Source organism: Sturnira hondurensis, unplaced genomic scaffold (assembly GCF_014824575.4).
Source record: "Sturnira hondurensis isolate 20B ecotype Veracruz unplaced genomic scaffold, ASM1482457v3 Scaffold0024805, whole genome shotgun sequence".
Lineage (NCBI taxonomy): Eukaryota > Metazoa > Chordata > Mammalia > Chiroptera > Phyllostomidae > Sturnira > Sturnira hondurensis.
Window position 1 is genome coordinate 3,927,075 of NW_028097436.1, and position 144,179 is coordinate 4,071,253.

Below are 144,179 nucleotides of genomic sequence, written 5' to 3' on the forward strand. Positions count from 1 at the left end.
CAGAGTATTGCAGCCAAAGCAGCAGAATATACATACTTTTCACATGCAAATGAATGTTTTCTAGGTTGGATCACATTTTAGGACATAAAACAAGTCTCAATAAATTTGAGAAAACTGAAATCATATCCATCATCTTCTCTGACCACAATGCTGTGAAACTAGAAATCAATCACAAGAACACTGAAAAAACATACAACATGGAAGATAAATAACATGTTATAAATAAAACTATAGATATTTATGGGAAAATAAAGCATTTATATTAATCTTTATAAACTAGAGATAATCATAATCACTAGAAAGGTTTTTTTAAGTGTATTCTTTACATAAGTAGAAATAAAAAGGAAGCAGGGTAAAATATTGTCAAGATCAGGAAACAAAATTAATTTTTTAAATTAAGTCAATATTTACAAAAAATATTTTTTAAAATTCATTAATATATTTTCTACAAGACACATTAAATCATAAGAAAGGATAAAAAAGAAGAGATGGAAAAGAGATATGTCAGAAAAATATGGACTGAAAGAAAGCAAGGGTAGTAATTATAAGTCAAAATGTATTTTTAAAGCTAAAAGCATCACACAAAACAAAGGTTGCAGAGAAGTTAAAGGGAAAATACATCAAGAAGATGTAACAATTACAAACATAGACCCACCTATCAATATACCATATGTTGTCATGTATAAAGCATTCCCACATTCTTGTGCCTATTATACACAGATTATTACACCAGTTTTTATACCCATGGTATGTAGCCATTATATTCATGTATAAAAATAAATGTGCATCTTTGTCCTTCCCTCAAAAATGTCTGCAAAAATTGTGTATTATATATGGCAAAATATGGCAATCTGAAAATACACAGAGCAACGTATGGAAAATGAGAAGACATATATAAATCAAACATTGTAGTTATGAGGTAAAGTTTAAAAAGTAATGAGGTAAAACACACATAAAGTGTATGAATACATCCAGTTAATTCCACCTAGATGAAAATATAGACTATCTGTAGCACCCAAGAAATTTCCCTACTGCCCCTTTGACAAAATTAACTTCTATCGTCAAGATTCATTGGTCTACTCTTGAACTTTATATAAATGAAATCATTTAGTGTTGAATCTTTGGTATCTGCCATTTAAAAAATATTTTTATTTTTTATTACCATTTAGTCCCCTTACATTTTTAACTCATCATTATGTCTGTGATTTCTCATGTTGTGTGTAAACCAATAGTTCATTCTTTTAAATTGTCACATAAGACATTACTGTGTGATACCACAATTTATTTATCCATTCTCTTACTGAAAAGCATTTGGGTTGGTTCCTGTTTTTACCTGTGAACATTACTATATAAATCTATTTTAAAAATATGCACTCGTTATTCTTGAGTAAATACCTAAGATTACGATTGCTGTGTCAGTATGGGAGTATTTATTTATTTTCAGAAGATACTACCATGATTTGAAATTACTCCCCCTACCCCTCACAGTGTATGAGAGTTCCAATTGTCCCACTTTCTTTGCCAACATCTGTTATTATTTGCTTTTTAAATATAAGGCACTCTAGTGGGCATGTTGTGGTATCACATTGTGGTTTTGATTTGCATTTTTCTGATTACTAATGATCTTAAACATCTTATCAGTAGCTTATTGGCAATTTGATTATCTACTTATATAAAGAACCTATCCAAGTCTTTTGCTCATTTTTATTTATTTATTTGTGAATGTGGCAATTTATTTTTATTTTATTTTATTCTATTTTATTTTAATTGTTGTTCAAGTACAGTTTTCTGTCTTTGCTCATTTTTAAACTGGCCTGTCTTTCGTATTGATTTTGTAGTCCTTTATACTACTTTCTTTTGTTGTATGCATGTATTGCAAATATCTTGTCCCAGTCCAGGTCTTGCCTTTTTGCTCTATTAATAGGGTCTTATGATGTCTAGTTTCAATGACATCAAATGCTTTAGTTAATCTTTTATTTAATTACTTTTCTTGTCTTCCTCAGGGAAAAGAAGGTATTTTTCTATGCTTCTAAAAGTCTTATTATTTTACTTTCCACATTTAATTTTATTATCCGTTCCAAATACATCCTTCTGTGTTTCAAATATAGTTTGTGCACTGTATGCTGTCAAGGCCAAGGTTCATGTTTTCCATCTGTTAACTTTTATTAAGAAAACCAACCTTTCCTTACGAATTGTAGGGGAAACTTTGTAGTAAATCAGGTGACTGTATACGTGTTGGGTCTATTTCTGAACTTTTTTCCTCCATTTTACTCTGTGAGCAGAAACCAGGACTGGGTTTCTGAGACCAGAGATAATAATTTCCCAAGATGTAATTTACAGATTGTGACACAAATGCTTTTGCTTTGTTAGAATTCTTTTAATTCTTTCCCCTGACTCATTTTCCACCCCTTTATAAAAACAAAAGTGATAGTGAGCTCCAGATCATGCACTGGCTCTGGTGATGCTGGGAATTTTTTTAGTTTAAATTTTATGCCTACTTTTCCTAATAGAAAAAATTAACAGTATGAAACTTACTATATTCCTTAACCCAATATGCAGAAAATGAAACTACATAAATGCCCAGGGAGACTGTGTTTTGCATTATTCATAATTCATTTTCCATATTCCTGATTGTGTATCTTAACACCCACTAGAAACAATCTACAAATGTTTTGAGATCTCAGAGAAATAACTGATAGTGGGATTTTAACTTTCCTTTCCCTATTTTTTTATGCAGAAGAAATCACATCAGCCCTGGCTGGTGTGGTTCAGTGGATTGAGTGCCAGCCTGCAACCAAAGGGTCCCAGTCTAGAGCACAGGCCTAGGTTGCCAACCAGGCCCCAGTAGGTGGCACGTGACAGGCAACCACACATCAATGTTTCCCTCTCTTTCTTCCTTCCTCCCCTCTCTGAAAATAAATAATTATTTTTTTAAAAAAAGATATCACATCAGTTTATCTTTATCTTGGAATTTAATAATTATGGACATTCATGCAATCTCTCTATTTGCAATGTATAATACTTTATCTTTTAATTAGAAAAGTACATTTTTAGCTCTTGCTTGTGAATAAAAACAGCTAAAAGAAGACATATTTATATACATTTTGGCTGTGATATTTGTATGATTACATTTCATACACTCTTCATAAACTTACAACTAAAAATAAATCTTCTTATGTAAGTATTGAGCAGTTGCTTTGATGCACCCAGTGGAACTGGTATGTAAAGTTGAATTCTCTACAGGTATTTGGTCACTGAACACTTATGGCTCTGCGAACATTTGTTAAATCCATATGAGAATGCACCTGGCTGCTATAAAAATAGTTCTGCAATATGTGCAGCTTTATTTGTGAAATTATGGATTTCTCTTTCTCCCCAGATTCACTCATGCTTCCTCTAAATGTTTGAATAACACTTCTGAGGTCCTATCTAATACAGAATCTTGTTGATAAAGTACAGGTACTGGAATCATTCAGATGACAAAATTTCTATTAAGAGAGTAAACTTAGAATAAGTTGGCATCGTCCAACAGAAGCCAGTTTAGGCTAATTAGCACTGTCAAAGATCTATAGTTTGCTTGCATTCACAATACACACAAATTAAGGATCATAAAAGACCTGGATTTTTGCTTGAGATTTGTCTGAATATCTTAGTCTGTGAAGAGAAGCCAAACAGAGGGAAAGGATATTTATGTGACAGAGGTTATATAGCTGATCCCTCTCCCAGCTAAATTATTTTTGAATCATGTAAACTGATGTAAGAAGCACTTGAGGCACTTTTGTATTAGCCCAAGAAAGGCTCACTTAAACTGCAAGATGGCTAATAGACATTTCTTACTTGAAAAAAGTATTTTGCACCTATACTTTAATCCTTTTACCGATATAGTGTTCTGAAAACTTTAATTTCTTTCACAAAAAAACCCCACACAACTTCTCATATATGTCATGTTTTTCACAAGAATTATACTTCATTTAAAAGAAAAACAAAATTTAATTGTGAAAATAAAAAAGGTATCTAATGAGTAGTATAAACCAAAACAGGATAAAATATTGAATATATTTGCTACAATTATTTAAAATATGAATATGAAATAATCTTCAAGTGCTATTACACTGTTAATTTTGAAATAAAAATTAAATTATTTTATTTGTAAATTTTTGTCTTAAAATCTTTATCTCAAACAAAAACACAGGGAAGAGAGCAGAGACATTTTGTGCTTTGTATCCTTAAATAGAGGGATGTCATTTGCACGTATGACTGAGTGCTATGATTGGACTTCTGTGGGATTTCGGTGGTGGCTGAGGTTAGGGTGGGAAGCTTAAATACTAAGAAACAGAATAACAACAGCATTGATAAAGAAGCTTAGGAAGACTACCCTACGATATCCAATCAGTGTTTTAAAAACATGTAGAATCTTTCTGAAATCCTTCTAGGAATGTATAAATACTTGTACAGCACTTTTCATTCTTTTTTTTTTTTTACTGTTGCTCAAATACAATTGTTTCCATTTACCCCCCACCTCCCTCCTCTGATTCCACCCCCCTTGGTTTTACCCATGTGTCCTTTATAGTAGTTCCTGAAATCCCTTCCCCCTTTTACCCCCATTATCCCCTCCCACCTCCCCTCTAATTACTGTCAGTCTGTTCTTAATTTCAATGTCTCTGGTTATATTTTGCTTACTTGTTTGTTTTGTTGATTTGTTTCCATTTATAGGTGAGATTACATGGTATTATTAGATGAGACCTATCATATTAGGTGAGACCTACATGATAACATGCTCTTTCACTGCCTGGCTTATTTCACTTAGCATAATGCTCTCCAGTTCATCCAGGTGTACAGCACTTTTCAATATGCAAAACACTTTCACTTAATTTTCATCATCACAACACACTGTGAGGTTCTTACAGATACAGAAATTCAGGCTAAAAAATGTTACATAATTTAACCAGCAATTTAGAGTGCATATTTTAACCCAATTCTATGAATGGGTTCATTCTAAAAATGTCCCATCCCTTATCAGAATGTTATCTTTTATGATACACACAATTCTAAGCAGCAAGCTTTGCATGAATCATTGGAATTTCCAACGGAAAACACATTTTAAGGATGTTGGATATTGATGATGTGGTGCTATTGATAAATTTGGGAGAAGGGCAGTATGGGAGACCTAATATGCAAGCACTAGACAAATGCAGCTGTGTTGCCCTCAACATGCAAAGTCACTGATATCTTATCTTCACATTAGGCCTATCATTGTGGACTACTAGCTGAGTGTAATGGGGTCACCTGATGAAATCAGGTTCAAACTTTTTTCTTATAGCTAAAGGTTTACAGGCATACTTCAAGGGTATTATGGGTTGTGTTCCGATAAAGTGAATATTGTAACAAAGTGAGCCACATGACTTTTTTAGTTTCCTGATGCATATAAAAGTTATGTTTACACTATACTGAAGTCTATTAAATGTGCAATAGCATTATGTCTAAAAACAGTGTGCACATTTTAATGAAAACTGCTTTATTGGGAACCTTTATTTGAGCCTTCAGTGAGTCATAATGTTTTTGCTGGTGGAGGGTCTTGCCTTGATGTTGAGAAAATGGCATTATCTCAGGGGTGCAATAAATTAAAGCACAATAAAATGAGGAATGCCTGTATCTCTTTCAAGTACAAAGGCTAGATGCAGGTGGAGTAACAAGGACAACCTAGCAAACTTAGTTTCTTGGGCATTCTCTTGGAAAATGTGGAGTACCTCCTGCAGTAGAGTAGTTCACACTTCACAGGTGCATTGCTGCAAAAAAGCCAAAACGCTCCTTGTCTAACAAACCACAGCTCGTCAAGGTATGCTTGTGCTGTCTATTACAGGAATGTGTAGTACTTGCTCCAGGAAAGGGTCAGTGACCACTTATCAATTTCAGTAACATCCAAGTGTTATTATAGTAACCTTGAATATATGGGCCCCCCAAAAAACTTTAACAAGGAGGGTCCAGCCAAGATGGAGGCATAGGTAGAAACCCTTCGCTTCCTCACACAACCAAAAGAAAGTAACAACCAATATAAAATCAGTAAACAATCAGAAATGCCAGATAATCAAAGTGCATGGAACTCCAACCACCATGGAATTAAAGAAACAGTCAACCAGCCCAACCAGGCCAATAAGGCGGTAGACAGAGAGAACCTGAAGCAAGGTGATGGACCATGCGGGCTGGGCTGGCTGAACAGGAAACTGGGACTCAGAGCTGACTGAACTACTACAGGGGTTGCCACTATGGGAGAAACAGTCAAACAGAACAACCATACCCATAAGGCAGAGCGGACAGAGAGAAACTGTGGTGAGGCAGCTGACAGGGGCAAGGTGGCAGGCTGCACAGGAGGGACTGACTTCAGAGAAAACTGAGACTCAGAGGTGGCTGTGGACTATGGCAGTTGCCGTGGTGGGAGAAACTCCCAGTCTCACACCAGAGTTCATTAAAAAGCGTTCTAGAGGCGAGCTGCATTGTTCCCTCTCTTGCCCCTCCTCCACCATTGGCATCCCCGCTGAGCAGCAAAGAGGGTTGCCCTGCCCTGGTGAATACCTAAGGCCCCACCCCCTTACAACCTACCAGCTGTGCCAAGAAAAAGAAATATGGCCCAAATGAAAGGACAGAGTAGAGGCTCAGAAAGAGAGCTAAGAGAGGAGCAGATTACCAACCTATCTGATGGAGAATTTAAAGCCCTGGTCATCAAAATGCTCACAGATCTCATTGAGCTTGATTGAAAAATGAAGGAACAAATGAAGGATACCCAAAATGAAATAAAGCAAAATATGCAGGGAACAAAAAGTGACAGGAAGGAAACCAGGACTCAAATCAACGATTTGGAACAAAAGGAAAAATAAACATCCATCCAGATCAAAATGAAGAAACAAGAATTCAAAAAAGTGAAGAGAGTCTTACAAACCTCTGGGACAACCTGAAACATTCCAATATCTGAATTATAGGGGTGCCAGAAGGAGAACAACAGCAAGAAATTGAGAACTTATCTGAACAAAAAATGAAGGATAACTTCCCAAATCTGGCAAAGGAAACTGACTTCCAGGAAGCCCAGGAAGCCGCCCAAGAAGCCCAGAGAGTCCCAAAGGAGTTGGACCCAAAGAGGAACACACCAAGGCACATCATCATTAAGTTACCCAAGATTAAATGTAAAGAGAGAATCTTAAAAGCAGCACAAGGAAAGAGTTACCTACAAAGGAGTTTCCATAAGGCTGTCAGCTGATTTCTGAAAAGAAACCTTACAGGCAAGAAGGGGCTGGAAAGAAGTATTTGAAGTCATGAAAGGCAAGGACCTACATCTAAAATTGCTCTATCCAGCAAAGCTTTCATTTAGAATGGAAGGGCAGATAAAGTGCTTCCCAGATAAGGTCAAGTTAAAGAAGTTCATCATTACCAAGCCCTTATTATATGGAACATTAAAGGGACTTATCTAAGAAAAGGAAGATCAAAATATGAACAGTAAAATGACAAACTCACAACTAACCATCAACAAACAAACCTAAAAGAAAAACAATGAAAACAAAAACTAAGCAAACCACCAAAATAGAAACAGAATCAGAGAAATGGACATCACATGGAGGGATTTCAGTGGGTCGGGGGGAGGGAGGAATAGGGAGGGAAGGGTACAGGGAGGAAGAAGCATGGTTAGTAGGCATAAAGTAGACAAGGAAAGATAAAAAATGGTATGGGAAACAGAAGACTCAAAGAACTTATATGTACAACCCATGGACGTGGACTGGGNCCAAGCCCTTATTATATGGAACATTAAAGGGACTTATCTAAGAAAAGGAAGATCAAAATATGAACAGTAAAATGACAAACTCACAACTAACCATCAACAAACAAACCTAAAAGAAAAACAATGAAAACAAAAACTAAGCAAACCACCAAAATAGAAACAGAATCAGAGAAATGGACATCACATGGAGGGATTTCAGTGGGTCGGGGGGAGGGAGGAATAGGGAGGGAAGGGTACAGGGAGGAAGAAGCATGGTTAGTAGGCACAAAGGAGACAGGGAAAGATAACAATGGCATAGGAAACAGAGGACTCAAAGAACTTTTAGGTACAACCCATGGATGTAAACTAAGGGGGGATGCTGGAGGGTTGGGGGGCAGCTGGTAGATGGGGGAAATTGGGAAAACTGTAATAGCATAAGCAATAAAATATACTTTAAAATTTTTAACAATATTGCAAAAGTAACTTTAAAGAATATTCTACAAATTTTAACAAGAATATTGCAAAAGTAATTTTAAAGAATAGATATTCTAGTGTTAGGCATCTTCCATTTTGTAATTGCAGCCTTTTAAGTAAATGCTACATATGCATTAAGAGGCATTTTACCTTGGCCCTTCTAACCAAAATAAACTTTTGAATTTCACTGTTACATGGATACATAGATTCATTTTATGTCAGGCACTACTTAAAGAAGAATTTCTAAACTTCACTCTAATTATAAATTTTAGTGACAAGCTTTGTAATGAAAAGAATTAGAAATGTTGGTGCCCTGGCTGGTGTGGCTCAGTGAATTGAGTGCAGACCTGTGAACCAAAGGGTCACTGGTTCAATTCCCATTCAGGCCACATGCCTGGGTTGCAGGCCAGGTTCCCAGTTGCGGGTGCTCAAGGGGCAACCATACATTGATGTTTCTCCCTCTCCTTCCCCTTCCCTCCTCCTCACTCTAAAAATAATTAAATAAAATCTTTAACAAAAAGAGATAAGTTGGTAGTGAGCACTGAGCAGGTGTTTTAGTGTGTTAAGCATTGAAGTGTTCAAGATTTATACATTTCCAATTCTAGGTTGGCTTATTCTAATAAACACTATGGAGAACACATGGAGGGAGAGAATCATGCTTCTTCCAGAAAATGAGTAAAAATTGGAAAAGTTGAAGGTAGTAATTCAGTATTCATCTGAAGAAATCATCCTAGAGGCTGTGGATGTGTGGCTGGAGTTTTAAAACAATGAGAGTTTAACCTAAACAACATGGATTTGGCTATAGTCTAAAGGAGACATGATAGAATGTAATTTAACTTAAAAAAATCAAAACAATTAAAAATTAGAAAAGTTAAGAATCCCCCATCGAGGGGAAAAAAAGCTAAAACTTGTGGAGAAAAGGAAATCATCATGCACTGTTGATGGGAATGTAAAACATTATGGAGATTCCTCCAAAATTAATAATATAGCAACCATAAGACTAGTAATCTCCACTTCTGGGTATTTATCTGAAGGAATAGAAAGCATTAATTAAAAAAAAGTATGCATCCCTGTGTTCACTGCAGTGTTATTTACAATAGCAAAGATATGGAAGCCACATACGTGGTCACTGACAGATGAGTGAATAAAAAAGAGATGGTACACATATACAATGGAATATTAGCCATAAAGAAGAGTAAAATCCTGCCATTTCCTACAGTATGGATAGACCCAGAGGGTATTATACACTATAGAAATGTCAGAGAAAAACAAATACCATATGATTTTACTTATATGTGGAACCTAAAAAACAGAAGGAAACTCTGATGGCAATAAACTGACGGTTGCCAGAGGGGAGAAGGATAGGGGGGTGAGTGATAAAGATGAAGGGGCTAAGTAGTACACACTGCTCATTACGAGTCACAGGGATGCAAGGTACAGCATAGGGAATGTAGTCAATAATACACCATGTATAGTGACAGATACTCCCTGGGCTTACCATGGCAATCACTTCACAAAGGTGTATAAATGTCTAATCCCTATGTAGTACGCTGAAACTAATACTGTATGTCACGTATAATTAAAAAATTAAAAAGGCTAACATTTGAGCATTAAAAAGGCAGCATTAACTGAAGGGGGGTTGAGAGGAAAAAGCTAGGAAAGCGTGCAGGGGGAAGAACATGTCAGTGTGTGAGTAGCATTGAGAAGGAACGCCCCCAAAGGAGACCACACAGCTGGACAACTTAGGCCATTGAACAGCCTTGTTCCAGTTTCTACCAGACAGACTTATGATAATTCTTTTTGAGGACAAGAATTCATCAATTACTATACTACACACCCTTGGCAACTATGTTACTCATCACAAAGGAGAATGGTTCTGGTTTATGCCAGAACCGCATCCCCTGGGGACATGGCCTGCCTTCATGTCAACACAAAAAAACTTGTACTGATTCGTGATCTTTATCTTTTAGGAAATGGTTTGAGTCAGGATATTTTGAAGACAGCAGCACTCTCATGCTTGCAAAAAAGTAGTGATTTAAGTAACAACTTACAGTGTCTACGTTCTGAATAAGGAATTATCACTTATCTGATGTGAGATTACAACTATGTCAACTGAGAATATTCTGATTATGGATAACATAAATGGATGGTTTTCCAATAAAATAAAACTTCATTGTTTGAAAAGCCTCTCTAGTGTTATGAGTGCACAGTTATTCCTAGGCATCACTGGTTAATGTGGAGGTGCTTCAGGAAACATCAGGCACTACAGTTGGAACATGACCTCTGTCTGGCACTCCAGATTGCCATGGAAATATCGGTATCAGTGACGAAATCTCGTATACAACAGCAATTGCTCTTCTTACTCATTATATAATGATACTATTACTTGTAACACATCTTAAATTTTTATATTATGCACATTTCCAGTGCTAATTTTTAGTAAGAAGAGCCCTCATGCTTCCTTGTATTTTTTCAATACTGAAGAATAATTTGAGGAATATTCACAAAAATGTTATTTTTAAAAAGACATGATTAAGAATATGGTAGCATAAAAAACAGAAAAGTACACATTTTTGCTAGACCAAGTATTGCCTGTTTTAAAAATAATGCCTCCATATAGGGTGACATACCCAGAACTACTTCCCAAACAGGCTGGAAGAAGAGGTAAGCTTGTAATACATAAATACGACTGCAACTGCTGAGAACTCAGGCATTAGATAGGCTTGAGATTAGGCCTTACACTCTTGTAGGAGTAAAGTTGAAGAACTCATTCTTTAAGAAATCAAGCAATTCATCCCAGAAGCCTGAGCTAGTTCAACAGACAGCCACTAGTGGAACAGATTCACAAAGAGATTACAAGTAACACCTACATGAGCTATTCACCAAATACTACTACTACTCTGACTAATTAATTGATGACATTTCTAAATCAGTCTAAGGAGAGGGTATTATAACACCAATTTGGAATTACACTGTGAAAAGCATCTTTCCTATCAGATTCCATGAAACTGAAGAGATCTTTCTGAAGCAACACAGACCGCGTGCTTAAACGGCTCCTGAAAGCCACGAGTATTGGAAATTCCTAAATTGCCAACACTATTATGATACTTAAGTTAGGATGAAGCAATTCCTCCTGCCTTTACTAGGCCTAGCACCCTGAAAAAGAAAGGGTGACATTTGTTAAAATGGTTCAATGACACAGTATTTTAATGGGGCACAGACACTAAAGATGCACACACCTGTAGATATATTCTTATGTGACACATTCATCTTCTTATTGCTTTGATTAGATCAGTAATGGAGGACAATTTGAATTGTGTTATATTGAGGCTTGCCACTTGCTTCCACTAATATTAGTACTTACATGGCTACTAGGCCTTATTTATTATAAGGTGGGAAAGAAACTGGTAAAGCTCAGTCTAAATGGCCTCCAAGCCTGAGACACCAAAGGAGGTAAACCATACAGCTTATCTGACTGTGTAGTCTCATTACTGTTAAGAACTGTTTGCAAGAATTTCCATCTTACCCATAAAGATTACAAATTATACAAAGTATTTTTAAAAACTAGTCAAAGATGGCTTGTTTGTATTCTAATAGTGTAACTAAACAAATGCTATCAAATTGAGAACACTAATATTTTTAACTGCCTGCCAGTTTTCACTAGATAGCTTAAGTAAAATAGGTAAATTTGTGAAAATTAAGCATTAGTTTTCTGACTTTAGGTATCATTAAATTACTGCTGCTTTAAATCTTCAGATATCTGTATCTAAATATTAACGGGCAATAGCTATTCTAGACCTAACTTCAAAAAAAGTGTCATTTAGAAAAAAATGTTTTTGCAGGTATTCCTTCTACACTTCAAGTCTTGGTTGGCTTTGCAACTTAGTTTGACCAATGTAACATCCAAGCTTCTGCTTTTCACTGCCACTTTTAGCACTACTGCTGCCGCCATTGTTCAGAAACCCAGGGTATTTTGACAGAAGCCACAGAAGGTACCAAGGCACCCCTGATGACAGCCTGAACCAACCCCCAGACACCTGACTGAAGGCATTATGGAACACCCAGCCCAAATTGAGTCAACAGATGACTGCAGCCTTGCAAGCAGATGTTACTTTAAGCCACAGTCTGGAATGAGCAGTCACACATCACCTGATACAAAAATTGGTACCAGGAGTGAGGTACTGCCATAACAAAAACCTAGAACATTTGGCACTGTCTGACCAAGGCTAGAAGAGTGAACAAACTCTCTGTGAAGGTTAGAAAAGAACACTAACTATTATTGGAAGCTGGAAAGAGGGTGACATGAAGTAGCAAAACACCTGGCAAAACAACAAATGTGTGCTTCTGGCTCAGTTTCCAAGAAATGCTCAAACAGTCAATTGCTTTATTTCAGGTGCCCATAATGAGAAATCCAAAAAAAAAAAAAAGATGAAATATCTGTTCAGTACACAAGAATTTAGCAAAAATACAGGACACTCAAGACTAATAGGGTTGGCCCAGTACCTCCAACAAGCTGAAGATTCTCAATGAAATGGCTTCAGGGTCATGATCAAATCAAAGTTGACTTTGCCCTAATTTAAGGCTTCAGATTTAAGGTGGTGCCTGGTAAACTCTCTTAGCTAGACAAAGTATTTCTTAACAATCCGAAGTGTTTTCCCACAGCTCTATACCATTTCAGACAGGTCTGTAATTCTGACTTACCTTTTAGAGCATGCAGAGAACTCCAAAGAGTTTTGTATGAAACCCACATAATTTTTAAGGCGACTGTACTTTGTTAAACACATATGCAGAAAAACATTTTGGCCACCAATTCAGCAATCACAAAAGTCAACACCCAACAATCTAGAATTTGAAAGGAACTAGGCCATGTGAAAAACCCACTGTTACGTACCATATGAACAACTGAAAGGGTTTCTCCTCCAAGAGCAGAAACAACACAAGGATGCTCATTTTCACTTTTATTGAAGACTACAGAACATTTCTGAAGGAAATTAAAGAGGATATAAATAAATGGAAAGATATCATGCTTATAAACTGGAAGACTAAAGTGGAAAAGTCAATCCTGAAATTCATATGGACTATGAACATTCAGCATATATATCCATTCAAAGTACTGCGATCGTTCACTTAAAAAAAAAAAAAAAAAACAACCTAAAACAAAAACAAAAATGGAGTGGGCCAGATGGCTTCTAAGATTTCATAAAGTTTAAAAAATTTTTTTCTATTTTCCAGATAGAGTTGAATGGAAGGATTTTAAGACAAAGCTGCCCATCACCTTTTTAATGCTATACTCTTGAATCTGAGGGGATAAACAAAGAACACCAGGTATTCAGGAATACTTCCTATATGAAATAATAAAAACAAAATAGTGGGATGGCACTGGATGAAAAACGGTGAAGGGATTAGCCACAGAACATACATGCATGACACACAGACAACAGTGTGGTGATGGCCAAAGGGTGTGAGGACTGGGTGGGCGAGGGGGGCAGAAAATGGGGTTATCTGTACTAGTGTTAACAATTAACTTAAAAAAACACTATGATGCATTCATATGATGGAATATCTTACTGTTATGCAGATATTTAAAAGCATGTAACATAAAGAAATGTTTGTGATATCTTTAAATTAAAAAGTAGGTTAAAAATAAGCATACATATTTGATACAAAAATAATGTAAGAAAAATTTCTTGGAGACAATAGAGGAAATAAAACTACAGAAAAAGTATTTGTATTTTCAGAGAGATGGGATAAGATAATGGATCCTATCACGAAAAGTAACCAGCACTCTTGGAAGTTAAAACCATAACTGCCAACATAAAAATTCAATGACATGGTTTAAAGGAAACAGTAAGAAAACTCTCAGAAAAGATTAAAGTCTCACTCAGCTAGAAAATAGGAAAGCAAAATATACAGAAAAGAGAGATCTAAAAGGTTTAGCAAACATTTGAAGAGTAAACAAAAAATGTAAAACCTCCTCCTGGGTGGTGTAGGAGGACATGAACCCTTAAATTGAAAAGATTCACTGATTAACAGCAAGAAAGGAGATTGGAAACTGTAAGACATTATCATACCATTTTACAGTTCTGGGTCTAAAAAGCTCTTCAAACAGGGTAAAAATATATATAATCTATAACAGAACACAAATGGAATGGCATTAGTTTTCACAACAACTTGAAAAGCAAAAAACAATGGAGAAAATTTCCGAAAAATTCCATATCCAGTTAACCTGTCAAGTGTGAGCCCATTTGCAAATTCAGAAAAAAATTTTTCCTAATGTTTCTTTCCTAGAAAGTAACTTAATCATAAGCTCCAGCAAGAGAGCCCAAGAAACAATGGCTTTCTAACAAAAAATGTTAACGTTACTTCATATTCGTAGAATACAGTATATTAGGCTTAGAGAGCAACCAGATCACTTTGAAGCAGATCAGCTGTTTCCAAGATGAAGTCTCAGAAAAATTTGACTTCATATAATGAAATGTGAAGAAACATTTGAAAAGATTAAAACTAAGGTAATTATACAATAGGACACACCAGAAAAATCTTCAAATAAAGACTTTGAAGGGTACAAGAAAAGAAATGTATTCATAGTTCAGGACTTCGCTCAATAGACAAGACAGTAAATGCTAATGAACCAAACAAAAGCAGAGAAAATGCTGAAGAAATAATTAAATCTTCCTATCATCAGGAACATAAATTGACTCACCAAGAAACAGCAGTCTAGGCATATAATTTGGAACATAAGATAAAGATGGGTGGAAAAGTAAAAACCACGTCTAGGTGGCAAAACTAGGAAATACAACAGGGGCTCAAGGACATACTAATATTTTTTTGTTGATAATTTTTAAAATAAATAAAAATTTAAAATTTAAATGTTGTTTTGTTCATTCTCTTCTTAGTATATCCAGGTATCCTTGCCAAAATAAATATAACTATTCACACAATTCAGATATACCTAAAAGTTTACTTGAAGTGAAACATTTAAATATTCATTCTTATAATAAAGAAAGCTATATTAGAACTTGAATAGTGAATTCACAGGTTTTTAAAATGTTCACAAGAGCAAATGTTTACTGAGTATTTAATGTTTTTTTGAAATTGTTCAAATCACTTTAGCTTTATAATTTTTATCACTTAATCTCTAAAATAACCCTATGAGTTTGGCCCTATTATTATACCATTTTATACATGAGAAAACTGGGTTCAGAGTTTATGCAACTTGCCCAAAGTTATATCTAGACCTGGAATGCAAGCATTGTGATACCAAAGCTCACAGTACACTTTCCTTAACTCCCCAAAGGTCAGAATATAATGGGTGAGTTTTTATTTTCAGGTTTCATTTTTCTTTTTAATTTCTTTTTATTGATTGATTGTAGAGAGGGGGATTGGGGAAAGAGAAGCACTGATTTGTTTTTTCACTTATTTATGCATTAATTGGTTGATTTTTGTATGTGCCCTGATGGGGAATCAAACCCAAAACAAAACACCTTGGCGTATTGGGATGACACTCTTACTTAACAGAGCTACTCAGCCAAGGCCAGGTTTCATATTTCTTCTTCTTTTTAACAAAGAAGATTGCATTTCCTTTTTGCTTTATGAACACATATATGAACACTGACAAGACAGATATAAGAAAAACTATAAGCAACAGAATTAAAGAGCAACATTGAGACAATGAATTTGATGTCATGTGTCAGCCCACTACAAATCAACAATGACCACACACTAATTTTGAAGGGCACTGATTAAGTAAACATGGCCCACCTGGCAGATTCATTTAGAACCAATCAAATCTGCTTAAAACAACAAAAAAACCCCACTGTGTATATAAAGTAATTTATTGCTTTGGTATTCTTTGCATTAAGATGTCATGGAAGGATTAAATAGAAACATGTGAAGTCATTTGTTCATTTATTCATTAATATGCTGTCGAATTCAAGTTTTCTATACACTATGGTGTTTATTCCATTTTCTGTACTATTTAGACATACATATTTAAAAAAATATTTAACTTATTTTTATGAAGAAATTAAATATTTTCTGGAAAAAAATCATTTTATTGTTCTCTAGCAACAAACCTCATCCAATTCAACTAATTTAAATACTTTTGCTCCACAGCAATATGTCTGAAGATCTAGTTTACACAATTCTATTCTACATAACACTGTTTTACCCTGTTACATAGTATATAGTTAAAGAACATTTTTGTAATAAACATGTTTTTTTATATAATACAGAACAAGTTTTCCCCATATCCCAGCAATCACTCAAATATATTAAAAATGTATCCGTCTTAAAAGGCACACACATATACAGGTTCAAATCTTTATTGTTTTAAAATTCTACATGTCTTTTACAATATTTTGTTATTTAAATGACCTCTAAATGGTTAATATACAATGAATTTTTTTTCCTGAAACTAAATCATGAATTTTAATTCCATCAATAGAATTATTCCAAACAGAATAATAAAGATGTTGGGAAGGCTTCAGTGCTGCATTTGAAAATGTCAATAGCACACTCTCCCCTTTAGAACCCAGATGACCAATCTGTCAAAAGTGCTTTTAAAGACTGCTAATTATGGCTGATCTTAAAAATCAATCAATCAAATTAGTTTCTTTTTGTTTTGAAACATCAAAGGGCATTTAAAAAAATAAATGAAACAATTTGTTTTAGTAATCTACAGAGGCAAACTCAAAGTTATGATTATCTGCATGCAGTAACACTCCTCTTTCTTTAGTTTTGAAGCACTTATACAGTTTATAAAGAATGTGTTAAAGAGTGCAAGTTTTTTGATATTGATTTCACAAAAGGACAAATGCTGGTAATAACTAACATTTAACATCTAAGCTCAAGCTAATGTATATGTATCAGGCAATTAATATGGCTAATCATAAGCCACAATGCACAAGGTACGCCCTTTGAGAAAATGAACTAGTTTGGTCCGCACTTCTAGTTATGTGGGTAAAAACAAAAACAAAACCATTTTATTTCAGCCAAGGCTCTGGATGAATTTACTGTTCCTAAAGTGTCGCCAGTTAAAAAGTAAATGATGTACACCAATGAAGCATACTGTCATGTTGACTTTTGTATAAAAAGACGGCCTTTTTGCTGTTTTTGGAGTGATGAACGAACACTGTAGGACATATCAGGAAAATGTAACTTTCTTCCATAAGTTATACTTTCTTATTCCATGACACAGCTTTCACTCTGTAAAATTTTGTCCCCAAAGGAACTTTAAATCTGTTTTGTGCCTAGGAAGGAAAGAAATCAAATTACACAGGTACAATGTTATCATACTACTCAATTCTAGAGTGCTGAGGTTGGGACGGAGGTTCTTTGTGAAGCTATACAAGGTCTACTTCTAAGCAGATAAAAATATATTGAGCCACTTACACTGATAGAAGAATACAGGACAAAGAATACAGTACAAAGTGAGCCGTAAGTCATTATTTTAAAGTATCAAAGAAACCTCAATACCACACAGTTTAAGTTCCATTAGAGTTTTGGAACAGAGGGGCCCCAAATTACAATGAGTTAGAAAAAATGTTCACCGGATTTCACTGATTGTAATGTCAGCACTGGTATTGCTGACGTTACAGTCAGGTGTATTTTTAGCTATCAAGTATTTTACTTCAGTGGGGGTAGCATATGAAAATAAAATATCAATGCTATTCACTTTTAATCAACAGGTTGCATTCTTTTTTGGCAAAACACTAATACAAATAGTCATAGAACAGAAACTTGTAGTTGTTTTCCTATATAAACTGATGAATTATTGGTAATCTACCTCTACTATCTAAAGATAAAAAACATATATACTTATAAAATTACTGGTTCAAATTCACACTCATTAAATGCAAGGTCTAACTTAAGTAAGCAAAAAGATTAGGGACAGCACTATTAAAGATTTCTATATAAAGTAGTGTAAGAATTTTCCACATAATCCCTAGGTTTATCACATATGGTACATTTTTTACCTTTTTGGCTTGACAGTATTCCTTTTCCATTACTTTTCCAAGAACCCAAGGTCTTCTAGATGCACCTGAAGCTATTGAATGAAATTATTATTTTTTTGAAAAGTACAGTATAATCATCATAAATATATAACTGCAGGAATCAAAAGAGACTAATGCATTACCAGGAGTGAGAGAATGTGTAAGACTTTTAAAATTGCTGAAATCACAAAAAAATATGTAACAATTTAAAAAACAACACTGAAGTCATTCTATTTTTAAACCACTAATGTTGGATTCGTTTACTCATTAAATGTTGGCGGTAACTCAAATCAGAGAACAAACAAAATTAAATACAAATACTCTAAGTAAAAATCATACACAAATAAATGTAGAAATTCTAAATTAGCTCAACAGTGCCATCTACTGAGAGCACCAACAAAGATGACCTTTCCCGTTCTGCAAGCAAAATTACATAGACAAAATTTATTTTCTAGGTTCAAAGAAAGGCACTGCTTTTTGAGGCAGTGCTTTTAATACTGGTGCTGGAGGGCAGGAACTGCACCCTTCACATATCTGTACTTCCCAGTGTTTGGCAGGCAGGTCTGTGTGAACACAGTCAGTCATAAATTTTGCTTTATTTAAGCAAAATAAATAAGTGGTAAAGCAGCAAAGCAAGTCTAGAAGACTAGTACTTGAGTGAAGGGGAGATGTGGGAGGAGATGAGATGAAAAAAAGCTAGTCCTTATAAACCCAACTGTGACAAATTAAGAAGACAGAAATACTCATTCTCTTTAAATTCATCATAAACTGTCAGAAAAAGTTGACTTAAAAAGTACTTTGGCCAATAAATTACCTGTTCAGGCTAAAGCCTTTGAGATTCCTAAGAGTAGGCAAAATTGATAAATACAAATGAAATATACATACATAGAGACTATTGCATGATAGTTAGAAGCCCCTGGGGCATTCTAAAATGAAATGCTTATGTTTCATGTACAAGGAATAATGAGTTCCACTGTTTCAGGCATTAAAACACTCTAGTAATCCACCCATCCCCAGGGCAATAGTACAGGGGTAAGGTAGCATTACCCCAATTGGTATCCCCTGCACTGTATTCCTAAAAAAAAGTAGGGGGGGTGGTGGTTAGGGAGGATATAGAGTTCCATGATAAATTAAGATTGTTAAATAAGTTATTTTCTGCAAGACTTGTGAGAGCCTTTCAAAAGATGATGTGTACTGTGAATCTCTAAGAGTTTGTATATAGTGAGTGTTTCTGAAATTTCAACACACCCTATTCTTAGGATATGCACACTGAAAATTTTAAAGATAAAGGACCATAATATGTAACAGCCTAAATGTGCACACAATACATATATTTATGTATTTTTACATTTAGACATATACGTAAAGAGATAACAGAAATGGGGGAAAATGTTAACAGAAGGTGAACATGGGTAAATGTATATGAGGTTTATGGACTATACTTATTATGCTATACTTTTCTGGTAAATTTAAAAATCATTTTCAAGTAAAGAGTTTAAACAAATGCAAAAAACAACCCACAAAAAAAAAAAAACAGTCACAGAAAAAAGTAACCATCACCAACAGCTACAACAGAGCAATCATGAGACACTGGACTACTTAAGGAATTGGTATTTGACCAGGTTATCATTCCAAATAGGAACAGCAATCTAAACAAACATATATTCTTGCTTCTCTATTTAGATGAAGTATCCAGGGTATCAACTCTGTTCTTTTGGAATTCTTCAAAGTAATGAAAAAAACCTGAATAGTAACAGGAAATAGAGAGAGGATCCCTTCCCCACCACTGTTGTTCTAGTACTGTTTACACCTCTATGCGCCCACTCCAACCTAATTACATGGTCTATCTCTGGGACCAGGAGGGGATGAAGATGAAGAGAGACCCAGCCTACCTGAGGCTACTGTTCATCGAATGATTACTTAACCACTGTTCCATGAGCCCAACACTGAAAAACTTTCCTTCTAAATAGTTAACATTTTCCCACAGGCCTTTAAAATATAAAAATCATGGTCCACTAATGAGTGTATATTCAGAAACAATCAATTATAAACACAGGCAGAACTACTGCAGAATGTGAAAACTTTGTCCTAACACAGTTTCATCTTAAATTTTATATTCTTTCACTCTAGGGGACAGAAAAAATTCAAATATAAACAAATGAGAGAACAGGAATAGACAGGAAGAGAAATGAAGCCAAGCAGTAGGATGCCAGACAGAAAAAGAATGGTTTCTACAAGTAGAACAAAATCCTGTACTAGGACTGGGAATAGAAGGTGCTAGACCTGAAGACAAGTTATCATACATCATTAAAAAAAAAGCAACATGTGAGGGAGAAAAGCAGGACATATGTATATTTTTTTCCCTCTCCAAATGGGCTGGTAACTATATTGGGCTGGCAAAAAACCTTGTTTCTAAATACTGAGAGCAGGTCACTGGAAAAATGACCCTGGCCCCTTCATCTTCTTTCTCTTATTTTGAGGAAGCAAAAGAGGCACTGGGTAAAGGTGGGGGGTGGAACAGGTTGTGGCAGCAAAGAGCTGCTCAATTTGAGCCTGGTTTTAGGCTGGACTATACATTAGTCTAGAAATCATTTTGGAAGATTTATACCTGATTGCTGAAAACAGTTCAGTACTTTAGACCCACTTGTCCATAGATGCATCCATAATTAATAAAGCTTTTGGCACAACTGCAAATTATTTAAAATTGGCAGATATTTTTAAGTAACACATAATATATACTATAATTTAGAATATTTTAACAAAGCTTATGTGGCCTTTTTCAAATGTTTAAGTATTGACAAACTTAATAAAAAATAAAGTAGAAATACCTGATGATAAATAAGACAGAAAAACATTTTAATTTGCCATAAAAAGGTAATGTTATAAACAAATAAGCATGTAAGCTTAAATAGGCTGCATTTACAGAAGAACTGTGGCAATTCAATTCTGCTATTGCTAGGATATGAGATATTTTGCCCAACCCTATTAAATTACATTGATTTGAAATTGTCAATAGAATCCAGAAAGAAACTCTGGATACTGCAGATATTTAAAACAAACAGATTAAACAGAGTTCCCTCTTAGGTATTTAATTCTGATGGATTTAGGCAGGGAGAAAACAGTTAAAATATTCTTTTTACTTCAGCCTTATTATTTTAGTTATGGATGTGACACTTACCACCCTCACCTGGTTTGAGATCCAGCGCAGGCAGAGACTCTGAATGCAGAAAATATAAGGTTGGACTAACAGTAAATAATACATAATTGTCGTGGCGTTCATCTAGGATGATGAGTACCAAATCTCCCACCTGAAAACTGAATGAAGAAATATTATTTTACTGCCCTAAAAAGTTACTACCACTCTATCCTAAAGATTTTAAGTATATATTCTGCAATGTTCAACTATATATATTTAAATATCATCAATACAATATTCATTTTCACATTTATATGATATATAACTTTTTGACTCCACCCAGCTCCTAATGAGTATGCTGGTCATGCATAGAAGATATTCAGAGAATAATGTCAGTGAATGTAAGAGACCTAAAGCATTTTTAAAAATAAAATTTGTAATACTATCTACTGTTTAAAGAACACAAAAAAAGGAGAGGAGAAAAAAATAACTCCACTATAGCTCATGTAGTCATATAAAGAAGATACTTATCCTAACCTCTTATTTTACAATAAGAAACACAAATTCAGAGGGAGCAAACATCTATAGTTGTAGTGGCAAAGAAATTAATATATGCTATTTCTACAGTCTCCAAGTACAGTGCTCTTCAATTTGAAAGAAAAGCTAATGAGCTAGGTTCATGTTGTTAATTAGCTTTAAACAAGGGAATTACTAATTTAAAGTGAAGGCCTGAAAGAAGGGAGCAAGAAAAGAAATGGTACCACAGTCAACATACTTTAAAAGTGGTGTCTGTTAAGTCTTTCAAAAAAAAAAAGTTCAAAGTATCAATAGTCCTTGAAAGTTATTCTCTGATTCCTTGGTTATCAAAGTGTTTTAATTTATTAAGTCTTACACCTAATAAACCGTTGAAATCTCCGGAGAAGCTTTTAAATGATGAAAGTGTTTTATTCACTAATTGTTTACTCTGCAAATACCTGTTGCCTACCTAACAATATGTGAAGGAACTGCTTTGGCTAAACACCAAAAGGTAACTTAAAAAAAAAAAGTAGATACGGCCTCTCTGAGGAACTTTCTTCTTTCTTTTTTAAAAGTTCTTCTCTCTCTAATCTTTGAAAGACCATAAATTGATTTGATTTGACATAGAGCTGGTAGGTCAAGTCAAATAGCACCCTTTCAAGTCACTGAGAAAAAGATAAAATTCTAATATTTATTTAAAGGTCAGTAACCACTAATATTTGACAACCAAAAATTTGGTCAACAAATCTACTGTAGACAAAGTAAAGGGTCTTTTAAGAATATTTAGTTTACTGATTTTTTTAAAGCCTCACCTGAAGATATGTTTATTGATTTTATTTTTAAAGGAGAGAAGAGGGGGGAGATAGAGCTAGAGCTACAGCTAGAGCTAGAACTAGAGCTAGAGAAACATCAATCGGTTGCTTCCCATAAATGCCCTAACCAGGGACGGAACCTGCAACCCTTTGGTGCACCGAATGACACTCCAACCAACTGAGCCATCACCTGGTTAGGGCCTGTTTACCGATTTTTGTATCAGTCCTGACAGGTATAGAAAACTGACCAGTATTCATGAGCTGCTAAAAATGCCTTTGTTATTCCAGAGACCATCCTTTTTTAAACAGCCCACACCAAAATCCAATATACTAATATGGGATAATTTGGTCCAGAAATACTATTATTTGATACTTAACAGTGTATTATAAATTTTTAGCATCGCAATAAAACTAAGTCTGAAAAATGAAAATGATAACACACTGTAACTTAAAAAGCTAAGACTCTCCAATCTCAAATTCAGAAAAACTAAGGAGACAAGTGGGATTTGAAACAGGTGGCACCAACTGAAAAGTGAACCAGAAGAAAAAACCTTCAGAAATATTTATTCATATGATAATTAAAGCTGTTAACAGGAAATATTTCTAATGCAATCCTAATATTATCAGAAATAATAATCTAAAAAAACTTTGCTTTTAAATCAACTTTTTTACTACCAGTGAATACTAAATACTCACCTCAGTGAACCTGGATCTGAAGAATTAAAGGCACTGAAATATGTTTTCATTAGCAATTCATTATTATCCAGTTGAGCAAAAATTTTTGCACAAAATATAAATAAAATACTTACTCTCTAATAGCTATCTTTTCAGAATGCCTTGAGGATACTGAAGACATGCTCTGAGACATCTTAAAAAAAAACAGTTCATAAAGGTTATACAATTAAAGTATGACACTAATTAGGTTCTTACGGCAAAAATTCTGCTCAATATTCACACATTAACATCTCCATCCTTGTTTTTAAGAGTCTAAATTTATATGGTTGATTGATATAATTCTTTTCCTTCAACAATTCTTTCAGTGGACAAATTTACCTACATTTTTACTTTATGTTACTTTTGAATTAAATTTGCATGGATTAAAAATAATATCAAATTACATTTTATGTATCCAACATTAAAAATTTCATATCCAACATTAAAAATTTCACAGGGAAAAAGACTGACATGTATACTTCCTATGCACAGTGGGCCCAAGGCCTAATTGTACAAATTGATGAAAAAGAAATGGATTTATCTTTGTTTATTAAGTCTAATTTTGATGTTCAGAATTTCTTCCATTTACCTTTGAACTCTATCTGGAACAATGCAGGGTCTCAGAGTTTAAAATCAAAAGATAAAGAAAAAGAACTACAACAAATAATGAATAGAAAGGCCTAAACGTGTATAGCAACTGAGTATCAAAATCAGCCAACTGCTCTATATACTGCCAGTGAACACAAGTTTGAGCATCCATTTTTCAGACATATTCAACTTTGTTTAGATTTTTTGAAAGATGTTTTTCATAAATTTATTAAAATAAAGGCTTAGATATGAGGAAACACTGTGAAGAGAGCTGTAATTGATATGAAAGTACAATTTCCATTTAGAAATTCTGGGTGGGAGTGTGACACTCTCTGGACCTGAAGGGCAAGATTCTGTCATTCATAAACATTTCCCAAGCATGTACTGGAGACTGTTACTATTCTAGGTGTTAAGAATACAGCAGTGAATAAAACAAACTAAAACCCTTGCCAAAAGAGCTTATATTCTATGGGAATACTGCAAAAAAACCAATGCTGAGCGATGTCTGGAATAGGCAAGTCTTTTTGAAAAACAGTTGTCTCCATTTACAAAAATATCGAATAGTCTTAAAATTATTATAGCAATAAGTTAATGACTGACAATCTAATCACTATAGTATTAATATGTGCTTTTTGCTGTTCAAGTTAAGGACATACAAAAGAAAGCATGTGTTTCCCTGTAAGACAGGCCTTAAAACAGTGACTATTTCCATGTAAACAGTAATTATTAGAATTTAAAAAATAAAGTAATTGCTTCATTAAAACATATAATATTGACTAGAAATGACTATTCAAGTACTTGGTTAAATACACAGCTAGAATAAAACCAAGGTAATTTAGCAGACCATAAAGAGTACTTCATGCAAGGTGTCACGCTCAATCACTTTCAGTTAAAAAAAAAAAAGACTCGTGAATGGATGTAATACATTACTTATGCACACTTGAGTAAATGTGCCAATCTTCAAAAGAGTGGCTTTAACTTATTTACTGACTTGGGAATCCTAATTGATGTTACAAATACTTAATTATAAAGCATAAAGTTCTAGAGATTATAGCTTATTAAAAAACAAAACAAAAACAAAAACCCTGACCAGTGTGGCTCAGCAGGATAGGCGTCATCCAGCAAACTAAAAAGTCTCCAGTTCGATACCCAGTCAGGCACATGCCTGGGTTACAGGCCAGGTCACTGGTTGGGGGCCTGTGAGAGGCAATCAATCTATGTCTCTCTCGAACACTGGTATTTCTCTCCCTTCTTTCTCCCTCCCTTCCACTCTCTCTAAAAACAAATAGATAAAATCTTTAAAAAATGATAAAAACTGTCTTGACTTGTTCACTGCTTTTAAGATTATTGTATTGGTCAGGTATATGGTCACAGATGGCAAGAATCTCTGGTTGATGACCAACATGGCTCAATGAAAACTACTGGAAATGAATTAATCAAATCATACTTTTGACAGTAGATCTTCATGATGAAATACAATAATTTTTTTTTAAAATGTTAAGATCAACTGGGCAAGAAAAAACTTACCAGCCTTTGATTTAACCTCTTGTTTTCTTCTTCTTTTAATTGCAGTGTCTGCAGGGGAAGAAAAAAACCAGACCTGTGGTTTATTCTTGTACCTACTAAAGTCTAAACATAATGATTGTCAAAATTTTCTTCAGGTTCAAAAGGCTAGTGGGATATATGTTTTTGTAGAACCTTTCCCACTGTTTTAATTATTAACTGGCTTAAAGGATAATAGGAATAATTTTTAGCATATTTACCTAAGCCAAGGATTCTCAAAGCTTAGTACGCATTAAAATCATATCACTTGTAAAATATTTAAGTATGCAATAAATATCTGAGATCTATCCCCAAAACTCTGCTAGTAGGTCTGGCCTTAAAGGAGGGATATGCATATATCCCAGTTGACTCTAATGGAAGTGATCATACAATCTTTTAATAACAAAAAATGCATGCTAGAACACAAAGTGGTACAATTTTGACTAGACTCATAAGCTTGCTTGTACAGAGCAAAAGAGAAAAAAATATTTTTTTCTGAAAAATCTTAAAAACCTAAGGAGGAGAAGTGGTCTATAAACAAAACTATGTTGAATTTATATCAAAATGACATTATCTGCTAGTACAATTTGGGAGGAAACAACTTATTGACAATTTTTTCATGTCATTTCAATTAATCTCTATAAAAAACGTAACTTTTCTTCATCATTCACATATTCTATTTTTGCCCAATTTAATGCTTTGGTTTTGAAATATGTAAAATTCATACTTACAATGTTTTAATGAATTCTGAACTAATGAAAAATACTATTACTGCATATATTTATTTTATAAAGACCACTAACCTTTCCCTGTAATAAAGTGCATTTATTGGAACGATATGACAAATAAGAGGCTTAATATTACCAATTGTTAGCCACTTCTCAAAATATTAACCACAAAAATAAACAATAATAACTATAAACATAAATAGAGTAGGTTTTCAGCATAAAATTTATTTAACTGCACCCATCAGAGTGAACCTATTAAATACTGCAATTAAAGAAAACAATTCACTTACTCGTTCTAACAGCATTATCCTCTGTTTTTCTTCAGATAGCATAGGGATGTTTTCTCTAAGAGAAAATTAATTATTTTAGTTTAAGTCTTAAAATTCTGCACTTTTTAAATTCTTCAAAAGGATTTTAGAAATTTAACTATTACTACAACATACTTAAAAATTTAAGTGATTGTACCAAATTTTTAAAAGCCTTCCTTTTAAGTTAGGGTACGTTTCTTGATACCAGAGGTCTAGGGTATCTCCTGAACTTAGACCTATAAAACTTTTAAAATTATTTATAAACAAAATGTTTGCCTATACCTTTTTCTAGGGTAATGTCTTTTAAATGTCAAGTATTTTTTTTCTTCCCTCTTCATCCTATGTGTGGATGAATACATGTTAAGAATAAACAGGTAGTTCTTGGGTGGCTTTACCATTCTGATTAAAAACAAAACAAAATGCCCCATACCCAAGTGAGCTTACAGAACTCATAATTTCAGTATATAAAAATAAATCAAATCTCAATAAACACTTCAAAAGTATTACTAAGTGGCTACAATGTGGTATTCGATATGCCATATGTGAATTTCCCCATCACATTAACATATTTAAAAACTAATTAGAAAAGAAAAAAATCTGTAGGCTTTTAATTTTCATTGATGCAAAATTGACAAATAAAACTGTAAGATGTTTATTTTTTTTAAAGATTTTATTTATTTATCTTTAGAGGGAGAGGGAAGGAGAGAGGGAGAAAAATATCAATGTATGGTTGCCTCTTGTGGGTCTCCTGCCAGGAACTGGCCTGCAACCCAGGCATGTGCCCTGACTGGGAATCGAACCGCCATCGTGTGGCTTGCAGGCCCACGCTCAAACTGTAAGATGTTTAATGTGCACAACTTGATGATTTGGTATGTATACACACTGTGAAAGGAGTCTTTGCTTTGAGTTATTTAACATATGTATCACTTACCTTTTAGAGGGAAAGAGGAGATGACATTGAAATTCTACTCTTACCAATTTTCACCTGTACATGCAGTGTTATCTCCTATCACCTTATTGTATATTAGATTTTCAGACCTTATTAATTCTGTAACTGAAAATGTGTACCCTTTTAGCAATCTCTCCCTATCCCCCCACCTCCTAGCAACAACTTTTCTAGTGTTTCTTTGAGACTTGATTTTTTTTTTAATTCCATATACAAAAAGGGACACCATGCCGTATTTGTCTCTGACTTGTTTGGCATAAATGGTGCCCTCCAGGTTAAGCCACACTGTTGCAAAAAAACCCAATTTCCTTCTTCATATAGTAGTCCCATGTATATTTTTCCACCATTTTAAAATTTATTAATTTGAAAGAGACAAACATCAATTTGTTATTCCAACTATTTATGCATTGATTGGTTGATTTGTGTATGTGCCCTGACCGGGAATCAAACCTGCAACTTTGGTGTACTGGACAATGCTCTAACCAACTGAGGTACCCGGCCAGGGCTATTTTCACCATGTTCTTACTCTATTCATCAACACTTAGTATGTTTCCATATCTTGGATATTGTGAGTAATTCTGCACTGATGTGCATTTCGATCCCTTGAGGTAATGGCTTCATTTCCTTTGGACATACACCCAGAGATGAAATTGCTGGATCAAACAGTAATTTTAATTTCTCAAGGAAACTCCATACTGCTCTCCATAGTGCTTGTACCATTTACATTCCTCCCACTAGGGTTCCCTTTTTTCCCAGAAATTCACCAGCATTTGTTATCATTTGTCTTTTTGATAACAGCCATTCCAACAGAAGTGAGGTGATATTATGGTTTTGATTTGATTCATTACCTCTTGCTTTTTGATAATAGTTTTGAGGCGATTAATATTATGAGCTCTGTCCAGAAAAAGTCCAACCACTGTTAATATAACGAGAATAGTTTGTGCAACATCAACGTAACCTGGCAGCCAAGGAGAGTGGACTGGAATGTGCATATGTGAACAATGAAGACTTCACCATACTGGTCAGTGGGGACAGTAGACACTGTTGACTGAGCTTGTGTACTGTGTGGCCGTCATATTCAAAATGACTGAGTGAATAGAGCAGTGGATCTGCATCAAATTTCGCCATTAAGGTTAATCACTCCTCCACATAAACTATTTGGATGATTCAGAAGGCACCAGCTATGGAAAACCGGTGACTGGCAGCTTCATTACGACAACCTGCCAGCTCACGCATCATGTCTCGTGCAGTTTTGTGAAACATCAAATCACCCAGGTAACTCAGCACTCCCATGATCCAGATTTGGTGCCCTGTGTCCTCTGGCTTTCCTCAAAACTAACATAATCTTTGAAAAAGAAGAGATTTCAGACCATTGATGAAATTCAGGAAAATATGACAGGGCAACTGATGGTGATGGGGAGAACCGTGTGAGGTCCTAAAGTGCCTACTGTGAAGGAGACTGAGGCGTTGTTGTCCTATGTACAATCTTTCTTTTAAGTTGTATCTTCTTCAATAAATGCCTCCACTTTTCATATTACATGGCTAGATACCTTCTGGACAGACCTCGATGTATACATTAACAACTTATCAGATGCAAGACTTGTAAATATTTTCTCCCATTCCATAGGGTGACTTTTTCATTTTGTTGGTGTTTTTATTTTCTGTGCAGGAGCTTTTTGGTTTGATATGGTCTCACTTTAGTTTTGTTTTTGTTGCCTTTGCTTTTAGTGTAAACCTTGCACCCCTAAATCACTGCCAAGACCAATGTCAAAAAGATTGCCCATTTATTTTCTGCAAATTTTATGGTTTCAGGGATTATGTTCAAGTCATTAATCCATTTTGAGGTGATTTTTATGTGTGGTATAAGATATGGGTCCAGTTTCATTCTTGTGCATCTGGCTGTCCAATTTTCTCAACATCGTTTATTGAAGAAATTTTCTTCTCCTCATTGAGTACCCTTGGCTCCCCTGTCAAATATAGTCGAGCATATATGTGAGAGTTTACTTTTGGGATCTCTATTCTGTTCCACTGAGCTATGTGTCTGTTCTTATGACAATACTGCTTAATTACTACAATACTGTAATATAGTCTGAATTCAGGAAGTGTGATGCCTCCAGCTTTACTCTTACACAAGACTGTTTCAGCAATTCAGGGTTTTGGTATTGCTTTATTTCTCTATGAAAAATGCCATTGAAATTCTCATAGGGAATGTACTAAATCTATATATCACTTTGGGTAGTATGGACATTTCAACTATGTTAATTCTTCCAACTCATGAACACAGGATACCATTCCATTCACTTGTGTATTCTTCGATTTCTCTCATCAATGTCTTATGGCTTTCAGCGCATAGATCTTCTATCTCATTAAATTTATTCTCAAGTAATTTACTCTTTTTGATGCAATTCTAAATGGGATTGTTTTCTTCAATTCTCTTTCTGATTGTGTGCTGTTAGTGAATAGAAACACAATTAATTTGTGTATACTGATTTCGTATCCTACAAGCCAGTATTAGTATCCTACAAATTACTGAAAGTATTTACTAATTCTAACTACTTTTTCGTAGAGTCATAAGGGTTTATATATAATGTAATAACATCAGCAAAAGAATTGGTTCACTTCTTTCTTTCCAGTATGGATGTCTTTCATTTCCTTCTCTTGTCCAATTGCTGTGGTTAGAATTTCTAGTACACTATGGTGATGTCAAAATTTGCCATGTGCTTTCTTTCTGGATCTGCCGAGATGATTATATAATTTGTCTTTCATTTTGTTAATGTGATTTATCATATTAATTTGTGAATGTTAAATCATCTTGATTCCCTGAAGTAAATGCCAATTGATCATAGTGTATGATCCTTTTAATGTATTATTTAATTTGGTTTACTAATATTTTGTTGAGGATTTCTGCATATGTTCATCAAGGACAATGGCCTATAATTTTCTGTTCTTATAGTGTTCTCATCAGGCTTTGCTATCAGGGTAATGCTGGCCTCATAAAATGAGTTTGGTAGTGTTCCTTCCTCTTTTACATTTTGGAAGCGTTTCAGAAGTTTGGGATTAGTTCTTTAAAAATGTTTAGTAAAATTCACCTATAAAGTAATTTGGTTCTGGACTTGTCTTTGCTGGGAAGTTTTTGATTACTGATCCAATCTCCTTACTAGTAATTGGTTTGTTCAGATTTTGTTCATAATTCAGTCTTGGAAGGTTGTATATTTCTGGAATTTATGCATTTCTTCTCAGTTGTCCACTGTGTTAGAGTTTAACGTTCATAGCCATTTCCTATAATTCTTTGTATTTCTGTGGTATTAGCTATAATGTGGGTTTTTAAATTCTTCTGCAGGTTTAATTCTCCAATTAAGTTCCAGTTAATTCTTTTGTATGTTCAATGTCTCAGCATCATTTGTTGAAAAAGCTATATTATTTTCCCCACTGAATTTTCTTAGCCCCCCTTATAATAATGCAAGGATGCAAGGAGGGTACAACTGACAATAAATATAAGGGAATATTTCTTGATGGATATACATATATGTTTAGCACCACTGTCTTAGCATTGTATTAATTTTTGAAAAAAGAGCGTGTTGTTTTCAGCCCTGGCTGGTGTGACTCAGTGGGCCAAGAACTGGCCTATGAACAGAAAAGTCGCCAGTTCAACTCCTGGTCAGGGCATATGCCTGGGTTGTAGGCCAGGTCCCTGGTTGGGGGTCGCTGAGAGTCATTCAAACGATATTTCTCTCACTCTCCTTCTCTATTCCTTCCCCCTTCTCTGAAAATTAAAAAGAAGAACAAAAAAATTACAGCATGTTGTTTCCAATTTAACTCTTCACTTTCAAGATTGTTTTGGCTATTTTGGGTTCCTGCATTTCCATATGACTTTTATGATCAGCTTGTCCATTTATGCAAAAAAGGGGGGGCATCTCAACAGGAATTGTGGTGAATCTGAAGATCAATTTGGGGAGTACTGCCACTTTAAGATTATATCTGCCAATCGAATATGAAGTTGTCTTTATAGGTCTTAATTTCTTTTAACGGTGTTTTATAATCTGCAGTGATTAAAGAACTGACTTGATCTTTGATTTTTATCTTTCTGATGATGTCATAAAAATAATGTTTTTTTAATTTCATTTTTGGATAGGTTGCTAGACAATCGATTTTTATCTACTGGTCTTGTGCAACCTTACTAAATTACTTTATCAGTTCTAATAGATTTTTAGTGGAATCCTTAGAACTGTCCATATAAAACATTATGTTAAATAAGAGAGATACAGATGAAATAGAGAGTTTTACTTCTGCCTTTACAACCTGATGCCAATAGGTTCTTTCTCTTGCCTAAGCACCCTTCATAAACTTCCAGTGCAATGTTGAAGATCAGTAGCACGAGTGGACCATCTTCTCTTTCTTGATTTTAGAAAAAATGCATTCAATCTTTAACCTTTGGATATGGTCTTAGTTGTGAGTTTTAATCTATGCCTTTTATTGGGATAAGGAAGTTTTCCCAATTACTAGTTTGTTGAATGTTTATATAATGAAAGGCTGCTGTATTTTATCAAATGCCTTCTCTTCATCTATTGATACTGATATGGTATATTATACATATTGATTTTTAGGTGTTAAACCAAACTTGCGTTCCTAATATAAACACAGTAAGAATCCCTTCTGTATACTGATGGATTCAGTTTGTTTGTTTTTGTTGTTGTTGAGAATATCTGGATCCAAAGTCATAAGAGATATTTTCTTACCATAGTTGAAATAAATTCATTGATGTGGAGTTTCTAATTCAGGAGCACTACATGGGTCCCAAGATTTTAATTTCTAAAAAACTAAATGGTAATTTTGATGTTGCTTATTTAGAGAATCAATTTAAAGATGACTGTGCTAATCTGTTTTTAATTTTTCTAAAATGAATAGTTTTGTTTTAACATCTTTAGAAACACAAACAGAAAATTAAGTTGGATTTCTAAATTAGGCTGAAATGAGTAGGAACCCAGCACATGCAACAAAGATTCAGGAATGGGCCATGTTTGCATTACTAACCCAAGCATTTATTTTTTTTTAAGTTCTACTTAAGTATAATTGATATGCAAAGAATTACATACATTCAATATATACATCTTGATGACTATGGGCATATGCATACACTCATTAATACTATTACAACCAAGGAACTAACATACCCATTGAATTAAAAAAAAATTCCTTGTGTTCTAGAGGGAGAGAAACAGAGAGATTATTTTTTTCTTGAGATGTATCTGTTAGATTTTGGTATCATCATAACACTAGCCTCAAAAAATATGTTGGGAAGAGTTCTCTGTATTCAATTTTTTGAAATACTGTGAAAAATTGGCATTAATTGTTTAGTAATTTTATCTTTCATTTGTCAAACATTAACCACCTACCTTTTGAGCTCTATGGTATGTTTCATAGTGCTCATTTTAAATTTTAATATAATAACACTTATTAGTCTTTTTCATATACTTCGCTACCACACATGCAGAATATTCTCTTTTTAAGAAATTCTACAGGTTAAAGTAATTTTGAATCTTTAATATGTCTGTAATTTTGGAATGTAATGTCAAATATGGGTTAACAAATTATTCCAACGTCCCATTTCTTTTTCAAAACTGAAAATGAAAAATTTTCACATACCCATGGGTTTATTTTAAGACTACCAATTCTCATAATCTATTTGTAACTTTACCAACAATATGTTGAATTACTGTCTTTATAGTTTTAAGACTAGCAGGGTAGAATCCTATTTAAGTTTTTGAAAATATTATCAACTATTTTTGCATGTTTATTTTTCTATATAAATTTTAGCATGCAACAGCAAATTTTACCTAACTTATCCTGTTGCAATTTTAATTGGGTAAAGATTAAATAACTGAGTAAAACTGAAGAGAAATGGTATCTTTATAACACTGTATTTTCATCTATCTTTAACCGTCAGCCCTCTAATTTTTTGTAAAATTCTATCATTTTTCTCTACAAGGGTACTGTACAATTTTGTTAAATTTCCTGGTAACAAATCATTTCCCTAAATACTTATTGGAATCTTTACATATATTCAAATCAGCTTTTGCTAATAAATATACAAACTGCCTTTTTGCTATCAATCACTTATATTCCAAGGTAGTCTTATTAGTTCTAATAATTTGTTAGGTATTTGTGGTTTGCAAAGAATATTATATACAATGATGACAGTTCAGACTTCACTTGCCAGTTTTTATTGTTTATTTATTGTCTTGCTGAACAGTAATGGTGACAGCATTCATGCATTCTTCTTAAATTATGAAAAATGCTTATAAATATTTCAACATTAAATATGCTTGCTATATATAAGTGTCTCACTCTCACATGTTGTCTCTCAAATTAAGAAAGTTCTCCTCTATTCCTAATTTGTCAAGGTTTTCTTAAAAATGTTATTTTTAATTAATGGGCACTGATATTTATCAATTGCCATTTCTATGTTTACTAAGATGACCATATAAACCTTCTCAGTGAATATAGTTACACTGAGAGATTCTGATGTTGAACTATTATTATTGTATTCCTAAAATACTCTTGAGTCATGTTGAATATATCATTTTCATATTCTGTTATTAAATATGCTAAAATTGTCTAGAATCTTCCACATCTAATTCACAAGTAAGATTAAACTATATCTTACTCTCTATAGTTTTTAAAACAATACTTCTGGTTATAATCCTACTCATTTCACAAACTTATAGGTACTTTTTTTAAATTTAATTCTTGTTCAAGTAGTTTTCTGTCTTATATTCCCAGCCCTGCCCAACCCCACCCAGTGTTCCCCACCTCCCTCCCATTTCCACCCCCACCTTAGTTATTGTCCATGTGTCCTTTATACTTGTTCATGTGAATCCTTCCCCTTTTTCCCTGTGATTCTCTCCACTCTCCCCTCTGGTCCCTGTCAGCCTGTTCTGTATTTCAGCGTCTTTGGTAATATTTTGCTTTCTTGTTTGTTTTGTTGTTTAGATTCCTGTTAACGGTGAGATCATATAGTATTTGTCTTTCACCCCCTGGCTTATTTCACTCAGCATAATGCTTTCCAGTTTCATCCATGATGTTGCAAAGGGTAGGAGCTCCTTCTTCCTTTCTGCAGCATAGAATTCCATTGTGTAAATGTACCATAGTTTTTTGATTCATTCATTTACCTATGGGCATCTAGGTTGCTTCCAACTCTTGGCTATTGTCAGTTCTGCTGCTATGAACAAATTGTGTGCATAGGTTCTTTTGGATTGGTGCTTCAGGGTTCTTAGGATATACTCCTAACAGTAGAATTGCTGGGTCAAAAGGCATGTTCTTTTTTAGTTTTCTTAGAAAATCCCATATTGTTTTCCATAATGGTTGTACCAGTGAACTAGGGTCCCCTTTTACCCACAACCTCTCCAGCACTTATTGTTTGCTGCTTTATGATGGCCATACTGACTGGTGTAAAGTGGTATCTCATTGTGGTTTTAATTTGCTTCTCTCTGATAGTTAGTGATATTAAGCATCTTTTCATGTGTCTCTGGATCCTCTGTATGTCGTCCTCCTCATCAGTACTTTTTTATTTAATCACATTTTGTTTACCATAGCTCATTTACTTTTAATTCCATTTTTTAAAAATAAATACACTTGAGATTGTATAGGTCTCCCAGTATACCATCTTCATTACATCTGTCATTTTTTAAAAAGATCTTAAAGAATTTATTCTAGAGAGAGAAAAAGGAGAGAAACAATGATATGAGAAACATCAATTGGTGGCCTCTCACCCCCAACTGGGAGCCCCCTCAACTGGGGACCCTCACAATCCAGGCATGTTCCCTGACCAGGAATGGAATCGGCAACCTTTTGGTTCACAGGCTGCACTCAATCCACAGCCACAGCAGACAACAGACAACGCTATATCATCATTTTTGATACATTTGTTTAGTCTTGAGTAACTCAGTTTCAATTTTCTTATCAATGCCTATGTATGGGTATGAATATATAGCCATACAAACTTCCTGATGTATAAACTCCTGTTTTTGTTACTACTTTTGTTTTTTGTTTTCAATTATGGTTGGGATTATTTTCTATTAGTTTCAGGTGTGCAAGTTGGGGTTACACATTATTTAAATAATTTATAATGTGACCTTATGCCCCAATAAATGTAGTAACCACATTGTATCATACATATGTAGTTATTACAGTATCATTGACTATATTCTCTATGTTATATTTTATATCCAATGACTATTTCTTAACTACCAAATTGTACTTCTTAATCCCTCTACCCTTTTCACCCCACAAATCCCCTCCCATCTGGCAAACATGAGTTTGTTCTCCGTATCCATGAGTCTGTTTCTGTTTTTCTGTTCACTTATTTTGTTCTTTAGATTTCCACATGTAAGTAAAATCGTATGGTATTTGTCCTTCTATGCCTGACATATTTCACTTACCATAATACCCTCAAGGTCCATTCATTTTGAACCAAATGGTTAAGGTTTAATTCTTTTGAATGGCTGAGTTTATGTTCCACTGTATATATATACACCAGATTTTCTTTACCCAATCATCTAATGATGGGCATGGAGGCTGCTTCCATATCTTTGCTACTATAAATAATGCTGCAATGAACAAAGGAGTGGACATATCTTTTTGAAATAGTGTTTTGGATTTCTTAGAATACCCAGAAGTAAAATTGTGGGGCCCTATGGTAGTTCTATTTTTAATTTTTTGAGGAACCTCCATACAGTTTTTCACAGTGGCTGCACCAATCTGCAATCCCACCAACAATGCTTGTTGCAACAACTTGTTTTATTAACGACAGGTGTGAGGTGAGTAACACCAACAAAACAATCCAAATAAAAACTGAGCAGAAGACCTGAAAAGACATTTCTTCAAAAAGGACATAAACATGGTCAATAGACATCTGAAATATGCTCAACATCACTAATCACCAGAGAAATGCAAATTTTGTTCCTTCATTATTATTGCTTACATTTGGTGGCCTGATTATATCAATATTTAGAGCTTTGAGACTTTCTTTGTTGATTCGACATGTAGTTAATTTTCTTAACCGTTTTTTCTTTTTCTATTTATTTTTATATAGTTTTTATTATATTTTTACATTACCATTTAGTCCCCTTATACACCCTCCTCCCCCGGCAATCACCACCCTGCTGTCCATGCCCATGAATCCTTTTTCTTTTTTGCTCAATCCCTCCATCCCCTAACTTCCCCCATCACTAGCTGTCATATGTTCTCCATCTATGACTCTGTTTTTTCATGTCAGCAGTTCAGTGTATAATATTTGTCATATTTATACCTTAAATATTAAAGTGGTACGGTTTTTAGATATATGGGCTATAGACAACTATGGGACACTTACACAGTGGAATTCTATTCAACTGTAAAAAAGAAAATTTTACCCTTTGCAATAGTATGGATGGACTTGGAGAACATTATTGCTAAGTGAAATAAGACAGAGAAAGACAAATACCATATGATTTTACTTGTACATGGAATCTAACAAACAAACTCAATTAACTGCTTTTACATTTGTTTTCTATGTTTTTATATCATTTATGTTTTTGCTTAATTGTTTTCTGAGATGAAAAAGTGTCCTATCCTAACGGTGGCACTAAAAAATCCTCATTTTTGTTTTATTCCATTTTTGGTTGTCGCATTTTAAAGTACCTATAAATTAACAATTAATTGCTTGTAGTGAACTGTGTCCTCTTTATATAAAAGTTCCTATTTACCTTTTTAAAACCTTTAGTGTTAGGTGGCTTATATATTTTTCTGTTATTTGTCTTATATATCTTTGTCAATCACATTATGTTAAATATTCTGTACAATTTTTAGTTATGTTTTTCTTGTACATAGAATGCAATTAGATGCTTTGTTTTTCCTAAAAGGTTTTGTACATAGGTTAGTTTACTTTTTCATGTACATTTGAACTTATTCATGTCATTTGTTTTCTGACATCGTCTCTTCATATGTTTAATGCTTTGCATTTTAAAATACATTTATTTGTTGTATTTTTTTCATGTATATTCTTAAGCCTCATACCTCTCCAGGTCTCAAGTTAACCAGTGTCTACTTATTCCTTTTCAACTAAACAGAAACCTACATATATCTTTACTTTTCAAAAACCCACTCTACCTTCCTCCATACAACATACCCTTACCAAAATAAATATATTCATCACTATAATAATGCCTTTTTGCCTCCAGGTTATAGAACTCAAAGTTTAAGCCCTCCCTGTAATTAAGAATAGCTTCGTACTTCTACAGTGATACTTTACCTGGCAGCCTGTGAAAACATGCTGGGGTGATTTGTAAGACATACAATCAGAAACATTAAAATATCTATCATATTTATAGCTTAAAGAAATAAAGTGGCAAACTTTTAGATATATGGGCCATGGACAACCAGTAGTGCTAAATATATTTCCCATCTTCAGAAGCAGACTACTGATTTAAAAGCCTGTAACTTACAAAGTTGAATAAAAATGCACTTACTGTACAGACATCATGCTTGTGTCCATTGCCGAGTCCACTCTTCCTTCATCTTGTGTTTCAATGGCTGATCTCTCTGATTCACCCGGGAGTTCAGGTGCACAAGCTTCATCAAGAAGTTCTGGAGCTGTAGGTACGTATGGTGAAGGAACGAAACTGCTACCATGCAACTTACTGAGTTCTTCTTCAAGTTTTTTCTTTTCCTCAAGCAAGCGAGCTCGATCTTCAGATAGTGACTCTATCAAATCTGAAGGGTACCCCAAATTGAAATAATCATTATAAAACATTTCAAATGATTGTTAACTTAAAAAGGGAATTAAATATATCATATTACAAAACATTACTAACCTTTATCTCGCTCTTGCTGTTGCATTGTACTTTTCAACTTATCGCTCAGATCATTAATTATATTTTCTTTTCTCATTTTCTCTCTTGTTAGAACTGTGTTAAAATTGGTCTGGAACACAGAATGATAAACACGTAAGTTACCTACATGCACATAGCAACTAGGGCTAAAAAAATAAACCTGCAAATATTTACATGGTACATTTATATGTGAATAAAGTACAATTTGCTAATGGTCTTCATTTTTAAATAAAAATGCTATCCTGTGGTAAATACAATGTGATTGTATTTCCTTGGTTCCATATTAAGATATTATTGTCTACATATTTATTGTCAGAAGAAAAGCACAATGTGGGGGAAAGAAATAAAATCAACAAATAAACAAGTGCTATTATGTATCCTACCTATTTTTATTAATATTCCTGCCTCTGGAATTTTCCTGTTTTTGCTAAATCTTGATTGCCACAATAACATTTCGAAATGACTTTATCCTATCTCCATCTCTCATCTGGATATTTCAATGGCCACTGCCCCTCTGCTTTATAATGACTAGTGTTGTTATTCAACTTTTAGGAAAACTTTACTATAAAGCTTATGTATCCAACTGAATTGCCTACATAATTGCACAGTTTATTTTATAAAGATGAATAAATTGTCAAAAATTTCACGTGTAAGATTTCTATTAAGATCCTGAGCTTAAAAGAAACAGATGAATAATGAAATGATCTAAATCAACTCTAACCATCTACTAACCATTTCTATTTCCAAAATTAAGAGTCATGATCCTTTCACCAATGGATAATGCCAATAATGTTGGAAAAAGTGAGATTCAGTAAGAACATGGCATTTTAAAATCAAAATTAGTGAATTCATTAAGCACTGAGTTAACTACCACTTTTAGCCAGAAAGCATACAGGAAGATCCCTCAAAAGAATATTTATGATTATATATGTGTTTGTATTGAGCCAGTTCTACATATTATTATGTATAGAAAATTAGTAAACATTTATAACAGTATATTAGTCATTGCTCTTTCTATAATATGGGATAGATTTTTAGAAAAGTTAACATAATTTATAATAAGCATATGAAAAACAAGGGCCAATTAAGGTAGAAACTAAATAGGCTCAAGTCACTCATATAAACTAGTTACAAATCAAATTATTACCACTTAATACCCCAACTATTTGAAATTGGAAGATATTTTAGAAGTCATCGCTCCTAATTTCATTTCACAAATACTAAAAGAGACCTTAAAGTGAAAAGATCTAAATTTAAATTAGCTGCCAATTTTATATTTTTTGTTTCAGTCAGCTAATTCATCCCCAACTTAATTTTATAAATCTGAAATTGCACATGTGCTCACAAATGGGGCAGAGAGGAAAAAAGTCAAGAGAGTGAAAAAGATCTGTTTTATTTACAAAGTTAGATTTAAAAAAAAAACCAAGACATCAGTAATGACCTCTTGTCATCAATATTTCTTACTTAAAACTGCTGGTTACTCCCTGTCCCTGAATAGTTAATTTTATTGGCTTCATGAAGCCAGTCTCTTCTTGGTTCTGGTTACTTTCTCTCATTTCAATGTTTCAGGCTCTTCTTTCTTTCCCCAATCCTTAAAATGTAAAATTCCTAAGGGTTTTGAACTGCATTTTCTTTCTATTCCAGTAGACGTTTTTAAACTCTAAAAATACTATCTAAAATCACCATTTTAAGAAAAGGAAAATAACACACTATATTACATGTGTAAGTCAACAACAACACGTAAATCAGTTTCAGAAAAGTATTTCTTGAAATTAAAAAAAAAAAAGGTATGTCAATGTTATCAACCAACTGCTCCTACACATGCCTGTGTCTTGTAGTCCCCTACTCTTTTTTCACAGCCAAGGGCACAATTCTGATTGACTATAATCCACTTGTGTCATTCCTCTAAGTATCTTAAGTGAAATAAATACAAGCTCCCTAACAAGGCTCCCTGTAGTCCTCAATGGTCTGGCCCCTGCTTACTTCACAAGCTTTACCACTCACCATTGATCAATATTAATAACTGAATCAGCAACACTCAGTATTAGTCAACCCTGATCTACCACTAGCCTATCATGAATAAAAACTGTAATAAATATAAAATACCTGTATTGATCAGCATGTAACTTAGAATAAAATTTTAGAACGTACCATATTAGTATAAACACTTTCATTTTCCAAAACAACTGAATCACAAAGAAATTAAAAGATATATCTAAGACCACATAGGTAATCAAGAAACTATAAACATTAATTCACACTTCCTAATTTCTAATCTAGGACTATTTCAATTTTGAAGCATCTGACCATGTCTTTAAAAAGAAAATACTTTTATCATGAAGATATTTAATAAATATTAACAGGATCAATATAGGAAAATCATATCTAAGATATAACAAATCACCAGCTGCACAAAGAAATTACATTTCTTAATTTATATTTACCTTTAGCCTAAAATAATGAAAAGGGGCAGGAGAACATACCTGTTGTTCAGCAATCAAAGATGTTCGAACATTTTGCATTTCTTCATTTTTTCTTTTCTCTTGTTCTTCAAGTTGTTCTAAAAACTTAGCTTTTTCTTCCTGAAGCTTTTCTTGAAGTTCAGCAACTAGACTTGAAGAATCTTCTCTGGCAGATTCAATAGCAGAACTTGAAAGTTAGAGCATTAAGTTTATTTTTTCAAAATTGCAGATGTAATCCAATATAGAGCAAACATCATAACTACTTGACATCAGAAGGGCTACAGATCTTTCTTAAACCTAAGAGTAGAGTTAACTAGTGTTAAAGACATACGAACCCCCTTTTTATCTACCATGGTAAGGGAAACAAATACAAGATTAAAGTTTGAAAGATTATATATTCTCCAATACCAACATGGTTGCATTATATCTCCTTGTACTAAAAAGTAGTAATGTTTTTAATAAAAAATAATACACCTCTCCAGAGCTCAACTTCAAATTCCAACTTTATTATTCCTACAACTGCAATATACATGACAACTGAGAGGTGAAAAAAGAAAATGTTTTACTTCATTGTTAGCTAATAACATACACTAAAGCTGAACTTAAATGTTCACACACAGCAAATCTACATATCCCTGAATTCATATTCATTTCCCTCAAAACTTGCTAGCCCCAGGAAAGAGGACAAAACAAAGAGAAAACCACAAACACAAGTTAATTATTATTTTAAGTTCTAGTATAGAAGTTAATCGTATCTACTTTCAACCATGTAATCTTTTATGTCATAAAAAGTTTGTCCAGGTAGATAATTAATCCCATCAAAGAAAGAAGTTACCTGTCTAGTATATTCTCATGAAATATCCCCAAATTATTTGAGCAACTAAGTCAACTGATTGTTTTAAATATACATTAGCTCAAATTTAAATGATACTTCATTTTATCAGTAAAGGTTCCCTAGCACTCCCCTCCAAAACAGGAGAAAATTACATCTTCCTGCCTTTGCATGTACTAATACGCCTGAAAATGAGAACTCAAAAGAGCTGATACATTTGTTATTAGTTGCAAACTTCCATACTATTATACACAGAACTCAAAATAAAGCATCTCTGTTGATACTATTGCCACCATTCATAAATTATGTGTATAGCAAAAGGTTCCATTATATTTTATATTTCTAGGAACTAAAAAATCTGCATTGGATACAAACTAAATTGTCTTGATGCTTGAACTTTCTTCTATCATGGACTATATTAGATTGGGGCCTAGTACACAATTATTGTTTGTCATTGGTTTTTAAAACTCTTATTTTGAGAACCATATTTTAAAACATTTAAATTTTCATATATTCCCCCAGATCCACATCCACTACTCCTTGGAAGCATGACTATGAACAGTGAAGTAGGTAGATTTTCAGACATATGGAAACTGTATACATATATTCCACTTTTCTTTATACACAGGTATGTAAGAAAGCCCTTTCCTTTAAATTCTCAAAGATAATGTTATACTATTGATGTAATTTCCCCAGTTATATAGAAAAGTTATTTTAATTTTGCATTTTCTTAATCTCAAGTATACCGAACGGCTATTCACATATAGTCTATTTGTATTTCTTCTTTGATTTGTCTATTCATATCCTCTGCTCACTTTTCTAATGAATTTTTTGCCCTTTCAAAACCTGACTTGTGGAAGAACTGTTGTTTCCTCTGCATGGAAGAGAAACTGAGAACTACATTATCCAGAATCCTCTTTCCAGTAAATTCTGGGGGGGGCTCAAGTTTGTCAACAAAAGATACCCACATAAAATCTGAAGTGCTAAAGAAAATGGATTTATCAGTCTCCAGAGATGGGTTATTCTCAGACATGTGGGCAACTTAAGAATCATAAGGGGTTTCTGAGTAAGCTACCTCTACTGGTATCTCAGGAGACAAACGGTAGAAGTTTCCTAAAAATTATAGCAGTTTCCTAATTAGCCACCAACTTTGGTGCTTCAGATTACTTTAGAACTCGATTTATAGGACTCTGACTCCCTTACTCTTCACTTCCACTACCCAGCTCTCCCAAATTTCATGAAGTCCTTATTCAATATTAAACCCTTTATCTTGAAATGTTTAAAAGAGGTTGTTTTCTAAGCTCAATCCAGACAGATACAAACATATTTCTTTTTTATTTTTTAATATAATTTTTATTTAATTCTTGTTCAAGTACAGGTTTCTGTCTTATATTCCCAACCCTGCCCGCACCCCACCCCATGCAACAAACAAACATGTTTCTAGGTGGAGAAAAAAAACCCAACGACAAGAAGCTTGAATTCTCTGCTCTGATTTGATCTCAAGGCAGTAATGACCTCACCACCAGTACAAAATGGAACTCTGGTAGACTAGGGCATTCCATGGCAGAACAGATGACAACTGTAGTTGTCTGGGATCAAATGACTAAAGGCCAGGTTTTGGAGATGTCCCACTTCTCACTCCAACTCCCACCAAGTCTGCCTTACCAGCCTCTTCTGCCTTATTTGAGATCAGTGTCACTATACCTGATGTTCCCTTCTCAACAAGTTGATCCTTCTCAATAACCTCTCCCACTATTTCATTACTCCTAGAGACCTTGCTACATTCAAATCACAGGTTCCAAGGAAAGTTAAAAAAAAAAAAAGGAGAAGTTGCAGCTCCAAGATTTTTCATTTATTTTGGAAGGAATATAGAAAATATATATGGAAATAGATCCAATGTGAATTAGAACAGAAGAACAAACAAAATGCTAAAGCAAGCTAAAATTATTTGCATGAATGTAATGACCACAGGTTCGGGTTTCAATGTCAGCTATTAATAGTTTGCTAGGTTAACTGCCTGAAACCTGATGGCCAACATTAAACAAAAACATGATGCCAAGGTAAGATACTCTAGACCACAGGTAGGCAATCAAAGGACTACAGACCAGATCTAGCCTGTTACCACCTATTTGTGTAATTAAAGTTTTGCTGAAAAACTTTACCCATTTCTGTTGTCTCACTCCTCTCTGGCTACAACAGTAAAGCTGAGTAGCTCAGACAAATACCATGTGGCTCACAGAGCCTAACCTATTTACAATGTGGCCTTTTACAGAAAGTTTGCCACCATTCTCTACACCAATGTGATTCGATTCACATAACCGGGGGGTGGGGGTGGGGGGTGGGTAACTAGAACACTTTCAGAAAATCAGTAAGATCAAAAATATTTTCACAATTATACTAAGATCTATATTTTACATCTCATTGATACTTGCATAGATGATATAACTTCTCTCATCTTCACATAAATTACAGAAACACTAAACTTTTAGTCATCATATCCTTACTTCAAGGTACTCAAAATGAAAAAGAAAGCAGGTTCATTTTTAAATGTCTTGATGTAGGTAAAACTGTATTATTGAATCCCAACTATTAAGTATACATTGTTTTAAAATATTTTGTGTGACAAAAATGACAACTATAAATAAAGCACTTCTGCCACTTACAAAGTATGTACGTCTCATGGCAAAGTACTTGCATAATTGTTTTGGCTGTGTGTAGAACTAGCAGCTGTTTTCACGGGGTACTTCCTATTTGAAAAATGACATTCTTTGGTTATTCAGACTTTGGTTTTTGACAGACATTTTCTCAAAAATGATCGTGAGCCTGTTGTTTCAACATACTGACAAATTCGTTATTACCAATGATAACTGTAACCTTTTAAAAAGAAAACTTCTATCTGCTAGTATGAGCTTGAGAGCTTCCCAGTACCTCTAATAAAATCCATAAATATATTTAAAAATGTGATTTTTCTATGTTAATAAAACATAACATCTGCATTATCTGCATTACTCAATAAACCAATGTTTTCCAAATGACCAACTTATTGTGCTACAAAATTATATACAAGTAAAATATCCAAAGTGAAGAGAGTTAAGGAATATTAGCAAAAAGAGTATCACAAAATCCAGTAATGATTCGTATTCTACAATGAAACTAATTATCAGTTGTTAGATTGATTTAAAAAAGCATCCACAATTATCTGAAAGGCTATTTAAATATTCCTTTCCAATTCCAAAAGTGAGAGGCTGAATTTTCCATATACTTCAATCAAAAGATATTACTATAAATTGGATGCAGAAGCAGATAAAATCCACTAAGCCAAACATAAATTTGCAAATATGTAAAACAATGTAATTCTTCTCATTAATTTTCATTTTAGAAAATAGTTTTCATTTAAAGTCTTATTTAGGCTAACATGTAGTAGGTTTATTATTTTAAAATGACTAAACATCCTTTATATTTGTTTTCACTTATAATATAGAAAATACTGATAAGCCATAAAACCAAAATCACTTTGGTGTCCTCAATAATTTTTGAGTGTGTAAAAGGGTACTGAGACCTTAGTTTGAACCCACTTACCCTTGGTTTTTACATATTTAAAGGGCGGTAACACATACACATACATATCTACTGTCCCTTTAAAGAACAGGCCCTTGCTCTACAGGAAGGCATCCAAAGAATGATGGTGATGGGCATACTGGTAACAATTATATTTCCCCTGGGAGGTGCCAAAAAATACTCCCTTCACCTAGTCTTGGAGAAATACAGCCTCAAAAGGCCCCGTAGTGGTGCTCTGCAGCACAGAGATAGCAGAGGGCTAAGACCACTGAAATTCAATGAATTTAATGAGAACAACAGGGTTCTGGAGTGCCAAGAGGCCAATTACTGACCATTAACCAGAGACATGATGTGGTGCCATTACAGGTAGCCTAGAGCAGTAATCAGGTTTGATCCAGAAAAATCTTTGCAGTGGCTATCAAGGCTATAATAGAATGGGTTAATGAAGGCTTATTAAGAGTGTTCTTTAAAAACTTGGTATCTAGCCCGATTGAGCGCGGGCCTGCGAACCAGAGGATCGAGGTTCAATTCCCAGTCAGGGCACATGCCTGGGTTGCAGGCAGGTTCCCTGCAGGTCAACTCCCAGCAGGGGATGCACAAAAGACAACTGTACATTGATGTTTCTCTCCCTCTCTCCTTCCCCTCTAAAGATAAATAAAAATAAAATCTTTAAAAAAAATAAAAACTTGGTATTTGTTGTTCAGAGAGCTGACTTATATCGAAGGACTTACCATCCCTCATTCAATTCCCAAACCTGAGCCAGTCACCAACTACAATGCCAAAATTTTATACTGTTAAGTCTTTTTTTAGGTGTTACCAAAAAACACTTATGGTAATTTTCCAGAAGAGTACATATTCAGGGAAGGTAATTAACCACTTTGGGAGGAACTCCTGAACACTGGCTGAGGGGAGTCTAAATGACACCAGATTATTTACAATTGAGTGATAAGTGGAGTATGGGCCCAGTATGTTCCTCACTGTAGGTAAGAGGTATCTCCGTATATCCAGAATCTGCAGTGAAACAGACATAAAAACAACTGATGTGGAATCCCTGTTTCTCCCCTTACTCATAGAATGAGGACTATTATGACAGACAGAACCAAGTAAAATCCCTAAAACTGTCTCTCATTTCAAATGACTAGGGGAGGAAATTTCTGTCACATTTTTATTTGATTAATGTATCCTGTAGAAAACATTTAAGAACATGTAATGGATTATCATAATTTTAATCATGTAGTGAGTAAATCTACCTCACATATGACAGCTTTACTGGAGCAAATCAACAAGGTCACTGCTACCTGACATATAGCTACTGATTTAATTATTTCTTCCCTGTCTATACCAATTAGTACACACCAGGGGCTGACAAACACTTTGGGGAGGGGAGTAAAGGGGGACAGGTAGTTAGCAAAAATGTTAGCCAGATGATCTCTGTCACAACTACTTAACTCTGCCAAAAGCAGTCACAGGCAACTGGTAAAGGAACAAGCATCTCTGTATTCCAATACAGCTATACTGGCAACAAGGAAAAAAAAAGTACCAGAGAATGAGCAATAAAGCCCATGAACAGTCAGGAGCTTGTCACTACAAAAAAAAGTTCAAGTATCCAGTGATCTGGCCATGTGAGATGTTCCCTGTAAGGTGAAGGGACAAACTGTTGCTATGTTTAACATCTCTAAATTTTGGACATGATATATAGTACATTTGGGTAGGCTGCTATGACTCATTTAATTACCAAATAACTTTTAGGGCTACCTATTCTGTGTGAAGCCCACAGCAAGAGACACTTGCAATAGGTCCACACTGACATGCAAGCTGCTTTGCCACTTGAGCCATGTTTTCCAGCAGCTGCTAGATGTGTCTACAGCAGAAACGGATACCAATGGAGCTTCTGGCAAGTCCTATAGGAAAATCAGTTGAGGCCCTCAGGATTTTTGAAGCTGGTAACTATTTTTCTCTCGTAAAATGGCTTGCTACTGGGTCTGTATAGATATTGAAAGACTGACCATGGTCTCCCAAGTTATCATGTTCCCTGAGTTGCCCATCATAAAGAAGATAATATCTAACCTATCAACCCATGAAGTTGAGTGTACATAGCAGCACTCCACCATCAAGTAGATGTGGCATACATAGGATGGAGCTCAAAGGAGTCTTGATGGCACAAGGTTCAAGAGGTTTAGGTTCCCAAGGCTCTTACTCCTGCTATGTTGTTTCTTTTCTCTCCATCACAAGTAGGGCATTCCATATGAGGGGAAAAAACCTGGAAGACCTCGTTTCCTGATAATTCTACGCAATAAGCTGACATTATTCAAAAGCACAGTTTAAGTACTAGAGGCCCACCGAGGAGTTATCCTGAAGAACAGTAGTGAAAGGAAATCTTCCTGGTACCAGTAAGTCAAGCAGTGTCCTTGACGTTACCTTGGAGAAATGGCCAGGGTTATCAAACCGCAGTGATTCATGGATACTGGCCAAAGACTTGACTGGATAATGAATGACTTGGAAGAAACTAGATTGAAATCTGGTGACAAGAAGGTTTGTAGAGGAGAAATATGGATGAACATTTTAAAGGAGGAACAAAGTATGAGAATACAGAATTCCTCTGAGTTCATTATCTCCCACTGTGAGGAACAACAGTGGGAGATAATAATCAGATGTGCAAGTTGAACATTCTCTGGGTATCAAATTCTTTAGCCATAGCAGTACTATTCAAAATGCTAATGACATGCAGAAAGTGAGAACCCAATTCTGCAGAGCTCTTTCAGGAGACCAATCACTTGGTGACACTTGATCACTTCCCTCATGAAGAGGACCGCAATCTGTTCTCACAAAAATAGTTCATCATTCTCTACATAGATTAACCTTCCGTGACCACAATGTGTCTGCAATAAACACCACTCCTGAACTTACAAAAGACTTAATTTACTGTTATGGTATTCCATTAGAATTGATTCTAAAGGGGGAACTTTATTTTACAGAACAGCATGTATAGCCATGGCCTCATACCTAAAGGGAGTCAGATCCCACCACATACACCAATCTCTAAAGCAACTGGCCTGATACAACTGTGGATCAATTTATTGAAAACTCAGTTATAATACCACATGGGTGACATTTTGATGGCTAAAGAATGCAGTACATTCTCTGAACCAGACACTACTCTGTGAGACTAACTCTCCCATAGTTAGAATACCTGGGTTGGAGAATCGAGGAGAGAAATTGGAAGACAAAAATTGGAATAGCCACTCTATTACTCCTAGAGCCATTAGCACAAATTTTGCTTCCTCTCCCTACAATTTTGGATCATGCTGATTTAGAGTAAATATGGCCCCCACATACCCCTACCCCACAAAAAATTTCTTTACCAGGAGATACAACCAGGGTCCCACTGAACTAGAAGCTTAAACTAACACTTGGCTAATTAGAGTTCCTCATGTCACTGAACCAACATGCAAAGAAGTCTGTACTGCTATAATAGAACTCAAATTATCAGTGGAAAACAGTTTATCCTACACAAGGGCAGGGAAAAATATTACTGGAAGTCAGGGACTTCCACAGCATGTCTCTTGACACTGCCGTGTCCAATGATAAAGGGTCAAATGAAAAACTACAGCAACTATATTATAGGAAGTGCCGTTAATGACAAGTCTCCTCAGATCAAGAAGTAAAATCAGCTGAGGTGATGTCTAAGATAAAAAGTGGAGTGGGAATAGAAGGAAGCTGTAAATACCTTCTAGAGAAGGGGTGCCAATCTAATTTTCACCAGGGACCACATCAGCCCCACAGTTGCCTTCAAAGAGCTGAATGTAATTTTAGGACTGCATAAATGTAATTACTCCTTAACAGTTAAGAGAAAGCTCCGTGTTGCCACTGGATAGAAACAAGGTGCTGGCCTGGCTAAAACAAGGTAGAGAGCCAGATTTGGCCCGCAGGCCTTGAGTTTGCCACCTGTGTTCCAGAGTTACAAGGCTAAATTCAGAAATAAAGAATGAAAACATATACATAGAGTGATTAAGCCTATATCAAGGCTTAATCAAGTTATCAAGTATTCATCTTTTTCCTTCTCTCTTCTAGTACATAACATGTATTGCGACAATGCTAGTTAACCCTATACTTTAACATTTAACTTAGAGAGTATTAAAGAGAGATTGTATCTATGTAGAAAAATTAATGACCATCAATATATTCACTCTAGGATGGCTAGAATGACATTAAGTTTAAGTCTCACCTTTGGAAGAAAGGGTTAGGATACCTGAGGAGATATGAGGGATATAAGTTGAATCACATTTGACAGAAACAAGACATTGTAAATGTCTTTATTTGATAGTTCAATATGAGTAAAAGAGATATGTAAGATTACTGAGTTTGAAACAAGGTATACAGTGCTAGGATGCTGTCAGCTTGCCATTGCTCTCATCCCTTTTCTAGAATCTGATCTGCAATGTAATAAAGGTTCTATATTTTCCAGAAACCCCTTTATAACTTCAAGGTCACCAATGAAAAGAATAGGTACAAGGTTTGGAAAGTAGAAGAGCAGCCCAGGATAACTCTCCCGGTAGACACAGGTGGTTGTATCCAGATGCAGTTTCACAGTAGCTTCCTACCACTGTGCTGCAGATGGAGCCACATCATTGGGGCTTGAAGAGATTCTTGTATGTTGCAGCAGCTTCCCAGTGAGCCACGGAAACTACGAGCTTTGGTGGATGTTTAGTGTCTGTTTTTCTCACACTTCACTTAGAATTTTCCTGGCCTTCTGCAGTAACCACTTTGACCTTACCCGCCCCAGTTCTATAAATGTTTGTGCAACTTTAATTCCCATATTAAACCCTTTAATCCCCCCAGAATTCATAAAGAATCTCTGTTTTCAAAACAGAAGAAGTTTAACTGTACACCAATATATGAATATTACACAGCAGAGTCAATTCAAGAGACTGTATAAAAGTGGTAAGGCAAGAAACAGAGGTTAAAATATATACAGCATATATAAATATAAATATATTCACTTAGAAGAATAGAACTAATTGCTAATGTTATAAAAAGTTTTTATTAGCCACAAAACACCTCAATAAATTTTAAAGAATAGAAAAACTAAAGACCATTTTCTCTAATAACAAATGGTAACATCAGTCAGTAACAATAATAAAACTGCAAAAATCCCACTTTACAAAACATGGAATTAAAAAAATAGTATCATCTGAAAAAACAAGGAAATCACTGAAATTTTAATATCAAGAAAGTCACAATAATGAAACTATACATAGCCCCAATATCAAATTTAACATTTACTAAACACTGCTCACGGGAAACTGTTATCTTTGTACACATACATACACAATTTAAAAAGAGGAAAAGTTAATTTCTGATTGAATAATTCAGGAAAAAAACCTTCAAATAAACCAAAGAAGGAAACTGATAATAAAGGAAGCTCTTGAAAACATTTGAATTTTTCAAAAAATCATTTCTCTAGAAATCCAAAACTCCAATCCATTTTTAAAATCCACTAATAGATGTGTGAAATCTGTTACTTTCAAAATGTTTGCAAAAAATATTAACTATTTAAAATGTACAAGTTTTTATTTTATATCTCAGCTGTTACATTTACCTAAGACATGAGAGTAAATCAAGGTGATGTGATTAAACACAAAACTGATTTGAGTCACCAATATTTTAAATTTATAATCACAGACTTAAAGGTTAATTCTTACCTTTTTGCTATGTGATTCTCAAGATGTTTAACTTTTTCTAGTAACTCTTTCTCAACAGCTTCTCTCTCCAATTTAAATTCTTTTAGGGCATTCTGAATAGCTTTTTCTTTTTCACAATTAAGCTTCTGAATTAACTCTTCTCTCTCCTGTTCCTGGTTCATGACTAATTTTTCTTTGTCTTTCTCAAGTTTCTGGATGATAGTTTCATACCTTTCTTCTTGTTGGGTGATTTTTTCATCTTTTTGTTTTTCAAGAGCACTCAATGCTGAGTCCAATTTACTCTGCAGTTCAACTATTTCTTCTTTCAGGTTTTTTTCTATTTCAAATGCTTGGCGATACAATGATGTTACTTGGTTTAATTCAGCTTTAAGCATATTAGATTCTTCTTCATGTTTACTAATTAACTCTGAAATACACTGATCTTTCTCAATTGTCATTAAAGTTCTTAGTTCTGCTAAGCCTATCTGGTAATTTTCATTATTATCCTGAATTTTTTGGTTTAGTTTACTTATCTCTGCTCTCAAGTTTTCTGTCTCTTGTTCAAGGAGAGATTTTAAGGTCTCATTCTGCTGGGCTCTGCTTTCTTCTAGCAAAATTTTTATTTCATCAGTTTCTGCTTCCTTCAATGCAAGTTCAACCTCTAACTTACATCTCATGTCTGACAAATCAGACACCTTAAGTTTTAACTCCTGTAGCTGTTGTTCTTTTTCCTGAATAATTGTGGCATGAGACTCTTGAATCTGATTGATTGTTTGTTGATTTTCATTTTGTAATTTCTCCAAAGAAACTTTCTGGTCTGTCATAACTTTCTCAAACTCCTGTTTGTGCCTGACATGCAGAGTGTCCTCTAATTCCTTTAAATGACTTTGCTCTAAGTTCTGAAGTTCTGTCCTCAACAACTGGATCTTCTCATCATTTTCAACATGGATCTTTCTTAAGTCTTCTAATGCTATCTCTCGTGACTCTTTGAGTTCTTTAATTTCACAATTTTGAGTATGAATTGTACTTTCCATCTCTAACAACTTCTGGTCCTTTTCATTCTGCAGGCAGATGACAGCTTCTTTTTCATTTTTAACCAAAGCAAATTCATTATCTTTATTTTGCAAAACCTCCTCGAGGCATACTAAGTCTCCTTTAAGCTTTTTAATTTTGTTTTTGTTTTCTTCACTCTCCTTTATTAGTGCGTCAAGTTTGCTTTCATATTCACTTTTTAAAGACTGTAGTTCTTTTTGATGTTTTTCATTTAGTGTTACTTCCACAGAATATTTTACCTTTTCAATAATGTTTCTTATTTCTGTTGCTGTAAACTTTAAAGAATTCGAGAAGTCGCACTGTTCTTTTTGTACATATGTTCTGAAGTGGCAGAGGTCTTTCTTGATGGTTTGTATAGTGAACTGGGAGTCTTGGGCAATAATCCTACATTTTTCCAATTGGACATTTAGAGAAACACGATCTCCTAAATCCTCTTTACCACATACATTTGTATCCTGCATACGTCTACTATCTATTGCATTGATAACTGATGAATAAAGTGATTCCACCATCATTTCTGGACTTTGTGGATCACTTATAGGATTAGGAGATGATAAATTTTCTTCGATTACAAACTCATTCACAGCAGACATAAAATCTGATTCAGGACTTTCTGCTAATGAATCCAAGTCTAATGAAACTTGGTGAATAGTCTGTTCTATGTTTGGATGGGGGATAGTTTCAAAATCAAATGTATGTGCATCAATGCTATCTGGAGACAATTCTTCTAAGGGACACACTGCAGGACATAAGGGATCCTGCACAGTGAGCGGAGGGGGCGTTTTTGGTGAGGTAGTAGTTGTAATTTCTGTTGCACTTTCTCTCCTTGGTGAGGAAGCTGACTGTGGGGATGTCTGACTCATGGATGCCTGGAAAAGAGAGAGAGAGGCTTATACAGCTGCAGCAACATAAACATTTCACACTAATAAACTATTTGAAAGAATTTAATTTGCCTTTTGTTCACTCAGTAGATCTGTAATGGTCTGTGACATTTCATCCAAACTTTGTGCTGCTTTTACCAAATTATGTAGAGCAAGTACATGCTGGTGTAGAGGTTCAAAGTCACAAAGTAAGGGAACCCTGAAATAAAATGTAATCAGATTAGATTTCTGATTTTTTAATAAAAAGATAAGTACAACCAAATATTTTAATCTGTCAAAAATAACTACATCATCATCCTCTTTCAATGAACACCAAAAATAGCTCAAGAAACCTAAGATATAATCACTAAAATGATAAATTAGAAATCTCTCACAGTAAGCAAAATCAGAGTCACTACTAGAAAATAATTACATATAAGACATGAATTTCTTTATTTTCTGGTCATTTTTACATTCTGCCAAAATTTCTTAAAACAGCCATAGGAGAGATAGTCTATTATGAAACAGTTCTATTCTGGTATCTCCTAAGAGTGCTTTGGTACTGCTTTCCACAGATCCAGAATAATAAAAACACTGTAAAGTGATATCTAAAGTTAAAAATACTAATGACATTTACCTGAGGAATGGCTGAACTTCCGAAGGACAAAATGATTGCAGAAACTGTAAATCTTTTAATGAAATATCTGGAAGCTCACAGTCAAACTTTCGAGGTTTCTGTGTCTATACAAATAATAATAATTTACCATAAAATATACAGAATAAACTTATAAATTCTCTTTTACTATAATCAAATTCAGTAAAACAAATAAATGAAAATGCTTCAACTGATCAATTCACACTTAACAAATAGAATAAAGTACATTACAAATGAAGGACTATTCAATGACATGGTGTATTATTTTTCTAAGTTTTGAATAACTGGGATACCCAAGCTCTTGATAGTCAACAGGAATGTACTCATTCCTGCCCATTTCTATTTTCTGCATGAAATTCCCATAGAAAGTATGGGAATTCTACATTTCTGTCAACATTAAAGAATTATCTGTTTCACTAGTACATAAACTATTCTCAAATTTCTCCTTGACCTATAGAATAATCATGAGGATCTCTCTAGCCTTAGCCCTGTATCTATTCCTATCCCCTATTAGTATGCCTTGTTTTAAAATGGTAAAAATCATTTTCCCTCATGTAACACTTTCTTGACATTCACTTGACCTTTACATTTGTAAAAATACAAATCATTAGTTAATTTCAGCTTCTTAAAAAAATTACATTATAAGCCCTACAATTTCTTTCTTCCTTTGGCCAAGAAATGAATCTTTAAAAATATATACCATTTATTTTAATTTTTACATAGATTTAGAAATGTTAAGATTTTCTTATTTAAACAGTTTCCTAGATAAATAAGTGTGTGAACCCTATTATATTACTCACTCTAAGATATATATTTGAAGCCCTAAGAAATCCTATAGCACAGAAACTTGTTTAACAGCTAAGCTGAATGTCTAAGAAAACACAAACAAGCAAAACAACCTATAGTACTTCCTAAACTTCTCTGACTATGAAATCTGGTTTAAAAATATATCAAATTTATTTTTCATGGTTCCAATGAAAGCTACCTGACAAGTCCACTGTACTCTGATTTGTCAACACATAAATAAAAGAAAAGGGGGGTCCATGGGTTAAAGAATAAAAAGAGGAAGAAAAACAGGAGAGGACAGGAAGGAAAGAAAAGCAGGGAGAGGAAGAAAAGAAGAAAATGGTAAAGAAAGGGACAAAAGGAGAAAAAGACAAAATACAAATAAAAGAATCTATTCCTATCAATCTTAACAGTGTAGTAAGACATCCCCCTGTGCTAAGGAGAGTCTAGATCAAACTATAGACTTCGAGTCCAGATGGCGGTATAGGCAGACATGGCTCATCTCTTTGCACAACCACATCAAAATTACAACTAAAATACAGAACCATCACTCAGGAACATCTGACATCGAGTTGAATGGAAGTCTGATAACTACAGAATTAAATAAACTACATCTATCCAGACTGGTAGAAAAGGTGTAGACACAGAACGGGCTGGTCCCAGAATCATATGGATAAAAATTCTGGAGGAATATCTCAGGAGTGAGGAGTCCCAGACCCATACCAGACCTCCTGTGCCAGGATTCCAGTGCCAGGAAGATAAGTACCCACACCTTCTGGCTTTGAAAACCAGCAGGGACTGAGTGGGTGAAAGAAACTTCTGGAGCCCCAGTCAATTCCTCTAAAGAACCCAGACATGGGCTCACCTACTCAGACTTGTTCCTTCTGAGTTCCAGCACTGGGGTGGCAGCTTGAAGGGCACCACTGGTATACAGGGAGAGAGATTGAAGTGTCTGGCATAGGGATGAGCAGAGGCCATTATCACTTTGTTACACTCTCCCCGAACAGAGCTGGTAAACTGGTGCCATATCTGAGACTCCACCAACCTGGCTGACACTGTCTGACCCACCTTGGGGATCCTCAGAGGCTCTGCCCCACCCAACTTGCAGGCCCACCCAAGATGTTTATCAAAAAAAATGACTGGACTTGGCTCCTAAATCCTATCAAACAAACAACAGCACGGCTTCAGTGAGCCCTAGGGGCAGCCAGATTAGATTCACAACCTGGTTTTGCCTGGGAATCTCCAAGCCAAGCACAAGTAGCAGACATCTCAGATTACTTTACAGCTCAGGCAGGGTGACCTGGGCAAAACATAGGTGGGGGCTGACCTTGGACTGTACCATCGTGGAAACCCCAGGGCCAGTGCATCCTGTGGACAGTTGTACTGTCCACTTGGAACACCACCACCCTACCCCTGCACAGCTGATCCTCCATAGATGGTGGAGGCTGGTGGTCAGAGTCACAGCCAGTCCCTGTAGCTGCCTGGCCTGGGTAAGTCCTTCACACTGATCTGCCAATAGTAACTACAAGAGGAGGGTGTTCTCAGTCTACACGAAGGGCGCCACTCCAAGTACCCAGCTTGGGTGAGAAGGGAGGCTGTGTCACTGGATCCTACAGGACATCTACTATGTTAGGTCACACTACTAAGACACAGAGTCAAAGCAGCTCTACTTAATACACAGACACAAACACAGAGAGAATGTCAAAATGAGGAGACAAAGAAACATGGCCCAAATAAAAGATCAGATCAAAACTCTAAAAAAAGGCTAAACAAAATGGTGATAAGCAATCTATCAGATGCAGAGTTCAAAACACTGATTATAATAAGGATGCTCAAGGAACTTTGTGAGGACCTCAGCAGCATCAAAAGACCTAGTCAGAACTAAACATACACTAATTGAAATAAAGAGCAAGTTACAGGGAAAGAACAACAGAGTGGATGAAGCTGAGAATCAAATTAACGATTTGGAATGTAAGGAAGGGTAAAACAACCACACAGAAAAACAAGAAGAAAAAAGAACCTCCCAAAATGAGGACAGTACAAACAGCCTCTGGGATAACTTCAAGATGTCCAACATTTGCCTCATAGGGGTGCCAGAAGGACAAGAGAAAGAGCAAGAAATCGGAAGTCTATCTGAAAAAATAGTGAAAGAAAACTTCCTTAATTTGGTGAAGGAAATAGACATGCAGGTTCAGGAACCACAGAGTCCCAATTATGATGGATGCAAAGAGGCTCACTACATGATACATCATTATTAAAAGGCCAAAGGTTAAAGATAAAAAGAAACTCTTAAGAGAGAAAAGAAGTTGGTTACTAAATGGTTGCCAGATGGGAGGGGGGTGTGGGAGAATGAGTGAAGAGGTGAGGGGAGTAAGAAGTACAAACAGGCAGTTACAGAATAGCCATGGGGATATAAAGTACAGTAAAGGAAATGGAGTAGCCAAAGAACTTATAGGCATAACTCATGGACATGAACAATGGTGGGGGGACTGCTGAGGGAATAGGGGGCCCTGGGAAGAAGGAGCAAAGGGAGAAAAATGAAGAAAACTTTAGTAGCATAATCAATAAAATATAATTAAAAAATTATAAATGTATTTTAAAGCTTTATAGCAACTTGCTGTTGTTAAAGCCAAAAACTTTATGCTGATAAAAAATTTCTGATAAATACTTCTACTTCTGAAATTAAACTCTGAACACATACAAAATTTAGTTATGGTTAGGAAATAAATACATACACAAAAGGACGGGGGCCAGGAGTCCAATCCTCTAAACAGACGATTTCTTAAAAAAGACTTCCCTATGTAAAGAAATTAACAATATGGTTATTTTATAACTTTATTTAGGATGAAAAACAAAAACCAAGGGGAAAAAAACCCCTGTCTTTTAAAGATTCTGATAATACTTCATATTTAAAAGTTAATAGTGGATTCAACTCTATAGACTTAAAAGGAATGTTTCCATAAATTTCAATGCTAATTAAAATCATATACATGCTACAATATATTCATATCCTTAAAATAAAAACCACTTTTTACTTAAAAAATAAATTTAAGTTATTTTTTTAAATTTATTTATTTATCTTTAGAGGGGAAGGGAATGAGAGAGGGAGAGTATGGTTGCCTCTGGTGTGTCCCCTGCCGGGAACTGGTCTACAACCCAGGCATGTACCCCGACTGGGAATCAAGCCGCGATAGTCTGGTTCACAGGCCTGCGCTCAATCCACTGAGCTACACCAGCCAGGGGAAAATTTAAGTTATTAATGAAGAGCACTTACTAAATAATTTTCCAAATGATTCCCTTTTTGATTTTTCAGCTTCATATAATTGCTTCCCATCTTTGACTAAAGCACCGGCCCACTAAAAGGAGGAAAGTTTATGTTATTATTGCACAACAATCCATTAAAACTGATACACAATTAAAACAATAAAACTTGCATACCTCCCTGTAGTGTTTTATGAACATCTTTCTCCTTACAACTTCAACAACAGCTAAGCAGTACATCTGAGGAACTGTACTAAGAGCTTCAACAATTTTGACTCTTTCTAAGAGCTCTACTACGAGGCGAAGCAAAGCTTGCAATTTCTCTCCATCTTGATCAGCATGAAGCATTACAAAGCAACACCACCTATAAAATGAAATTGAGACATACAAACTCTATAAAAATAATCTAATGCCAAGTTAGTCAATTAAGTATTTCAATATAGTGATAATAAAAATATGCCACCACTTGGGAGAAATTAAGTAACATCAACTCTAAACATCCTAAATTAGAAATAACAAAATAACACTTACTTCAGTCTTACATGTAGATTAGTTGCTAGTTCTTGTTTGGCAGTGGTACACTTCTGTTTAATATCCAACAGTTTTCTATGATTTTGCAACATAATCATCAACTGATTTGCATGACTGAGGCATAAATCAGGTAATACAGACGCATCCTTCAAGTTTTCAGCTCTCATCTGATTAGCTAAAAATCCCTTTGAGAAAAAATATTTCAAAAGAATTAAATTTGTTTCATGACAGACGTGAATATTCTTTTGGAAGGAAAATCTTTATGTTAACAAAGAACTGTGCTACTTTCAAACAAAATTTTAAGGGCTACTTTTTTTTATTGTGGTACATGTGGACACAGGAAAAGGTTCAGTGTTTTTTTAAAAAATCTATGCTTATCTAATTCACTTCCATATTCATGCTAGAAAAAAATTAAACCCAGGAAAAGACAGAAACTTGTCGAAGGACACATTTAATAGCCAAATTAGAACTAGAAATTATATGTCTAGACTCCTACTACACATGGGTCAGAGCATAAGTATTAAATAAAATACGGTCACTGATTTTAAGCCATGAAAAAGAGTAACTGATTTAATCTTGGCCAATGATATTCAAGAATATATTGTACACTTATCCAAATGAAAAACAACAATTAATTGACTTTGTACTTTTTATTTCTGGCCTATATTTTGTTCAACTGACAGATGAGATAGTTTGTGCCATCTTTAGAACAATAATTTAACACTGCGATTTTATAATACATTTTATTATTTGGTAGGAAAATATACTATTTTTCTTAGCTATGAAATATATTTTCACAAGTGAAATTTACATCATTTTCTTAAATAGGGAAAGGATTGTTTTTAGGCTATAAATTAATTTAGACAAATGTGTCATATTTGAAAGTCGTCTTTTGTACACACAACCAGACAAACTAAACCCAACAGCAGGCACTTAAAAAATGTCCAAAAGGGCCCTGGCTGGTGTAGCACAGTGGACTGAACCTGGGCTCAGAACCAAAGAGTCGCTGGTTCGATTACCAGTCAGGGCACATGACTGTGTTGCAGGCCAGGTCCCCAGTGGGGGCCATGTGAGAAGCAACCACACACTGACGTTTCTCTCCCTCTCTTCCCCCTTCTCTAAAAATAAATAAATAAAATCTTTTAAAAAATGTCCAAAGAGGATATACAGAAGATGGCGGCCAAGTAGGTGGAAGCTGAGTCTGATTGCTCTTGCCCCAAACTCTGATTCTTGGCTTATCTTCTGACAAAAATGTTGAATGATCAACAGAATCCCAGCTGATAAAAAGTTTGGAAGCCAAACAGTACAGAAGACATTTCACAAAGGGTAGTAAGATTTTACACGTGGAAGGGGAAACACCCCCTTTGTGGAGCCTGCAGCTGCAGAAAGACTAGTCAGAAATTGTAGCTTCATGGTTCCCTCCCAGGGCAGGGAACCCCCAGACCTGGGCCAGGAGTAAATTGAGAGGATATGTGAAGTTGCGAAGATCCAAGCTACACACACACACACACAGTGAGCAGCAGGTCCATAGTTGCAGCATCAAACACCAACTGGGAGAGTGACAGAAAGAGAGGCACTCTATCTTCCAAAAGGATCAGGGGCCACACCTGGGTTGGGAGGAGACAGGCCACGGCCACCCATGACTGTGAGATACTTTTGGTTTTTGGAGAGGCAGTGTGCATGAAAAATTGGACAATAACTTGGTATTGTAGTCAGTGTGCCACAGAGAGAATTTTTTAAATGGGAGCTAAAATGTGCCTGCAAGCAAAGGGACAAGGCTGAAAGTATAGTTTGCTCCCGCTGAATAGAGCTGGACAGGGAGATTAGAAAGTTTCACAGCAAAGGGATTTCTGGACCCCAGCCCAGTGGGGATAGTGAGACGGGCCTACAAAAAACAGAGTTGGGGACTGTCTATCGTGAGGCTAATGGGCTGGAAATTAGGCAAGAGTTGAGCACCAGAGATTATTTATAGCCAGGCAGAACCCCTTCCCTAGCAGAGTTCAAATCTCTGGGAAGGATGTACTCAGACCCCACCTCCTGCAGGACTGCCAGCACTGCATCCAACAGGGAAGCTTTGCAGAACAGGTAGGACAGGCTCAAGAACCCCCCGTGCATATCTGCAGGAGAAAGATAGGAAGAAAAATGCTAAAGGGCCCATTTGTACAAAATACACTGGCTCCTAGAGCCCTTATTCCACTGAGGCCAGCAAGGCAGGGAGATCAGAAATAGATGCAGCAAGGGGGAATCAGGGCACCACCCAGCCTGGGCCAGCACACACAGCTGCCATCAGCCAGAAGTGGGAAAGAGCTGATCTCTTACACAGAAGGGCCCCTCCCTTCAAACGGACAGCTAGTTCATTAGAAACTATACATTAGTAGAAACAAGCTGAGGCAGACTAAGATGGGTGACGCAGGGGCAGGGGAACACACCTACAGTTTTTCCAAGACTGAACAGTGCCTCCCAGGGAAAAGCCAAGGGTCCCACCCTTCAGATCTCAATAAAAGCCCCCTCTAGAGGCAGGTGAAGGTGATACATGTACTGCTGCCAGAGTTGGATGGCCCAGAAGACAGAAGGCAAAAACATGAAACTCTGCTTTGATGAGTTCTACCTCATTCTTCTTCAAAATTTGTTATTTTTTCTTTCATACGGTCTTTTAACTTCATTACTTTTTCTTCAATTGTATCCCAACAATTGTCTTTTACTATTTATTGTAAATAAATTGTATCCCAACAATTGTCTTTTACTATTTATTGTCTTTTACTAATTCACTATTGTCTTTTACTTTTATTCTTTTTATTTAGATTTTTATATTAATTTCAAATCTCACATGTACCCTTCCTTGCCTTCCTCCATCTTGCTTTCTTCCTACCCTTTTTTTCATTTTCTTATTTTTTGTTTTAAATTTTACTTTCCCCCTTTATAAGCATTGTCCCTATTCTTTACTCTACTATTTCTCCTCCCTCTATTCTCTCACAATGATTTTTACTTACTTTAGTTCACATTTTTTTTCCCTTTCTTATAATAATCTTACTTTCTTTCCAACTTTATTAATCATTATTTGTTTGGTGCGGATATTGCAGCTATTCCTATTTTTCTTTAACTTTATTCCTATTCACTATATTTTTATTTCAAATCTCAGAGGTTACTCACCCTTACTTCATTTTCCCTTCGTCCTAGAATTGCTTACTTGAGTTTGAAATTTTGTTTTTTCCCCTCTCTTAGCCTAGTTTCTACTCCTGAATTGTATTATTTCTCCTCCCTCTATCCTCTCAAAATCATTTTTCTTTATTACAATAGACATTTCATATTCTTTCTTCTCTTTCTTATAATACTTATTCTTATTTCACCTTTATTAATTTTTGCTCATCTATCAGTTATTGGCCCTGTTATGATTTTTCTTTCACTTTGTTCCCATTGGTTCACTGTTTTTTTTTTACTTTATTTCAAACCTCATATTATATTCTTCCTTTTCTTACTCTATTTTGCCATCAGCCTTCCCTTTTTTACTTACATATTTATATTTTACTTTCTCCCTTTCTATGCCTTGTTTCTGTTCCCTACTGTTATTATTTCTCCTCCCCCTTCCTTCTCAAAATCCCTTTTCTCTCCTTTAGTCATCTCACACTCTTTTTTCCTACCTAATAATAATCTTAGTCTTTTCCCACCTTTATTAATATTCAATCATTTCTATTGATATTCCTGATATGGTTGGAGGTGGATATTTCTACTGGCATGGATTTTGGTTTCCTGGGTAGTTTTGTGTTGTTTTGCCAGCAACTATACAATGCCATACAAGATGTGGTGGGGCTGTGACAGTCAGCCAGCCAGAGGTGAGAACCCACCAACAAATGAGCCATGAATAATTGAAGTCCAAGTTCAACAAGGGGGCCCACATAAACTGAATAAAGGATATCCCTAGATTATCCAGATCAGGAGATCAAAGAGACTGTACCATTGAGTCCCACAGAACTCCTATCACAGAAGGCCACCCCATGAAGACAGGCAGTCAAAGCAGAGCAATGTGAAATGCAGAAACAAAGTCACCTAAAATGGGGAGACAAAGAAACAACCCCCAATCAAAGGTTAAGGAAGAACCCCCAGAAAAAGAGATAACTGAAATTGAGGCCAGCAATCTATCAGACATAGAATTCAAAATAATGGTTATGAGGATGCTCAAGGAACTCAGTGAGAACTACAAGGAACTTTATGGGAGCTATAAGGAACTTAGTGGGAATTACATCAGCATGAAAAAGGGCATAGAAACTATAAAAAAGAGCCAGGAGGAAAAGATGAATATAATATCCAAAATAAAGAATACAATAAAAGAAATTAAAAGCAGGCTAAATGAAGAAAAGCAATCAAGCAAGCTGGAAGGTAGAAAAAAACACCCAGACAGAGCAACAAAACAAAAAATATTAAAAATTAATAAGGATGGTTTAAGGAAGTTTCAGAACAACATTTGCATCACAGGAATACCAGAAGAATAAAAGGAGCAAGGGATACAAAACCTGTCTAAAAATATAATGACAGAAAACTTCTCTAACTTGATGAGGAAAAAGTCATGCAAGTTTAGGAAACACAGAGGGTCTCAATCAAGATGAACCCTAACAACCCCACTCCAAGGAACATCATAATTAAAGTGGCCAAATTTAAAGACAACAAGAGAATCTTAAAGGCAGCAAGGAAACAGCTAGTAACATACAAGGGAGATCTGATAAGGCTATCAACTGATTTCTCAACAGAATCACTATAATCAAGAAGGGAATGGCAAGAAATATTCCAAGCAATGAAAAGCAAAGGCCTGCAACAAAGATTATTCTATCTAACAAGGCTCTGACTTAAAACGCAAGGTAAAATAAAGAGCTTCCAAGACAAAAGAAGGCTAAAAGGGTACATCTCGACCACGCCAGCACTGCAAGAGATGCTAAAGGGATTACTTTAAAATAGAGAGAAAAAAGAGGAACACAGGTACAAAGGAAAAAATGGCAATGAACAAGTCAATGGCAAAGATAACCTTAAATGTAAAAGGATTAAAAGTTCCAATAAAAAGACATAAGGTAGCTGAGTGGGTAAGAAAACACAATTTGAATATATATATTGTCTACAAGAGACTCACCTCAGAACTAAAGATCTACACAGGCTAAAAGTAAAGGGCTGGAAAAAATATTCGAAGCAAAAGACATGGAAAAAAACACAAAAACAAACAACTGGGGTACCAACACTCTATCAGACAAAAGAGACTTGAAAACAAAGACCATAACAAGAGACAAAGAAGGTCACTATAATACATAAGGGAGTACTCCACTAAGAGGATATAACCCCTGGAAATATACACGCAGCCAACACAGGAGCACCTAAATGCATAAGAAAAACTCAGATGACAGTAATAAGGAGATTGACAGAAATACAGTCATTGTAGGAGATTTTAACACCCCACTGTCAACAATGGATAGATCTTACAAGCAAAGAATCAAAAAGGATATTGTGGCATTGAACAATACTCTAGATCAAATGGACCTACTGATACTTAGAGAACATTTCACAACAAAAAAGCAAAGCACACATTCTTTTAAAAACACAAATGGATCATCTTCAAAGATAGAACACATGGTAGGACATAAAACAAGCCTTAACAACTCAAGAAAAATGAAATCATATCAACCAGCTTCTTTGATCACAATGACTTGAAACTAGTAAACAACCTAAGGCAAAAACTCGAAAACATTCAAATAGACAGGGAGACTGAATAACATGATATTAAATAATGAATGATTTTAATAATAAAATTGAGAGAAATTTAAAAATATCTGGAAACAAATGAAAATGAACACAGAACAAACCCAAACCTATGGTACATAGTGAAGGCAGTTATGAGAGGGAAGTTCATAGCAATACAGGCCTAGCTAAAGAAGATAAAAAAAATCTCAAATAAACACCTTAACCCTACATCTAAAAGTACTAGAGGAAAAACAACAAAGCCCAGAGCAAGTAGAAGGAAGGAAACAATCAAGATCAGGGCAGAATTAAATGACATAGAGACTAAAAAAAAAAAAAAATCAAAGAATCAATGTATTGTGGTTCTTTGAAATCACAAAGAACCAGGAGCTGGTTCTTTGAAAACATAAACAAAATTGAAAACCTTTTGCCAGACTCATGAAGAATAAAAGAAAGAGGACCCAAATAAATACAACCAGAAATGAAAAAGGAGATGTAACAACCAATACCACAGAAAAACAAAGGACTTTAAGAAATTACTAGAACTATATGCTAAGAAACTGGACAAACTAGGCAAAAAGGACAAATTTCTGGAAACATACAATCTCCCAAAACTGAAACAAGAAGAACCAGAAAGCCTGAACAGTCTGGTAACTAACAAAATTGAAGCAATAATAAAAAAAAACCTCCCAGCACACAAAATCGCTGGACCAGATGCCTTCACAGGTGAATTTTACTAAACATTCAAAAAAGAACTAACACCTATACTCAAGTTATTCCAAAAAAAAAAAAAAAAATGCAAGAAGCAGGAAGACACTCAAACTCGTTTCATGAGGCCAATATTGCTCTAATTCCAAAACCAGGTAAAGATACAAGAAAGTAAGAAAATTACATGTCAATATCTCTGATGAACATAATGCTAAAAAAATCCTCAACAAAATAATGGCAATCCAGATCCAGCAATACATTAAATGGATCATACACCATGACCACTGGGATTTATCCCAGGGATGCAAGGATGGTATAAAATATTCGGAAAGCAATAAATGTAATACATTGCATAAACAAAATGAAAGACAAAAATCAAATGATCTTATCAGTAGATCCTGAAAAATCATTTTACAAAATACAGCACCCATTTATGATAAAAACACTCAGCAAAGTTGGAATAGAGGGAGCATAACTCAACATAATAAAGGCCATATACAGGAAACCTACTGGCAACATCATACTCAATGGGCAAAAACTAAAAGCGTCTCCACTAAGATTAGGAACAAGGCAGGAGTGCCCACTTTCACCGCTCTTATTCAACACAGTATTAGCTGTTCTACCCACAGCTATTTGACAAGAAAAAGAAATAAAAGTCATCCAAATTGGAAAGGAAGAAATAAAACTGTTACTATTCACAGACAGTATGATAGTATACATAGAAAACAGTATGTTCTCCATCAAAAAACTCCTCGACCTAGTAAGTGAATTTGGCACAGTAACAGTATATAAAGTCAATATTCAGAAATCAATGGCATTCTTGTACACCAACAATGAATTATCAGAAAGAGAAGCTAAGAAAAAAATCCCATTTACTATAATAAAAAAATAAAGTACCTAGAAAAATAAATTTAACCAAGGATGTAAAAGATCTATACTCAAAAAATTATAGAACACTGAAGAAAGATACTGAAGAATATACAAATAAAAGGATTTGTATACTGTGTTCATGGATTAGAAGAATTAACATCAAAATGCATACTACTCAAAGCAATCTATAGATTCAACATAATCCATATTAAAATATCAATGGCATACTTCACAGACATAGAACAAATATTCTAAAAGTTTATATGGAACCATAAAAGACCCCAAATAGCCTCAGCAATTCTGAAAAAGAAGAACAAAGTTAGAAGGATCATAATACCTGATATTAAACTGTAATTCAAGGCCATTCTAATCAAGATAGTCTGGTACTGGCATAAGAACAGACATGTAGATCAATGGTACAGAACAGAGAGCCCAGAAATATACCCATGTCTCTAAGGTCAATTAATAGCTGACAAAGAAGACATCTGCATAAAATGGAGTAAATATAGTTTCTTCAATAAATGGTGTTGGGAAAACTAAACTGGTACATTAAAAACAAACAAACAAACAAAAAAACTAGACCACCAACCTATACCATACACCAGAATAAACTCAAAACAGATAAAGGACTTAAAATTTTAGTCATACCATAAAAGTCCTAGCAGAAAACATAGGCAATAAAACCTTATGTAGCAATATTTTTGCCAACGTATCTCCTAAGGCAAGGGAAATAAAGGAAAAAAATAAACATATGGAACTACATCGAATTAAGGAGCTTCTCTAGGCTAGAGCATCATCACCAAAATGAAAAGGTAATTAACTGTACGGGAGAACATATTTGCCAATGAAACATCAGACAAGTGTTTAATCTCCAACATATATAAAGAACTCATATGACCTAACATCCAGAAGACAAACAACCCAATTAAAAAATGAGCAAAAGACCTAAATAGACACTTCTCCAAGGAGGACATATAGATGGTCCATAGACAGTATTTTAAAATGCTCAACATCAGTAGCCATCAGAGACATGCGACTTAAAAACACCATGAGATCTCAGCTCACACCTGTAAGAATGGCTATCATTATTAAACCAACAACAAAAAGAAGTGCTGATGAGGACACTGAAAAAAGGGAGTGGAACCCTTGTACACTGTTGGTGAGAATGCAGACTGGTGCAGCCACTGTGGAAAATAGTATGGAATTTCCTCAAAAAATTAATAATGGAACTGCCTTACATCCCAGCAACTCCACTGCTGGGAATATACCCCAAGAATCCTGATACACCAATTCCAAAGAATTAATGCACCCCTATGTTCACAGCAGTGCTATTTGCAATAGCTCTAAGTGTTAGAAACAGCCCATCGGTAGATGAGTGGATTAAAAAAAAACTGCGGTACATTTATACAATGTAAATGTACTATGCAGCAGAAAGAAAGAAGGAAGCCTGACCTTTTGGAACAGCGTGGATGGAACTAGAGAGCATTATGCTAAGCAAAATAAGCCAGGCTGTGAAAGAGAAATACCATATGACCTCACTTATAACTGGAATGTAATGAACAAAATAATGAGAGAAAAAGAAACAGAGACATGGAAAAATGGAACAGACTGACAGCTGTAGTAGGGGAAAGAAGGGGGAATGGTGAAAGGTAGGGGAGGGATTAGTCAAAGGACACCTGTGAATGACACATGGACAATGAAAAGGGGATTGACTATGGGCTCCAGGGGTGGGGTGCAAGGAGGGGGGCACAAGGGGAAAAAAACTAGAACTGTAATGAATAAACAATTTTAAAAAATTTTAAAACATACAACCACTATGGAAAATAGTATGGAATTTTCTAAGAAAACTGAAAAGGGATCTACCTTTTGACACAGCAATTTCACTGCTAGGATTATATCCTAAGAACCTTAAAACACCAATCCAAAGAACCTATGCACCCCCAATGTTCATAGCAGCACAATTTACAATAGTCAACTGTTGGAAGCAACCTAGGTGCCCATCAGTAAATGAATGAATCAAAAAACTATGGTACCTTTAGACAATGGAATTCTACGCAGCAGAAAGAAAGAAAGAAGGAACTTCTACCCTTTGCAACAGCATGGATGGAACTGGAAAGCATTATGCTAAGCCAAATAAGCCAGGCAGTAAAAGGCAAATACCATATGATCTCACCTTTGACCAGAGGGGAGAGGGGAGGGAATTTCAAGGGAAAAGGGGAAGGGTTAAAGGAGCAAGTATAAAGGACACGTGCACAAAAAAATAGCAGGGTGTGGGGGGGTGGAAATAGGAGAAAGGTGGGGAGAGCTGGGGGGTGTTGGCTGGGATGGGAGTAAAAGATAGAAAATTGTATTTGAACAATTAAAATTTTAAAAATAATTAAAAATTAAAAATTAAAAAAACTGCCCAAAGAGGTTAACATTTCTTTAATAACTTCTTAATGATGTTATTACTAAATATTTTTATTGTGTTTATACATGCTCTTTTCTTACTTAATTTACTAATTAATATGTTATAAAAGATTTAGTATTTGCACATCCACCTGACATACTTGCAATCATAAACAATTATCCTTCTAGGGATTTAACCACACTCATCAGCAAAGACAGTAAGTGTTCCTTCCTACTTTCTAGTACTTCTTTCTCTCCTTTCATTTCATGCTTTTCTAAATATCATGAAAATATGTAAATTTAAACATGTACTTAAAATTAAGTCAAAATAGTTTATATATAAAAAATAAGACAATTTCAATAGTATTAATACCTTACTTTACTTTCAACATGTCATATACTCAAGTGTGGCTATACTTTTTCTGTGATTTAATCCATTTAGAAATAACGTACTGTTTTTATCTTCTTTATCAAAGTCTTCATAGATTTTGAATTACTTTTTACTGAATCCAAAAGAAAATACAAAAGCAATCCCAAATCTAAATTCTAGACTATTAATAAAGAATTTCATGAATTAACATCATCAAAATGTCTGTATTACCCAAAGCAATTTACAGATTTAATGCAATACCTGTTAAATTACCAATGACATACTTCACAGACATTGAACAAACATTTCAAAAATTTATATGGAACCACGAATGACCCCGAATAGCAGCTGCAATTTTGAGAAAGAAGAACAAAGTAGGAGGGATCACAATATCTGATACCAAACTGTATTATAAGACCACTATAATCAAAACAGGCTGGTACTGGCATAAAAATAGGCATACAGACCAATGGAACAGAACAGAGAACCCAGAAATAAACCCAAGTCTCTATAGTCAACTAATATTCAACAAAGGGGGCAACAACATAAAATGGACTAAAAATAGCCTCTTCAACAAATGGTGTTGGGAGAACTGGACAGCTACGTGCAAAAAAATGAAACTTGACCACCAACTTACACCATACACCAAAATAAATTCAAGGTAAATAAAAGACTTAAATATAAGCTGCAATACCATTAAAGTCCTAGAGGAGAACATTGGCAGGAAAATCTCAAGATATTTCACGCAGCAACATTTTTACTGATATGTCCCCTAGAGCAAGGGACATAAAGGAAAGAATAAACAAATGGGATCTCATCAAAATTAAAAGCTTTTGCACGGCTAAAGGAAACAGTATTAAAATAAAAAGACAACCAACTGTATGGGAAACACATATTTGCCAAGGATACCTCAGACAAGGCTTTAATCTCCAAAATAAACAAAGAACTGACACAACTCCACTCTAAGAAGACAAGCAATCCAATTAAATTAATCCAATTAAAAAGTGGGCAAAGGACTTGAATAGACATTTCTCCAAGGAGGACATACAGGGGATCCAGAGACATGTGAAAAGATGCTGGATATCCCTAGCTATCAGAGAGATGCAAATTAAAACCACAATGAGATACCACTTTACACCAGTCAGAATGGCCATCATGAACAAAGCAACAAACAAGTGCTGGAGAGATTGTGGGGAAAAGGGGACCCTAGTTTACTGTTGGTGGGATTGCAGACTGGTACAACCATTATGGAAAACAGTATGGTATTTTCTCAGAAAACTAAAATTGGACCTGCCTTTTGACCCAGCAATTCCACTGCTGGGATTGTATCCTAAGAACCCTAAAACACCAATCCCAAAGAACATATGCACCCCAATGTTCATAGCAGCACAATTTACAACAGCCAAGAGTTGGAAGCAACCTAGGTGCCCATCAGTAAATGAATGGATCCAAGAACTATGGTACATATACACAGTGGAATTCTATGCAGCAGAAAGAAGGAACTCCTACCCTTTTCAACAGCATGGATGGAACTGGAAAGCATTATGCTGAGTGAAATAAGTCAGGCGGTGAAAGACAAACACCATATCACCTCACCTTTAACAGGAAACTAAACAACAAAACAAACAAGCAAGCAAAATATAATCATAGACACTGAAATAGAGATCAGGCAGACAATGGCCAGAGGGGAGAGGGGAGGGAATTTCAAGGTACAAGGGGAAGGATTCACAGGAACTAATATAAAGGACACATGGACAACAACTAAAGGGGGGGGGTGGAAATGGGAGGGAGGTGGGGAGCACTGGGGGATGGGCTGGGATGGGAGTAAAAGACAGAAATCTATACTTAAACAACAATCAAATTTTTTAAAAAAAGACAAAAAAAAAAACCCTTAAAAAAAAAGAATTTCCTGACACAAAAAGCACAGATTTTTAAAAGTACAGCATACTAGAGAAAACACACCTGATTGAATCAAGACCACAAAATCAGAAAAGCATCTTGTGGAAGTGTGTCAGTTAAAAAACTCTGCCTATGTAAATCCCCCAGCAGCCCAACACATAAAGATATATGAGTAAAAAGTTGCTCCAATGACCATTCACCACCTAACTTCAATACGTTATCCCCCATTTCTCATGAGTCCCTTGAAAATAATCTTATTGTACCCAATTTCTCTAACAGCCTGATTCACTCAGGCAAGCCCAGATAAAATCCATCTATTTTAGTGCTTCACTTTCTATTTTACTATACTGCTCCCAATATATAACCAGGTTACCAAGATGATTTCTAAATACACTCATATTAAGTATTGTTCATAGGTATATCAAGAAATACTAACTTAAGAATAATTAAATGAGTATTTGTCTCTCAAAGTCTAAAAGGACTATACTAATTCAGGTATCAAAATCAAAACAAAGCAAAATACTTTGAAAAATTATCTTCATTTAGGATAAGGTATTCTAAAGGTTAAATTCTACGAGCTACTAGTATAGTTTAAAACACTGGCAAAAGCTGCAAATAAATTAGGGGGAAGGAGAGAAGACATTTAGACAGAATACTCATATTATCACAAGACATAAAAAATTAGTTTTTTAAATTTCCACAGGACCATTACAGGAGATGCTACTAAGTTTCATTTCAGTTTGTTTTCCCTAAGGTTTAACAGTCGAGACCTGAAATGAAAAGAAAACAAGAAAGTCTCTAATTTTAAGAAATGCTTCTATTATTTTGAGAAAATAAAAATGTACTATTATTCCCTTTGTCATAACAACTATACCTCCAGAGAAATTATTTATCCTTGTATGACAAAAGCTCCATTTGATGAATCCAATGAAGATTTGAGGATAACATCAGAAATAGATGTTTTTTAAAAATGTAATCAAATGTAAATCCATTCCAATTGTATTAGAAAAATTTAATAATACTTTTTAAAAACCAAGAAATTTGCAAGAACAAAAAAGAGAGAAAATATCTAAGATAAGAGAACTGGAACTCCCGTTTTATTCAATTTAAAAAACAACTTGAATATATAAAGAATATATAATTGAATATATTAAAAATCTGGCAATTTTAAAAGAATGATAAATTCTTAATATTAATTATTAAAAATGGCTAATATATATATGACTACATCAAAATTAAAAACTTCTGTATAACAATTGTACTACTGTCAACAAAGAGACAGTACCTATATTATTTATAACAGGCAAAGGATTACCCATCATGTGTAATAAATTCTTGTGGTTCGCAGGCCCGTGCTCAATCCAATGAGCTACACCAGCCAGGGCCTGTAATAAATTCTTATAAAAACACTAGGGTAAAGAAAATTTGGTAAATGACAATTCAGAGAAAATACATGGTAAATTGATCTTCTCATGAATTATTAGGAATGTTGACTAAGTTTTGGATAATACCTATGGAAGGTATTATAACATCATCAGTTAATATTTAAAACATGCAAATACCCTATTTTAGCAATTCTTATTGGAGACTGTACTTAAATACTAATATAATATTGAATGCCAACTATAATAAAAAACCCAAAAAACTAAAGCTCAAAAAAGGAAACACTAGAATATGCACACAAAGATGGATATACTGGGATATTAAAACAATGTTTGTAATAAGGACAAATGGAAATAACACAAGTGACCATCAAAAGCAGTACAGTTAAATAAACCGATTCTTTCAATGGAGGGTGAAAAGAGACTGACACTGGAGAAGTACCCAAGATCAACAATTCAGAGTTCTACCATGAGTGATGGTAGACTATAATGTAAAGGTAGTACAGACCAGCTTTCCTGTGGCATTAGTCATTACATATCCAAGAAAGCAGTAAAGGAGTCAGACATATTGATGGCGCTAGGATTTAGGAGGAGGAGAGAACACAAAGAGTGAGTGAGGCACCTAGAAATGCTCTGTACTAGAGACAACTCCTGATTCCTGAAGAAGAGCACAAGGGTAAGATTAAGATTAGCAATTCTTCCCCTAGTTCCTCAGGGAGCTAGGAAAAAAAAAAAAAGATCAGAGACCAGTGCCATGCAAGGAAAATGACAATGGAACACACTTTGCTTTAATACCCCCCAAAAGTTATATCCTAAGAAATAAGCAGATTAGCCATCACAAGGTCTGGAAAACCAGCTTCCCATCTAAATCTTTGAAACTGGATTTAGAGTGACCTAAGATTAAAATCACTTCTACCATATGCAAAACAAACAAACAACAACAACCACAAAAAAACCAGAAAACAAATTCTCTCTAGAAGAAAATGTCTTCTGTCCTCCTTCGTATTCCTGATTTTTCTTATCAAAACTAATTAGGCTCCTGAAAAGGCAAAACCACATGAATCTCTTATAAGAAACATAGATACACAGGCACAGATAACAGAGTTAACAAATAATAGTCTTTAAATTATTATATGCTTAATATAATCAAAGAGATAATGGATAAGACTAAATGTCTTGGTAGATAATTTGAAACTACACATACAAAAGAATGAAATTTAAAATGTAGAGCTAAAAATAAAAAACAAAAATATTAAATCAATAAATGAGTTTATCAGCTATTCATGGCTAAAAAAGTCTGAAAATTAATCTGATGTTAGATAAAAAAGAAAATAGAACAAAGTGCAGAGATACATAATGACAACTCAGAACACAAGGGTAAGTAGGAAAAAAACAAGATAAAAGGTCTAATACATGTGTAATTTAAATCAATAAAGGAGAAGAGAAAGCTTAGGACAAAGGCAACATGTGAAGAGAAACTAATGGAAAGCCACACAATGAAGTAGTGCTACAAGCCCAATGAAGAAATACAGAGAAAGCCACACCTTGTCCTATCATATTAAACTGTTGAAAAGCAAACCACAGGTAAAAGTACCAACAGCCTAGCATTCTATACCAAAACATATTCAGAAATAAAGGTGATTTAAAGAGATTTTTTCAAATGAATAAAACTGAATTTGCCACTAAAAAGAAATAAAAGATATTTTAATGTATATTAGCCTTTAACATATCAAGTATTACTTAAAAGAAAAAAGGTAATATGATGAATAGAATAAAAATAACACTTTTTAAATAAAAATAATCTAAAAGGCAACAGCAGAGACTAAAAAGAACACAGTATTAAAAGAAAAACAGATTATACACAAGAAATGACTGATTTAAAGACAACTATTCAGTATTTACAACAAATAAGTGGACTAAAAGATTTCTTAACATATTTTCAAGCTATTACAACCTTGATTCCCAAACTTGACACATAACAAATGAAAACTACATATAATTCAGTTTACCAATGTTAATCTAAATCCAGATATACATAAAAAACAATATATTATGACTCACAGAATTAATTCCACAAATTCAAATATAGTTCAAGATTAGAATTTAAATTTAACTTTCCTAATCCAATTAAGGGTTTCCACTGAAACAAGAAGGAAAAAACCTATCACAAACATTAAAATTGTGAAATGTTGGCCATTTTCTATTTTCTATAGATCAGGAGCTAAACAAAGACAGGCATGACTGTAGTTAACACTGCATTGGTGCTACTACAGTATTTTTTTTTTAGCACTGACTGGAGGGAGCACTGGTGTTCCTTCCAGTCAATGCCAAAAGACAGAACAAAGAATTCAGTTCAAACTAAGGTGGCTGAACCCTAAACCAAGGGAGAAAAGGAGAGGTTATGGAAATCATGATAAATTCAATGAGTAAATTATATATTTGCCCCCATCATACTGATTACTCACTCATATGTTCTAATGAAAAGAGACATTTATACAATTGGAAAAGCATGTTGAAATGTCAACTCTTTTTGTTAGAGGCTGTTTTGCCAGAGGACTTGCCAGCACGGGTAGAGGACAAAGCTGTGATGAACTAAAAGTGACTAGCATTGAGAGAAAATGTCTAGGTTAATCCCTTTTTTCCGGTCATAAAAGCCTAAATATTAGTAAATTCTTTAAGATTTCATACATTCCTTCTGTCCTTTACAAATTATATTTATTCTTTTTATTTCTTTTTAGTTTTTTAACAGGAGAGTAGAAGGTATTCAAATGTATAGTACAATGATTGCTTTGTATATTCTTTCAACACATTTTTTTCCCAGCTGCTTCATGGTTTTATCTTTCAGTTGTCATCTAACATAACCTAAGCTCATTGTTAAGAACATGACTTATTTATTATATATGGGAACAGTAATATTGTATTAACAATATTCAAGGATGAAGCAGAAACATGGTACATACAAATTAATACTACATATAAAATACTTATAGAGAAAAGCTACAAATTCTTTTTCCTGAGAGAAGTTTGCAATAAGTACCTGAGCAAGTTCTTTCTGCTCATTCACCAGTCGGCCACAGCTAGCAATCATCTGATCCAGGGCATACAGCCGATCTTCGAGTCCTTTAATGGCTTTCATATTCTGATTATCAAGTTTGGCAATAGTTTGACGGCATTCTACTATAAATGGTCGAATAATCCTTGGATCAAGCTAGATGACAAGAACACACATATGAATAAACTTTCATCGAATACTTTAAATTATATTTTCATAATATTTTGGTAACAACTTCAAAGAAATATTTAGGAATCTAAGTTGTATTTTCAGCAAAAAGTCAAAAACAGGACAATTATGTTAATAAAACACAAGTATTACTGATTATATTGGAATACATAATTAGGAATATATAGTTCCAGGAATAACACTTTTCAATCAATGCCACAAATTATTCCATTGCCAATATCTCAAAGAAAACATTCTTTTCAAGGTCTAAGGAAGTAAAGCAGAGTGAAAAACTAAAACACAGTTTTTTGGTCATTGACTGTCTTATTAGTCCAACTTCTCTCTAAAACATAACATCTTCGAACTTGCCTCCCTTCTGGAGCTCCCTTAGTTCTCAATACCTAGCTCCTCAAAAAACTGGATCAACTCCATTTTCCCTCTTCTCTTGAAAGACATAATTTACACTGGCAGTCTTTTTGTATGCACTCTCCATAAAAAAAACATTTGGCCAAAGATCATCAATGACCTCATTTCACTTGAGGCTCCCTATACATTTAGCACTGAAGACATTTTCCAAACTTTCGAAGCTTTTGGGCATTATCTTAGGGGTTCCTTCATAGTACCCTCCTGGTTCCTTTTCCTATCTAATGCATACATAGAGATGAACCAGGATTTAATGCTCAGCCCATTTTTACTTTTCTTTGTATGACTTAAGCATAACTTCTGTGGCACTAACTCCCAACATTTTTTGAATTCCTGACCCTTACAAATTTTCGGCCTGTTTTTGACTGCTTGGTAATATCTATGTGTGGATATCAACATGATACCTCCTATTACAAACTCATTATAGTTGTTTCCTGGGGAAATCCCTAAATGGCTCCCTTCTGTACATAATGACTTCCAAAATACACAGAATGCAATAAAGCTTCAGTGATTTGGTACCAATAATTCCTCCCAGGCCTACCCTCTCTTGAATCTGCATTGCCTAGTTTATGCAGACAAACCCTCTGTTTATCTAGCTCTGATCTTTGTTCACCCTGATTGTCCCACTTAGCTTTTTTTTTAAGATCATTGTTGCCTCTCTGTAAGGACAGTCAAATATAAGTTTTGTGTAGTGTCTGGCACACGGAGAACATAAGAAAGCAGTTAAAACCAAACTAGTCTATTGTTATCACCAAGAATCCAGTGTAATCAGTAAGAGGCCAAATTGTAACATCACAAAAAAGTTAACAGATATTATTTAAATATAGGCAGCACTTGCTTTGAACTAAAACTTGTGCATATGCAAACATTTTCTCCCTTTTCTCAATTTAATGGTAACTGAGTACAGTGTGTACACATTTCCAATCCAAGGTACTGCATACACCAAAGACGTTAGGGTGATGAAAGACTTAAAAAGATTACTAAAACAGATTCAAATTTTTGACTTGGGCAAAATCACAACTATACATAGAATTAACATAGCAACACTTTAAAGAAGAAAAAAAGCAAATAAAAGCAGGGCTCCTAATGTCTCATTTCATAATTCACTGTGCATATAACACAACTCCACTGACAGGTACTGAAGAATATTCAGTGAAACATTAAATACGCATTACACACATTAATTAATAATTGTTCAGCAAATTTTCAATATTGAACATAGTGCTACACTAATTTTATACAACTGGGCTTTTTGCTTACATCTACAAAGGTTAACATTATTGTTGTCAGAGAAGACAAGAAACTACACAAATTTTCTTACCCTCTCCATTTTTCCACCTCACCTCTAAACCTATCTCCACTGTAATAGAGCAAACAATAATATTCAAATAATACTCCACAAAGACAAGATTCAATAAATTGTGCTTGCACTATTCTGGATAGCTTAGAAATGAACTAAATGTACATGTTTCCAATTATTAGAACACTACAATCTAAGAAAATGCATGAGTAACAAATCTAAATTTTTCTTGATATATGAGTGTGGAACACTAAATTGTTCAAGACATAAGCACCTAAGATTTCTGCCAAGATGGAGGTGTAGGTGGAAACTTGTGCCTTCTCCCACAACCAAGTTTGAATACAACAAAGGTTTAGTAAACAAAGACACAGCCAACGAACAGAAAATTGAACTATACAGAAGTCCAACAACAATGAACCGTTCAACTAGGACTGGTAAGAGGGGCAGAGCCAGCAGCGGAGCAGGGTCAGGCAGGAAAGATCCCCCGACCCAGGTGCACAGGCAGCCGGGGTAGCAGCGCAGACCCAGTGAGGGTGCAGGGCAGGCTGACTGCAGTCACACATTTGCACGCAGATAAACCAGCAGAGGAGTGAGCAGTGAGATGGACCACGCAGGCCCCAGCAGGCGAACCCAGTGAGTGCGTAAGGCGGCGGACCGTGGTTGCACTTTCGCACGCAGTAGGACAGACCCAGCGGCCCTGGTGGTGGGAGGCGGCAGAGAGGACTGCCATTGCTTTCCCTTGACCCACCCCTACATACAGCGTCACAACCCAGCAACTGAGTTGCCCCGCCCTGGTGAACACCTAGGGCACGCTCCTCATACATAACAGGCACGAACAGTCCAAAATATGGCTCAAGAAGAACTCAAAGTCCCAGAGCCGATAACTCTAAGCGAAAAAGAAATAGCCAACTTATCAGATGCACAGTTCAAAACACCGGTGATCAGGATGCTCACAGAACTGGTTGATTATAGTCACAAACTAGAGGAACATATGAAGGCTAAACTAATTGAAATGAAGCGAAAGGCACAGGAAACCAATACTGACAGGAAGGAAACTAAGGCTCAAATCAAGGGAGTGGACCAGAAGGAAGAAAAAAATGATCAAACAGAAAAGAATGAAGAAATGAGAATTCAAAAAAATGAGGAGAGGCTTAGGAACCTCCAGGACATCTTTAAACGTTCCAACATCCGGATTATAGGGGTACCAGAAAAGAAACAGCCACAAGTAGAAAACTTATTTGAACAAATAATAAAGGAGAACTTCCCCAGTCTGGCAAAGGAAATAGACTTCCAGGAAATCCAGGAAGCTCAGAGAGTGCCAAAGACATTGGACCCAAGAAGGAACACACCAAGGCACATCATAATTACATTAGCCAAGACTAAAATGAAGGAGAGAATTCTAGAAGCAGCAAGAGAAGGGGACAGTCACCTACAAAGGACTTCCCACCAGACTGTCAGCAGATTTCTCAAAAGAGACCTAGGAAGTATTCCAAGTCATGAAATCCAAAGACCTACAGCCAAGATTGCTTTATCCAGCAAAACTTTCATTTAGAATGGAAGGACAGATAAAGTGCTTCTCAGATAAGATCAAATTCAAGGAGTTCATCATTACCAAACCTTTATTATATGAAATGTTAAAGGGACTTATCTAAGAAAAAGAAGATGAAAAATATGAACAGTGTAAGGACAACAAACTCACAGTTATTAACAACCACACCTAAAACAAAAGCAAACCAAGAGGACAGCTAGATCAGGAGTGGTACCATAGAAATGAAGAACACATGGAGGGTTAGCAACAGGGGAGTGGGAGGAGGAGAAAGGGGAGAAGGTACAGAAAATAGCATAGACAGTAGGTAGAAAATAGATAGGGGGGGAGGGCAAGAATAGTATGGGAAATATAGAATCTAAAGAACTTGAGACACCTGGTCAGAAACTAAAGGGGAGAATGGTGGGGGAGGGGTGTGCAGGGTGGAGGGGAATGAAGGGGGGAATAGAACAACTGTAATGGTATCATCAATAAAATATATTTTATTAAAAAAAAGACATGAGCACCTATCAGTCCACACAAATAGTAAAAACAGAGGGTTCAAAAGACTTATTATGAATGACAGAAGTAATAAATAAATGGCAGTGCCAGTCCTTATGACTCCAAATCTTATGCAAATTCCATAATACCTATGTCTTGACTCATTTCTTTGAGCACGTAGGCCAGTGCTCAATCCAGGAAGCCACACCAGCCAGACTGACTAATTTCTTAAAAAAGAGATTTGATTTTGGCATTTGAAAATATGTGACAAAACTGCTAAAATTGGGATTAGTCTGTAATAGCTTTAAATAAAATTTGCTTTTATAAAAGAATATCAAACCTTGATAAATTTTTTGATTCACTGGCAAGTAGCATTACCAATATCAGATAGTCAAGTCAGTTGTTTTTAGAAAACAACACAATGTGACATGAAAAGAAGGCATCTCTGATGAAAGATATCCCATACTCAGTTTAGTCAATCTTTAGAAATGGCACAAGTGGTATCAAAAATAAATTCATGAAACTAATGAGGAGAAAAATATTAATCTCATAAAAACATCACAGCAAAGTACTACTATGGGGTAAATCCCATTAACAGATCATCCATACTGAGTAAAATCAGAAATATATATAAACAAATTCTTCAAAATGGATTTCCATTGTTTTTGAGCAAATAATAATACATTTAAAATCTACTGGGCATGTGCAATTGAGAGCACTACATTATAGGTGTTGTTTTAAGTCATGTTAACTAATTTAATAACAAATAAGCATAATCAAATAAAAGTTCGTGTATTTTTAAGATTTCATTTATTTATTTTCAAAGAGAGGAGATCGGAGGGAGAAAAAGGAGAAACATTTCTGTGTAAGACAAACTGTAATCTGTTGCCTCTTGCACACCCCCAACTGGGGATCTGGCCTGCAAACCAGGCACATGACCTGACAGGAAACTGAATGGATGACCCTTTGTTTCACAGGTTGGGGCTCAATCCATTGAGCCACACCACCCAGGGCAAAGTTTATATTTTTATTTCACAATAAAATGGCTATGTAAAATATCAAGAAGATATCAGATATTGTTGTTATGTTTTATTAAAAAAACGATTAACTTCTGCAAAGTCAATAATGTGACCCCATAATAAAAATAATATACCTAACTTATGTTTTCTGTACATATAAATCCCTATGTTTTTATAATTAAGACAAAAAAGATCAGTTCTTCCCTTTTTGTCACATAAAGTGAATAAAATTTATGGCATTGGTAGATTTAAATATGCTGACACACGCAAAAATATTTTAAAAAATGGTACCATAATCATCCTAACCACAATCAAGTGGTTGATTTTCCACACTCACAGATGAAATTTTTAAGCTATTAAATGTCAACAGTTCACACGGGAACACTAGTCTTCACTCATTTTTGGTACTAATCTTTGTATAATTTATTGCACACTCCCCTGCCCTGCCAAGTGTTTTAACTGAAGCTTTCTTTGATGATTTCAATGATAAATGGTTAAAATAACATGCCTACTCAAAGTCATCATCAAAGAAATGGATATTAAAAGAATTAAGAAAAAACTTAAAATTTGTTTAAATTTTCCACTTTACTGTCTCATAACTTAAGAAAGGTATGTGCTATATTATCCAGGCATCCCAGACAATGTGCAGCCTTTCTCTCAGTACTCAAAAATCAACCCTCTTTTACCACTGAGAACACCTTTACAAGTGTTTAACTGTTCTGACAACTATCTTTAGACAACAGCAGACTTTAAAATATTATTTTGCATTTATGCATCACTGAAACATGTATTCATCAACTTCCTTTTTCTGGCTTCAAAGATTTTTCTATTAGTTTATATATCAGATTTGAAGAGATATCTTTTCCCCTGGTTTAATAGTTTTTGTTAAAGACTATTTGGGGGGAGAACTGAATCCAAGACACAGGCTAATCTCATTACAAAATACAACTAAAAACACCATATCTAAGTTCTGAATTTCAAAGTATCTCAGGCAGATGCAGCATTTCATATTTCTTCTTTTAAAAGTCAGAAAGTTTCCCTCTAGGGGAATGGTGATTAGAAAGTGACACAGGTCAATTCCCAGTCAGGGCACATGCTTGGGTTGCAGGCCAGTTTCCGGCAGGGGCCAGTTCCCTGTAGGGGATGCACGAGAAGCAACCATACATTGATGTTTCCTTCCTCTCTCCTTCCTTTCCCCTCTAAAGATAAATAAATAAAATATTTTTAAAAAAAAAGAAAGTGACACAGGAAAATTTTCTGGGAGACAGAAATGTTCAGTATCTTCTCTTGGGTGGCATCTACTCATGAAATCAACCACTCAAGAATGTGTGCATTTCACTGAATTTAAATCATTATCAGTGTAAATAAAAAATAAATCTTTTAATAGTTTTTATGTAAACTTTTGAGAGAATTCTAGTCTTAATTTATCATTAATAAAAATTATAAAGATAAAAACAAACTTTAATCTTTAACTTCAAAACTCATTATTTATACCATAATACCCATTGTCCCACTATGTAAAAATATTTAGTATAATTTGAAACACTTAAAATAACAAGAAATATCAAATTATCACTACTTACCCTGCTCATTGAATCAAAGCACTTCCTAACCAATGATTCCACATCATTAGGTCTATCTTGAACATTTATCCAGTCTAACAAAGAAACATTAAAAAAAGGAAGATCTCTTTCTTTAGCATCTATTGAAGTTTCTTCCTGCTGAGCAGTACTTTGACAAGGTTCCCTAATTTCTTTTCCACTTTCAGCATCTGTGGTATCTGGAGCTACATGTTCCACCGACTTGGGAAATGAGGTTAACAAGGATTTGTTAGTTGTTCTAGGCATATCAGGAGACAGCACCAGTTCAGTGGAGGTTTTCATCGCAGGTTTCTCTGAGCCTTCACGTTCAGGTAAAGAATCCAGTCTTTCCAAACATTCCCTGTAACTATGTCTGGTTAGGCACTCCAACAGCGGAATCTTGGCCATTACTGAAACCGCAGTTCCTAAACTTAAAATACAATAGTTCTGTTAGTAAAATAACAGGGCCACTCTATTAGAGATTAGTTTTTTGAAAGCTTAGCATTTTATTATCATACAAACAAATCTCATCAGATTTCTGTTACATTATACATATATAATCTAGGAGGTATTCTTTAAAAGAAACTGAGTTAGAAAGAAGGGTATCAACACCTTTAAATTCTATTCTAAAGTAAAGGTTGCCGGTTCATACTAAACAAGTAAACACATAGTTTTTTTTATCAAACCATAAGATATAAGAAATTCAAATTTACAAAAAAGATTTACCATAGCAGTCCCTTAAAGTACAATTTTTGTCTTTTAGTTAATCAAGTATCTCTGATATACTGAAAGCACAGGATAAAATTAACGATATTCATAAACATTAAGGTAACTCTTTCATTCACCAAATCCTGAAAATAGAGAAATAGGTAGACAGATGTATGTTGTGAAAAGGCATGGGAAAGAAATAAAACCTTAATGATGTGGCTTCTATAAAAATATATGTAAAATTAAATCAAGAGTCCTACCTTAAATTAACATACCTAAGAGACTCTCTAAAAAATAGATGAAAAGGTTTTTACATAAACTTCTAAAAGATATTTATAGTCTTAATCATCCCCTTCCTTCCCAGTATCTGTCCCATTGTCAAATTGAGGCCAAATTCTTCTAAAGATTCATTCTGCCAAACAGAGAAACTTGATTTTATAAGGTTCACTTGAATGAATGAAATAAAAAAATCCCAATTCAAGGCAATGAAATACAAAAAAGCAAAAAAAGGAAAGAATATACACACAACACAAAGGGCTATATTCATGAATTACTGCTATATTTTTACATTAATTATAGCCTTTAAAATTTTTATTTTATTTTTAGAGTGGGGAAGGGAAGGAGAGAAACATCAGTATGTGCTTGCCTCTCACTCACCCCCTACTGGTAACTTGGCCTGCAACCCAGGCATGTGCCCTGACTGGGAATTGAACCTGCAACCCTTTGGTTCACAGTCCAGTGCTCAATCCACTGAGCCACACCTGCCTGAGCTAATTATGCTTTAAAAAAAAAAAAAAAAGCCAAGAACCCTGGCTGGTGTAGCTCAGTGGACTGAGCACGGACTGTGAACCAAAGGGTTGCAGGTTCAACTCCCAGTCCAGGCACATGCCTGGGTTGTGGGCCAGGTCCTTGAAGGGGGCCACATGAGAGGCAACCACACACTGATGTTTCTCTCCTTCTCTTCCCCTCTCTATAAAAATAAATAAAACTTTAAAAAAAAAGAAGCCAAGGGTATCAGATAGGCTTATATGCAAAAAAACAGAAAGCCATCTAAACAAAAGTTAGAACACAATAGCTTTTTTCCATCCTAGCAAGCTGTACTGCCTACATCCTATGATAATATTAGGGAAATAAAATTTTTCTTGATTGGTTAATGCTTGAAATTTTTTCCGTTTTCTTCAGATGTGTTATTTTTTTGTTGTTATCGTTACTTTATTGGAAAGTTGGTATCAGAGAGACAGAATGCCGAGATTCTTGGGTTTGTAAAAAATTTCAAAAGCATTTTAGGCCTTTTCAGAGAGATAAAAACTTAAGAAAAAGAAGTGTGGAAGATCCGTAACATATATAGTAAGTAAAACTGATCATAATATTGGAATCTGTAAAAGTCTCAAAAATTAACTTTGATTATAATAACTATATGGCCAACTTGAAACAATATTAATTACTGAGACTCCTGAAAATGTACAAAGATACTTTAAACAAATATCTTATTATCCATTTGAATGGCACACATACTGAGTAAGTTTTAACTTGATGTCTTCTATGGATTGCAGGTAATGTGAATACATATTTTCAAACTTGACAAGTAGCTTTTGGTATGAATTTGAACAGTCTTCCAGATTGGCCATGATTGCAGCCCAGCCTTGGTGTTGAAGGTGCTCATCATGGACCAGACTTTCACAGAAGGAGCTAAGTTTCTTGGCAACTTCATACATTTCCTATATTGAAAGTGAAAAAAGAAATAGTAATAGAAGGTACTGTTTCTGTGCACATTTCCACATGTGTACTTACATATATACATGAATGCATTCTGAACATATTTTAAAGCACTTTTAAGGTTATGCTTTAACTTACCTTATTTTTTCTAGCTTATTATGATAATGAAGGAAGAGGAATACCTAACTCACTCCTTTTGGGAATATATATTGATAAAGTACTGAGGGCAATTCAGCATTAATGATCAAAAGCAAAATGGTATCTAGTATTTGGCAAAATGATTCCTTATCTAGGAATTTACCCCATAAGAGTTTAAACAAATAAACAAATATTAAAATTTCTTTATTTCAATACTATAAAATGAAATGCAAACAACCTCAATGTCTATCAAAAATATACCAATATAATGAAATTTATGTAGTATAAGGCGAAGTATTTTTATATATAAGGATATGAAAAGATCACCATATAGTATTAAACTTAAAAGGCAGGGTGCTGAATTTATAAACTGAATTTTCTATTTTTATATATTAGATAAAAAATGAATTACAAATGATCTATAGATATAAGTGAGACTTATTTAAAGGACTGGGGGTAGGGTGAGATGTGGCATCTGGAATACAGCATACAAGACATACTCCAGGACCTCTATCTATATTGACTATTCCCTTCATGTCTTTGAGATATACAAACGTTTCTTAAAAACAAAAACAAGACTATTGATAAACTGAAACTTGAACTAAGAATTTCTATTCATCATGAAACACCATTAGTTGAATAAAAAGGCCAGCCACAGAATGGCAGAAGATATTCCCAACATATAAAACCAACAGAAAGCTTATATGAAGATTACATAAAGGCACTAACAAATCAATCAGAAAGATTAGCAACCCAATAATAAAGAAACTAGAATATTAATGTCACAAAAAGGATACTCAAATTTCTCATAAATGCAAGCAAACCTGCTCATCCTTGTTAATTATCAAATACAAATAAACTCACCATGGCCTACCACTACACATACACCTATCAGAAAGACTAAAATTAAGAGCATCACAAAAACCAGGTATTAATTAGTGAAGTTTGTCCAGCAAGTGGAACAATCACACACTGATGGTGGGAGTAGAAATGGATACAATCATTTCAAACAACAGAACAGTACATAAAGCTGAAATAGGCACATCCAAGAGAAATGCAAAAAGTGTACCAAACAATGTACAATGATAATCACAGCAGCTTAATCACAACAGTCTTAAACTGGAAATGACACCCATCAACAGTCAAAATGGAATATTTGTACAATAGAATACTACATAGCAATGACTACAAACCATTAACATACACAATTAAATGAGTGAATCTCAGGAACATAACACTGAAAAAGTCCACACACGAAAAAATCAAACTGTATGATTACATTCAAAGTTCTAAAGAGGCAAAGTAATTTATGCTTTAGGGAAGACGAATGATGGATACCGAATGGGAAAAAGAATGAAGCAGGGTTTCTGGGGTGATACTAGGTTTAACAATTTGTGTTTAAGTAGTTTATGTAAATGAATTAAAAATGAATGTGTATTTATATAGTTCAATAAACAAAAACCTATCATTTTACTAATGAAAGTAAACTGAGTTCAAGGTCACACCACAAGTAATAGGGCTGACTAGATTTAAACTCAAGGAATGTGAGTACAGAAGACCACACACTCGCCATTAAACTATAGTGCCTCTAATTCCTTATATACTAATAAATTGTTTCACTTAAGTCACTGTTTTGTTTAGAGTAGCTTTTCAGTGCTTTAAATTCTAAAAGATACATTCTTCCCACCACCTTCCATTCTTCTTTCTCAGAACATTCTTGGCTATTCTTGGACATTGATCCTTCCATGTGAACTTGAAGTCCATTTTATCTAAAACAAAACCAAATAAACCAAAATTCTCCCTAGTCTGACCTCCCAAGCAAAAACACTTCACCACTGTAGAAATTTTAACTGTAACTCATTCATTTTATGAATGCATTAATATTATCTTTAATATTAAAAATATTTTAATATTTCTTTGTTTATAATTTGTGTTCTTGAATATAATTGTATATAGGTATTTTTGTTGCTATTCAGATTGTGATGTACAATATTTACTATTTCCATTCCAAAGCAGGACTAGTTCAATGAAATCTGAATAACATTTATCACATATCCAGTCACCACATCAAAATTCCTTCTAATAGGTTTGTATTAAATTCGAGTTTTTCTTTTCCATTAATGTTACCATTATTTCATTTTCTTATTTTAGTACATATCCCAGAAACTCCAACATACTGAACAGACTGTTTCTGATTTAGGCAAAAATGACTCTAGTATCACACTGATTTAAAAATATATTTTTATTTATATTTGATTTTTATTTAAATATAATATATTTAAAAATAAATGTTTAAAAATAAATATATTTATTTTACTTATATTTATATTTGATTAAGTCTGTGTTACATTTCTCTTTTGTTTCCTTCTATTTTATTTATTAGGAACAGCCATTGAAATTTTAACAAATGCTTCTACTGGACAATATTAATGTAATCCTATATGTTTTATAAAGCATTAATGATTGAGACAATTAACTAAATTAATACACCCCCAATATTGTACCATCCTTGCATCCCTATCATGGCCTCACTGCTATTAATATATTATTGTTTAATACTCTTCTAGGTTTTATCTGTAAGAAATAATGTATCTATATTCTGTATTTTCAGGATAAACAGCATTAAATCTAGTCCACAAAGGCTTTCTGATAAGGAAAAAATGTATAAAATAAAACCTCCCAATTTAAAAATTATTGTGGTAAAATACACATGAAATTTACCACTTTAACCCATTTTTAAGTGTACATACACTCAACAGCATTAAGTCATTCACACACTGCTATGCAACCACTAATACCACCATCTCCAGAACTTTTTCACATTCAGTTTTTCACAAACTGAAACTGTATCTATTAAATTAACTCTACATTCCCCTCACCCCACAGCCTGCCTCCATGAATGTGATTATTCTAGGTACCTCATATAATTGAAATTATATGATATTTGTTGTCCTTTTGTGTTTTATTTCACTTAGAATATTATTCATCCCCAATGTAGCTCCTATCAGACTATCCTTCCTGTTTAAGGCTAAATAACATTCCACTGTATATAGATACCATATTTGTTTATACATTCATCCATTAATGAACATCTGAGTTGGTCCCACCATCTGGCTGCAGTAAATAATGTTTCTATAAACACCCGTGTACATCATTACGTTGCATTATATTCTCCTGGAATAATAATTATTATTATTCAGCCATTAGTATTAATAGGCAAATACAATCATTTTCACAAATTCAATCTTTTATTATTAATTTCACTTTGCTCTGTTTAATGATTTAACATCTACTTTGTCAAATATTAATATTGCTATTTTTTTTACATTTACCTACTACTTCTGGGCATACCAATTTTTAAATCTTTTTAATGTAATGTGTTTTAATATGTCTTTGTTTAGTCAAGTTTTATTTGATTTCTCTTTAGTCACTTAAAATTATATATATATATTAAGACTTTAATTTTATATTTAATATTACATTTTTATTAATGTGTAATACCTATATTTTTCAAACAAATCAAAATTTTATTACTTTTTATATGGCATGCAATTTTGTAGCCTAAAGTTTTGCACACCAATATTTGTACAATAGTATTCTTGCTTTGTTAATAATCCTAAAAAATAATTTTGGCTTCTCAAAAACATTTCTGAACCCTTTAATGTTTATTAAGTATGTCCCAGAAAGATGAGGTTATTTTCTTTTTATGTTGTATCCTATGTAAAAATTAGGGTAGTTTCACAAATGTACATGGTACATCAAATCCAACTGCTAGGAGGTTTCCAAAAAAAAAAAAAAAGGCAAATGTAAACACAAATAATTTATTATTTTATGAATTTATTTTTATAGAAGGTAAATACTGTTGGTGGATTTTAAAAGAGCATTTTTTCATGTCTGAAGGTAAAGTGTGATAGCTTATAGTCAATAGTACAGTCAAGTACTAGCAAATGAAAAGAAAAACCAGTGATTGGCGAACAATTCCTGGAGGCTATAATATAAAAAGTATGTATTGGAAAGAAACTTGGTTTTCCTCCAGGACCTAGTAAATATGAATAGGGGAAAAAGAATCATATTTTTAACAGTTAGTTAAGCTTTTTATTTATGCCTATTCTAACATAGTTACTTTATTGATTAAAGCAATGTTCAGAAGTCATTATCTGCATACCATTCTTTAGAAAAGAAGTTGAACAAATCACATTTAAGACCACTTCCTATATTTAAGATTTTGTCACTGAATTACAATGTAGAATAATATTATGTGGTCCTGAAATTTTAAAACCAGACATACTGAACACAAAATATATATTTTTTAAAGTTTGCTGTTTTTCACATTTTTTCATTTTTCCACTGTAATGTAGAATATTGTGCTATTTTAGGTTTGAATGCTTTTAGGGGTAATAAATTTGTTAGAATGTTCACAAATACCTAGTAAGTTACTAACTCATGAAAATATTACCAAATATATGTGTAAAACATTTTTTGTGAAATGGATCAATTTTTTATTTTAAATTATACTATATGTAAATAAATATTATATCTTAAAAAATACTTCTATCTTACCACTGCAAGTTGTGTCCTTGAAGCAACAGTGTGAAAAACTGCAGGCATCATAAGAGACTCTTCAACTTTTATTTCCATGTCATTTTCTGTTGAAAAGGTAGTTTTAGGAATAGCAGGTGGAAGTTCACATAAGATCATTTCTTTGTTAAAAAGAAAAATTGGATTTGTGTCCTATAAAAGTAAAAATGCAAAAAAAAACTAAAGTAAAATATTACAAATACTAAACATGCAATTGCCCTCAATACACAAAGCAGATAAAACTTCCTTGTGAATGCTGAGTTCCCAATTTTCTATTTGATGTGAAGGTGGAGCATGTTTGAATGAAAAAGCTGTTAGACACCTACCGTCCCAGCACTGTAGGTGCACACTCTTCTATCTGCAGCCATACACTCTCCTCCATTGACCACCAACACCTGGTGCTGAATAGCAATCTTGTATTTGTTATGAATAGCATGCTTAAGATCTGCCACACTTTAATAAAAAGGGAAAAAATCAGTTATTTACATTAGCCCAATGACAAATATTTTTATTATCAAAGTAGTACTATGTAAAAATATCTGATAGATTAATAGATTTCACTCTTTAAATTTTGCACCAAAACAGTAGTAAAAATACAAGCTTCTTTATCTCTAAAATTGGATTTCATAACTAATTGGCTAACTTTAGGTGAATAAATCACAGACATGCTGCATCTAAAAGTGAGTCTATGAAATACAGACAGTAAACATTTACTTTCATGCTCTTTATATAATGTAGCAAAGGAGTATGCTCAAATATGCATCAGGTCTGTTAATATCCTCAGAACACAGGATGTGTGTTAAATCTCCACATCATATTATACAACCATATATTAAATCTAAACCACATAAAAACTGTTTCCTTTTCCTATCTTTCAAAGAAAATCCCTCCTATACAGGCAAATTATATTGTATAAGGACTAAACATTTTTAAAAATAATTTCACAGTTCCATTTTTACAACTAAGATTATTAATTCCATAAATTACTTATCATATTTTCACAGTCAGATTTACTTATTCTATATTGCTATCAAGTCTCTGCTCTTATTGCCACCATAAAAATATAAGCAAATTTGGAAATACAGAGTGGAGAAAAAGTAGGTCTTCAGTTGTTCTTATGGAAAATAATTAATAAATAACAATACATAAATAAACTCTGGGTTTCCTGTACTCACAACTGTAAACCTACTTTTGCCTGACCCTGTATTTGCTGTTTCTATTTCCTTACTGTTTGGAGTCAAAATACATCTTTCCTTCCTTGAGGCCCACCCCCACTTTTTACAAATGGAAGAGGGCATTCAGTAAGTAGTCAAATATTTGAAATCCCTGCAAAGCTGGAGAATTATTAGACGTGAGTCCCACTAATTTGGCTATTAAACAATTGTCTTTATTCACACAAGAAAATTTAAAAATCACCAAAAAACGTGATTGATACATGTCGCTTTGCACATCTAGCAATAATCTCCTCAGCTGTGTCCTATGAAACTCAGAATAGCAATCATCTATAAAAGCTTCTAGTTGATAATTTTGCTTTGAAATCAGAATGTCTGTTTGTGGATGACTTGTTTACTGTGAATAATGTGGTCATACATCAGAATAAAGCTCAACAACAATTTTAACTTCAGCATTTTAGAGAAGAACAACAATATACTGGAATGAAATACTGTAGTAAGACTTGCTATATCACTACTTTTTATTAACAAAGGAATACTTTTCACAAAAATCAAATCACCCCCGTTAACTTTTGCATACACAAAATACAAAGCTAGTGAGAAAAAAATAAAATACAGCTCACGTTTGCACTGTAAGTTCAGTGTCAAATGTTAGGGTAGTGCCAGTGTTAACCAGAAATACATATAACTTCATGATTTCTCTGGATTCCGTAGGCTTATACCTCACACTCTGATATGGTTACTAAAAGAAAGAGACAAGGCAAGTGGTCAAACTTAAAAACACATACAAATACCCTCACATAAGGCACAGCACAGTTGTACTAAATAACAAAAACAACGACGACAGGTTTTTATGTTTATGATGTCTAAGTAGACAATTTAGTAAACTTGTTGCTTAAAAACAAATAAACAAATTGAACTAGTAAAAAGCATAAGTGTTTTACAATAAGTGTTTTACAATAAAAATAATTTAAAGAGAGAGGCCAGTGGTTAAAAAAGTTGTGTACATGTCACACTGTTCTACATTAAGAATACAACTAAAAACAAAAATTTTAAAAAATTGGTCAAACATCTTTCTAACTCACTAAGAACTAAGAAAAGTTCTTCCCCACTCTTTACCTCTAACAATAAAGTCTTAAGGTTAAACTTCGGAACAGCAAATAAAAGTAGCCACTAGGAAGTAGCAAGTTAGGAAAAATGAGTTAGTCCCACTTCCTTCTACTCAGCTGCCTCTGAATTCCCTCTCCACTCTGAGTTAGAAACCCTCCATATAAGAAACTCTATCCCTAACAGTTTCATCACCTCCTGAACAGCAGAGAGAGCCTGGAAATCAGAATATTTAAAACAACTCTGCCATTAACTACCTGTCAATATCAAACCCCATATATAAAATAAAATCTCCTCATCTACAAAGAGACAGATTTCAGTATCTAGCATTTTATTTTTAACAACTTGAGATAAACAAAATCACTAAGATTAATGAAAGTGGTAAAAAGACAACAATAAATAAATTTCCAGAAACTAGTAGGTATCTTTATACTCTTTCCACGTGACATTTAGAGTAAAATTATCAGGAAAAGAGAAAAAAACAAAAAAAAAGTTTTAAAGTTAATGCTTCCTAGATCATTATTTTAAACGCCTTAGACTCTGTATACATCTACTGAAAACTCTACTGTAAAGGTAGGAACTGTTACTTACCGTCAGGCACTGTGAGAACAACTACCACTTTTCTTAAAAAAGCAGATTAAAACTGGCTTATGTTTGCTTTGCTTGATATTGGCAACTGAATGGCATAACTGGTTAAACTCAGTGAACTGAAAAAGAAAAAATTCTGGATTACTATAGAGAGAATAATTCTGTATGTGACAATAATATGTGATTACTGTTCTCTTTTTAAAATTACCTACTGAAAGAGTAATCTCTACTCTGTCTCTTTCCTACATGCACTCAGTGAAACCCCAAGCATGTGATTTCAGCCCACACCACTCCATTAAAAGACATCAAACAAAAGTCTCCAAAGAACTCTCCAAACTGCCAAACCCTACCATTTTTGATTCCTTCTTAAAATATAATGGTAAAAGAGACCAGGTTGTAGAGCCAGACTGCTTGAGTTTGATCTGGCCCCATTACTCAAGTAAGTTACTTAAAAAATTAAGTTTCTTCTTTTCTAAAATAATAATAAAAATGGTACCTTAAAGAGCCCCTCCACCTCCAATTAGCCATACTGTAGTAAAACACTGACTCCCATTGCCCTTGGTTTGGGCAGGCCTATGATCTGCTTCTAATCAATGAAATATGGGAAAGGTGATGAAATGCCACATGACGGCTACTTCTAGATTATACTTTCCACCTTGCCAACTGACTTCCTCCCTCACCAGCTTTGAAGTAATATCTGCCATACAGAGAGGCCCACGTGGCAAGAAAATGAAGTTGGTCTCTGGCCAAAAGTCAACAAAAAGGTGAAGGCCTCAATCCTGCAAGGTACTGAATCTGACAACCACCATGAGCTTGGAAGCAGATCACTCCTCAGTCAAGCCTTAAAGACCCTAGCCTTCCTGGCCAACACCTTCACTACAGTCTTGAAAGAGACCCTACAGTAATAAAGGAACCAGCCCAGCCCTGCCCAGGAACTATAAAACAATATATTTGTGTTGTTTTAAACAGCTAAAATTGTGGTAATTTCTTATTTAGCAAGAGTATGCCACTTGATAGGAATACGATGACAATTAAGCGAGAAAAAAAATGTTAATGTATTAGTATAGTGCTCATAAGAATTCAATAACCCTAACTGGGTAGCTCAGTTGGTTAGAGCATTGTACTGATAAACCAAGGTTGCCAGTTCAATCCCTGGTCAAGGCATAAGAACCAACCAATGAATGCATAAATAAACAAAAAGATGTTTCTTTCTCTCTCTGCCCACCTCTTCTTTCCTCTCTCTATAAAAATAAATAAATAAAATTTAAGAAAAGAAAAAGAATTCAATAAATAACTGTAGGCCCACTTCTTGGGCTCTTCCTCCTTTGGCAACACTCCAATGTTCAGGTGGGATCTCAACCATCCCTGCTCACCTACCCAGATGGCTACAGTAACTACCACTGCTGATTCCCAAACCTAGCCCAAATCTCTCCACAGACCTAAGTTATTTATCCAACCCATCTCAAACTCCAAATTTCCATATGCATTTCATTATTACTGTTTCTAAAACTGAGTTCCTTATTTTTTCCTGCCTCATAACCTACTCATTTTTCAATTGTTTTTATTTGTTGATGGAATTTACATTCACCCAATCTCTCAAGTGCTATACTAGCTCTGTCATTTCCTCAGAAGATATATATTAGTAAATATTTATATCTAGCCAATTCTAACACAAATACTTAAATGTTTTATTAGGTGGAATTTTTTCATTTGATCCTCAAGAATCTTCGTGGTGGGCAGATATCATCGTTATTCTTTTATAAAATAAAAACTAAGAATTAAGGACTTAAATAATGTCATCATTATCAAACCCAGGCAGTCCAATTATACCTTTTCTTTCTTTAAACCTGTACAAAAACATCCAATAAGACAGTGAAAACTGTATGGCTTCTTCTTTTCCACCACAACTTAACTATTTTCTTCCTCCCTCCAACTCCCAAACACGAAATCGCTTAAGCTCCTTGAACAAAACAAACAGTTTAAAGTCTCTGAGCCCTCATCAGAGCTGTTTTCCCTACTTAAAATACTCCTTCCCCCTTGTCCTACTTCCCAGCCCAACATTTTCTTTCACAGATTTAATCACAATCGTATCATTAGCTGTGCTGTGTACTCTGTCTTTCTATGCTTGCATATATTTCGATGTTTCTGTTGATATTTCTCATTTGTACTGAATGGCACACTTCTTTAAAGCAAAGCCTATGCATTCCTTAGAACTAGCTCTAAAATATTTTCTCAATAAAAATGAATAATTCTATACTAGTAAAATATTATTCTACATTCTTGTTAAAACTGCTTAGAAGTCACATGCTTGACATCTACCACAGAATTTCTTTAGGTTGTTCTCAAAGAAAGAGCCCTAGATTTTCTAACATCATTATCTCCATGACAATAAGGCTCCATCTCATCAATCAGCCCACTGTTACCATTTATGGGTAATTCAAATACTTTACAAACACACCCCAATGACTTGGCCCAACTAAACAGATACTAAAGTTCCACCTAGCTAACATATAAGATGTATATTCCTATTATACTACAGATTAACACCAAATCCTTTTTTTAATCCTCATCCAAGGATATGTTTAATGGTTTTAGAGAGAGAGGAAGGGAGAGAGAAACACTGACTGGTTGCCTCCACATACCTTTCTGACCAGAGATCTAACCCACAACCTAGATATGTGCCCTGACTGGGAATCAAACCCACAACCTTTTGGTGTATGAGATGACACTGCAACCACCTACGCCACCTGGCCACAGATGGCACCACATTTTTTAATGAATAAAGAGGTGGTTAGGAAGCCAACAGATTAAAGTGACAAATATAGCTGATTTTCATAGCCTGCAAGTAACAGAGCTAGGTTCCTGGGTGAGTAACAATAAGCAAGGTCCCTTGTAAACCCCTGCAAAGTGAAAAAAATATTGTTAAAAGTCACTAAAAGTTTGAGTACTTCAAACCAGAGCATGTCCTAGTATATCCTGACTTAAATTACTCAATAGCAATGTTTCCACAGTATTACAAATACTTTATAAGCATTAATACTGATGTCAACAAATCACTTCAACTTGTAAATTTACCACAATTTATATACTTACTATTCTCAGGGTTTGGTTTTTTTAATCTCACAGATATACATTTTTCTTATGCTTGTGATTATTTCCATAAACTAGGTTCCTATTAAGTAAAATTGCTGGGTCAAAACATTCAAATATTAGAATTAAGACTATAGAATTGATTCCTTTAGCAATTTATGCTCCTCAGGCAATATATGGTCAACCAGTTGACTTTATCTTATTTTTACATGCTCACTAATATTATTTAAATTATATTTAAACACTGTCTTTGATTATTAGTGAGTTTGAACTTCAGCCATTTGCTTTATCATTTGAGCTACTTCAAGCTCCATACATCTCTCTATATATATTTCCACTGGACAATCTGACAGTGATTTGTAGACAGATGTCTCATGTGTTTGCTAACAGCCAGGATTTTCTCATACATAACTACAGTACATTGATCAAATCATTAAATTTAACACTGATGCAGTATTATTATGTAATCCACAGTCCACATGCAAATTACTGCCCCAATAATATGTTATAGTGTTCCCCCTATTCAGGATCCCATTCAGGATAATATATTAGATTTAGTTGTAAAATCTATTTATTCTTCTTCATTCTGGACAGTCCATCAATCTTTCTTTTCTTTTCATGATCTGGGTCAATAATGCTCTCAATCCATCAGAGGCTTTAGAAATTATTGGAGAGAAAAGACGGCCTCAGTGCCATTCCTCTGTTACATAGTACTTATGGTAAATGAAAGAAATTCTGACAAGTTGTAGCGGCTACTGTGTGCATTGAAATAAACACCATCTCTTAATCTGATAGTCACCATAGAAACAGCTCAACCTAAGAAACCACAATCACTAACAATGCTAACAAAAAAGCCAAGTGAACAAAATTTATTTGAGAATTAACTTGTGTTATATTTCATGAACAATGTAAACAATTTCAATGATAGTTTTGATTACATTGGCTCTAAAGGTTCTGGCTCTATTATCCAAGCATACTTAATACTATTCATCCTTTAGCTCTCGGTCTAATGGTTTCTTTCTTTCTTTCTTTCTTTATTTTAGACAGAGAGAGGAAGGGAGGGAGAAAGAGAGGGAAAGAAACATCAATGTGTGGTTGTCTCTCATGCACTCTTTAGTGGGGACCTGGCCTGCAACCCACGCATGCGCCCAGACTGGGAATCGAACCAGTGACCTTTTGGTTTGCAAGCCTGTGCTCAATCCACTGAGCTACACCAGCTGGGTAACAGTTTCTAAGTGAAGTTAATGACAGGATGGAATCATTGACCTACCAGGAAATGACATCCCATGTTTTCATCCATTACCTATTATTTATGGCCATCAAACAAGCAGCTTTAACCAGAAGCCCCCATCTGATTTTTCACTCTCTACATCCTCACTGTAAGCTACCACTAAAGGACTATCCTAGAATAGCATAGAGAAAATCTAATTAGTAAGATCAGTCAACATTTCCCCATGGGTCTACTAGTGATGGTGGTCTGTGAGTAAATGTCAGGCTTATAACTTTATAGCCACCAGTTACTTGTATTTACTCCACATGCCCGAAGTAAATGGAACATAAAATAATCATCACTAACACTTGAGTAATTCATTATACACCAGTCATTATACTCAGTTGTGTAATAGTCATTACTTTACTTATTTTTAATAACATGTAAGATATACATCCCATCACTGTTTCCTTTTGCAGATGAAGAGTAGCATTCAGAGGTACTCATCTTGCTTACAGAGGCCAAACCTTGGTAAATATAAGTTCTAGGGGTTTAAAACCAGGTCAGTTTATAATATTTAATAGAAATATCATTTGAGAATCTAGTATGTCCTGGGCATTTTCTTAGCTTTGGGAATAAAATAGACAACCGTATGAAAAAACTGTATTCACTCATGAAGTTTATATTCTGGCAACATGAAAATTTTTTGTCTATACACAAACAACATATCTACTTTCAGAAAGAATACTTTTTAAAAAGGCATTTATCTTCTAAAAACAATTCTAAAATACATGCTTGTACATTTCTGCTTTATTCTTTAAAGATAACAATGTTGTTGGCCTAATGAACGAAAGACTATTCCAACTACGTGATGCCCTCACAATTACTTCTGTGAGAAAGATTAGTTTTACGCCCATCGATCAAATGACCAAACTGTGGCACCAAAAAAGCTCAATTATTTTGCAGACGTTGCAAAAGAGCAGTACAACCAAACTTAAAATCCACGGCTTGACCTAGGAAAAAAAAAGAAAAACATGACTGTACTGCTAAAACATATGTAATCACCTTTGATGAGTTGACATTTTACCACTTTCTATAACCATTTTTAAGTCTTTATTTTTCTAAATACAACAACAGTTCTGAGATTAAGTAAGGGGGTTGGGATGGCAGAACTCTTTAATAAAATGTGACATGGTAAGGTTTTCTTTTTTTTTTTCTTAACAAGGTCAAAGGCATTATAAAACAAAGTTGGATATGTAAGAAATGGTGTGGGGTGGGTATAGCAGTGAAAAACCTATCCCTGGATCAACAGTAACTTTCTTTTTTTCTATAAAGAAACCTACAAGAATCTAGATAAACGAGCATGCAGACCTCCTCTTCAGTATGACTACTAACTAGCATTACCTACTTATCTAACTTCCCATACTCTTCAAAGGAGCTGATGCTCACTGCTCTTCAGGGTTTTTTTTTTTTTTTTTAAGTGATTCCTTTTTTTTCTTTTATCTCATCAGTATTTTTTTATTCCCATTCCCCAATATCCTCCCTCTGGTGACAACCAGCTTACTCTCCATATTTATGTGTTTGTTTATATTTTGTTTTACTTACTCATTTGTTTTTTAGAGTCTACATATAAGCAATATTATGTAGTATTTGTCTTTCTCTGACTTATTTCACTTAGCATAATATACTCTAGGGTTCATTCACGTCACAAATGACATTTCATTCTTTTTTATTGCTAAATAATATTCTATTATATTTATGTGTATGGAGGGACAAAAGTAGGTTAACACTTGAGTATGCAAAACAAGAGTTCATTCTTGTATTATCTACTACTTTGTTATTTCCAGAAGAACATTGCAAACCTACTTTTGTCAGCCCCAGTATACACACACACACTCTCTACATCTTCATGATCAGTTCATCGGTTGATAAACATCGAGGCTGTTGCTGTATCTTGGCTATTACTACTAATGCTGCAATGAACCTAAGGAGCACATATATCTTTTCTAGTGAGTGTCTTTGGTTTTTTGAATAGACGTCCAGAGGAGAAACTGACAGATCATATAACAGCTCTATTTTTAATTGTTTGAGGAATCTCCATACTATTTTCATGGTGGCTGCAATAATTTACATTCCCACTAACTGTACAATGGTTCCCTTTTCTCTGCATCCTTGCCAGCATGTGCAACTTGTTGATTTACTGACAACAGCCATTCTTATAGGTGTGAGGTGATAACTCCTCGTGGCATTCCTGATGATGATGATGATGATGAGCATCTTTTCATGTTTGTTGGTCACCTATATGTCCTCTTTGGAGAATGTCCATTTTTAAATGAATTTTTCTGTATGTGTTAAGTTGTATGAGCTCCTCATATTGTATATTTTGTATATTAACCCCTCATCAGATATATCATTAGTATCTTCTCCCACACAGTAGGTTGTGTTTTTGTTTTGTTGATGGTTTCCTTTGCAGTGCATAAGCTTTTTAGTTTGACATAGTCCCATTTTTTTGTTGTCCTTGCCAGAAAACATGTAGCTAAAAAGATACAGCTAAGAGCGATGTCAGAGTTTCCCCTGTTCTATCCTGGGAGTTTTATGGTTTCAGGTTTGACATTTAAGTCTTTTATCCAATTGAGTTTATTTGTAATATATTTGAATTTATTTTTGTATATCGTATTAAGATATTGGTCCAATTTCTTCATCTTTCTTTTTTTTTGCATGTGTCAGTCCAGTTTTCTCAGCAACACTTACTGATGAGAGACTATCCTTACCATATTGCATATGCTGGATTCCTTTGTCATAGGTTAATTTACCATATAACTTTTTTCTGGTCTTTCTATTCTATTCCATTGATCAACAGCTGTTTTTATACCAGTACTATAGTGTTACGATTATTGTAGCTTTATTATATAGTACTTTGTTATCAGAAAGCATAATACCTCCCACTTTGTCTTTTCTCAAAATTTCTTTGGTTATTCAGGGTTTTTTGTGGTTCCATATAAATTTTATGACTAGTTGTTCTAATTCTGAGAAAAATGCCTTTGATTTTTAATAGGCAATGCACTGAATCTCTTCATTGCTTTAGGTAGTTGAACAATTTAATATTAATCCTTCCAAATCATTAGCAGGGTACATGCTTTCATTTACTTGTGTTCTTCAATGTCCTACACTTTTTAAAGTAGAGGTCTTTCACTTCTTTGGTTACATTTATTCTTAGGTATTTTATGCATTTTGATGCAATTGTAAATGGGACTGTTTTCTTAATTTCTCCTCCTGATATGTTCATTAACTGGTATATAGAAACACAATGGATTTCTAAATGTTGATTCTGTATCCTGTAATTTTACCAATGCACTGATTAGTTCTAATTGTTTGGTGAAATCCTTAGGGTTTCCCATACATAGTACCATATCATCCGCAAATACTGGCAGTTTTTATTTCTTCCTTTCTGATGTGGATTACTTTTATTTCCCTTTTTGTTTCACTGCGGTAGCTAGGATTACCAATATGTTAAATAAAAGTGATAGTGGGTATCCTTGTCTTGTTCCTGATTGTATCAGAAAAGCTTTCAGCTCATCACCAGTCAGTGACATTAGCTGTGGATCCGTCATATACAGCTTTTATTATGTTGAGCTATGTTCCTCCTATACACACTTTGTTGAGTTTTTATCATAAAAGGATATTAAATTTTGTCAAATGCTTTTTCTGTATCTTTTGGGATAATCTGTAATTTTTGTCCTTTATTTCGTTAATGTGATGCATCATGTGGATTAATTTGCAGATGTTGAACCATCCTTGCATTCCCTGAATGAATCCAACTTGGATAGGGTGTGTAATCCTTTTAGGTTCTGCTGAATGCAGTTTTCTAGTATTTTGCTGAGAATTGCTGCTTCTATGTTTATCAGGATATTGGCCTGTAACTTACTTTTGTTTTGTAATTATCTTTGTCTGGCTTTAGTATCAGGGTAGTGCTAGCTTTGTAGAATGAGTTTGGAAGTGTTCCTTCCTCTTCGATTGTTTTGAAATAGTTTTAAAAGGACAGGTATTATTAGTTCTTTGAATGCTTGGTAGAATTCACCTGTGAAACCATCTGGTCCTGGGTAGTTTTTTAAGTAGTGCTCCAATCACCAGTAACTGCTTTGTTTAGATATCCTATTTCTTCCTGATTCAGTCATGGAAAGGGATATAGTTCTGGAAATGTATCCTTTTCTTCCAGATTGCTGAATTTGTTGGCATAAAATTGTTCTTAGTATTCTTTTATGATTATTTGCATTTCTGTGGTGTTAGTTATGATTTTCATTGTCAATTATTTATATGGGCCCTCTCTTAATGAGTTTGGCTAATGGTCTGTCCATTTTGTTCAGCTTTTCAAAGAATTAGCTCTTAGTCATATTGGTCTTTTCTACTGTTTTCTTTGATTTCTATTCCATTTATTTCCATTCTTAACTATTTTTCCTTCTGTTTATTTTTTGTTTTCTTTTCTGTAGTTCCTTTAGGTGGAGATTGTTTTTTATTTAGGATTTTTCTTGTTTCTTGAGGTAGGCCTGTATAGCTATAATCTCAAACCACTTTTGCTGCATCCCATAAATTTTGAAAAGTTGTGTTTTCATTTTGATTGGTTCCAAGGTAGTTTGTTTAGTCTGCATGTATTTGCTTTTGGCAGTTGATTTCTATTTCATGCCATAGTGGTTGGAAAACATGCTTGACATGACTTCACTATTCTTCAATTTATTGAGGCTTATCTTGTGATCTAATATGTGATCTGTCCTGGAGAATGTTTCCTGTGCACTTGAAAAAAGAGGTGTTTTCCGCAGTTTTGGGATGAAATAAATGTTCTATAAATTTTTATTAAATCAGTCTGGTTTAATGTGACATTTAAGGCCATTATTTCTGTATTAAGGTTCTATTGAAATGATCTATCCATTGATGTGAGAAAGGTATTAAAATCCCCTACTATTAATATATTACTTTGGATTTCCCTTTATGTTCATCAAAAGCACCTTTATGTCCAACATAAAGGACATAGATATTCAGAGCCCTGGCTGGTGTAGCTCAGTGGATTGAGCCTGGGCCTGTGGACCAGGACATAGATATTTAAGTAGATATTTTGTGCATAGATATTTACAATTGTTAACCTCTTCTTGAATTGACTCCTTTATAACAATTTAATGTCCTTTTTTTTTTTTACATTTTACATTTATTTTGTTTTAAAGTCTATTTGTCTGGTAATAAATATTGCTACCCCAGCTTTATTTTCATTTCTTTTTACCTGGAATACCTTTCTATCTCTCTACCTCCCATCTCTTAACTTGAAGTGTTGTCTCTTGCAAGATGCTTATAGATGAATCGTGTTTTTTTAAAATCCATTTGCTATCTCATCTCTTTATTAGAGTATTTAATCCATTTACATTTAAAGTAACTATTGATACTTACTGCCATTTTGCCCACTGTTTTTCCATTGTTTTTATAGTTCTCTGTTCCTTTCTCCTTCTCAACCTCTTGCTTTTGGTTTGCTAGTTTTCTTTATTGTTTTGTTTGGGCTACTTTCTCTTTATTCTTCGTATATCTTTGTAGCTTTTTATTTTGTGGTTAACATGAGGTTTATACCTATCATTTTATATCTATAGCAGTCAATTTAAATAAGGTGAAGGCGTTTAAGGTTGAATATATTCCATAAGGTCTACATTTTGATTCCTTTCTCCACGTTTTATGTTATTGTCATGTTTTAGATCTTGTGTTATGTATCTCCTAAATACTTATTGTAATTTGATATGATATTTACTACAGGGTTTATTTTTTTTACCTTTGTAGTAGATTCTTAAATTTCTGATTCCTTGTATTCATTAAATATTTGGCTTTACCTGTGAGGCATTTTCCTTTGTCATATTTTTATTCTGGTTATGGCCTTTCCTTTTCTGCTTAAAGAAGACCCTTTAACATTTCTTGTGAAGCTGGTTTAATGAATGAAAGTCTCCCCGACTCCACCCCAGCAAATTCATTACACCTTCAATTGTGAATGATAATCTTACTGGATTATTCTAAATTGGAAGTTCCTTTCTTTCGGCACTTTAAACTTGTCTTGCCACTCCCTTCTGAGAAATCAACTGATAGTCTTACGGGGTTTTCTTTGCAAGTAATTCATTCTTTTTTTCCTTTTCTCCTTTTCAAGATAATCTCTTTAGCTTTAACCATTGTCATTTTAAATACAATATGTCAAGGTGTGGGTCTATTTGGGTTCCTCGTAATTGGAATTCCCCATGATTCTGGGACTTGGACATCTGTTTCTTTTCCCAGGTTAAGAAACTTTCCAGCCATTATTTCTTTAATAAAGCTTCTGTTCCTCTCTTCCCTTCCTTCTCCTTTTGGGACTTCTACACTGTGACTGTTTCAGCACTTGACATTATCCCAAATGTCCCTTAAACTATCATTTTTTAAGAATTCTGTCTACTATTCTTATTGATTTCCACTGGTCTGTCTTCCAGGTCACTGATCCATTCTCCTGAATTAGCAAATTTGATGTTGATTCCTTCTAATGTGTTTTTCAGTTCAATTACTATGTTCTTTAGGTGTGCTTAGTTCCTTATTACACTTTCTAACTGTCTGTTGAAGTATTCCCAAAGTTCCTCTATTCCATCTCAAGTTTGGTGAGCATCCTATGACTGCTCCTTTGAATTCTTAATCTGGCAAACTACTTATCTCATTTCTTTAGGGTTTTTTTTCAGAAGATTTTTTTCTTTTTTAAAGATTTTATTTATGTATTTCAGAGAGAAGGGAAGGAAGGGAGAAAGGGAGAAAAACTGCAATCTGTGGTTGCCTCTCATGCTCCCCTAACTGGGACCAGGCCCACAATCCAGGCATGTGCCCTGACTGGTAATCAAACTGGCAACCATTTGGTTCACAGGCCAGCACTCAATCAACTGAGTTACACCAGCCAGGGCTCAGGAGATTTTTCTTGTTCTTTCATTTGAGAAAGAGTCTTCTGTCTTTTCATTCTGTTTGACTGTGTTTGTTATATGAGTTAGACAAAATAGCTTTCTCTCCCAGACTTGAAATGTATTCTTATGTAGAAGCAGCCTCTGTATAGGTTGTGTGTGCCAGGTGATTCTGACAGGCCAGTAGGAACCAAGCAGGTGCCTAAGGCGCTACCGAAGCAGAGTAGCTCCAGGTATGGAGGCCATGTACATGTAGTAATACCCTGTTGATCCTGCCTGCTCTCTTTCATGGGGTCAAAATAGAGGGCAATATGTCCAGGAACAAGCTGCAGCAACTTCACAGACCAGAGCACCTGGACAGAACATCACCATGAAGCTGGAGAAGGATATAAATAATGATGGTCATCAGCACCTTCCACCCTGGAGAATTCCCTCACCTCTCCATATTTCTCTACATAGTCTCACTTATTTGTTATACAAAAGTGCTCTGCTGTAGGACCTCTGTTTGAGGTTTTACGTACCAAGTAGTTTCGATAAGCCAGTTGGAGCCCAGCAGGCATTTAGGACACTTGGGGGCACTGGCCTGAAGAGAGCTCCCACACACCCTATGGAAGTGGAAGGGTCTCCTAAACAATGGCACTTACTGATTCCTCCAGCCCAGAGTCTTCCCACAGCTCTCAGAGGGACCCCTCAGCTTCCCAGGTTTCTCTGTTTGGTTTCTTTCTTGTTTATTGCACAGATGCTGTTCATTCAGCCCTCAGTTGTCTTGCAGGAGTAACTGTACTCCATATATGTGTATACTGAGTACTTGAGTTTAACTCATGGGCAGGGGAGGGGGGCAAGTTAAGCCTCCTCCTAAGCTGCCACCATTCTGGACCTTCCATAGCAAGTTTTTCAAATGAAGGGAAAGTCACCATTCAGAACCTAGCATATGCTGAGGTCTAGAAGAACAAGATTCCGTGCATCCATAAATGATTCCTAGCCTGTTACAAAGGCTGGAAATTTTTCCATACCCTGAGTCATCTTCACACTCTAAGGTTCTCTGAAAACTTCACAGCTAAAGAAATGTTACCTATAGTAGTTAACAAGAATATGGCTCAGTGTGAAACACTGATAAAGCCTCCTTAACTCTGGAGCCTACTGGCTATGTGGGGACTGTTCCAAGGGACAAGTGTTGGTATCACAGAAGCCCACCCACTCCCAGGGTTGCTTTTCTCTACTTGGAATACACAATGAAGGGTACCTACACATTAGGGACTCTGCTGCTACTGTTGGCAGCAAGAAATAGAATCTCAGCCCTGGAGTGAAAGTTCCAGCAGATCACCTGGACTCCTACCAGACATCTGGGAAGAAGAAAAGGGCAACTCAGAATCTGGGAGTAGCTGAGCAGGAAGTAAAACTTACTGCATTGGCCTCCACCCCCAGGCTGCCAGGTCCATACCTCTCAGGTGTTTCCTCGGGTTCAGTTGCCATCAAGCTGATGGTGACTGAGCACAAAGAATGCCCACCACTCTGGAAGGCCCATTCCAGACAAATGGAATCATGCAAGGCAAAAGTTTTCAAAGTACCTACATAGCCTTGATTTTAACCAGCCATGCCTAAATACTTAGCTATCTAGTCCTCTATAAAGAATGTTTGCCAGCTTCTGCTCTAAAGCTGAGCAACCACTGCCAATTTAGTAAGAATTGTACATACTCAGTTACCACCAGACATTTAGTAATCAAGGATTAAGCCCCTTGGTGAACACAGGTTCTTTGCAACAGGAATACTATGGAAAGAAAGAAAAGCAACAGCAGCAGACAGGAAGCCCCCCAGGGAGACAGGTCCAATTTCCCAACTTTCTTTCTAACAAACAAGACTCTGGAAGGATCACAAATTAATTGTTCTTGACTTCTGGAAAAAAGGAAAGAGCAGGAAATCGAAAATGAATGGATCTTTCTATCACCTGCCCCATCATTTCATTTTAACATCAAAAGATGTGATGTTACTTTCTCTCCTGAACTAGTAAGTGGACACAGTGCTATAGTAGTGATTAAGGACGGGTTACTGGCCTTTTTGAAAAAGTGAGTTCCTATGAACAGGCAAAAATTAACTAATTAATCACCAAGATTCACAATATACTAAATGTATGAGTAATTCAAATGGTAACAAATGTGAAACCTTTCAGAAATCAAAGAAAACAATTCTAAAAAAGACATTATTTTTCACCTGTCAGTCAAGCAAGATGTTAACCTAAGATTCTAAGATTTTTCAACCTAAAGAGAAAAGAGGTAAAACACATAAATTTATAAAAATATATTTTAGCCCTGACTGGTGTGGCTCAGTGAATTGAGCACTGGCCTGGGAACCAAAAGGTTACCAGTTCAATTCCCAGTCAGGACATACACCTGGATTGTAGGCAAGGTCCCCAGTTGAGACATGTGAGAGGCAACTGATCAATGTATCTCTCCCACACTGACATAACTCCCTCCTTTTCCCTCTCTCTAAAAGTAAATTAATAAAATCTTTTAAAAAGAGTTTAAAATATATATTTTAGAGATATCAGTATGAACAAGACAGTTTTCTCCTTCCATATAATATATATTCCATAGCCCCATTGGAAAAGAAGCAGTGACACTCCTAGAGCAGTAAGTGCCTAAGTGCCTATAGAAACCTGTGCAATAATGAATCCGCCTTACCCAATCTGGCCTTTGCACCTTGGTATGCGAGGTAACTTTAGGCATCTGGAATGTCCTACCTGATAGAAATGTCTCCGTCTGAGGGTTGTAATAACATGATTTATAGTGGGATCTTGGGACAAGACATAGTATCAATTCTGAGCTCCAAAGGAAATGGACACTAAAGACATTAAGTCGACCTCCAAGAACAGCTAGAGACTATAAAGGTGAGCTATAAGGATGGAGCCCCAGTATTATCTCTGGATACTAAAGACACAGGTAAGCTGCCTTAGGTAGCAATACTCAGTGTACTGTCACACGTACTCGCCAACAGGAGGTAATACTGTCTGATTCTTTGGGAAAAAACAACCAGAAGTTAAGCATTTGGAATCTTTCCAAATGCCACTCTATGCATATTCCCCTTTGACTGCTTTTAATTTTAATTTATATCCTTTCACTATAATAAAGTTGCAATCCTAAGTATAGCACTTTTCTAAGTTTTTTTAGCTATTCTAGTGAATTCTTGAACATGAAGATGGTTGTGACCTCTAAATTTGTGGTCAAGTAACCTGAAGTGAGGACAGCCCTGGGTACCACCAAATTGGTGGCTGGTATTCAAAGTGAGAGCAGTCCTGTGAGAACTGTTCCACTAACTCTAGAGTTGACTAAAATCACAGCATACTCATGTGGTTTCTAAAAGGAACCTCTGGAGAAATGGCTGAGTCCAAAGGTCTAAAGTAGAAAATGTAGCAGTCACATAAGCCTGGAACATCGTAATGTGCCATAAAGCAAAAAAAATATCAAGGATTAATGAGACCATGTTAAAAGGGCAAAGAAATCAACTTGAAGGGACTAAATGGGACAGCTTGAGCATTAAAAGAATGGTTACAAATAATTAAATAGTATAAAATCCATAAAATGAGTATATTCATAATGATACAAAAAAGGAGGGAACCCTCTAGGGGGAGCTAGGACAGCAACCTATTGTAAAATCTAAAAATAAAAACAATTAAGCACTGCCCTGGTGGGTATGGCACAGTGGTTGAGTGCTGGCCTGCAAATCAAAGGGTCGCTGGTTCAATTCCCAGTCAGGGCACTTGCCTGGGTTGCTGGCCAGGTCCTCAGTAGGGGCTGTGCAAGAGGCAACCACACACTGATCTTTCTCTCCTTCTTTATCTCTCTAAAAATAAATTTAAAAAATAAAATCTTAAAAAAATAAACCCCCACAATCAACCCCCACTTATCCTTTCTTTCCTACACGAACTGTACCAATATTTGATGAAGGAATGTCCTTTTTTATAGAAAAACTACAGCTAATAAATACTATAGACTAAATATAGAAGACCACTGTGCAATGAAATATTGGATCTAGACATCAACAGATGTTAAATAGTTTGAAGAAATTTCACAGATAAATGAAGCTAACAAACATGAATATATTGATAATTGGTCACTCTGCTATTGTCAAAAGTATCTGTGTTTCAACTAAAGTACAGAGTCCATATATAGACTATTCTTGCCCACTTTCTCACAAAAAAATTGAACCTAAATCTACATCTACCTACAGTTACCAATATATAAGTAATATAGGCTACAGAGAAAAAGCATAAACAATGTAAGAAAACAAAATCAGATAAATTCAGAAATGAGCATTCTACAGAACTACCTAGTTTCCTTAATAAATGACTTTGGAAATAAAAGGAAGGAAGAATTCTGACTATTAAAGGAGAAGAGGCATAATAAATATAATGTGTGGACCTGTTTGACTTCTGAATCAAACCAACTTCTGTAAAAAGACATTTCTGAAATATATATGGAAATCTAAATATGAACTAAATATTAGATTTACTGAAGAATTATTCCTTTTTATTACATAATAATGGTATTTTAATTATGAAATAATGAATTCTGAAGATTAATGTATAAAATCATATTTGACATATTTTAAAATAGTACAACAAAACAGATGAAGAAAGAAGGGGAGGAAGGCTTAGTTGGGCAGGATAGATAAGATCAAAAAATACTGGTAACTATTAAAACACATAGGATGGATAGATTAGCGCCACTACTACTTTTGTATGTTTGCAAATTATCATAATAAGGCATTATAAAAATTTTACCGTGATTTTAATAATCACATTCAATATTCATATAATACAGGTGGCAATCCACTATACTTCCTAGTAAGCAATTGGTATGCAAGGGATAGATAAGCAAAAGTTTTATAAACATGCTTAATCTTAAGCGAATAATTTACATACAGTTAAAGTATGTAACAAGATCCTTTACTACTTTGTCAATTACTTGGCTAGTCATTCATCCATTCATATGGCAAAACAGAATATGGAATAATTTTCAGTAAGGTTCATTTATCATGTTAAGTAAAAACAGTACACACAATGTGATCACAAATATGTAAATAGAATGCAGAGAAAAATACCAAAACAGTAAAAATAGTCTAGTAAAACAATTAGCTGCTGCCAGAATATACCATCTTGCTGGTTATAAGCTGAAATAAAGTGAAAGAAAAACAACTGATTTTTATAAAAGATCTTAACAGAACTGATATAAATTCCTATTTTGCCATTTATAAGCTGAATGATTTGAGAAAAGTCACTTATACTAAGATTCCATTTTCTCATCTAAAAAGTAGAGATAAGGCCCATCAATAGACATATAAAGAAGATATGAAAGAAGATATGAATCATAAGTATAACAGAATTATTATTTGACCATAAAAAATGAAATCTTAAAATTTGCAACAACATGGAAGAACTTAGAGTTCTATATGTTAAGTGAAATAAGTCAGAAAGACAAATACAATATGATTTCACTCATACATGAAATCTAAATAACATAAACAAAACAGAAGCAGACTGTCAGATATAGAGAACAAATTGATGGTTGCCAGATGGCAGAGAGGATTGGAGAACTGGGTGAAAAAGGGACACAGATTAAGAAGTACAAAATCGGTAGTTACAACAAGTATGTAAAGTAAAGCACAGGGAATACAGTAAATAAAATTGTATAACGATGTACAGTGTACGTGGGTACTACCCTATTGGGGGGAATCACTTAGTAAATTATATAAATATCTAACCAGTATGCTGTAGATCTGAAACTAATAAAAATATTGAATATCAACTGTAATCAAACAATTCAACAAAGAAGTAGAGATATCTTCCTTGCAGGGCTATTGTGGGCATATCTTCAATATACAGGAATAAAGCAGTGAGAAGTGGAAGGTGAATTGAAACAAGACAGGTGATGAGATGATAACCTATTAAACACAAAATGATGGTTACACATGGCTCATTATTCTATAGCTTATTTTTTGTTTTTAATTCTGTAAGTAAATATAAAAATCCAAAACCAAAACTTACAGAACAATTCCAGAGATTCGTAATCAGAAGTAAAATGATAGAGCAAGAAACTGATCAATAACCTATTTGTTTTGTTGTTGTTATTGTTGTTTAGCAATGTTAGTAGTAATTTCACAAAAGCAAGTCTATTCTAGAGAAGACTTCCATAAAGAACCATGTCTACTCTGAAATCTAACTATTAGCAATGTGTATACAAGCATGACATGCATACTGTAAGTTACACATCCTACCCTCCCACCATTCATACTGGGCAAAAATTTAATATCTCTCACACTTACTGATCATCTTTTCTCGTGTCAATGGATATAGGTTATTGAAAAACTTTCTGAAAGCAGTCTTTCACTGTGGTTAAGACAGAGCTAAGAAATTTTCTTTACTATACTTTTTCAGAGAATGTTCAAACGTTGTTAAATAAATCTGAACAAAGCATATCATATCAGCTCTCAGCAAACAGCATTTGCAACTGACCCAAGAACATGAGTAGAATACACAAATAATGCCTAACACAAAGGGACTTTGCGATTACTTTGTATACATGACAAGGCATAAATATTACACTTTACTAAATACAAGAAACAGTAACAATTGCAAATACAATTAAAGTCACAATGCCCTATAAGTACACATATATGTACAGAAACATACAAATCGAATTACCATGTTACACCAACACAATCAATACAAAGTATAAAAAATTCAAGGTTTTCTTATTCTTAAACTACACTCAGCTTAAATTTTTCAGCAAAAATAATCATAAATATGAAAAATGAAATTTACTTTTGAGTTAAAAGTTCCCCTGAATTGTCACTCTGTTGACAGGTAAATTGACCTGTATATCACCCAAAGTACCTGCGTACTCAAGATTCAAGGAGGTAAATTTTATGTATAAGGCTCTCAAGGCATCTCTATTTAGGGATACAAACAAAACTGAGTTTGTCTTGAAAGGCTATACAATCTAATATGGGTAACAAAATGTAAATAGCAAAAAGCCAGATGTAAATGCAAACGGAGTTCCACTACTCTCTCTCCTGAAATATGCACTCTGTCCCAAACCAAACGGGATACATATAGATCTTCACTTTTCCATCACTCAAATCTCCTTATAAAGCTGCCTGATCAAATTTTCTCTTCTACACCTTATCTCCTACACAGCTACGGTCTTTTTTTTTAAGTCTGCTTTTGTCTTAAAATTTCAACCCTGGATTACTAACTTTTAGGCAATTATACCATAGCTTAATAGAAATATGTTTGATGTGGGAAAGATTTATTTCTATCTATATTTTTCATATTTTACAGATTGGACACAAGAGAAAATGAAAATAGGAATCTTTGTGTAAGCTCTGATCAGATTCTAACTGAAAAATATGGTTTACAAAATTAATTAAATGTTAGTTAACAGAGCTCAGTTGGCTGGGCATCACCCCCCCAAAGTGAAAGGTTGCTGGCTCAATACCAGGTCGGGGCACATGCTTGGGTTGTGAGTTCGGTCTCCAGTTGGGGCATGTATGAGATGCAACCAATGGATGTTTCTCTCTCAACATCTGTGTTTCCCTCCCTCCCCCCTCTCTAAAAATAAATAAATAATAAAATGATTTTTTTAGATTAATTAAATGCTCTATCTCAGTAATCTAAGTCAAAATTGTAAAATTTTATTGAATTACATCTGTTCTAGTCAATCCATGAGCCACATGGCTTTATTACCAAGTAAAACAAAATTCTTCAGTACACATCTGTCTAAATTTCCATTTCTGAATCTGTAAAATGGAAATGCTACTACCTGCTTTGTATAGCTTTTGTGAAAAACAAGTACAATAATCCATGCAAAAGGGCTAACTTAGCTCAACGCCTACCTTCACAGTAAATACTCCAAAATGTTACCTAGTGACAGGAAATAACTTTGTGACTGCACACAAAGTACTCAAGGACATGCACTGAATGAACAGCCTCTCATAAGCAAAAGTACTCTTAGGATACCACTAGCAGTAAATAATGACAAAACAGAGTTCAAATAGTAACCCAGAGAGATCAGGTACAAGTAGCTGTAGTCTCTTTACTAGCTAACGTATTCAAAGGCTCTTTAACTAAAATCACTACCACCACCACCACCACCATGATCTCCACCTTAAACATGTCTTCCTGTTCAAACTGTATGTCTCCTACTGACCTTTTGGTTTTACCAATGGTAATCAACTTGGTTAAATATTGGTTTGGCCAAAAGTTGCTTTGTTTTTTTATGAAAGATGGTTCTAGTAGCACTTACTTGTCTTTAATTTCATTCAAAACAATTTTGTTAGATTGTATTGTGACAACTGACATACCAGCATGCATTTAAAAAAAGAAACTTATCAAAATTGGTAAATTTTTGTGTAGCCATTTTAATATTGAATATGAACAAAATACACAACATTTTTGGCACAATACACTTTATTATTTCAAGAAAGGTAAAAACATAACTGAAAACGCAAAAAAAAAAAAAGATTCGTGCAGTGTGTGTGGAGAAGATGTTGTGACTGCTCCAACATGTTAAAAGTGGTTTGTGAAGTTTTGTACTGGAGGTTTCTCACTGGATAATGCCAGTTGATAGTGATCACATCAAAACATTAATTCAGAACAATCAACACTATACCATGAGAGAGGCAGCCAACATACGCAAAATATACAAACCAATAAAGTCATTGGTGAAAATGAAAAATGTGTTTGCTACTTTATGGAAAAACCAAAATGAAGTTTTTGGCCAACCCAACATGTCATGTCAATGAATATTCCCTCGCCCCAGTTCTAACAGTCACTAATTATGTGAACCTCTCTCCCACTAATTCCCAGTGAGCTATCTAATTCAGTGCTTACTATTGCATACCTGAGCTCTGACAATAACCTGAGATTCTCCTGCCTGTAGACTTCATCTCAAATTCATCTTGAAAGATATCACCAACTGAAAAATCTTAGGCATTATTGTTGTTTCATTTTATTTCTCCCCAGATTATAAATGCTTTGTAATATCCACTTAGTTATCTAAATTCCTTGGACTAAAACTACAGTATTGCCCTTCTATGCTTAACAACATGATACACTAATCTCCTAAGAAGAGAATTAGCCTTAGTTTTTCTGTGCTTTTATTTTTGTCATTTCATTGCCTTCATTTTGTAACCAAGATTTCACAACCATTCTCATCCCTAAAGTCACCAATCTATTGGCTGTCAAAGATCTTCCCTACTAAGACCCACACTTCAAATTTCAAATAATCAAATGACAGGGTTTGCTACTGGAACATGTATCAATGGCTTGTTATATTTTTCCCAATGTGCCAAATGCCTGCCTGACACTCCCCAAACTGTATCGTAAATGGCTAAAGAAAATTTGACCATGCCTTACACCTCTCTTCAAACCACCACAGTACCTAACATACTACCTAAACATTGGACAATCAATAAATGAGGCCAAGACCATGGTAAGGAATAGAGTAAGAACCAAATCTAAAACCAGAAAAGAAAAAAGGTTCCATGAGAATCCACAAGAATAGTTTCTATTTACAAGAATGTATAGTTTATTTACATATTTCTATTATTTGCTATCAAAATATGGTCCAACATACCTGAATTCTCTCCTCTTGTATGAAACTGTTAAAACATTAAGCAAAAAGCAGTGTTAGCAACTAAGCACATATTTGTGCATCCTGAAATGAAACAAAAAAATTATAAGTAAAAAAAAAATCTGAATTTTAGGCCACATTTAACTTCTGTAACCCTGACAGCCAGGTACTTAATTTTTCTGAATACATTTCCTCATCTGAAAATTCAAATGGGAGCACTGGCTGATTCTCCCAAGCTTCCATAAAATGTCATATAGTCAGATTATATACTAAACCCAGTTCTAACATTTCATATGCCAGTCACCAAAGATTAAAAAAATAAAAAGTATATTCTGTCTGCCTTCAAGAACTTAATCACTTAAATAAACATTCCAATATAATACATATTACAGAGAGGTATGCAAAAGTAATATTATGAAGAAATGTGCAGAATGATACTTTCACATAAAATATGTATCATTCAAAAAAAAAGAACATGTACAACTGAGTTCCAGCTAGAACCTATGATTTACCTTCTTTGATATTTATTAAAACTTAAGGGGATAAGTTTAGTAAAGCACGCACTTACTTGCTTTAGAAATCATCAGAAAGAGCCAACCTTTTATTAACTTTTAAAAGTTGGGACTTTTTATTTGTAACATTTTCCCTTACACCTCATATGAAATATCTATTAAATTTCATAGGTGGGTTGAATCTAAATGACCTAGAACTAAAGTTATCACATGCAACTGCAAAAAACAAGCACAGACGTCAACTGTTCTTGAATAAGTTATCTTTATGTGACATATAAAATATAAGCCTAGTATATAACACAGTATTACTTTACACAAATGCTCATTTTATATATAAACTTTTCTTAATTTCTGCAAATGAAATTATATATAGTGTGGACAAAGAAGAGGCCACATACTAAACCTCACAAACTTAGGGGAGGCCTGTAGGCCTTACAAATTCGGAGGCCTAAAGTAACCACATAGAATGATCTGAAATTACAACTTCCTAACTAAAAGGAAGTCAGGATGGGTAATCATGTCCTAGGCATTACCTGCCTTGAGGAAGGTCAATCTTGACCTTAACTGAGCCTGTCAATTGTCTTCTTGCATCTAAGATAACAGATCTTAAGCCTGTCAGAGTAATCCCTTTTTTTCCCAGACCCCTCAGGGCACAAGCTCCCACCAAAGCCGGGAAACCACAGAATCTCTTCATTATCTAGTTACCCAAATAACATTTCTGTGCTGTAACTGTTAATTATCTTGTACCCACCAAGGTAAAAGAAGTACCTGTCTCTTTGTTTTACTTTAACCAATTGTGCTTTTCATTTTCCCGCCTCCCTAATCTACCACCAATGAATTCCATGTAACCCTCCTGGCACCTGCCTCCTCCTCCAATTTAAACATGAAGTAAACTGCAAAACTGCCATTCTCTGGACTTTTTCAGTCCATTGAAATTTTGCTTCCTAACAATTGTCAGTTTGGCTAAAAAAACTCATAAAAATTCTCTACAGGTTTGGACATTTCATACATTGACAGTACTATTACAAAAGTTAACACAATCCAATTCTAAATTGAAAGCAATAGGTTAGTAACTCAACTGACAAAAAGATACTCTTAAAAATTATGTGGCCTTTGCCTACACACTGTCTTTGAGTTTCTACTCATAGACGGTAACTATTAACTACCTACTATAGAAAAACTACAGGAAAGAGTATTTACCAAAACATGTTAAACATAATATAGCAGTAATTAAAACTAGGGTTGTGGCCTATTCACAGACAGAAAACATGGAACAGAACAAATCAAAATATATGTTTATATGCACACCGATACACAATAGTAAAATTTCAAATTGGGGGAAAAGATAAATTGTTCAAGCAATAGTATTAAGACAAGTGGCTATCCATAGAATGCAGAAAAATAAACTCTATCTGAAATATCATTTTTACCCCTCAGATTGCAAAATGTTGAAAAAAAACCAACACAGTGGCACAGTTTTGACAAAAATGTATACTGGTACAACTTTTTAAGGAGATTTAAATCTGGCAATATGTATCAAAATTGAAAATACGCAAACTTGCGATTCTGCCTATGGGTTTGTATCAATTAGAAATAGGTAATAGGCACAGGTACAGAGGTATATATCCAATGAATTTCATTACACCATCAATTAACAATGAAAAATTAGAAATCAATAGGGGTTGGTCAAATAAATTATGATGCACCTACATGTGACATTATTTAGATATTTAAAATTGTCTGTTAGATCTACACATATCGATTAGTAATATACTTAGTAAGAAAATGTTACAGAATATATCATATGATTCTGTTTGAGGATTTTATTTTTATTTTATTAACTAGTGATCAGGGATGTATATGTACACACAAGCATCAAATAAGCCTGGCCAGTTTAACAGCAATCTTTTTAACAATGGCTATCTCTGAATGTGGAGCTTTCACTTTGTCTGGTCTCCTTAAAAACTACATTTGCAGTCAGGGGGATATATTTCCTTCCATTTTGAAAAAGGAACTAACCCTATATTGTATGCATTACAAAGAAATAACCTGAACATGCCGCCTTAGAAGAGCTGATCCAACTAAGAGAACAAGACAGTGACCCCCACTGCTGTCCCCATTCTAGTCCCCAATTTGACCTCCAAAGCAGATTTGCCTCCTGACGCTATATACCTTCCCTAGATAGTCATTCATATTTACTTCCCCAATTGTTATCTTTATGTACACTAAAATAGAGAACAGTACTGTGAAAAGAACATGAAATTTGGGATTATAAAGCCCATAATTCAAGTCCTGTGTCCCTACTACTAAGCCCAAATGACCTTATCCAACCAATTATTTTGATTACAAAAAGGAAGGAAAATACCTATCTCACAGGGTTATTATGAGGAAGAAGCATCTACACATATATGGAAGAACTATGCACACTAAAGTGCAATACAAACATCAGTTATTATTAACTAATCCAGACCTCTGTCCTAAACTCAGAACTAGTGCTTAACTGATCTAAATGTCTCTAATTAGAAATCATACTACTAACTTCAAACTCAACATATCTACATTTCAATTCACTGCTTTTCCTTTAAAACTACTCCTTAACTTTATCAACAAAACCTATCATTCTCTTGTTACTCAAAGCTTGTTATTTCTATTTAAATACAATCCATTTTTTCCTTTATAATCCAACCCCTCATTTTCAAATGACATAACCCTTATTTTAAAGCCTGAAAATGTTTCTCACTGTCTTTAAGTCTCTGTCCTGCTCCAACTTTTCGTGAACCCATACCAGTTACAACCATGGGAGTAAGACTGCCCCTCAAGTATTTTCCCTAGATCCTTACTGTTGCCCACAGAAGGCCACAGTGAGACCAATGGTCCACCGTGCTCTGTTGTTTGTTTCTCTGCAGTCGCCTCTCATGACCTCAGTTCAGCACCCAGATGATTTTCCTTATTTCATTATCTGCTTGCCCCTTTAAGCATATAAATTTGACAACTCTGGCATTAAACTGATTAACATTACAATGTCAGACTCTGAGGCAAGATTTACATGTATTTGAATCTCATCCCTCCCACTGAGGCTCAGATAACTTTTACACAGCAATTCACCAACTATAAAGTGAAATATTGCCTTTTACAGTGTGGATGAGCGGGATAGAAATGATATATTTCAGACTCATTCACAATGCAAGGGATATAATAAAAGCTTTAAAAATGGTGGCAATTATAACTTTAACTCCTACATTCAAGGACTTCATAATTAACCCCAGTTCGTCTTTCTGAAAGTATCTCCAACTATTCCCCTACACAAAACCTATACTCTCACTTTACAAAGTCCTACCCATTTCTTCTCATCTGAATTTTACTCATCCAAGTAAAATTATGTAAAATGCTTGACAAACATTTAAACTTGGAAATATTAGTAAATAAATGGTCTAAAAAAAGTCCCATACATCATTAAGACTTTGTCATTCTGAATTAGTCTCATTCATAAAAACTAAATTCTCTTTATAAGTATTACTGCATTGATATTTTTTCATGTCGTATCATTTGATAGCTTCTGCTTAACAGACTCCAAAGAACCATTAAAATGAATTTAAGCCAAGTCTACTACAAAATAACTATCCTACCTCCAAACTATTATCAAGTAAGGATGACACAGCCATTTTTCCTACATTACTTTCATCAACTGGGGTATGACACCCAGAGCTGTGGCATGGTGTAATTGTTAAGGGATAGTAATATCAAGTTGTGACACTTCCTTTAAATGTCAATTTTTTTAAATTCTTAATTCTCATATAACTATATCTATAGTAAAAATTCTCTTGTCCTATGCTTCATTTTACAATATATACTAAAAGTTAAGAAAAACTGAAACCAAAATTACCCACACAGCAAATGGTGAATTAGCTTCATTCCATTAAGCCAAGACTATATGCACTCAGCAAACTGGAAACATTAGCAATGTGGTAGTGATTTAACTAATATCTCAACAGTTATTTTGGATAATTACTGACCAATTATGATACGTGGAATATATCTACAAACTCATAAGAGTTCCAAAGAGCAAAATCATGATATAAGCCTCAGTCAAGGCACTGTCTAAAAAAACTATGAAAACAGAAACTAACCAATGAAACAAAGGGTGCTTACAAGGCAGTCGAGTACTGTACTTGTAAATGTTACTTAAAAGAACCTCAACTTTACTAAAAGGTGGAAGAAAAGCCACCCTCTCCAGGACCTGGACTACAGAGGTCCAGGCAAATTAGATTTATGAGATCCACAATGAAAGAATCAGAGAAATGTAGCCCTGGCTGGCGTAGCTCAGTGGATTGAGCAGGGGCCTGCGAACCAGACGATCGCGGTTCGATTCCCAGTCAGGGCACATGCCTGGGTTGCAGGCCAGTACCTGGCAGAGGCCAGTCCTCAGCAGGGGATGCAGGAGAGGCAACCATACATTGATGTTTCTCTTCCTCTCTCCTTTCCTTCCCCTCTAAAGATAAATAAATAAAATATTTTTTAAAAAAAGAGAAAGAATCAGAGAAATGTGATCATTAAAACTTGCTACTTTTATCTGTGACAATAAGTACAAAATCATCAACCTACATTTCATAATCTGCTTCTACAATATTATCTATCCTAGCTTCTCAAAGCACTCCACATTTGTAATTTATCTTCTATAAAACTTCCTACAACCTATACACAAAGTTTGTATGTGAGTTCTGCTTCTTGTTCATTGTTCATTTTGTGAGAGCTAAAACTGTCTGTTGCAGGGGCTTAATTAACATTTCATTTAAAAAAATGAATCTAGCTATAAGTTGCTTTCCAGTCTTGATGGATTTAATGAAATAAATCTCTGTACCTTTGCCCATGCAGAGTTACAGTAGATTAGTTTGCTTGATATGACCCAAAAACGTAAATATTTGTACACCTCCCCCACTACCACCACATTCCCTTATTACTATCTCCCTCCTTTGTAACCTGGTCACCCTCAGCAACCTTTTCACTTTTCTATGTGTATGCCAAGTATCTCAAAGCCTTTGCATTTACTATACCTCCTGCCAAGAATATTCTTCCCCCAGATGGTCAGTCACACATCTAGCTTCCTTACTTCTCTTGGGTCTTTACTCAAAAAATACCAGCGAGGCCTTCCCCAGCCACTGTCTAAACTTTAGATCCTAAAATTTCAACCCCCTAGTCCTGATAGCTCATCCCCTCCTTTTTCTGCTTTTTTTCCTCCCTAGCCTATGCCTGCTATCCCATATTTCTCTTGAATGAATGAGCACAGGGATTTGGCTTGGTTTGTTCATTGCCCCATATTTCTAGAGCAATGCCTGGCACATAATAGGTACATGGTAAATCCCTGTCAAAACTTGTTGATAGCCAGATGTTTTTTTTAAAAAGTGCAGTGACTTATTCATGTTCTATCATGCATTTTCTTCTTCTAGAAATATCCTCATACATTCTGTAAAAGCTCAAATCTCTTCAGTATATTTCCTTCAAATTTCCAATAATGCTCAATTGTAACTATTTCTATAGAGGAATCCAATTTTCTTTCTTTTGTAAGGCAAGAATACTTTCACATGTTCTTACATTCCTCACAGTAACTGGTTCAATGGTCTGTGATACATAAACAATTCTAGGAATGAATGTGTATGGAAAGGAACTGCTAGATTTTGACTTGAGTCTTTTGAACCAGTATTTTCTGTAGTACACAAGAAAAGCTTAACTGGGACTAAAGAATAGAATTACCCAATTGAGAAAATTTTACTAGCCAACCCTTGCTTGGAAAATACTCAAAGATTACACACATTTGCAATATAAAGCGTACAGCTGGTGCTCAAACCCTTGCTAAATGCATGAGATTCTCAAAATTAAAAGCCAAATAAAAGCTCTTCTCAAACTTACATAACAATTCAGGTTCAAAAGTGTGGTTTTTCAAGAACAAAGGTCTTGTGTCCTCTGTCCTTTGGACTTTATGAATTGGTTTACTAAAAATCAATCTGCCAGGCGTTTTAACTGTTAGCAAGGGATAGAAAAATTTTCTCAAAGAGCAGTACACTTCATTGTCTTCCCTATCATCCAGCAACAACATAAAAGAACTAGGCCAATGAGTAATAGTAACTTTAACATAAAAGATTCAAAATAGATTAAATAAAATTATTTTTAAAAAGCCAAATATCTTCACACCCTTAGCAATGGTCTACTTATAAACTCCTCCCCCAAATCACACCAATCACCTTCCACAACTGTCCTGCTTCTCACAGTAATCTCAAAATTGGAAGGATTTTTTGTATCAAATATCAAAATATAATACCGATATTCTCTATTAAACCCGATTTGTCTTCAATTAAAAAGTCTCCTCCTAAATTGCTAACCTTCCAAACCTTTGGATAAACTATACGAGCACCATCAACACACAACAAAACTGGTTACCAATAATAAAGTGGTTAACGACACAGGTACATTTTCATATGGGCCAAATCACCGTTCTATATATAGCAGACTTAAGGCGAACATTCCTATGTAGTTGAATGTCTTGTAGTAACGTGACTCGTTATCAACAGTAAGCACATTAGTGTTCCTTGGCACTCAGGCCCACATTACTTTGTGGTATGACCGCACTTTAAAGAGTCATGACGGAAAAAAATGAGATTATGAAACTATAAACAATAAACATAGCACATCCACCAGGCAATGTCAGAAACTGTAAAAATGTTTTGAGAAGTTGCCATTTCTCCTGTTTCTACCGAGGAAGTTATGAAATCCGAATACACACTCAATCCTAAATCTATCACTGGGGCGGGCGGAGGCTGAGTCATTCCTAGGAGTAACTTTATACCTATCCTCGCACTCCAGGGTCGGGACAAAGACGTCTCTCCGTTTCTCCACTAAACGCTTCGTTCGGCCTCGGCCCAATTCCATTCTCCGATTTCTCAAGTCAAAGACACCATTAAGGCTGAGCCCGACAGTGGTGACGAGTGAGGACGCGTCTTGGTAGTTCAGGCGTCTCTCCCGTTCGGCCACTCCCGCAAGTCGGCCGGGGGCGCGTACGGGCAGGCATCCTGGGAGCTCCTTCCCAGGAAGCCGCAGGCAGGCCTGGACCGGGCTGAGTCCATCTCACACCTCCTGCAGCCCAGTGGGGCTTTGATAGGAGCCAGGTGTCTCCACAGGGGCTGTAGTGTTAGGGAGGCGACCGCAAAGCAAAACCTGCAGGGACCGGATGCGCTGGGCCCGCGGGTTCACTCACCTGCGCGAGGGCGGCGCTCCGGTACGGTAGGGACCCCAGTGCCCTGGGCCCACTGTGCTGGGGCTCGTTGAGCAGTCCCAGAGCCAGAGGAGGGAAGAGGACACGGGCGGCGACGGCACCTACCTGGCAGCACCTCCTTCCCCGCCGGCGGCAACAGTAGAGCCGGCAGCCCCTGGCACCATCTTCCGCCGCCGCCGAGGACGAGGCAGCGGCTACCAACCTTCCATCCGGCACCGCCACTGACACAATCACCGGTGTCCGGGTGCCAACCGCGGCCCCGAACTCCGGACGGGAGGGAGTGGTCCGGGCGGAGAAAGGACGCGGTCAGGCCCCTCGGCTCTGGGTCAGGGGCCGGGGGACAGGGGGCCGCGGCCGGTCAGAGCCGAGGGGCCGAGGCGACGAGAGAACCCTGAAGCAGCGCCGAAGGCTCGGCAGGGCCGCGGACACGGCCGCGGCAAGGTTTGTTATTGTCGACTCCGTCCCTTCCTCCGCGAAGCACGCCGGGAATCGGCAGGCGGGGGGCGGGGGAGGGGGGAAGAGGCGGGGAGGAGGGGCAGTCCCGGAGTTCGCAGGGAGGTGACGCGCAGGTCCGGAAGTGGCTGGCCTGCCGGGAACCGGGATGATCCAGTCTCTAGTTGCTATCTTCCGGCGTAGTCCTTGCAGGTGTACTCTCGACCCTCGGAGACCGCGCTGGGACGATATGCTTCGGTGCTGTTCGCGGTCTCGGCACTTACTACCACAAGATAAGCTTGACCTTCTTTGCTACAGGAAGTTGGCCTGAGCCAGGTCGACCCTGCGGAATTTTAGATTGGCTCCAGGTGAAAGAGCTAGTCTCTCGCAGCCTGTGGCGGAGATGCGGAGCCAGCTGAGGGTGGAGGTACTCGCCTCGGGACCTGGGGGTATCTCGCACACCGGGCCAAGATGTGTTAAGAGGATGAGGCACCAGGAGGGCTGTCGCCGCCACTATCCTCTCCCACCAAGACCGCCGGGACTGCAAGCGCTGACAGGTGTCTGGGAGTTATATGTGGCGGCACAGTTTTTCTCAGAACAGGTAAGGCAAAGAAAACATCCAAGAGAAAAGAGATTTAAGGCCTGGTCAGTTGGAATGAAGATGAAAGCGCGACTACAGGACCACAGTTCTCAGCTTTATGAATACTGAGTTCTCTAGTGAGATAGCATAGAGTACTGTAATAGATGGGAAACAGTTTCAAGGGAATCCTAATTTTGAGAAGATAGGCACTCGCAGGCAATGACTTGAAGCCACAGGCTTAAGTATTAAAATTTGAGGAGCAGAAGTTACACGTATAAAAGTTATATAGTGTTTTAAATTTTTGTTATATCCAGGGAATATCTGGTATGAGGAAAGCTTTGAGTTGTGACCGCTAAGTTATCAGAGGGCTTTTGAGTTGTGTTTTATGAAATTGGGTGTTATCATCCTTTTCAAGTGCACCACACAGAACAAATAGTACTAGAAAGTAAATTGTGCAATTCTTCATGTCATGATGGAAAATGATGTAAAACAGAAAAACATTGAACTAACTGGTAAGCATTAAGGGTTTTCAATTTTCATCACACTGACCTGATATCTGAAAGTTATGTGTAAGAAGGGCTCATTGTTTTTACCACTTTGTTTTTAATTTTACGCTCCTATGTATCCCAGAGAGATCTTGTCTTTGGAAAGTCATTTTACCTTAGTATTTTTAAGCTGCAATTTTATTACACCACTCCAACAAGATACAGCAAAGAAGTGAAGATTAAGAGACTAAAATGTTATTATGCCTTGGGGGAAAAGTATGAACTGATTTTGTTGGACATAGCATAGTAATCAGCACACAAAAAATAACGTGATGAGAAAAGATTTGACCAGAAAATTGGTAAGCATAATACAACGATATTAGGCCTATAGAAGATATGTTGGTGCACCCTGGCCAGTGTGGCTAGATTAGTTGGGTGTCACCCACAAAACCAAAACGTCGTGGGTTTGAATCCTAGATTCATACCTAGGTTGTGAGTTCCATCTGTTGGGCTGACTATGGAAGGCAGCCAATCAATGTTTCTCTCCTTCCCTTCTCCTTAGGAGAAAATGATGGCTTCCCCCATTAAAAATATAATAATAATGATAATGCTTGACTGTCCTCTTAGTTGTCAGTGACACTCATCATTACACATACAACTTGGGATGTAGAAGCATCTCTGGGATATGCCAGTGATAATGTATTATTATATAATAAAATGTTTTTAATGTAACCTATATCTCTTGGTTCTTTCTTCAGGGAAAAAATTTATTCCTCATCTTCTCTCTTAGAGGCTGGAAGAAACGATCAGAAGTGATTGGTTCATACCTTACAAATTCACACCTTCTCCAAAGTATAAATGTTCAGAGTTTATATGCATCTCAAGTTCTTTCCCAGTGATAAGTGAAAACATATGAACACTTTTAATGTATATTCAGGAAGCTAGAGGAAGTACCAATACAAGTTACTAAAACCACATGTGTCCATAATGTGCCAACAAGTGATGTTTTCCTTCAAACAAGGATATTGAAAATAAGAATAAATAAGAAAGTCTCCTGCAGCATTACTTCTCAGCCAAGATTCTTGGTAGGAAGTCCTCAATGCACAGTCTCATTTTCACTTACTGTGCTTTTCTCACTAAAATTACACATCATTAGAGACCTCCAAGTTATTGTGTTAACTGGAAAGTGCTGAGACTTTTGAACATTGTAAAGCATTTGCCATTTTTAATTATTTAATCTTTTTACCTCCCCCCTTTTTAGTGTCTCTTGGTATTCTTTTCCTTTAGTCCTCTTCCAAATTCTCAAGTAATTATAATACATGTAAATGATGCAGATATAAAGTGCTTTAGGAGAATAGACAACTGGGACCTAATCTTATCTTCATCACTTTGTTTTGTAATGAACATTTAGGTTTTTTGATAGATTTATAGTGTGGGCAGAAGAAAGCAGTTTTCTTTCAGAGGCATATATAGGGATTATACAGAGTTTACTGCTAAACGCACTAAGCATTTACTTTAAATTCATTTCAGTCATTAAAATCTTTTTTCTTCAGGCCTCAACATCAGTGTCACTTTCTCAGGGAATGCTTCCATAACATATCTATGGTTCTTCTAGATTCTTATATCTTGAAGTATCCATCTAACCTGAAATGTAAGTCCTTTTTAAACGTAGGAACTGTTTTCCCACTATCTGTGTAGGTGGTGTATACACCACAACTCACCTCCCAATTAGTCTCTATTATTCCATCCAAAACCAGTCTGATCATGTCTCTTCCCTGCCTGGCAACCTTCCCTGCTCTTATTTTCTATATTAGATACAATTTAAATGTATTAATAAATATATGAATCTCCTTACTTGGTACCAATCCATCTCTGCAACTAACTATACTATACAGGGGTGGGCAAAAGTAGATTTACAGTTGTGAGTATGCAAACAAGTTTACTCTTGTAGTATACATTAGTTACTATTTCCTATACAAACAACTGTAAGCCTACTTTTGCCAACCCCCTGTATCTTTTAGCACTTTTCCCCTTTACATGTGCCTTATATGAGTTTCCTCATCCATTAATGTGTGTTTCCCCTCGAGTTCGCCTTTCAAAGTCATCCCTTAAAACTGATCTTGCACACCAGCCAACTTCCAACTGCTAGAGAATATAGTGATCACTCACCCTTCTACTACCTCTGCTCCATGCTACACTACTATGAATTTTTGTCTCCCCTCTTAAGTCTGTGAAACCCATTAGATTAGGAACTAGAAATTATCCATTTTTAAGTTCTTAGAACTTTATAGAGAGCTTGTCACAGAGTTAGCAATTAATAAACTATTTGTTGATTATAATAAATTCTGCAAATATTGAGAGCCTACTAGGTAAGTTACTGTGGGAGATTACTGCCCTCAAATATCTCAAAAACTCGCACAGGGACCACTAAAAAGTCATTATAACAAGTTTATATGATAGTCTTCTTTTGGTATCTTTGAGGTAATTGGTTCCAGGACACCCTGTCCCCCTCTGCAAACACCAGTATCTGCTATGCTGAACTCCCTTATATAAAATGGCATATTTGCATATAACCTGTGCACATCCATACATCCTTTAAGCCATCTCTAGATTACTTATGATACCTAACACAGTGTAAATCCTATGTAAAGAGTTTGTTATACTATGTTATTTAGGGAATAAGTGACGAAGAAAAAGCACATATTCAGTACAGACCCAACAATTGTAGGCCTAACTACATAGGACACATCAGCAACAACCTAACATTCTTAAAATATAATAGTTGCAATCTGTGATTGGTTGAATTTATAGAAGAGAAACTAAGAATTGTAGGGTCAACTATACATCAAGATATTGGAAAGATTATGGTGTACATAATATTTTTCTTAACTGTCTGACTGGGATTTTATGCTGCATGTATATGTTAGATATCTCTCAAACAACCTAATATCATTATCCTAATTTTCTTTTAGATTATGTTTAGACAGCCGGCAATCACAGTTGACATAATTTGCCTTTTCAAAGTATGAGTCACAATTTTAAATTTTTAAAGTTAACCCTTTTTTTAAAGTGCTGGACTTTGTTTTTTTAAGATCAAATAGCTAATTTGATGTGTAAAATATGGTCATACACATNGACTGGGATTTTATGCTGCATGTATATGTTAGATATCTCTCAAACAACCTAATATCATTATCCTAATTTTCTTTTAGATTATGTTTAGACAGCCGGCAATCACAGTTGACATAATTTGCCTTTTCAAAGTATGAGTCACAATTTTAAATTTTTAAAGTTAACCCTTTTTTTAAAGTGTTGGACTTTGTTTTTTTTAAGATCAAATAGCTAATTTGATGTGTAAAAATATGGTCATACACATTAAGGCTTCTGCCACTATGATTATAAGTTAATGTTTTCAGCAGTATTTACAGAATTTAAAGGTACTCAGTTAGTGTGTTGGTACTCACACATGTTACTAATGATAATGATAGTTGACTTATGACTACCTTCAAAGCCAGTGATGAGCTTGTGAGTAATGCCATTTCTGATGCTGCAACATATACAAAAAAAATACTTCTAGTATGCTTCTCAACAGATTTAAACTAATGGATTGATACAAAACATTTTTTAAGTTGTTTTTAATTATTTTGATGAAACCCTTCTCAGTTAAATGTATGAAAGTAAAGCTGGAATGTCTTAAAGCAGAAGCTGATGGTCCTACAGATGTAGAGATGTATTGGATTCAAACATCAAGTGGCAACTGGACTTCAGGAGCTTCTTTGACTGTGACCCACATTAAGAAATACATTTTAACACTGACCTGGTATGGGCCTCTGTATCAACAAAACAATTTCACAAAAAAGTACTTATTGCCTGTGATGTACTCTGATGTTTTCTATTCTATGTTTTCCAATGCCAGTAGATTTCCCAACCCACTAAGTTGATTTCACCACCCTCTAATGGCTTGAAAGACAGTAGATTTAATGATTTAATTCCCAAACCTGGAGATTCAAACTATAGCCCTCAATGGTGAAGATTGTGATAGGTTTATTTTTAAAAGGGATAACCTAACTGAAGCCCATAAAACATTTGTGAGTGTGTCTTAGATGCCACAAGTGTGCCTTACATGAATCTATTTAGCTGTCTTAATAGCTCTCTCTGGTTTCTATTAATTTTAAGACACAGTAACAAAGATATGGAGTAGTTGGAACTCTTAATATATTGATGGTGAGGTTGTAAAATGGTGCAGCCACCTTGGAAAGCAGATTGGCATTTCCTCAAAAGGTTCATCAGTTATCACAGCCCGGCTATTACACTCCTAGAGAAATAACATGTCTCTACAAAAACTTGTACACAGGTGTTCATGCTGCATTATTTGTAACAGCTAAAGTGGAAACAATCCTAATGTGCATCAGGTAGTCAGTGGATAATCATTGAGGCATGGTCATATAATAGAATATTGTGTGATGCAAGAATTTCTATTCCTTGCATAGTAAAGAGAATTTCTAAATGGCCCAGCAATTCCATTCCTAGATTCTATGCCAAGAGAATTCCACTCCCCCAAAATTAAAAACCTATATTCACACAAAAACTGTAGACATAAATCTTCTTAACAGCACTTTTAGTAATAATAACAGAAGAGACCCAAGTATCAACTGATGAGTGAATAAGCCAAATGTAGCCTATCTATACAATGGAATATTGTCTGGCAATGAAAATGAAGTACAGATAGGTGGTACAACATAGATGAACCATGTAAATGTAGTAAGTGAAAAAAGCTAGCCGGGAAAAGCCACATACTTTTAGGATTCTGCTTATATTAAATGTCCAGAATGGATAAATTCCTAGAAAGAAAGTGGATTGGTGGTTGTCAGGGTCTGGAGAAAAGGAAGAATGATGGTACAAGGGAGGAGGTTTCATTTGAGTATCATGAAAATATTCTGAAATTAGGTAATGGTGATGATTATACAACCTTATGAATATCCTAAAAAGCACTGAATAGTTCACTTCAAAAGGGTGAATTTGGGTATCAATTATATATTTCAATAAAACTTAAAACATTTTAAATTATATTTTAAAAACAAGATTAGTGAATAAACAGAAAGAATAACCACATAAATCACTAAGTTCTGGTTCATTAAACCACTATATAAGTGGTTTAAAGGTCTTTAGAAATGAGATTTAATCTTCACTTGAAGTGGCAGTCCTTTAGAAGGAGAAATTAGTGGATTTCTAATGATTAGCCCTGGATGTAGGCAATTAGATAGTAAATTATCTATGTTACTGTTTACCAAACAATAAAAGGTAGCCTGCTTTAACTATCATGTGCCTTCAGTGTTTAACAATACCAAAGAAAAATATCCTCCCCACGAATAAAATAATTTTTTAGTCTTAAGTTTTTCCGTCAAGGTTTCTCAATTTGTTGTAATTTGGGTTCAGGTAATTCTTTGTTGTGGGAGGCTGTTTTGTGCATTTTAGGGTGCATAAATGTACCCCTGGCCTTTACCCCTTGATTTTAGTAATACTCTCTTCCCTCCCAGTTACAGGAACCAAAAGTGCCTCCAGATACTGGGAAATGTCCTGAGAGGCAAAATCAACAAGACAGAACCACTGATGTAATTCTAAATAAATGCTGTGGTTTCTGTTAGTTTTTAATAACATATATAACCCTCGATGTAAAAATAGATATTTTATTACTTATCTTCTAATAAACATTATATTCTTTGAAGTCAATGTGTGTGTGTCCACCTTCTGTGGTACTATATAAATCCTGCCTTTAAGCAGTATAGTGAAAATACACAATGACAGTACCATGATTATAAAGATGCCTAAACAGAAATTGAATAATTTTAGTTCAGTCATTCTATCAAGAAATTACTCTATGAATCTTAAAGGATTTTGTCATTTTTTCCCTCAAAAAATCATAATGAAAAAATGTAAATCTTTTTCCCTTTTTGTACTAAAATTATTTTACTTAAACTTATTTTACATATTTGAATGCCAATAAAGTATTTTAATGTCTACAATTGCATCAGTCCCATATTATTTTAAATTTTATTTCATGAATATTAGTAAAAGTAATTTTATCACTTAGAGGAAGAACTGTAAAAATTATCTGTATAAGCTATCAAATGTACTAGGTATGCCAATGTTTCAGAAAAGGAAGCTAACAGAATTGAACTACTGTCTGTGAGGCATCATGCCAGGTGCTTTGCATATCTTATTTAATCCATTGTAATGTAACAAACTGCCATTTCACACATGAAGAAACTGAAGCTCAGGTTTAATTAATTGAGTATTTTTCCTCAAATTCTACATAAAATTCTAAATAACATAAATAATTTGTATTGGGAGATTTTTGTTATCTGTCTTGGGCTAATTATTGCTCTCTCAAAGCCAAACAATATAATGGCATACTGTTTGTATAATATAATTAGTACCTTTTTAAAAAAGAAGTATATTGTACATAAACATTAGTTTTAGGTGCAGCATAATGATCCTATATTTGTAAACATTGCAACATGATCATAATAGGTCTAATTAACATTTAGATACAAAAAAATTTTTTAAGATCTCCTTTAGCAGCTTTCAATTGCACAACAGTTTTATTATATATGGTCACCACAATGTATGTTACATCCCAGTGAACTTACTTGTAACTGGGAACATTTGTATCCTTTGACCCCCTTCACTCATTTCTCCCACTACCCACCCCCACCTCTGGAAACCACCAGTCCGTTCCCTGTTGAGCTTGGTTCTGTGTTTTGGTTTGGTTTTGTAGATTTCACATGTAAGTGAGATCACACAGTATTTAGTATTTTTTGTGATTTCAGTTAACAAAATTCCTTATGTGGCAAAATTTTATTCTATTATATGGCTGAATAACGTTTCATTGTGTATATAAAGCACATTTTCTTTATTCACCCATAGATAAACACTTTGGTTGTTTCCATATCTTGACTATTGGAATATAATTAGTAACTTTTAAATTTTGCACATTTGTTAAATCTCAATTTAATAAGAATTCCTTTCCAGGACATTAGTATACTTTGTGGTAAGACCACTGTTCCAAATTATGGAACTATTAGTATATACATACATTTTAAAAGGAATGTTTTTTAGACATAAATACATACTTGCATCTCTAGTAGATGCTTAGTCTTCTGCTGTGTATTTAACCCTTGTTGAATGAATAATGTATTAAATTCATAGCTTAGTAAATGTGAAGTGTAAGACAAATTGTCTAGAAATGGCTCTACCAGCAAAGCATTGGTGCATAATTTTAATTTGAATGACATAATAAGGTAGAATTATTAAGATAAGCCCTAGTCTAAAACATTGGACAGGAAAGAAGCAAGACTGGCATCTTTTAAAATATAAAATGTTCATAAAATGTTCTCTCATATCTGCGGTTGTAAACTTTTAGAGTGAATTCTATATACCAAGTAGAAAGCCAAATACCAGGAGGAAGTATATGTGGCATTTTTCTAAGCATGAAATTTCTAAGCATGGCCTCAAAAAAAGTAACCACATTTAGTGTTCCTTTGCTCCAGCCACAAAATACGTCATACCCTATTATTAAATACTGTCCTTTGCCACAGTGGAAACTGCCCCTTGTTATGATAGGGAAACCAACTGGGGAATCAGAATATATAAACTTGAACTTCAGATAATTAGTCTGCCCTTTTAACATGGCAACCTAGCAACATTCTTTATTCGGTAAATATAGACAGGGTGTGGTGGCCCTTAGCCAGCTGTGTGTGTCCCTGACATTCAAAAGGTAACTAATGTGGTACAGTTTACATTTGAAAGTAGACGTATACTTGATGTATACTGTTTCTTTGATGATCGAGGCTATTAAAATTGTGAAAATTGAAGAAGTACACAGAGTTTAAAAGCAATAAAAGGCTATTCTCTCACCCTTCCCATTTATCTCTAAGGTTTTGGAATGATGGCAGTGGATGAGGGTGGGATTTCCCTGGGTATTCAATAAATCTGTGTATGCCTTCCCTTGGACACTGCAGTTTATAGTGGGGAGATAAACAGTCCCTCAGAATTCATGTCATGTCTAGCATGCTTTGCAATCAGTTTCTTATTACTCATTGATTCATTAGTTCATGTGTTCTTTCAACACACATCGTGTACCACACACTGACAGGATAAAGTTGGGAAAACAATTGTTTATCAGTGGGTATGTGGATGAGTAAATTGTGATATAGTTAATTTATATTATTGAATACTACCCAATAGTTACCACACATTTAATGCCTTTTCCATCTTACCTAAGCATTTATATTGCACTGTGGCCATAACTCTTGCAGTTTGGGATGCCACAGCAAAACACATGAACTTCTTTTTCCTCCTTTACAATTTCACAGATAGAAGACTTGCTCTGACCATAGCTCTTAGCAACCTCAGCATTTTGTTTAAGTAGAAAATTATCACCTTTTCACTTAAAGCACTTTTGGGATTCTCTTTGGCATATCCTAATTGCTAGCATCACTAATCTTGTGCTCTGGGGCCATTAGTAAGTACTTGTACATAAGGGACTTGTGATACCAAGACAGTTGATTTGGTAATAAAGGTGATTAAGTGACTAGTGGGTGGGGAGCATGTAACAGCTTCAAAAATCTGGACAAAGGGATGATTGACATCCTGGGTAGGGTGGAGCTGAATAATGTGAGATTTCATCACGCTCCTCAGAATGGCACCCAATTTAAAACTTGTAAATTGTTTATTTCTGACATTTCCTATTTAACCTTTTTTGGACTGCAATTGAACAAGGGTAACAAATCACAAAGCAAAGCTGTGGATAAGGGAACTACAGCACCTTCTTTTGCCAGAATATTGTGAAATAACACTTACAAAGATCTGAAAACAGAACCAGAGACATTGAAATTAAGAACAATCTAACGATGACCAGAGGGGAGGCAGGAGGGGACAGTGGGGAGAAGGGTTTTAAGGGACTACTATAAAGGTCACATGGACAAAACCAAGGATGGAGGTGGAAGTAAGGGAGAGAGATGGGTTTGGCTGGGGTGGGGGGAAAATGCAGACACCTGTAATTGAACAACAATAATTTTTTTAAAAAAAGATCGGAAAACAACTGTCACTTCTGATAGAGTATTTTTCACAGGCCTAGGTTTTATGAAAATTATATAACAGTTTTTGTAGTCCCCAATTCTTGTTTCACTTTGTTTTCTTTACCTCCTGTTTCCTTTTGGGCTTTTCTGTTTATCTCTGCACTTTCTAATTTTAACAAGAATCCTATGAAGTGAGTTTAGACAGAATCCTACCCACATCCATGATATCCAATGACTTTCAACATCTAAATGGCTTCCATATATTCTAGCATCCCCTTTCCGTGAACTGCTTCAGCAGAAGTCTAGAAAACCCCCTTACCCCATATGTTTCCTCTTACTAATTTTCCATCCACTGGCACCCCCTAACCTACTTGGCCATAAATTCTTACTTTTCCTTGTGATATGTACAGTTGAGCTAAATTCCCCCTTTTGTAAAACCCAGTTGTAGTAGTCCCTATCCCTAACACAGGCTACCCTGCATAAGTGTTACTTGACCCATCTTTAACAAGTGTCATAGAATATTTTTTAACACCTTCCACCTGTTCAACATAATATACATCAAGCATTGTACTAGGCCCAGTGGCTTCGGTGGTGATCATGGCTCAAAATTTCAGGAGGCAAAAATCCACCAACATACATCTTCTCTATCTTTCCTTCCTATCTTTGCCTTCTTTTTCTTTTTCTTCTTCTCCTTTGCCTCTTGCTACTCCTCCTCCTCCATTTGTGTCTCTCTGTCCTCGTTCTGTCCTTTCCACTTTCTATTTTTTCTCATTTAATATTGCTTTTTTTTTACTCCACCATGTTCCATAAAGGATTTGAGGTGAAAACTACACAGACAACTGATTTCTTAAACTTGTCATTTTTAAAAGATTTTATTTACTTATTTTTAGAGAGAGAGTAAAGGAGGGAGAAAGAGAGGGAGAGAAACATTGGTGTGAGATACATCAAACAGTTGCCCCTCACACAGGTCCCACTGGGGGACCAAACCCAAAACCCAGGCATGTGCCCTGACCAGGAATCAAACAGCGAACTTTCTGTTTATGGAATGATGCCCAAACAACTAGCCCATACTTACTGGTCAGGGCTTAAACTTGTCATTTTTAGGGGAACATATGTTTTATGTAATTAAGGATTTTAAGATACTTTAGCCCTGGCTGGTGTAGCTCAGTGGATTGAATGCCGGCCTGCAAACCAGGGTCACTGGTTCAATTTCCAGTCAATTCCAGTGGGGAGGGGAATTGTGCCCACAGTTGGGGGGGGGGGGGCCATGCAAGAGGTAATCACACATTGATGTTTCATTCCCTCCCTCCATTCTCTCTAAAAATAAATAAAATCTTTTAAAAATGTTTTTAAAAGGACACTTTAAAAACACCTGTTGTTTCATTTTTTAATATATTTTATTGATTATACAATTACAGTTGTTCTATTTCCCCCTTCATTCCCCTCCACCCGCACACTCCCTCCCCCACCATTCTCCCCCCCTTAGTTTATAACCACATGTCTCAAGTTCTTTAGATTCTATATTTCCCCTACTATTCTTGCCTTCCCCCTTATCTATTTTCTACCTACCATCTATGCTATTTTCTGTGCCTTCTCCCCCCTTCTCCTCCTCCCACCCCCCTGTTGCTAACGCTCCATGTGTTCTTCATTTCTATGGTTCCACTCCTGAGCTAGCTGTCCTCTTGGTTTGCTTTTGTTTTAGGTGTGGTTGTTAATAACTGTGAGTTTGCCCTTTCACTGTTCATATTTTTCATCTTCTTTTTCTAATAAGGGCTTGGTGATGATGAACTCCTTGAATTTGACCTTGTCTGAGAAGCACTTTATCTTCCTTCCATTCTAAATGAAAGCTTTGCTGGATAAAGCAATCTTGGATGTAGGTCTTTGGATTTCATGACTTCAAATACTTCTTTCCATCCCCTTCTTGCCTGTAAGGTCTGTTTTGAGAAATCCGCTGACAGTCTGATGGGTACTACTTTATAGGTGACTGTCCCCTTATCTCTTGCTGCTTCTAGAATTCTCTCCTTCATTTTAGTCTTGGCTAATGTAATGATGATGTACCTTGGTGTGTTCCTTCTTGGGTCCAACTTCTTTGGGACTCTCTGAGCATCCTGGACTTCCTGGAAGTCTATTTCCTTTGCCAGACTGAGGAAGTTCTCCTTTATTATCTGTTCAAATAAGTTTTCCCCTTGTGGCTGTTCCTCTTCCCCTTCTGATACCCCTATAATCTGGATGTTGGAATGTTTAAAGATGTCCTGGAGGTTCCTAAGCCTCTCCTCATTTTTTTGAATCCTCATTTCTTCATTCCTTTCTGGTTGGATGTTTCATTCTTCCTTCTGGTCCATTCCATTGATTTGAGTCCCAGTTTCCTTTCCATCACTATTGGTTTCCTGTGCATCTCCCTTCATTTTAATTAGTTTAGCCTTCATATGTTCCTCTAATTTGTGACTATAATCAACCAGTTCTGTTAGCATCCTAATAAACAGTGTTTTGAATTGTGCTTCTGAGAGGCTGGCAATTTCTCGGTCGCTGAGAGTTATCGGCTCTGGGACTTTGAGTTCTTCTTGCGCCTTCTTTCAGGCTGTTCGCGCCTGTTCCGGAGCAGGATCGGAGCCCTAAGGTATTCACCAGAGCAGGGGAACTAAGTCGCTGGGTTGTGACGTTGTATGTGGGGGCAGGGTCAACGAGGAACTATGTCGTCCTGTCTGCCGCCTCCTGCCGAGGGCCCCCACAGGTGCTGCAGCTGCCACTGTTACCCGGCCGAGCGTTTTGTCCCTCTGCACGCGAGTGTGCCACCGCCATCAGCCCTCGCCCCCTGGGGCCTGCGTGGTCTATCTCTGTGCGAGAATGTGCGACTGCTGTCAGTCTGCCCCGCACCCCAACTGGTTCCAGGCTGCCTGCGCGCCTAGGTCGGGGGATCTGTCCTGCCTGACCCAGCTCCGCTGCTGGCTCCGCCCCTCTTACCCTCCCCGTTGACGGTTAGTGGTTGTCGGACTTCCCTATAACTCAGTTTTCTGTTTTTTGCTGTGTCTTTGGTCTCCAAGCCGTTGTTGTATTCAAACTTGGTTGTGGGAGAAGGCACAGTGTTTCCACCTATGCCTCCATCTTGATGGAAGTCTATTTTTAAAAAATAATATTTAATCTTTCTACTATATTAGGCCACAGCTAAGTTTGGATTTCTATAGTTACTTTTATTTTTCCAAATGCTTTAATAGCTGAGATTTATTTTTTAATTTTTAAGTATATTTTATTGATTATGCTATTAGTTTCCCCAATTTTCCCCCTTTATGCCCCTTCTGCCCTGCACCCACGCTCCCTCCAGCACCCCCCACCCTTAGTTCATGTTCATGGGTTGTACATTTAAGTTCTTTGACTTCTCTATTTCCTATACCATTCTTAACCTCTCCCTATAATTTTATGCCTACTAATTATGCTTCTTATTCCCTATACCATATCCCCCTATTTTTCCCCTCCCCTTCCCCACTGAAAACTCTCCATGTGATATCCATTTCTCTGATTCCATTCCTGTTCTAGATGTTTGCTTAGTATTTGTTTTCATTGTTTTGGGGTTTTTTTTTAGGTTCAGTTGTTGATTGTTGTGGGTTTGCTGTCATTTTACTCTTCATATTTTTGATCTTCAATTTCTTAGATAAGTCCCTTTAACATTTCATATAGTGAGGGCTTGGTGATGATGAACTCCTTTAACTTGACCTTATCTGGGAAATACTTTGTCTGCCCTTCCATTCTAAATTATAGCTTTGCTGGGTAGAGTAATCTTGGATGTAGGTCCTTGCCTTTCATGACTTAAAATTATTCTTTCCAACTCCTTCTTGTCTGTGAGGTTTCTTTTGAGAAATCAGCTGATAGTCTTATGGGCACTCCTTTATAGGTAACTCTCTCCTTTCCTCTTGCTCCTTTTAAGATTCTCTTTTTATCTTCAATCTTGAGTAACTTAATGATGAATGTCCTTTGGTGTTTTCCTCTTTGGGTCCAACTTCTTCGTGTACTCCGGGCTTCCTGGAGTTCCTGAAAGTCTATTTCCTTCACTATATTGAGAAAGTTTTTTTATTATTCAGATAAGTTTTCAATTTCTTGCTGTTGTTCTTCTCCTTCTGGCACATCTATAATTTGGATATTGGAACACTTAAAGTTGTCCCAGAGGTTCCTAAGCCTCTCTTCATGTTTTTGTATTCTTGTTTCTTCATTCTGTTCCAGTTGGATGTTTATTTCTTCCTCTTGTTCCAGATTGTTGATTTGAGTCCTGGTTTTCTTCCTGTCACTGTTGGTTCCCTGAATATTTGGCTTTGTTTTACTTTGAGTAGCCTTCATTTGTTCTTTAATTTTTTGACCAAGCTCAATCAGTTCTGTGAGCATCTTGATTACCAGTATTTTGGACTCTCCATCAGATAGGCTGGCTATCTCCTCATTGCTTAGCTCTTTTTCAGGAGTTTTGCTCTGTTCTCTCATTTGGGCCCTATTTCTTTGTCTCTGGGCATGGCCTTAGGTATTCACCAGGGTGGGGCAACCCTCTTTGCTGCATCCTGTTGCTGTCTGTGGGGGCGGGTCAGAGAGGATAGTGCAGCTCACTTGCTCCTCTCCAGCCCCACTTTCCAACAAACTCTCATGTGAGACTGGGAGCTTCTCCCACCACGGCAACCCCGAGTTAGTGCAGTCAGCTCTGAGTCTCAGTTTCCCATTCAGCCAACTCCACCCACAAGGTCCTCCACCTTGCTGCAGTTTCTCTGTCCACCCATTTGCCCAGTCTCTTTCCTACCAGTCTGGTTGGTCTGGTTGACTATTTCTTTAATTCATTGGTTGTCAGAGTTGCATGCAGTTTGATTTTCTGGCACTTCTGGTTGTTTGTTGTTTTTAGATTGGTTGTTATTCTCCTTTTGGTTGTGCGAGGAAGTGAAAGGTTTCTACTTACACCTCCTGCTTGGCCGGAACTCTAATAGCTGAGATTGAAGAAATTTAGTTTGCAAATGGTATTTTTGTAAATTTTTGAAACAGGATGTACAGGTATTACCTAGTACAATATTGCTCTTTTGCATGTTCAATGACAGAATCTTTTTCCTGTAAAGAAATTTGCTATTTACCCCTTGGGCCACTGGAAATGAGCTACTTGTGCCCACCCTTGCCAGTAGCTATTTCAGTAGATAGTTTTTTTAATATTGACAAGAAAGAAATTCAGATGTCCAAATTAACTTAGAGAAGGGTGGGAGGAAGAGACAAGGAAAATTAATCAGTTAACAGCTGCTGCTGGAAATCAGCAAAGGACTGCTCACATTCCTGAATATATGTTGAAATTTTGAATCAACTTCCAGGTGGCATTTCAGGAATTATCTAGAAAGAATAGCAACCACCAGATGCCGTTGCATCCTGCTTATGCACGAACTTTCCGTAGTGTTTCCCACAACCAATCCAGAAGCAAATACTTCCTCGTACAGACTCTTCATCTATCCCAGACTTCCCCCACTTCATTTTGCTCATCCCTTTCTCTATAGCAATGTAAATTCTTTTAAAATAACTTAGATCTTTCTTCTCCAAAACCACTGTGTAAAAGAGCCCCATCAACGCCAGGATATCGGACACATTTCTTCTCCATTAGCCCATCTGCTGTGGGTTTAGACTGCATGGCCCAGGATGTGATCTTTTTTTCTGGCTGGCTTATTACTCAGTAAACCCTTTCTTTCAGGACAATTTTCAGTCTCAAAGGTTTTTGTTTAAAAATAGTGTACTGCACATTTTCAAAATAACACCAGGGGTCACTGTAAGCTAGAAAACTTAAAACGTTTGAAAATCTTGAGTTGATGTTAAATTGTGTGATTTTTATTTGAATACTTGTTTGTTGGTGACAACATTTTTTCAAATCTCTGCTGTCCAAATAGCCCATGTTACCTTTAATCATCTTGAAACTGTCCAAATTTAATTCTACCTTAAAAAATAAAAATTCTTAATTTTTATAAGCACTGTCACAATCAGATCAACAATGACAAAATACTTCTAAGAATGTTAGAAATATTGTACTTCTTTATCAAAATTACATATGATATCATAGTTCACTAGATAAAGCTGAATTTTTTAATTTGATGCATGTAATATAATCTTTCCACCTAACTTCCCATCTGTTAGGAAGAGACTAGATTAGATGATTTCTAAGATAGTTTTGTAACAACATAATTAAACTTGAATAACCTATGCTTTTAGGTATTCTAATACTGTACAGAAGGTCACAGAACTTTTCTTATGCTCCTAGAGGGCCATTTTGTTTAGCTGTAGGCCTTGGGGAAGACAGAACTAGATGTAGGACTGTTTTAGAGATGTGCTGGTACGTCTACTAAAGAGACAGATCTGGGATTCATGAACTTAGAAGACAAACCTAAGTTCTCTCCTTGAAAGGAACCAAGTCTCCAGAAGCCTGGGTCTTACGGTTTCCTTCAGATCATACATTCACACGTACCTCAGTGTCAGCTTCATTTCAGACTGGGTAGCTTTTTCCCTACTCAACAAGAGATTAGCCTCAACTCTCCAGAATTCCCTCAGACACAAACACACCAATGAAGTCAATTAATTGTTTTTTCTATATCAAGGTCTTGAGCCAGGAGCTTTAAGGGACTTCCTCGGGTTTCTTTCATTTCTGTCCTCAACTCCAACCTTGTATCTTTTGCTTAAACCAGTCCTACTTCCCAGGATCCTTGCTTTCCATAAATTGATAAATCAGTTTTATTTTACTTCATTGATATCATGCCATCTGCTCCTCCTTTATTACCCTGCCAATCCTCAAAGAATTAGTTCCTGTGTTCAACAAATAATCACAGAAAGTATTATTTCACTAGACTATCCTCTGTGCTGCTCACTCTCACACTCATTTTCTTGAACAGTGATGTAGTTATTATACACAGGTATATTTTGCATCCCTAGGAAATTTTTAAGTTCTGAAAATTAAATCCTTCAGATAATTCCAAAAGAATACAAAAGAAAGAACAATGGCCAAATCACATACTCCAGCACAGACCCCAACAGCCTAACACAGAACAACTTTCATGGATCACTAACTAAATCTGGGGGACAGAATAAAACATCATTCCTTATTTTGACTTCATAGGACCCTTTTTAGCCTTGTGGATTATTGTGTCCATGGCATTCCTATATATTTTTCACCATAACCAATTTACTCAATGTAGTTAAAATCTGGCTATATGTTTCTTTGCTATTGTATCTCATAAACCCTGAACATGTCTCAGTTTTTCAAGTGCATAATGACTCAGTAAGTGAACAAAATGACTAACAGCACATTAGTTTGTACATAAATGTCTGACAATAAATGAAAGAACCACTGTCAATCTTAAAATGCAAATTTGTTCTTACTCAGTTACAAACTGGGGTGGGAATGAGTAAAAGGGTTATTGAAAACCAAAAAAAAATACTCCTTAGAAGGATCTGGATTTAATTTGAAGGTATCCACAGATCAGGAGAACAAATCTGGCTTTATTCTGTTAAACAATTACTTTTATTCATAGTTCTTTTCAATAACTAAGTATTTACTGAGTAATAGTAGGTGTCTTGGTGATGTCTTCGCCTTGAGGATTTTATAAAACCTCACTGCTTTATTTCTTATAACACAGCTACAACTTATTTGAATAATTGTTTAACCATTGAATTCCAATATGGAATTCCGCTGCAGTTCCTACTTTCCTAATATGACAATTTTACAAATCCTATTTCTGAATCCAGAAATAAGTCCCTATATTTGGAAATTTAGTGTATGAAAAGTGTGGACAAACTATTCTGTATGTTGTGTTGGGACCTTTGGCATTCATTTATACTGATGCTCTTTTCACACTATCCTTAGACAGATTACCAAAGAATTAAAAGTCCAAGTGTAAGTACCAAAACCACAGAGCTGTTAGAAGACCAGTAAAAAGACAAACTATTTCTGTGTGTCTCCTCTACACTTTTCTCTACTTCAGGCAACTCTCTGGCAACAGCTGGGTGTCTTTCAATTTAACTTAATAATGATACTACCTGTAAATAGCATCAGATCCCATGGGTTAAGGGTTCAGTCAAACAAGACTGCTATCCCCTACCCCCAATTCCTCTCTGATAGGACACAGATAATTAAATGAATCTTCCTAAAAGTCAAGAGACATGTGATATTTTGAAATCTCATCTAGTTCATTAATTCTGCCATGAAGAGAAGATTGTCTCCGCCATGTTTACTGCAGCATTATTTACAACAGCAAAGACATGAAAACAACCTAAGTGCCCACAATGGGTAAATGGTTGAAGAAAATGTGAGATAATTTCAAACTTCTTTTGATGGTCAACTAATATTCTATTGTTTTAAATTATATTTTATTTATTATGCAATTACAATTGTTCTATTTCCCCCTCTTTATTCCCCTCCACCCTGCACACTCCCTCCCCCACCATTCTCCCCCTTTAGTTTATGACCACTTATCTCAAGTTCTTTTTTTTTAAAGAATTTTTTTAAAGATTTTATTTATTTATCTTTAGAGGGGAAGGAGAGAGGGAGAGAAACATCAATGTATGGTTGCCTTTTGTGCATCCCCTGCTGGTAGTTAGCCTGCAAGGAACCGGCCTGCAACCAAGGCATGTGCCCTGACTGGGAATCAAACCACGATCCTCTGGTTCTCAGGCCCGCGCTCAATCCACTGAGCTACGCCAGCCAGGGCCTTCAAGTTCTTTAGATTCTATATTTCCCCTACTATTCTTGCCATCCCCACTATCTATTTTCTACCTACTGTCTATGCTATTTTCTGTACCTTCTCGCCCCTTCTCCTCCTCCCACAACCCTGTTGCTAACGCTCCATGTGTTCTTCATTTCTATGGTTCTGCTCCTGATCTAGCTGTCCTCTTAGTTTGCTTTTGTTTAAGGTGTGGTTGTTAATCACTGTGCGTTTGCTGTCCTTTCACTGTTCATATGTTTCATGTTCTTTTTCTTAGATAAGTCCTTTTAACATTTCATATAATAAGGGCTTGGTGATGATGAACTCCTTGAACTTGACCTTATCTGAGAAGCATTTTATCTATCCTTCCATTCTAAATGAAAGCTTTGCTGGATAAAGCAATCTTGGATGTAGGTCTTTGGATTTCATGACTTGGAATACTTCTTTCCAGCCCCTTCTTGCCTCTAAGGTCTCTTTTAAGAAATCAGTTGACAGTCTGATGGGAACTCCTTTGTAGGTGACTGTCCCCTTATCTCTTGCTGCTTCTAGAATTCTCTCCTTCATTTTAGTCTTGGCTAATGTAATGATGATGTGCCTTGGTGTGTTCCTTCTTGGGTCCAACTTCTTTGGGACTCTCTGAGCATCCTGGACTTCCTGGAAATCTATTTCCTTTGCCAGACTGAGGAAGTTCTCCTTTATTATCTGTTCAAATAAGTTTTCCACTTGTGGCTGTTCCTCTTCCCCTTCTGGTACCCCTATAATCTGGATGTTGGAACGTTTAAAGATGTCCTGGAGGTTCCTAAGCCTCTCCACAGTTTTTTGAATTCTTGTTTCTTCCTTCTTTTCTGTCTGGTTGTTTTTTCTTCCTTCTGGTCCACTCCCTTTATTTGAGTACCAGTTTCCTTTCCATCACTATTGATTTCCTGTGTATTTCCCTTCATTTCAGTCAGTTTAGCCTTCATATGTTCCTCTAATTTATGGCTAAAATCAACCAATTCTGTGGGCATCCTGATCACCAGTATTTTGAACTGTGCATCTGAGAGATTGGCTATTTCTTGGTCACTTAGAGTTATTGGCTCTGGGGCTTTGAGTTCTTGAGCCATGTTTTGGTCTGTTCACACCTGTTATGTATGAGGAGCAGAGCCTTAGGTGTTCACCAGGGTGGGGCAACTCAGTTTCTGGGTTGTGACACTGTATGTGGGGGCGGGGTCAGAAGGGTCAGACCACCCTAGGCGGTCCCCTCTGCTGCTTCCCGCCACTGGGGTCTGCATGGTCTGTCTCACTGCACGCTCCTTCACTGGTTTATCTGCGTGGGAATCTATGACCCTGGTCAGCCTGCCGCCTTGCGCCCTCACTGGGTCCACCCGTCACAACCCCACACCTGGGATCCACCCATGGCTGCCTGTGCACCTGGATAGGGGTATCTTTCCTGCCCGATCCCTCTCCGCTGCTGGCTCCAGCCCTCTTACTGGTCCGGTTGAATGGTTCGTTGTTGTCGGACTTCTGTATAGTTCAATTTTCTGTGTTTTGGCTGTGTTTTTGTTTACTAAAACTTTGTTTTCTTTAAACTTGGTTGTGGGAGAAGGCAATGTTTCCACCTACGCCTCCATCTTTGCGGAAGTCCTCTCTATAGTTTATATTTGTATATCCATTGAATACTCATTGTATATGGAATATTATTCATCCATGAAACAGAAAATCCTGCCATTTGTGACAATATGGATGAACCATGAGGATATTATTTTAAGTGAAATAAGTCAGACAGACAAATACTATATAATCTCACTTATATGTAGAATCTATAAAATCCGAACTACAGAGAACAGATTAGTGGTTGCCAGCTGCAAGGGTTAGAGGAAGTGACTGAAATGGGTAAAGGCGGTCAAAAGGTACAAACTTCCAGTTACAAGTTTTGGGGTTATAATATAGAACTCAGGACTATAGTTAACAATACTGTATTGCATATTTAAAGTTGCTAAGGGAGTAATCTTAAAGTTCTCATTGATAGGCAAACTCAAGAGTTTAAGATTTTAGCCTTAATTGATAGCCTTAATTGATGTCATACATGTGGCAGGCAGCATGTATGACAACTTTTGAGGTTTCATCTTCACAAAGAAAAAGTTGTAATTATTTGGTGATGGACACTGACTAAACTTATTGTGCTAAATTTGCATTATATACACATGTCCATTTATTATGTTGCATACCTAAAAGTAATACAATATTATGTGTCAAGTATGTCTAAATCAAAGGGGCAGGGAAATAAATGAGAAAAAGTATAAAAAAATACATACTAAATTGCTAACAGTGATTAATGCCAAGAGTAGAACAGGGTATTTGGGGTTGGATAAAGAGCTCTTATTTTCACTTTTTAATACTGTTCTGTAGTTTGATATATGTGCCTGGCATAGTGCCGCCTCATCTAGGAATGAAATATGAACAGAGACATCTCTCCTCCTCAGCTTGCAGCCAGCTTGCAGGCTAGGGAAAAGAGCTGGTAAATATAATGCAATGTCATGAGCACCAAGACTGTGTGATGTAAATGCTACATTTTGGACTCAAGACTTAGAAAAATCCCATTTCAGACATTTGTAAACATTGGTAAAAAAAAATGACCACTAAATTGACTACAGTGACTCAGATTTAGGTCTTAAGAAGCTTAAACTATGATAGACACATCAATCCAGATACACAAAATATAAGTACTAATCCACAGAATAAAGTCAGTATTTATTATTCAAAATAAACAAGCAAAGTCAAGGATGTAGACAACAGAAAGAGTAAATGCAGGGTTGGGTGGGACAAGGTAGATACAGGTAACAGAGTTCCTGTTAACAGACTATAGATCTTAGCATTTTTAGTGGGTCATAAGTTCCTTCTACACTTTGTTTAAAGCTATAGATACTTTGACTCAGAAAAATGCACAGCATTTCGTGTTTACCATTAGTGAGCCAGGGCCCTCAAGTTGAGAAACCACCATACACATTTTAGTATTTTGTTTCTCTTATTTGTAAAGGGTAGGTAAGAGTGGGTTGTGTTGTAGTTTTACTTTTAACCACTGTTAGATCTATGCTGGGAACAATACAGAGTGTCTAGCAAGCTCACTTCACAAATGCTGTTGGCTATTCTTGGTAAAAACTGCAATTCTATTTATTAGCAAACTAAATATGAATCAGTTTCTACAACCCAAAGAACCAGTCCTACTGAGGCTGAAAACTTGTCTTCATCCTTTGGTTTATTAATGAATCAACCCTCCAAAAGTCTGAGTAAAGGGATAAAGGAGGAAAATGTCTGCAACTTCACTCACAAATAATTATCACCATGAGGTTCATTTTAAGAATGTGCTTTTAGTTTATTTGACTTGCTGTGTGTTTGCTACCACACATATTTTCTCATTTTTGTAGAATCCAATTTAAAAAGATACTGTATGTGGGAGCAACTTTTCCTGCAAAGTCCCCCTGTCTGCCATGGATGAAAATGAAACTACCAAGATATGATCTCTTTTGGGAGAAGAGGTGGCCAGTCTCTCAGAGGAGAAAGGTCAAGAGCCCCTTCCTCAAGGGGCTTTTATTGGGTTCGTTTGCACAAGAATACAGGCAAGGACAAAACAATAGATAGCATTCAAAGAACTATGAGAGCTTATTCTCAGTCAGGGTCAGATAGCTAACAAGCCATAAAACTTTGAGGAACAAACTTCTTGCTTGGACCCTTATCATTTAAATGAGAGCATTCTAAACAAAGCAGGTTTCACAGGATTTTACGTATTTTTTCTTAGGCCCGATCACCTGGGGAACCTGCCCTTTCCAGCACAGGGCTGCACCACCTTTCCCATCATAGGTTTTTAGGCTTAAGTGGATTAGAGCCAGGAAGCACTTCTCCCAGACAGAAATGGGGACTCAGGATATGTCAGAATAGCAGGGGGCCAAGGGTCCATTGCCCGCTCTTTGTCACAGTTTCCCCACCCCCAGCAGTCCTTCCATGATGGCCTCCCAAGTGATCATGTCTGGCTTACCCATCTCTGACTAGCCAACCATGCTTTGGGGGCAGGGGTGTAAGCTGAGGCAGCATTTGCTACCAGAGACAAGCTTTGTCTCCTAAGTGGCTGGCATTCCAGAGGTTGCTCACTCAACCTTAGCCATAGGAGGCAGTTACAATTCCTGAAACCAGGCAGAGCGGTTCCCAACAACTGTAGTTTAGTGCGTATTTTATTATGATGTGGATGTGGTATACACTTATTACTTCCTTTGCATGTACCATCCTTCCTTCATGTGAAAGCTAATCAGAATATGAAGAGGAATTGTTAGATTTCCATTTGTTTGGAGCCACTGGGTGACAAGATATTTGGTCATATAACAATGAAAATATAGGACTACAGCCAAGATGGAGGTGTAGGTGGAAACACTGTGCCTTCTCCCACAACCAAGTTTGAATACAACAAAGGTTTAGTAAACAAAGACGCAGCCAAAAACCAGAAAATTGAACTATACAGAAGTCCAACAACAATGAACCGTTCAACCGGGACGGTAAGAGGGGCAGAGCCAGCAGTGGAGCAGGGTCGGGTAGGAAAGAGCCCCTGATCCAGGCACACAGGCAGCCAGGGTAACAGCACAGACCCAGTGAGGGTACGGGTCAGGCTGACCATGGTCACACATTCGTGCGCAGATAAACCAGCAGAGGAGTGAGCAGTGAGACTGACCGTGCAGGCCCCAGTAGGCGAACCCAATAAGTGCACAAGGCGGTGGGCTGACCGTGATTGCATTTTCATGAGCAGTGAGTCAGACCGCATGGCCCCGGTGGTGGGAGGTGGCAGAGGGGACCGTCATTGCTTTCCTTTGTCCCCGTCCCCACATACAGTGTCACAACCCAGCAACTGAGTTGCCCCGCCCTGGTGAACACCTAGGGCACGCTCCTCATACATAACAGGCAGGAACAGTCCAAAATATGGCTCAAGAAGAACTCAAAGCCCCAGAGCCAATAACTCTAAGTGACCAAGAAATGGCGAACCTCTCAGATGCACAGTTCAAAATACTGGTTATCGGGATGCTCACAGAACTGGTTCATTATAGTCACAAATTAGAGGAACAAATGAAAGCTAAACTAATTGAAATGAAGGGAGATGCACAGGAAACCAATAGCAATGAAAAGGAAACTGGGACTCAAATCAATGGAGTGGACCAGAAGGAAGAATGAAATATCCAACCAGAAAAGAATGAAGAAACAAGAATACAAAAAAATAAAGAGCAGCTTAGGAACCTCCAGGACATCTTTAAATGTCCCAACATATGAATTATAGGGGTACCAGAAGGGGAAGAGGAACAGCC

The 144,179-nt window shown here is 35.5% G+C and overlaps 1 protein-coding gene across 5 annotated transcripts; it reads right to left on the reverse strand.

Moving 5' to 3' along the window:
• Positions 1 to 16,042: 16,042 nt before the first annotated feature.
• Positions 16,043 to 120,050, reverse strand: RB1CC1 (RB1 inducible coiled-coil 1). 5 transcript variants are annotated; one of them, XM_037038660.1, is made up of 25 exons: positions 119,700 to 120,050; positions 111,822 to 111,846; positions 90,961 to 91,076; positions 89,886 to 90,004; positions 88,417 to 88,543; positions 88,073 to 88,243; positions 83,174 to 83,376; positions 80,954 to 81,380; positions 74,420 to 74,590; positions 58,051 to 58,235; positions 57,697 to 57,883; positions 57,533 to 57,614; positions 56,994 to 57,055; positions 53,455 to 53,558; positions 52,911 to 53,037; positions 50,926 to 52,826; positions 40,855 to 41,020; positions 38,354 to 38,462; positions 38,009 to 38,252; positions 26,540 to 26,594; positions 25,507 to 25,554; positions 23,487 to 23,545; positions 21,392 to 21,528; positions 18,196 to 18,266; positions 16,110 to 17,469 (listed from the first exon to the last, which is right to left on the reverse strand). In XM_037038660.1, exons 4-25 carry the CDS (start codon positions 89,954 to 89,956, stop codon positions 17,392 to 17,394), a joined length of 4,785 nt encoding a protein of 1,594 aa, XP_036894555.1. In that variant the 5' UTR covers positions 89,957 to 90,004; positions 90,961 to 91,076; positions 111,822 to 111,846; positions 119,700 to 120,050; the 3' UTR covers positions 16,110 to 17,391. The 5 variants fall into 5 exon arrangements, with proteins under 5 accessions (XP_036894558.1, XP_036894555.1, XP_036894556.1 ...); XM_037038661.1 differs by lacking the exon at positions 111,822 to 111,846 and having other exon boundaries at positions 21,401 to 21,528; XM_037038659.1 differs by lacking the exon at positions 111,822 to 111,846.
• Between the last annotated feature and the right edge of the window lie 24,129 nt (positions 120,051 to 144,179).

Bases quoted from the DNA above. Each gene is read 5' to 3' on its own strand.
- RB1CC1 (XM_037038659.1), bottom strand. From the start codon at position 89,956: ATGAAGTTATATGTATTTCTGGTTAACACTGGCACTACCCTAACATTT. The intron at 88,544-89,885 runs GTGAGCTGTATT...TTTTTATTAAAG, and splicing joins ACTGAACTTACAGTGCAAAC to TGTGGCAGATCTTAAGCATG. The intron at 53,038-53,454 runs GTAAATGTCATT...ATTTTATTTCAG, and splicing joins GAAGTTCAGCCATTCCTCAG to GGTTCCCTTACTTTGTGACT.